This window comes from Choloepus didactylus (assembly GCF_015220235.1).
Source record: "Choloepus didactylus isolate mChoDid1 chromosome 25 unlocalized genomic scaffold, mChoDid1.pri SUPER_25_unloc1, whole genome shotgun sequence".
In the NCBI taxonomy this organism is placed as follows: Eukaryota; Metazoa; Chordata; class Mammalia; order Pilosa; family Megalonychidae; genus Choloepus; species Choloepus didactylus.
The window spans coordinates 595,408-721,640 of record NW_023637606.1 but is presented as its reverse complement, the minus strand read 5'-3'; the positions used below and the strand labels follow the sequence as shown (position 1 = coordinate 721,640).

General features: G+C 64.0%; 11 protein-coding genes across 33 annotated transcripts; 4 read left to right on the top strand and 7 right to left on the bottom strand.

The window, feature by feature from the left end:
* Positions 1 to 32,984: 32,984 nt before the first annotated feature.
* EFNA2 (ephrin A2) lies at positions 32,985 to 35,756 on the bottom strand (the record flags this gene model as incomplete). The annotated part of the gene is made up of 3 exons (XM_037823802.1): positions 32,985 to 33,442; positions 33,720 to 33,785; positions 35,357 to 35,756. Coding segments are annotated over 3 exons (588 nt in total), but the record flags the coding sequence as incomplete, so codon positions are not given.
* Positions 35,757 to 57,051: 21,295 nt separating this feature from the next.
* FAM174C (family with sequence similarity 174 member C) lies at positions 57,052 to 60,029 on the bottom strand. The gene is made up of 3 exons (XM_037824031.1): positions 59,741 to 60,029; positions 58,328 to 58,444; positions 57,052 to 57,391 (listed from the first exon to the last, which is right to left on the bottom strand). Coding segments are annotated over exons 1-3 (381 nt in total). The 5' UTR covers positions 60,004 to 60,029; the 3' UTR covers positions 57,052 to 57,390.
* LOC119525354 lies at positions 59,066 to 65,186 on the top strand. The gene is made up of 2 exons (XM_037824022.1): positions 59,066 to 60,415; positions 60,822 to 65,186. Exon 2 carries the CDS (start codon positions 61,529 to 61,531, stop codon positions 62,555 to 62,557), a length of 1,029 nt encoding a protein of 342 aa, XP_037679950.1. The 5' UTR covers positions 59,066 to 60,415; positions 60,822 to 61,528; the 3' UTR covers positions 62,558 to 65,186.
* Positions 62,107 to 67,598, bottom strand: LOC119525355 (cold inducible RNA binding protein). 8 transcript variants are annotated; one of them, XM_037824029.1, is made up of 8 exons: positions 66,470 to 66,601; positions 65,365 to 65,530; positions 65,178 to 65,284; positions 64,951 to 65,089; positions 64,793 to 64,874; positions 64,646 to 64,716; positions 62,401 to 62,535; positions 62,107 to 62,226 (listed from the first exon to the last, which is right to left on the bottom strand). In XM_037824029.1, the coding sequence occupies exons 2-7, from the start codon at positions 65,465 to 65,467 to the stop codon at positions 62,531 to 62,533; spliced, it is 507 nt and encodes a 168-aa protein (XP_037679957.1). In that variant the 5' UTR covers positions 65,468 to 65,530; positions 66,470 to 66,601; the 3' UTR covers positions 62,107 to 62,226; positions 62,401 to 62,530. The 8 variants fall into 8 exon arrangements, with proteins under 8 accessions (XP_037679957.1, XP_037679958.1, XP_037679955.1 ...); XM_037824030.1 differs by having other exon boundaries at positions 64,646 to 64,713; XM_037824027.1 differs by having other exon boundaries at positions 62,109 to 62,226; positions 62,401 to 64,272.
* Positions 67,481 to 73,123, bottom strand: LOC119525357 (proline-rich protein HaeIII subfamily 1-like). Of its 2 annotated transcripts, none has more exons than XM_037824033.1 (2): positions 68,359 to 68,529; positions 67,481 to 67,614 (listed from the first exon to the last, which is right to left on the bottom strand). In XM_037824033.1, exons 1-2 carry the CDS (start codon positions 68,496 to 68,498, stop codon positions 67,500 to 67,502), a joined length of 255 nt encoding a protein of 84 aa, XP_037679961.1. In that variant the 5' UTR covers positions 68,499 to 68,529; the 3' UTR covers positions 67,481 to 67,499. The 2 variants fall into 2 exon arrangements, with proteins under 2 accessions (XP_037679961.1, XP_037679960.1); XM_037824032.1 differs by lacking the exon at positions 68,359 to 68,529 and adding an exon at positions 72,483 to 73,123 and having other exon boundaries at positions 67,482 to 67,614.
* Positions 73,124 to 73,908: 785 nt separating this feature from the next.
* LOC119525200 (proline-rich receptor-like protein kinase PERK2) lies at positions 73,909 to 74,969 on the top strand. The gene is made up of 3 exons (XM_037823801.1): positions 73,909 to 74,325; positions 74,428 to 74,645; positions 74,738 to 74,969. Exons 1-3 carry the CDS (start codon positions 73,909 to 73,911, stop codon positions 74,967 to 74,969), a joined length of 867 nt encoding a protein of 288 aa, XP_037679729.1.
* A 1,383-nt stretch (positions 74,970 to 76,352) lies between these two features.
* MIDN (midnolin) lies at positions 76,353 to 84,115 on the bottom strand. Of its 7 annotated transcripts, none has more exons than XM_037824229.1 (8): positions 83,735 to 84,115; positions 82,613 to 82,700; positions 82,444 to 82,506; positions 80,493 to 80,621; positions 80,096 to 80,407; positions 79,540 to 79,687; positions 79,105 to 79,377; positions 76,353 to 78,442 (listed from the first exon to the last, which is right to left on the bottom strand). In XM_037824229.1, exons 1-8 carry the CDS (start codon positions 83,965 to 83,967, stop codon positions 78,168 to 78,170), a joined length of 1,521 nt encoding a protein of 506 aa, XP_037680157.1. In that variant the 5' UTR covers positions 83,968 to 84,115; the 3' UTR covers positions 76,353 to 78,167. The 7 variants fall into 7 exon arrangements, with proteins under 7 accessions (XP_037680157.1, XP_037680158.1, XP_037680154.1 ...); XM_037824230.1 differs by having other exon boundaries at positions 79,540 to 79,684; XM_037824226.1 differs by having other exon boundaries at positions 79,105 to 79,687.
* LOC119525457 (proline-rich protein 2-like) lies at positions 82,797 to 90,058 on the top strand. The gene is made up of 2 exons (XM_037824233.1): positions 82,797 to 84,986; positions 85,968 to 90,058. The coding sequence occupies exons 1-2, from the start codon at positions 84,528 to 84,530 to the stop codon at positions 86,256 to 86,258; spliced, it is 750 nt and encodes a 249-aa protein (XP_037680161.1). The 5' UTR covers positions 82,797 to 84,527; the 3' UTR covers positions 86,259 to 90,058.
* Positions 88,017 to 90,622, bottom strand: ATP5F1D (ATP synthase F1 subunit delta). The gene is made up of 5 exons (XM_037824235.1): positions 90,397 to 90,622; positions 89,776 to 89,929; positions 88,621 to 88,709; positions 88,385 to 88,510; positions 88,017 to 88,100 (listed from the first exon to the last, which is right to left on the bottom strand). Exons 1-4 carry the CDS (start codon positions 90,535 to 90,537, stop codon positions 88,388 to 88,390), a joined length of 507 nt encoding a protein of 168 aa, XP_037680163.1. The 5' UTR covers positions 90,538 to 90,622; the 3' UTR covers positions 88,017 to 88,100; positions 88,385 to 88,387.
* A 4,601-nt stretch (positions 90,623 to 95,223) lies between these two features.
* LOC119525454 (CACN subunit beta associated regulatory protein) lies at positions 95,224 to 102,809 on the top strand. Of its 3 annotated transcripts, none has more exons than XM_037824217.1 (9): positions 95,224 to 95,333; positions 95,416 to 95,552; positions 96,832 to 96,896; positions 97,137 to 97,281; positions 97,459 to 97,612; positions 97,816 to 97,956; positions 99,198 to 99,280; positions 100,456 to 100,632; positions 101,586 to 102,809. In XM_037824217.1, exons 1-9 carry the CDS (start codon positions 95,244 to 95,246, stop codon positions 102,667 to 102,669), a joined length of 2,076 nt encoding a protein of 691 aa, XP_037680145.1. In that variant the 5' UTR covers positions 95,224 to 95,243; the 3' UTR covers positions 102,670 to 102,809. The 3 variants fall into 3 exon arrangements, with proteins under 3 accessions (XP_037680145.1, XP_037680144.1, XP_037680146.1); XM_037824216.1 differs by having other exon boundaries at positions 99,082 to 99,280; positions 100,456 to 100,636; XM_037824218.1 differs by lacking the exons at positions 97,816 to 97,956; positions 99,198 to 99,280 and having other exon boundaries at positions 100,456 to 100,646.
* Positions 102,810 to 103,375: 566 nt separating this feature from the next.
* Positions 103,376 to 123,609, bottom strand: STK11 (serine/threonine kinase 11). Of its 7 annotated transcripts, none has more exons than XM_037824219.1 (11): positions 122,854 to 123,604; positions 115,178 to 115,261; positions 114,662 to 114,751; positions 114,049 to 114,181; positions 113,832 to 113,968; positions 112,929 to 113,056; positions 108,346 to 108,403; positions 107,720 to 107,916; positions 107,471 to 107,594; positions 105,164 to 105,382; positions 103,376 to 104,548 (listed from the first exon to the last, which is right to left on the bottom strand). In XM_037824219.1, exons 1-11 carry the CDS (start codon positions 123,522 to 123,524, stop codon positions 104,287 to 104,289), a joined length of 2,103 nt encoding a protein of 700 aa, XP_037680147.1. In that variant the 5' UTR covers positions 123,525 to 123,604; the 3' UTR covers positions 103,376 to 104,286. The 7 variants fall into 7 exon arrangements, 6 of the variants coding, with proteins under 6 accessions (XP_037680147.1, XP_037680148.1, XP_037680151.1 ...); XM_037824220.1 differs by having other exon boundaries at positions 107,537 to 107,594; positions 122,854 to 123,603; XM_037824223.1 differs by having other exon boundaries at positions 122,703 to 123,116.
* Between the last annotated feature and the right edge of the window lie 2,624 nt (positions 123,610 to 126,233).

Here is a 126,233-nt window from a genome sequence, read left to right as displayed (position 1 = left end):
GGCAATATTTGTTCCTTTGGGCCTGGCTTCTTTCACCGAGCATCATGTTTTCTAGACGCACCCCTGCTGTAGCGTGTTCTATGCTTCATTCCTTTGTATGGCTGAATAATATTCCATCGTGTGGCATAGGAGGGTGACAAAAAAAGAGAGATGTGCCTCCTAATCCTGAAACCCATGAACATTAGTGTGCTGGTTTGGATGTATTATGTCTCCCAAACACCATAATCTTTGATGCAATCTTGTACGGGCAGGTGTATTAGTGTTGATTAGGTTGGAACCTTTGGATTAGGCTGTTTCCATGGAGATGTGACCCACCCAACTGTGAGTGACACCTTTGGTTATGGTGTGACTTCTGATTGACTGTTTCCATGGCAGTATGGCCCCGCCCATTCAGCGTGGGCCTTGATTGGTTCACTGGAGCACTATAAAAGCTCAGACACAAGGAGCTCACTGCTAGCTACAGCTGAGATAGACATTTTGAAGATGGCCATTGGAAGCTGACACTGACATTTTGGAGAACACCATTTTGAAATGCAACCTGGAAGCAAGAAACACCAGCCACATGCCTTCCCAGCTAACAGAGGTTTTCCGGACACCATTAGCCATCCTCCAGTGAAGGTACCCGATTGCTGATGCCTTACTTTGGACGCTTTATGGCCTTAAGACTGTAACTGTATAAGCAAATAAACCCCCTTTATAAAAGCCGATCCATCTCTGGTGTTTTGCAAAATGGCAGCATTAGCAAACTAGGACAGTTGACTTGTATGGCAAAAAGGGAATTTGTGATTAAGTGAAGGTGCTTGAAATGGGGTCTCGGCAGCCTGGAAGCTGCGAGGGGCAGGGAGGAGGAGAGCCCAGTGAGACTGAGTGTGGACTTCTAGCCTGCACAACTATGAAAGGGAACATTTCTGTGATTTTTAGCCACCCAGTCTGTGGTAATTTGTTACATCAGCAACAGGAGACGGAAACACAGGGATATACCACGCTGTGTTTATCCCTCATCTCTTGAAACGGCATCACATGCTTACACCACAGTTTCCTTTTCTGTCTGAGTTTTTAGTTATGATTAATACACGTGTAGAGAAGTCCACAGAGCAGGAGGCCGGCCTTGCCCAGCTCCCCCCACCAGAGGTTCCCCCAGAGCCCCCTGTGGCCCCTCCCCGAAGGTCACCACCACCCGAGCCCTTCTGGTTAGTGTCACCTGTCGGTGCAGCCTGTCAGTGCAATCAACCATGTGAATTCGTTTGTGTCCTGCTCTCCTGCCTCCTTAGTTTTGTGAGGTTCGGCCATGTTGCTCTGTGGGGTTGCGATCGTCCGTTCTGACGGCTGCGGAGTATTCAAGTGCGTGGAACACACTGTTTCTTCACTTGTCATCTGTAGAGACCCTTGACCTCCCTCCACAAAGATGAGGACTTGGCTCTCCCCACCTTCCATGGCCCCCAAGTGCTTATGTCATGTTTTTGATGAAACCACTGATCACCATTTGCCTTATTATCAGGCCTACTCAAAAATCATTGATAAACAAAGAAGGCATGCGCTAAAATCACAACTTGATTTCTTACCATCTTTGCTTTTTCTCGGTGTAAACTAGTTGCCTCTCTTATATTGCATTAATCTTCATGAACCTGCCTTTAATTCTTCACGAGTGCACTGATATCCCCTTGCCCCTCGCCCTCAATCATATAATGCATGTGTGAGAATGAGATTAAGTTTAGCTTTCACACAGGACAGGTGTGCCTAGCAGAGTGGGGCAGTTAAGGAATTGGTAGAAGGTTAAAAAGACAAACTGTAATCCACAGTCAGTCCCCCTGCTTATCTGCCCACTATCCACAGTCAGTCCCCCTGCTTATCCGCCCACTATCTACTATCCTTGCAGGGTGGAGCCTCGGAATAGAGGTTCTCAAAATAGCCTCATAACTTATTACCAAACTAGCCCAGACTGGCTCTAAAGAGGCCTGGGCATACCCATTATAGTCAGGGGTGAGGATTTGTTCCAACAGTTCCTAATGTTGCAAATTTGCCCAGGAAACTTTCAAATGTTTCCAATTTGCCTGGGCTAGTTAGGCTTGTGGAATAGAATGTAACCTCTGGAGTATCCAGCCAATGCAGAAACGGGAGGGACTTGGGGTTAGGTTTAGGGGATAAATGCTGCTGGGTCTATTGTTCTGCGTGCCTAACCCCACATTTGGTTGGGTGCCCGTTCTTGCAAGACCGTGAATAAATTCTTTTCTTCTCCACAATCCAGTGAGCGTTTGTTCCTTTTTAGGAACAGTGCTTGTTTCTCACACATGCGCTCAAAGGCACGGACGCCCCCTCTTTGTTTCTGGAAACCTCTCAGCGCTTTCCTTCTACTGCGCGGTTGGCACCAGCTGTTCTCTGGGCCGTGGCCCTTTAAGCCCCAAATCCCAGATCTGCGCTGCTCCGTGTTTTGTTTTACCCCCTCGTTTGGGTGAAGAATGCTCTTCGGTAGTTTTCTAAGAAAGGTTGCCTGGGAGTGAGATCATCCAGTTTGAGAACTCGCAAGTCTGAAAATCACACTTCTCCCATCCAAGCCTGGCTGCGAAGAGTCTGAGGCATTCCGATTCCATTCCTTGAAAGATGAAAAAAGTACAGACTCCAGGAAGTTGTGACAGGGGTACCAAGAGGTCCCTGCCTTTCCCCCAGTTTCCCCCATGGTGATGTTTTATGGAAGTTTGGTTCGTTTCTTGTTTCTTGTTCTCTGAAGAGCATCCCAGCCTTTCCCCTGAACCACATTTTCTGCTTCCAGCGGTGTCCCTCCTTAAGTCCCTTTGCTTGTTCTGGCCCCTTCCATTTGGGGGTTCTCCTCCACAGGGGTGGCCCGGGGCTCCGTCCCCATGGGTGACAGGAGACCCCTCAAGAGCCTTGGGAGCAGGGGTGGAGCAGAGGCCGCCACCCCGCAGCTCAGCACGCCGACCGTGGTCAGGGGAGCAGTGTCCCCAAATGCACGCCCCCCAGAACCCAGAATGTGACCCGATTTGGAGAAAGGGCCTTTGCAGGTGGAATCAGGTTGAGATGGCTTCACACGGGGGTGAGGGGGACCCCAAACCCAATGACCGTGACACAGAAAAGAAGGCGCATGGAGATGGAGACTGGGATGGTGCAGCTACAGGCCACAGGGCGCCCGGGGTGGCGGGAGACACTAAGACACGGAAGAGGCCGGAAGGAACCCCCTGATGCCTTCGGGGGTGTCCTGTGCACACCTCAAATTCAGACCTCTGGCCCCCAGGACTGTGGGAGAATGAACTTCTGCATTTCAAGCCTCCCGTGTGTGTGTCAGTTTGTCCCAGCAGCACAGGAAGCTCACGCAGGGGTGGCGAGGAGGGCGGGAGCCACGCGGTTATTCCATCATGTGAACCTGGAAGTCCCTCCACATGGAGCTGGAGCCAGGGGACGTGGGACGAGCTTTGTCAGAGGCCGGGCAGGTGGTCCCCAAATGCAGGAGGACACAGAATACCCCGGGGCGGGTTCCCACCTGTGGGCAGCAGCAGGTGGCAGCTCCCAGCCAAGGGGAGACGGACGATCAGATGAGCAGCCGAGGGGAACAGGACGACCCTGGGGTTCCATGACGGGGCCGGGCACCAGGTGGGTCACACAGAAATAGATGTAGCCTTACTTGTTTCGTTCCTGGTATGTCCACACCAAGGAACATTATTCAGCCGTAAGAAGGAATGACGTTCTGAGACGTGTTGTGCTGTGGGTGCACCTTGAAGACGAGGTGCTCAGCAAACGAAGCCAGACGCTAGAGGCCACCTGTTACGTATTTCCACTTTCATGAAACTCCAGAAGAAGCAAATCTATAAAGACGGGAAGCAGATTAGTGGTTGCGGGGTGAAGTGGGGTGACGCTTACTGGCTGAAGTTTCTGGTCTGGGTGATGAAAATTTTTGGAACTAGACAGTGGTGACGGCAGCACGACACTATCATTGTACTAAATGCTGCCAAAGTACGCTCGTAATGGTCAAACAGTGGCTCCCACGTTATATATATAAAAAGAAAAAAAAAACATGGAAAAAACAAGAACCACATTGCTACAGGCCAAGAATTTGGGTCAAGAATTGTCCGTAGAAGGCGGCATGTTTTCTACTGTCCCCGCCGCGTGCCCCATTGGGACGCCAGCCAAGGGCACCCCAGGTCTCTCCTTCAGGGGGTGTCACTGTCCGGGGCTCCGCTGTGCCCTCCCCAGTACGCAGCGCCCATCCTCGTCCTCGGCCGCTCATCCGCGATGCGTGGGAGCCTGTCCTCCAGAGAGCGGGGCGCAGGCCCCAAGAGCTGCCATCCCGGGTGGCTTTGATTTCCCTTTTTTTCCCTTAAAGCCTTTCATTTTCTCCATGAAGCATCTCCGGGCAGGCTGCACACTGTCATCTGCATTTCAAAACGCAGCACCCCGAGGATTTGTTTTCTTTCTCTCTTCTGCTTCCTTGTTCTCCTCCCAGACGTCACTAATCTACCAGCGTCTTTCGTTTGTTTTCTTCAAGGTCCTGGATCATATTATCTTACGTTGTTCCCAGACAAGAACTTTCTTCTTTGTCTAAAACTGCTGCCCACTGACGCAGCCTCACGCTCCCAGGCGGTAGCCCCGGTTCCCCGTCTCCCCCACGGGCCCCCACGATCGCCCCTCCTGGCCCGGTGAACCCCAGATTCTCGGGGACACTCCCTGCTCTGTCTTGGTGCAGCACAAGACACGCTGAGCTCAGACGAGGGTTTGTTAGAGGAGCAGTTCCATGCAAATCCCCCAGGACCACCGCATCCGTGCGCATCTGGCTTTCCTTGCCCCCTCCAGGGCTCCACCAGGCTGCGGACAGGACCTGGGGCGCTTTTCTTTCCTTCTACTTGGGCACCCGTCTGTGAGGTCCCCGCCTTTGCCGTCACCTCCAGCTCCCGGAACAGGAGCACTCTGGGTCCACGAACGCAACGCGACGATGCCAGCGCTTTGCCAACGCACCAGCCATGCAAACTGGGCTTCAAGGCCCCTTGTTTACTTCTGTGTTTTTTAATCCACATGTCACTTCACATACCTGTCTAGGGACAGCGCAGTTCTGCTGCAGATCTGGTTAAGAAATTTAAACCAAGGCTCCTTCTGACCCCGCAACAGCATGGATGACACTTATCCACATCGGGCCAATCGACATAAGAGAGACACAAAGAGAACAGGCACAGAAGAGACGAAAAGGGGGTGCAGGTTTCCAGCATGGCTGGGGGACGGATGGGGGGTTGTCGCTTGCTGGGTGTAGTTTCTCTTTGGAGTGACGCAAGAAGTTTTGGTACCAGAGGGTGGTGATGCTTACAGAACATTGTGAATATAATTCCTGCCACTGAATTGTACATTTAAAAAGGGTTTAAATGAGGTATTTTGTGTTTTATATATATATATATGTTATCACAATAAAAATTTAAAAAAATTAGAGCCAAAACCATTTGACTTAGCTGACACAGTTAAGTTGGTTCACGATATGGGCCATGGTGTGTGTGGGCTTTTAATTATTTTCCTAAGGCTTGGATGAATCGACGTTATCATCCTGATAAAAGTAAGGGGTGTGGGACATCAGGAAATGTCCCCTTGCCGTCCAGAATTTCATTCTCTGGCTGTTAAACTGATCATGGAAGGTTCAATGTCAACGTAAAGAAAGTGGAAGAAAAAGAGAATTTGCCAGAACAACCACGAGCGTGTCGGGAAGGGAGACAAAGCGCACGGTGTGGGGAAGGCCCGGCGCGGGCAGGTAGCTGCCGTCGGATCTGCTGCTGACCGTCCCCTATGAGGTCGTGCCCGTCCCTGTGAGCCGAGTTTGGCACGTCCGGTGGCAGAGGCTCTGCCCTAACTGCCTGGCCGTGCACGTCATTTCTTCCGGTGCAATACGGCTGTAAATGCATCGGTAAACACTTGCTTTTTCCCTTGGTTGCATGAAAACTCCCGAGTCTGACACTCACCATCAAAAGCACCACTTATCAGAAGAGTCGGGCCAGGAGAAACCAGAAAAAATAAACTTTTTTTGGCATCATGTACGTTTGTTGTATCCCAAATTTGTGGATTCGCCGACTGCACCTGCTCAGTCAGCAATGCGCCTCCTCCCCAAGAACCTTCCCAGCGGCAGGTGGTCTCCGAGGCTCTCCGGAAGTGGAAGGAAGTGAGGATGCGGTGGCCTTCGTGGCGAGGGGCCGGCTCTGTAGCTGGGTTGCGGGAGTGGTGCCACGAATCCACACATGTGGTAAAACGGCGTAAAGCCACACGCACACGCACACGCACACGCACACGCAGGACTGGTGAAGCCTGAATGCGCTCTGTGCATTGAGTCAGCGTCCGTTTCCTGGCTTTTTTACTCCAGCTGTGCAAGATGTTAAGACGGGGGTGCAGCTGGGAGAGGACGCGCGGCCCTCCCTCTACATTTCTTTGCCTCTTCCTCTGAATCTACATTTCAAATCAAAAAATAAAAATATGCATAAATAAAACAAAGCGTGCTGGAAACTTCCAGTGGGGATGGCTTCGGTTTAAAATCAGGGAGAGGTCGCGAAGGCGGGCAGGCAGCCCCGGGCCCCTGGCCGAGAGGGAACCCAGGACACCCCCGGCCCCCTGCAGGTGGGGCGGCCAGTGGGAAGGGAACCTCAAGCCCGGCTCCCGCCTCGTCTGCAGGCACCTGAGGCCGGTGGACCCCACACAAGGATGCAGCCCCAGTGCCCCCGACCTGTTAAGGCAGCAGCGCAGGGGCGGAGGGTCAACACGTGGGTAGCAGGTGGGCTTTTGGGAGCCCCAAAAGGACCCATTCGGGGGAGACAAGTGGGCCTTAGGCCTAACCGGGCCTGTGCCTGGGGTGCCCCAGCGTCCAGCCCATCGGTTCCTGACCTGACGTCCGGCTCATGTGCCAAGTTGGGGTGCAGGACACAGGGCTCCTCCACCGGGGCTCCTTCTCTGGGGTGGGGTGTCCCGGGCACTGGGGGTGCCGAGCAGCCTCCCTGGGCTCCCCCTAATCGATGCCAGCAGTCCCCTCCCCAAGTTGTGACACTCACAAATGTCTCCAGATGCCACCCCGAGTCCCCGGGGGCAGGGTCACCCCGGCTGGGACCCCTGCTGTAAATAAATGCATCAAGTAGCAGCTGATCCTTCTCAAACAGTCTCCATGGAAGGCTTCACCCCTGCTGCACAGCCTTTTTCAGTTAAAGAATTCATGCAATTTTTAAAAAACAGCCTTAGAGAGAAGCCACCAAGTACCAGGAGACAGAGTCCCGTTTAAAATCCAACAAAGGTGCACGTTTATTTTTTAACTTGAATGACCAAACCAGGTGGATATTTTTAAGGATAGAAAAATGGTACTTTTTGTTTCTAGATTCTGGAATCTGGGGTTTTTCCATTAATTTTTTTCCCGTTAATTTTTAAAGGGCATAAACCATGAGTAAGTCACACACAACTTCAAGACTAAATAGTCGTAGAAAGCCGCAGAGCTCACGTTTCCCAGCCCCGTGCCTCGGCCCGGCGGAAACATCCTGAGCTCCTCCTCCGGGACGCACGTCGCACGGGGCCGGCCAGGGGTGACCAGAGCGGCTCGTAGGAGACCCCCAGCGGGTCCTGTGGTTCCCCCCAAAGGCCGCACCCCGTCGGATCATGAGAAAAACGTCAGGCAGATGCCATGGAGAGACCTCCTACGAAGACGCAACCCAGTGCTGGGAGCCACCAGGTCTCGGGGGACTTGGGACACGACCACTGATGCCTCGTGGGGTCCTTGTGGGGTCCTGGGGCAGAAACGGGGCCCGAGGGGGACGCTGAGGAAACCCGGATAAGGGGGGACTTGTGACCAGTGATGCGTCAAAGTTGGTTCGTTAGTCGTGACAAATGCACAACGTTGCTATTCGGGAAACTGCAAGGCAAGTGGAAACTGTACTAACTTCACAACTCTTCTGCAAACCTAAAACCGCTCTAAAATTAAGAGTTGATTTAAAAACAAGAACCCATGAGGTTGCTGTGAGAGACCGTCTTAGGATGTAAGGGCACGGGGCAAAGGGCAGAAGGGCTGAGGGCACGAAGGGGATGACCCGGGGCGGGCTCAGGGCAGCCGCGGGCCGGGCCACCGAAGACCCTCGGCAGAACCCGGACCCCAGACCCGTGGTGGGGCTGGGGGTACAGGCAGCTGGGCCGGGCGTCCCCGTGTCCCCACAAGCCGGGCAGGAGCTTCTTGAGGCCCCACGGGGCAGCTCTGGCCTCGGCTGAGGGGCCGGGCAGGGCCAGGCCAGGAGCCTCTGTTTGAGGGAAATGCATCAAACACACATGTGACCGTCACACGTGGTGATGGCTTTGCCGGGTCCTGCGGTGTCACCCCCAGTGCCTGCTTTCCCGGAACACTCATCCTCTCTCCAGTGCCTGTGAGCTGTGAGCACGGGGCGGTCAGCCACCGCGGCCCCTGCGACGTGGGGGCAGCCAGGAGGCCTGGACCACATCCAGCCCCAGCCAGGGCTCACATCCACGTGTGCGTGACACGTCACGGGTGGAATCGTGTCCCCCGAAGAGACATGCTGAGCCCCTAGCCTGCATCTGCAAAGTTGGCGTTACTATAAACAGAGTCTACGAAGATGTGAATAGATACAATGAGGCCGAGCTGGGGTAGGTGGGAGCTTGATCCGGTGAGCCTCACATCCTACTAAGGAGAGAGAAGCTCAGGCACAGACAGACAGACAGAGGGAAGAGGGCCGCGGGAAGATGAAGGATGCAACCACGAGCCAGCAAGCGCTGAGGCCTTCCCTGGAGCACCCCTGGACGTGGGACATCCGGCATCCAGAACTGGAGAGAATCCGCCCCTGCTGTTTCCAGCCCCCTGTGTCGGGGCTCTTTGTTACAGCAGCCGTGGGGAACACATACATTATTTAAGCCAGAAAGTCATCGGAGTGCTACCTGCTAACAGCAGCTCCTTCTGGGGCTTTCTCCCAGACTTGGGGAAAGCCCAGATTCCTTACAACAAGTCTGTTTTACTTCTACAGCAATCATGGAAATAAATACCCAGCCCTGAGGACACAAGTACGTGTCCTGTCTGTGCTGGTCGCCCTGGAATCCATCCTTCTCTCCGACTCCTCCTGCTGCTGGGACACGGGTGCAGCAGCCGTGTCCTCCCTGCCGGGCTCCCGGGTGAGTGGACAGCTGCACTGCCCACTGAGGGGTCACGCGTGGCACCATCCACCGCGCAGGGTGGGGACGCCCTTAGGAGGATGGCCTGGCTTTCCACTCGGCGCCCCTGGCCCGCCAACCTTGTAACAACACCGGTTATAGAAGCCCCTGTCGACCCCACTGGGCCACGACCCCTCCAGGTGGCCTGACCCCCCACCCAGTGACCCCCTCTGGGACCCTGACCCCATTCCCAGCCAGAAGGGAGGCTGTGGAAAGATGTATAAAACAGAGCCCCAGGGCCAGGACAGCAGGAGACCCAGCCATGCCAGCCGGGACACCCCTGGAGACCCCCGCCCGAGGCCCCACGCTCGCTGGAGGCTTTCTCTGACGTGGGCTGCCCGGCACCCAGGCCGCACCTCCGTGTGCTTCTGCTCGAGCACAGGCAGACTTTTTGCAGCGCAAGGGGCTGCAGAGCCAGGGGGCTGCATTCCCAGGCCTGGGGATGGCCCTGCTGTCCCAGCTACTCCTGCTGCAGCCCGCTGAGCCGCGCCTGGGATGGGCGGGCACCCAGACACCCAGATCCCCTTTGGCACCAGGCTGTGCACTCCAGAGAGGGTGAGGGTGGGGGTCTCGTGCTCCCCCTAGCAGGGCAGTCCCCCCTCAGCCCTTCGTCCACTCAGCTCCTGCCCCCCTGGGTTAAGAGGAGCATCTCCAGCCATAAAAAGGACCGAGGAACCTCAAAAACATCGTGTCTTGTGGATAAGCCGGTCCCTGAGGCCCCCTGCTGCGAGCCCCTGATACAAAATGTCCACAAGAGGCAGAGCCACAGTGACAAAGGCCAGTCAGGGTTTCCCAGGGTCCTGGGGAGGGAGCCTGGGGCTACTCTCAGGCGTGATAACAGGGTTTTAGAAACGCACAGCAGTGGTGGTGGCACAATGCTGGGCATGCAATTAATGCCACTGAATTGTACCCTAAAAAGTTAAAAAAAGCAAATTTTAGATTACATATATGTCACCACAATCAAAAAACAACACCGGAGGAGTGGCCTGGTGCGTGGGTACATCACAGGATGGCTTCGTCGGCCGGGGCCTGATTCTGTCCCTTCGTGGCTGTGCCCCTACACCCCGGACAGGGCCTGCCACCGGGAGCTGAGCGTTCACTAAAACGTAATTGTCTCCATCAGTCTGCGGAAAGCTGTACCCGTCCGTGCACACGCGGAGGGAAGCCGGGAGCACTGCACGGGCCGAGCAGCCATGTTGGAAGGAAGCCCCCTGCGAGCGCGGTGCCTTGGGGGGTCTCAAGGGGCGGACTCGGCTCGTGCCGGCTGGATTTCCACGATACCCCCACCCCCCAGACCCATGGAGATGGACACACAGACACAGCCGGGGGCAAGGAGCCTCCTTTCCCAGCACCAGCTCCAGAGGCCGCCAACAACGCACATCCCTCGAGTGGACGCTAAGTGTGTGTTTGGCGTGTTTTGCTCTGCTTTGGTTTGTTTTCACCATAAAGCCACTCGTTAGCTTTCCCGGCATCCTTGGAAACAAACCACTGAGATGAAACCCTGACCTCCTTCCCGGGGCGGTGGAGAAAGTCGCAATGGCACCGACGAGAGCAAAACTGCCGACTCAGGACGTCCCCAGAGTGGGAACAGATTTGCAATTTTTTTTGCCAAGGAAAGCGTAACAGCCCTCTCACCAATAACTCAGGGTGATCACGAAGAAAAAGGGATACGTGTTTCCAAAAAGATCAGGCGAGGCAGGCAATTGAGGAGTCACAGGGGCTTAGAAGCTTGGGAGAAGATCTCTTCACCCTCGTGGCAAATTCCGACCAGGACTCACCCCAAATCGCCAGGGATTCACCCCAGATACCAAGGGTGGGTGGAAACGCACTGAGAGGATCTCGTTCTCTTTTCGTAAGTTTTTTTGTTCTCTCAAAAATTTCAACAACTTGAAATATCTGTCACTTTTAAAAATGCTTTACGCAGATCTCCAGGGTTGAACAGTGGATTGGAGATTATGAGGAGGTGAAGGGGACACTGGGGAGTTACCGCTTCTTGGGAGCAGAGTCGCTGTTGGATGCAGAAGTTTGGGTCGGGGATGGTGGTGACAGTGTCACAACGCAGCGAGTGTAATTAATGCCCCCGGATTGTGCACTTCAAAATAGTTAAACTGGGAAATTTTACCTTGTGTTACCGCGATTTTAAAAGCTGCCTCGTGTGCCCTCTCTACGCCGTGACGACAGTGGCTCTTTATCGCTTTCCTCCTCCTCCCCAAAAACCCATCGCCCCGTCTAACCCCAAGGAAAGCACCAGACAAACCCCACGGAGAAGCATCTGCAGGACTCACGGCCAGCTCTGCTCGGAGCCGACCCGATGAGGGAGACTCGCAGCCCACAGCAGCCCTCGATCCTGCTGGGGTTCTGGGGCAGAAACAGGACATTGGGGGAAACCGAGGAAATCTGCATCAAGACCGGACAATGCAGGCATCGGCGTTGGTTTAACCGTAGCAAGCACAGCCCAGGAGAGTAAGGTTTCAGCAGCCAGGGGGTCCTCTGCACCATCCTTGCGACTTCTCCGTAAACCTAAAAGCCTTCTAAACAACTATAATAAAAGATCCAAAAAAATGCTTTGGGAGCACACACTGTTCCCTGGCCCGTGGGGACAGGGCAGAGCCTCTCTAGCCCCTGCCTGGTGCCTTACACCCCCCAGCCTGCTGCTGCCCGCGGCTGCCCTGGCCTCGGGGTGGGGGCTCAGGCCCGGGGTGTGTGCCTTGAGGGACCCGAGGGGGAGCCCCAAGAGTCCCGACCCCGAGGAGCGCACAGGCCATCGGCTCGAATCGGGTTTCAGATACACAACAAACAACACCCAGCATAAGTATGTCCCACATAGCATTTGGGATATACTTATGCTAAGAAATGATTCACAACCACATATTGTCTGATCCCCTTTGTGTGAGACATCCAGAATAGCAAATCCATGGAGACAGAAAGTGGATGAGTGACTGGCTGGGACTGCAGGGGTTGCAGGATTGGGGATGAGAGGTACGAGATTTCTTTGGGGAGTGATGAAAATATTCTAAAATTGATGGTGGTGATGGATGCACAACTCAGTGAATATACGAGAAACCACTGAACTGTATACTTAAAACGGGCAAAGTGTATGTTATGAGAATTACATCTCAATAAAACTGTTTTAAAAAAAGAATGAAGCTATTTGCTAATCATCTGAAATTCAAATTTAATGGGGTGTCCCGTATTTCATCTGGCAACCCTTTCTCCAGATGCTGGAGCAACTGCATGTCGTATCCCAAGGATTGGCAAACTCTTACTTCTGGCTTCGCAGGCAAAACGGCGTCCGTCAAAACTGACCAGCTTTGTCCTGAAGTTGGAAAGTCGCTGTTGACGCTACATGAAACGGTGGTCGCCACCGCGTTCCAACAAAACCTTCATTTATAGACACTGAGATTCAAATTCCCCGTAACGTTTACGTGTCACAAAATCTTCTGTTTTTGTGCTTTTCTTTCACCACCTAATTATTTAAAACGTGAACCCACTCGTAGCTCACGGGCTGTTGTGTGGCGGCCCCTGGCGTGTGGCGTGGACGGGTGATAGCCGGGGCGTCTGCCGGGTTCTGACGTACCCCACGCCGGCCATGGACACGCACTGGCTCGTTTCGTCTTCACGACAGCCCCGTTGGGTGGGTGTCATAATCTGAGCTCACAGACGAGGAAACCGAGGCCCGGAGAGGGGAAGGGGTGAGCCCAGGCCGTGTGCGGTGGAGCCGGGGTTTGACCCCAGAGCCCTGCGCCCTTCCCCGCTGAATGGCGGGTAGAACTGAGGCAGCGGGTAGAACTGGGGCGGCGGGTGGGGACGAGAGGTGCCTCCTATGAGCCTCGGCGAGGGGCAGGTGTGGCTGGGGGGCAGGAAGGGATCCCCCGCCCACCATCGGCACGGGCTGTGGCACCAGGGGGCACCCAGAACGCATCCCCAGCAAGCAGAGGTTGGTGGGCGGACGTCCAGGCTCACAAACCGGCTCACAGTGGGCCCAAGCGTCCCTTCGAGAGGAGTGAGAGCAGGGAGCAGACTACTCGAGGGTCCCAGGAGCCCGAGCGTCCCCCCAGAGCAGGGTCCTCCGTGCAGCAGGAGACCAGGGGCCCCAGCCCCCTCCAGAGGCCCTGCCCTGTCCCCTGGGTTGGACGAAGCTCACTGGGTTGCCGGGGCTGGGACCAGGGGGTACAAACCGAGGGTCCGTGACGCTCCCAAGACTGTATAGCCAGGTGGCGAGGACTGTGGTCAGTGGGGACCCCCACGCACGGAAACCAGCCCTGTCTGCACGCCGGGCTCAGGCCTCCAGCAGTGCCCATGCACCCCTAGCTGGACGAGATGACCACTCGCCCCCCAGAAGGGGCAGCAGCCTCTCCCCTGGTCCCCGTTGGAACATCAGAGCCGGGACCGGCTGGGGGGGCAGTTGGCAGATGGGGCCACGACTCACCGATGGTCACCGGGGTCCGTGCAGCCCCCACCCCTGGCCGCGGCCTGGCCCCGATGACCCGTCCACCGCGGGAGGGGCAGCGCCAGCCCGAGGCCTCGTCTTTCCTTCCTGGGCTCCGGCTCTGTGAACCCACCGCAGGTTTCCAGCACGGACGGCGGGCCCACCACGAGCCATTTGAAAAGTACCTGTTTTCTGCAGCTGCCAAAAGCTTCCAGAACTTTCTAGACGCTGGAGTGTGCGAGCAAAAGGACATGGCTCCATGTAACCGTGTGCAGCTCGCCAGTGCCCAGAACTCGGGCTCTGGGTGCAGACGAGCAAGCCCTAGGTCCTTTCCGGAAGCTGGGGGTGGGGATGGGGGGGCAGCGGTTTTCTTATTTTTTAAAACATTTTTCTCTGTAGCTCGTGCCACCTGCCAGGCTCCGGCTTTGCTGAAGAAGAGTCACGAATGTCATGTCGGGTCCTGTTATCCTTCCCACCGTGTTTCTGAATCCATTTTCCAGCCGCTGAACACTGTGTTTTCCATAATGTGGCGACACACAGCCAGTCGCCGTGGGGCTCCAAGCTGGGCACCGGCCCCATCTGTGTGTCCCAGGACCTCCCTGCTGCCGGGGCCCCTGTCGGGTCCGGCCTGAGACCCTCTCCCGTGGCGAGAACGCCCCGTCCCCGGCGTCGTGCCTGCCAGCTGCCCGTGACACTTGGCATCAAGGCCAGTGACAAAGGGGCCCCGGAAGGGCTTCCGAGCCCCCACAGTTGGGGATGACAGAAGACGCAGTCACTGCTGTCCTGAGCTCGAAAAGCCATGGACACTGCGAGTGCCCTGTGCACCCCCTCTGGACATCCCACCCCTCATTCCCTTGCCCGGACCCCCGTGGCCTGGCTCTCCCCAGGCTGGGACCCGAGGGCCCTGTCCTCCCCTCCGTGCAGCCCCTGCCCAGCTGCCCTCTCCGGGGTGGGACCTTCCCCCTCTCGTCTCAGGTGCCCCCTCTGCAACCTCAGCCCACCAGGACCCCCCTACCACGGTCTCCCCAGGAGAGGCCCCAGCCCACTCCCCCTTTGGCTCCTAGAACCAGAGAAACCGCCACCTGCTTCACCTGCATTCCCGTTTGCAGATTCCTTTATCACGTCTTTCTCTCGGGAAACCTTAATAGAGTTTTCAGGAGGAATTTTCCGGAAGGTCAAAGGAGGCAGTGCGTTTTCTCTGAATAAGACACAGTACCCCTCCGGACTCATAGGAGCTGAGAGGAAGCAACTCACTCCAGAAGCTGGAAGCTACGAGCCTGGGAGCCGAGGCCCAGCTGACGTCTCCATGGGCCTCCTCGTGTGACAGGGGAGCCCCGGATCCCAGCAGCCCGTCCTCAGAGCCCAAGTATCGTCCTGTCGGTGCCTTAACCGGGACATTTTCATGGCTGTAAACTGTGTATTTTAGGTTAACACATCCCCCTTGTCAAAGCCAACCCTTTTCTGGGATACGGCATTCCGGCAGTTTCAGCAAACCCAAACGCCGCCCATCCTCCCTGGTGATGAAAGTGCCCGTTGTCATAGCTCCCTGGGGCCGCCACAGCAAAGCCCCAGACTGACGCCTCAGAGCCGGGCCGAGTGTCATCTCCAGTGTCCAGCAGCCAGAAGTCCGAGGGGTTCTGACGTGGCCGGTGGTGCTTTGGCTTCCCCATTGCTCAAGCAAACCCCGTGCCATGGGTTGTCCTACCCAGAGAGGACTAAGAGAAACCCGAACTGAGCTGGCAGCTGGGTGATGCTTTCCTCCCGGAGACCGTGGCATTCCGGGTGGCCGCCGGCCAGCCTCGTCCTCGGCTTCCCCGCCACACGGCCACGCACGTGGTGGCGTCTTCTGGCTCCTCTCTTCTCTTCAGGATTCCATTGATGTCCACTGCTGGCTGCCCCTTCTGGCTTTCTGTCTGTCTGTCTGTCTGAATTTCCATGGTCAGAGCCTGGAGCCCCCTCCTGATCAGGCTGGGCCCCCTCTTTGCTGAAGTGGGCTCCCCAGAAGCTCCCACTTACAATGGCTCCCACCCACGGGGACGGATCACGTTTAAGAGCGTGTTTTCTGGGGTGCAGATGGCTCCGAGCTCCACAGCCGGCTCCCCTCGGCCTGTGTGTGACGTGCCAGGGTCGGCTTGAACAACGGGGATTTATCAGCTCATGGTTCCGAGCCTTCTCCTGGGGTCTGGATGCTCTGCAGATGCCGGTCTCCGTCCCCTGCGGCGTCCTGCGGCAGCTTCCTCGGACTTCCAGCTTCTCCATTCTGGGGTCCTCTGGTTTCAGGACCCCCCACTCTCTGCAGCTTTCCCCTTCCACGGCCTCCTCTGACCCACGGCCTAAGGCCTGCCCGGCCCCATCATGCACACTTGGCCAACACGGACACCCTCAGAGGCCACGCTTGTAGCCGGGGTTCCCGCCCCAGGAGTGCGAATAAAGTCTTGGATGTGTTTTGTGGGGGGCACGATTCGATCCCCAACCACCTGTGGCCGTAACTGCCTCTGCTGTCACACAGGCGCCTCTGTCCGTCTGTCTCTTTTAAGGACACCGGTCACATCGGATTAGGGCCCGTCTACATGTCAACCCCACCAAAGCCCTTTTTCCAAATGGGGTCACACTCACGGGATGGGGGCAGGACTTGATCGTGGGCTCTGGGGGGGCCGCAAGTCATCCCCTAACACACCGAGAAGCTTGACCAGTAGAACTTGGGTCACGGGTCCAGGGCCTGGGCTGGCCGCTGGGCGAGGGGCTGCTGGCATCTCCGGTGCTCCTTTCCCTGGGGGTCCCCTGCCCTCTGAGACAGTACCACAGCCTTCGGGGGCTTCTGGGCATCCACCATCAGGGGCGACAACAGCCACTCGCCAGACCCACCTCATGGGCCCCAAAAGACAGAATCGCCAAACCGCAGAGAACGCCCAGGCCAGGGGCTCCCTGCTGGGTGCCGGGGATCTCGGCTCCCTGGGGCCGCGGCGAATGACACCAACCCCCGGCCTCAGGCAGCACAAATCCCTCCCTGGTTCCGAGGCCGGGGGTCCGAGAGCGAGGTGTGGGCAGGGCCGCGCCCCCTTGGAGGTTTCCAGGGGTGGCCGCATCCCCGTCCTCTGCCCCCAGCATCCCCTGGCCGCCTCCACATCTCTCTGTCTTCTCTTTGACCCCGGATAGGCCCCTGTCCTTCTAGAGTTGACCTAACTGCCCCCGCAGAGCCCCTTTTCCCACTGGGGTCAGGACGAGGGCTCCCCATTGGGGGTGACAAAGTGGTGCAGAGCCGCTGGCTTAAACGAGGGAGGTTCATCTCACTCGAGCCAGGGCATGCCCGGGGGGCTGCAGCCCGGGGTGTCTGCTGGCTTGGGGCAGGTGACCCCGGATTTCGGCCCCTCCAGCTCACACTCTCCGTCTCTCTGTATCCGAATGTTCCCCTCTTTTAAGGACGCTGCCTGGCTGGGTTAGGGCCACTGGACCCCAGCTCGACCTCATCTAACCAGTCACGTCGTCAAAGACCCTCTCTCTACAAATGGTGTCCGTTCATGGGACGGGGTATGGATCTGAGTGTGTCTTTTGGGGGGCACATCCACACATACCTCCCGCTCCTCCTGCATCAGTGCTGTCCCCATGGACACCCCCACACCCGGGGCAGCCCCCAAGGACCCCCCGGCCCCTGTTCTCCCCGATGCAGTGGGTGGTGATCTGAATAGCGTCCCAGGGTGGGGCGGCTCAGACACCCCCGAGTTCTGACTCAGACCCTGAGTGGCCTTGGGGTCCCTGCCTGGGCTCGGGAGGGGAAACTCATGGGACACTGGGTCACCACCCACCGCAGGAGGGCTCAGGACGCAGAGGCTCCAAGCCCACCCCCCTTGGGCTCCCCTCCTGGGCTGGGACACCCACATTCCCTCCCTGGCCCCCCAAAGTATCCCGGGGCCCACGGTCCCCATCTTGCTCTGCTCCACCATGAGCCCCTCAAGTCCCCAAAAGCCCCCGAGCCCTCCAAACCCCTTGAGACCCCTAAATCCCCCAAGGCCCCCAGCCCCTTAAAGTCCCTGGGCCCCACAAGTGCAGCAAACCCCCTAAGCCCCTGAGACCCCCAAAGCCTCCCAAGCCCCTCGAAGCCCCCGAGCCCCTGAATCCCCCAAGCTCCTGAGCCCCCTGAACCCCTCAGAGCCTGCAGAGCCCCCCACAGCCCCTTGAGCCCCCCAAGCCCCCCGAGCCCCCCCAGAGCCTGCAGCCGGGCCCCTCAAACTGGGCGCCCCGGGAGGGGAGTTTCTCCTCGGCCTCCATCTTCAAGCCGCCGTTGCCTTTGTGCCGAAAGACAGGGTGACCTGCCCGCGCCCCCCGCCGCGGGGCCTCTGCCGGCGTCCGTCTAAACAATGCACCATGGATTTCTCCGCCGGGAGCGCAAGGGCCGGGAATTTCAATCCGGGGGGCTCGGCGGCTCCCAAACGCGAGGATGCGGCAGAACCCGGGGTGGGGGGCTGGGAACCAGCGGGCGCCCCCGATCCCGGCCCCCCAACTCAGCCGGCCGAGGACCGGCCCCCCCGCCTGCCCCTCCTGGCGGGAACGTGGCCCTCTCTGCTCTACAGTCCACTATGGCTCCCCAGTGCCCTTGGGAGAAAGAACAAACTGTTCAGCATCCCCCCAAATTCGGGAAAGTGGGACCGAAAAGGACCTGAGGGGCTGCTGCAAGGACACAGCGGGTGGAGGTGACGAGGTGACCAGAGGGCCCGGGGGAAGCTTCCCCCCGCCTTGGTGGCCCCTGAGACAGTCACCACCGGAGTCCGCACCTGCCGTGGCAGAGGACACCTGCCAAGGTCACCACTGCGCTGTCTGTCCGGGCTCAGATGAGGGGCCGCGTGTGGGAAGAGGCCCACAGCCCGACACAGGAAACCATCTTCAAGGCCTTGCCTCCGATTTCCCAACCGGTGGTGGGCCCAAAAGAAGGCAAAGAAAAACAGAGAAAGAAAAATTCCTCCAAAGCGCCTCGCTTTGGCAGAAACTCTGCCCCAGCTCCGTCACCGCCTCCAGGCAGCCTACAGGCACACCACCAGGATCACGCCCTGCCCCTGCTCTGGACTCGGCTGTGGCTCCCCAGTGCCTGCAGGTGAAAGGCCAGGCCCCTCCCTGTGGCCCCGAGCACCCTCGCCAGCCTCCCATCCCCTCCCCTGCCCCGGCCACCCCAGACACAACTGCTGTCCCCACGGCCGAGAGCTCCCCTCTGCCAGGCCGGCTCCTTCTCTCCCTGCAGGCTTTAGCTCAGCGACACCTCCTCCAGGAAGCCTTCCTGCTGCTCTCCCTCTAGGCCCTGCTGAGACAGACAGTGGGTGAGTCAGAGAACAAGAGAGGCAGAGGGTTAGGGTACTTGTACCTTCACTCTGAGCCAGTCACTGTTCCAAGTGCTTTAGGACTATCAGCTCCTCGATCCCCTGTGAAATCACCCAGGTATCTCAGAGGCCAGTAGGGGAAACTGAGGCCCGGCGCCCACAGCCGAGCTCAGCAACGCGCATCGGATGGTGGCCGGCTTGTCCCACCCACCCTGTGCCCCCCGTACGGAAACCCCGCACGAAGCTCACCGGCCCCTCTCTGGCCTCTGCAGGTCCAGATGCTGCAGCTCCCCAAGGACAGCAGCAGGGGCTCCCCTGTCTGGGCCCCAGGAGTCTGCAAATACCGGGGGCCTGACATTAACAACGGGGTGCCCTTCTCTGGGTACTGGCCAGCCAGCCCTCCGCCAGGGTCCCGGGACTCGGCCGGGCAGAGCCTGAGGGGACCCCAAGTCCCCCCCAGCCCCCACCCAGCCCCTGCCCGCGGCCTTGTCCGCCCCCCACAGGCCCCCGCGTTGGAACCAGAGAGGGAGGTTGCCCCCCAGGGCCCGGGGCCCACAGTCACGGATGCCCCCTCCCCGTGCCCAGCCTGCTGCCCGACGCCAGCAGCTCTGAGAACCCCGCCTGTCCCCCTGGAGCGAGCGAACCCCTTTCAGGCTGCAAAGTGCCAGGACCTGCTTGCATGTTTTTAAAAACTGGGGTTAGAATGTGTATAACATGAAACTTGCTGATTTAACCATTTTAATGTGTGTGCGTCACTGGTTTTTAGTACACTCACAGAGCGCAGACATCACCACTCTCACCTTCCAGAACATTCTCGTCACCGCAGAAAGAAACCTTGTCCCCATTAGCTGTCTCTCCCCATCTCTCCCCCAGTACCAGCCCCTGGCACCCACGAATCCCTTTCCCATCTCAGGGGATTTGCTCCTTCTGTCCCAATGGACTCACAACTCGTGTCCGTCCGTGTCTGGTGTCCTGTCTTCCAGGCTCAGCCGCGCTGTCGTGGGCACCAGCTCGTCACTCCTCCTTACAGCTGCTAATGTCCCACTATGCACAGGCCACGTTTGGTTTCTCCGTTAGTCTCCCAATGGACCCCGGGGCTGCTCCCGGCTTTGGGCTGTTGTGAACACAAGGGCTGCTGTGGACGTGGGGGCACAAGCCACTGTCCGAGTGCCCGCTATCCTTTCTCTAGGTGTACCCCTGGGGGTGAGATTGCAGGGTCGTGGATAACTCCACGTGTAACTTTCTGAGGCACCGCCGTGTTTTACCCATTTATACCGGTCACCCCAGCAGGTGCTGGCACTGGCCCTGTTTGGCCAAAGCAAAGCTGAAGGTCAGAGTGGCCCCATGTCTCTAACTTCACGGCACCACTTCTTGGTTATGCCCTCAATACCCAGCGCTGGGCCAGCACACTTGCCCTTTGCTTTGGGGTTCACTGGGCCTCAAACTCGTATGAGGGGTGATTGTCCAAGACTGGGGCCATTTAAAGGGTTTTCAGGGATGGTCTGCCCTCCTGCCCTGTGCCCGCTTTCCTCCGTGACTTTGGAAGCCCACCCTAGAGTCAGGCACAACTTCACCTTAACCAGGGGGCTTTGCAAGGTGGTGAGCTTCCCGTTTCCAGAGGCGTGCAAGCAGAGAACACTGAGCCAGAGTAGGCTCCCCATCCTGGGTGATCGATGGGCTCACACTCTCAGGCCTGGCGTGGAAAATCCTGCAAGTCATGGCTACTAAAATCACCCACGGCCTCCCACCCCCTGCCCGGCGCCCGGCAGCCTTGGAAGTGGGCATTCCGTGCCGAGAAGGCAGCTTGGGGATGGCGGAGCCTGTGCACACATGTGTGTCCACACACACACAGGTCGCTGCTTGGAAATCTCCCCCTTCTTTTCTTTGGGGAAAGGGGCCTGTCAGCGTCGCGGGGTGCTGGTGACACCGCAGATTTCACGGCACTTTCATCACAGCCGGCCGGCAGGGGGGCGCCCGGCTGCTCACAAAGGACCCCTTAAGCCCTCCGCGGCCGCTTTCTCTCCGCGGGAGCCTCCCTCGTTTCCTATTAACTTCAAAAGTCTCAATCCTATTAAGGCGGCGGGTAGAGAAACCCCCGAAGAGGACGGGGCTGCCTCAACTCCCCAGTGGGGCCAGGGAAGATGCTGTACGCACCCCAAGGCCAGCAGGCGCCCCTGGGGACCCTCTCCAGTTCTCTGGGCCCCCGGATGTGGCCGTGGGGCCTCTGAGCCACCCGCATGGCCCTTCATCCCAGGCGCGGATGCCAGGCCAGCCACTGGTCAGCGGAGAAAGCAGCTCAGCAGAGCAGCTCGGGGCCCAGCTCAGTTTTATCGCCCCCGAGCCTCCGTTTCCTTACCTGGAAAATGGGGAGAACACCCTTCCCATGTTCTCGGCTGTGGCTGGTCATTTCCCCTGGTGGAAGGAGGCCCCCGCTCCCCATCCTCCTGGAGCGGAACCCCCCGGCCTCCTTGCCTGTCCTCCTGAGAGTCTTCCGGGCCCCCCGTGTGGCCAACAGAGATGTCCTGAGCGTCCACCACGGCCCAGAGGACAGAGACAAGGGCGGAGCACGGTCTGATTTTCAGTATGAGACGCCCCCGTGGCTGCCCCCAGAGGCGGCACGGAGCTGGGCCCCGAGGTGCCCTCGTTAGGGGGACTCTGGAGGCCCCGGGCCAGGCAGGGGCCGGGGGTGAAGGGAAGAGGGTGACAAGGGACAGATGGTGTCTGTAGAGCGGGACGTCAATCAGGGACCTGCTGGCCCAGGGGTCAGCCCCGACAGGAAGGGACAAATTTGGCTGCTTCCAACGGTTGGACACGCACCCCAGCAGGTCCCCTGGGCCGGTCCCAACAGGTGTAGAGAAGGGATCAGGCAAAGACACACAGGAATTTCCACGCCATAAAAAAGAGGGACATCGTGGGAAAAGCCAATCAAGAAGGCCACGTCGTCCGATTCCATTTATATGAAATGCCCAAAAGAGGCAAGTCGGTAGGAAAGAAAGCAGAGGGGAGGCTCCCAGGGGCCAGGGTGGCACGTGACTGCTAACTGGCTCCGGGTTCCTCCGGGGGCAGTGAGAAGGTTCTGGAACTAGGCGGTGGTGACAGTTGCCCAACCCTGTACTGCCCCAAGCCCACCAAATCGTACCTTTAAACCGGTGAAGCTTGTGGCGTGTGCCTTGTAGCTCACTAACGAAACCAGAATCACGCTGTCTTCCGGTGCCCGCTTGTGGGCTTGTCCCATCACCACAGGCTGCAGGTGGTTTTCAAGGCGTGTTTGTCCTCTGCACCCAGTTGTGCCTTTCCCGAGGGATAGGGATCTGTCTCAGACCCCCTGGCCACACAGTGCCTGACCCCTTGTTACAACAGTAAATAATTTTTAAAAAGGGGGTGCCAGCAGAGGCCACGGGTGGGCAGCTGGTGGGAGCACTGGGCCAACCTGGGGCAGGGACAAACTGAGTGTCACGATGTGTTGAAGCCTGAACCCTCATACCTCTCAATGTGACCTTATTTGGAAATAGGGTCTTTGCAGATTATTCAGATGAAGATGTGGTCAGACTGGATCAGGGTGGCTGGGAAGAGAAGACGATGGAGACACCGAGGGAGATGACCAGGTGACTGTGGGGAAGGCAGCTACAAGCCAAGGGCTCCGGGGACCCCCAGACGCTGCAGAATGCAGAAAGGAGCCTTCCCTGGAGCCCTGGGAGGGAGCCCAGCCATCCGGCCTCCACCACCGTGAGACAGACAATTTCTGTCATTTGTGGTCATTTGCTACGGCAGAGGGCATGGACCGTGCAAATGTCCTGAGGCGCGAGCCAGGCTGACCCCCTCCAAAGCCAGAACAGGGCGCCCAGGGCCCAGGGAGCGTGGGCAACAGGGCTGGGGCTGGTTTTTGGTGCCTTGAACTCGTGTTGGAAAGAGACACCCCCTCCACTACACATCTGTGTACGCCTGTGTGCACACAAACACATGCACAGATGGGGCAGGGTGGAAAAAATACAAGGACAAGAGCAGAACCTCTTCTTTGGAGGGGTTGCATGCCAGGCACACGTGCCGAGGTGCCCCCACGTTTGTTAGCAGAGCAGCTCCCAGAAGGGTTTGCGGCTGCTTCTCACATGCCTTGCCAAGCACCCAACCCAGGGGCCTCCAGGGACCTGGCCGTAGGGGCTGGAAAGGCAGAGCCGTGGCGTTCCGAGACCCACAGCCTGCTCACTATGCAGGGCCACCCCGCTCCACCCCTGCTGCCAGGGGACACTTGGGAACAGCGTGGCTGGACATCTGGGTTTGGAGGTGAAACGTCTCATTTTTAAACACTGGCAGTGTTTTCAAGCACTGCGGGCTCCAGGGAGACCCCCTTTGCAGAGGGGGAAACTGAGGCACAGAGGGTTTGGTCACTTACAGCACATCGGAGGGTTCCTCCTCTATGTAATTATCACACTGGAGTCCTCTTTCTGTGTAATTAGCACATCTGTGATCCGCCTCTACGTAATTAGAATATCTGGGTCCTCCTGTGTGTAATTAGCACATTTGGATCTCCCCACCCCCCCGTGTAATTAGCCCTTCTGGGTCATTCCTTGGTATAATTAGCACATCTGGGGACCTCTCTGTGTAATTAGCACATCTGGACACACACACACCCGAGTGTAATTAGCATGTCTGGGTCATCCCTGGGTATAATTACCACATCGGGCTCCCCCCATGCTTAATTAGCACATTGGGTCCCCTTCTATGTAATTAGAACATCTGGGTTTCCCATGTGAATTAGCACATCTGGACAGCCCCCCATGTATAATTAGCACACCCAGGCCCCCTTCTTTTATGTTATTAGCACATTAGGGTCCCCTTGTGTGTAATTAGCACATCTGGATTCCCCTTGTGTAATTAGCACACCTGGTTCATCCCTGAGTATAATTAGCATGTCTGGGTCCCGCTTTGTTTAATTAGCACATCTGAACCCCTTTCCTCCCCACTGTGTGTACTTAGCTTATCTGGGTCCCCTTTCTGTGTACTTAGCACATCTGGACCCCCCCCCCCGTGTGTAATTAGCACATCTGGGTCACCTTTCTGTGACTCAGGCCACAGCTGGTGGGTGGGAGGCCAGGTTGAAGCCCCCCCACTCTGGTCCCTGTGGCCCAAGGTCCTGCGGGTAACAGGCCCCCCAGGGGGACATCTGGGCCCCAATGCCCAGGCCTGAGGGGAGGGCTTGGCCAGGGGCCAGCAGAAAACAGGGCTTTGGGGGGCATGTGCGTGGGCTGGTGTGTGCCCTTCCTCGGGGCTATGACTTCCTTTCCTCAGTTTTAATACCCCAGGGGCCCTCGAGACCCTTCCCGCTCCACTTATGGGGGGTACCCCCCCAAGGCCCCCAGCCCAGTCTGCCCCCCACCAGGTACAGGCCACCGCTCTCGGCTCGTGGAGAGTCTCTCCGTCTGCATTTACATACTCGTGTGCCCTGAGAACATCTCTCCATCTGCATTTACACATGCGCGTGCCCTGAAAACGGCAAGCTGTGGGGGTATCTGCACAAATGGAGTCACAGCTGTGCGGCTGCCGTTCCTGCTGCGTGGCCTGGGGAGGGGCTTCCGGGGAACAGGATGGCCCCAGCTGACAGACGCCTGGGTCCCTTCCAGGCCCTGCCTGACGCCCACCGTTGGCTCCGGGGCCCGCGCTGGGCTCCGAGGCTGAGCGTCCACGGTGCTCCCCAGGGTGCTCCGAGGAAAGCCCAAGTCCCTCCCTGTTTGGACGGAATCATGTCCCACACAAACTCAGGTTCACATCTGGCCTGGTCCCAGGGGTGAGCGCATGTGTGAACGGGACCTTCACCCCTCCCAGAATTCTCACCCTTCGGGTGTTGGCTGAAATGACACCTCCTCAGACCTCCCCTCCTGACCACTGTCCCTGGTTCCGTCTGTGACGTCTCCACAGGGAGGGAACTGGTCTGTAGGTCTGTAGGTCTGTATACACTCGGTGCCTAATTAATGCTTGTTGAATGAACAAATGAGTGAATGGCAACATGCCCAGAATGGAGCCTAGAAAGACTCTTAGCTCCTGCCCTTCTGGTCCCAAACTCCCTGCCCCGCACCCGGGCTGGGGGACAGCGTGGGGCAGGGGCTCTGCAAGATCCTGGGGAGGGAGCGATCCTGGAAACGGGGAGGGGGGGGCCGCGGACCCACAGCGTCTGCAGTGGGTTCAATTGCCCCAGCCTCAGTTTCCCCCAGCTGCCTACACTTGCTCAGCTGCATTCCCCGCAGCGACGGGGGCCCCTGATTCAGAGCTCTCTTTTGGGCTCCGGCTTGGCCTCCTCGGCGCCGCGGGGGCGTCAGGGGTCGGAGGTGAAGGTGCGCGCCCCGGACTCCGCGGCCCGTGCTCCCCGCGCGCACCCCTCGCAGGCCGTCCTAGAGCCGCTGTCTGCGGGGCAGGAGGCCCGAGCGCCCAGGGGTCGCGGCGTCCACCCAGCAGGGCCCGCGCGACCTGCCCGCCGCCGCCCTCCGCAGCTCCGGAGCGCACAGCCTCCCGCGCCGCGTCTCCACCGGCCTCCTCGCTCCACCTGGCGGCGGCCGGAGCCGGAGCCGCGCGGGGCCCAGAGAGGGCGCGGGGCCGCCCGGGGCGCACAGCGGGGTCGTGGCCCAGGGAGGGCGCACAGGAGGGTTGGAACCTCAGGGCCCCCGGCGCACAGCCGTGGCAGGTGGACTTCATCCCTCCCTCAGCTCGTCGTAGACTGAGAGACTATCCCAGCCTCTTGTTACAGGGCTGGGAAACTGAGGCACAGAGAGTCCCCAAGATCCCACAGGAAGGGGGTGGGGCTCCAAGTGACCTCCTCCCCCGTCACCCTGGCGCCTCTGCTCCCACCAAGGCAGAGGGGACCCACCGCTCTGGTTCCTCCCTTGTCCAGGGCAGAGTAACCGGAAATTCAGATCTGGGCACCTGGGACCCCTTTTACATCCTTCCTCCTCACCCCAGAAGTGCAGGGTCCTGGAGACCCCCAGGAGGAAGGGGGTGGGGCGCTTCCGCTGCTGAGAAAACCCATCCACACCGCGTCCACGAGAGGTCTGGGTTGGGACCGAGCCCGGCTCTGCCACCCTCCAGCTCCATGACCTTAGTCAGTGACCTCCCCTCTGCGGCCTCAGTTTCCTCAGTTGTAAAATGAGCACAATTATAGGGTAGTTGTGAGGTTCCAAGGGGAGGAGGCAGGTAAAGCCACGGGTTGAAGTTCAGAACCAATAAACCTCGGCTGTGGGTGAATATCCTGTACCCTGGTCCCCGAGGCCCTTCCCCCTGACCCCCGCTCTAGCCGCACAGGCCTTCGGTTCCCGTCGGTGCCTTCGCACCTGCTGTTTCATGTCAGACGTGTCCTTCCCTCCACTGCCCCTGATTAACACAGAGTCACGTGTGTCTACTGCTGCCACCCGGTTCAGACACACAGTGGGCGCTCGATAAGTGCATGAGGGGAGGATGAAAACGGGGCTGCCCCAGACTGTCTCGCAACACCCCCTCATTCCATCCCTGGGGAAACTGAGGCCCAGAAAGGGGCAGCAACAGCAGAACCCCCTAAGTCACCAGCTGCCAGCCCCAGGGACCCAGGGACCCTGAGGAGGCTCCTCCACTCCCCAAGCCCGGGCCCTCAGGAGGGTCGGGCTGTGGAGGCCGAGGGCAGGACGAGCTGAAATCGATCGTGGGGAACAGCTCGGCAGGGTGGAACAGAAACGGTGCCGCCGGGGAGCGCAGGGGTGCCCGAGTGTGCCAACACATCCAGTCCAGCGATGGAGAACCACTTAATCTGCAGCGGAATCTTCTAGCTGCAGTCTCCAAGGAGCAGGATGGCGAGGGGCTGAGTGGTTGCCCCCGGCAGAGGTGAGGACACCTCTCTCCCCTCCATTCATTCATTCATTCATTCATTCACTCTTTCATTCCCTTCTTCCTTGTGCATTTTTTGGGTACCCAGTCTGTGCCAACCCTGATCTGAATGTTCTGGTTTCATTTTCTGGGTGGCCCCTGCCAGGTTAGGGGCAGGGCCCAGGCTGCATCTATTGAGCACCTGCTGGGTGCCTGGCCCTGGACTTGGTGTGTTTAATTGGTCCTTCGTTTCATCTTCCCAAAAGCCCCAGCTTAACCCATCGTCCACTGGGGGAGGCCCCTTGAGAGGAGGGGGAGATGTGATTCGAACCCAGACCACAGAGCACAGGAGCCAGGAAACTCTCTCAAAGATGGTGGGAGCTATGGAGGGTTCTGGAGCAGGGGAGCCGGGCTGAGGTTCCCACGAACCTGCCATTTGGAGGCTCGGGGAGGGGCGGCCGCTGGTCCTGGATGCTTGACCTGCAGGTAGCAGGGCCTCGGCCCGACCCCGGGGCTGTGGGGCTCCCGAGGGCTCTGCCTCAGTTTCCAGGGTCGCTCTGCAGGGCGGTGGCCGGGCGCGTGGCCGACGGGGCAGCCACGTCCCCCCGGAGCCCCTGCAACCTTGACCCGGAAGCCCCCCTCGGTGCCTGGGGCGGGGGTCGCGTCCCGTCCCGTCTCTCAGGGCCCCTCTCCGGCAAGGGAGCCGACCTCGGGATTAGGGGGCTGGGGTCAGGGGTCAACGGCATTTACCTCAGCTCCATTCAGGCCGCGAGCGGATCCGTTCTCCCTGCCACATCGCATTTCCTGGACAAAGGCTCGGCCGTGGCGCCGGGTGGAGGGACGGGCCCACTGCCCTGGGAAAGCCCCGGCCGCCATGGAGTCCTGTCCATCCTCAGACGGCCCCAGGCCGCGATGGGGGCAGACGGGGAAACTGAGGCCGGCAGAGGGGCAGAGCAGGGACGGCCAGGCGCGGCCCGGGAAGCCGCTTCTCCTGGGGGCCGGTGGCGGTTTGTGGCCACTTTGGCTGGGACGGGGGGCCGGCTGAGGCGCTGACCCCCGAGAGAGGGGCCCGGGCCCTGGAGGCTGCGTCCGTGACGGGGAGCGGGCGGGGGTCCCGGCGGCGGACAAAGGCGGGCAGCCGGGCCTGCGGGGGCGCGTTCCGCTCGTCAGCTCTGGTTCCACATGAGTCCACCCTGGACAGGCCGGAATAATCCCTCTCGCGGCCGCTGCTGGGCCGTGACGACTTGAAGGGGGCCCGGCAGGCCTGAGTGACGGCCGGGCAGAGGGGGGCTTCCCGGGGGCCTCCCGAGTCCCTCCCAGCCCCTCCCAACCCCGCCCAGGGCTGGGAACAGCAGCCGGGCATCACCGATGATGACGATGGGGAAACTGAGTCACTTGGAGGCCACACAGTGGGGGCTGGGAGCGAGGCCGCGGCCGAGTCTGCTTTCCAGCCATGGGTTGGGGAGTTCTCTGGGGGTGCCCTGGGGTTCAGGCTCCAGCAGGTGACTCTGGGAGGCCCAGGGGTTCAGGTCTGCCTGTGCCTCAGTTTCCCCAGCTGTAAAAACAGGAGCTGGACTCTGAAGAAAAGGCCTCTCTTTCTGCCACAGCCTCTGGGGACCCTCTCCCAGCCCTCTGGGGCCCCCTGCTCCCCGCTAATCTTCCAGCCGGCCTGCGCCTCAGCCCCCCTCCTCTAATACCCGAATTGTCAGAGGCCGGTTTTACATACATTTAGAGGCTTTTCATAATGGATTTTCTGGGCTCCGGACGGCCGTCCACTGGGCGATTAGCCGGTTCCTAATTGAAAACTCTGTCCCCTCCCTGCTGGGCTCTGGGTGGAGGGACGAGGCGGGGGGACCCCTCAGTCGGGAGGGCCTTTTGGGGGCTCAGAAGGGGGTCTCCCTGACATCTGATATGATGCGCGGGGAAGCTGCAACTGTGACCCCACCGGGACTCGAACCCCGTCCGTCCCAGGCCTGGCCAACGCTGTGTCCCTAAGGCCCTGGGAGAGGGGGGCTGTATTCTGCCAGCTCGGCTCAGGGAGGGGACGCGGCTCCCCGGGGACCCCACTGGAGGAGGCAGCCCCGAACCCCGAGATCCTAGAGCCCGATCTGGGGCTCAGAAGTCACGTTTCAGACCCCACGCCGCACTCCAGGGCCCCCCAAACACCTTCCGGGTCCCCAGCAGGCAGGAGATGGGCGGGAAGTTTCCCTGGTCAAATGGGGGACAGTCGGGGGCCAAGAGCAGTGCCGTGTCCCTCCCCACCAACCCCCGGCCTCCCATCGCTGCCGGGTTCCCCATGGGGTGACTTAATTCCGCCTGTCACCGGGAAGTGGGCCAGGGTTATTTATCTGGTGCATCTATGCATTTTAATTTAAACATCGACCAGCACGCCAGCTAGCTCCTGTCGTTTCCCTGCTGCTCCCCTCATCCGAGGATGCTGTCCCCCGCCGTCCCGCCCACCCGAGGCCTCCCCCAGGAGTGGACATTGGGCAACGATGCCAGCACCTCCAGCTCGCCCTGTTGGCGAGAAAGAGCACTTGACTCGGAGTCCACTCATTCAGTCATTCAGCAAACGTTCAGGGCCACGGACCAGTCCAGTCGTTTGAAACCACCCCCCGCCTGGCTCTGCGCCCCTATTTTCCAGATGGGCAAACCGAGTCTGCAGGAACAGCGGACAGCCCCCTGGGGTGGACGGCCGAGAGGGTGTGGGACCGCGTTTGTCCAGCCCCTCGGTGCCTCAGTTTCCCTCTCCGTGAGTGACAGATGCTGCTAATAATGGCTCGTGCGCAGGGGCTCGTGGGAACAGGGAGGAATGTGGCATGGTGGTGGGCAGGGCCGCACAGGAGTGAGGAGGGCACTGGGGGTCCCTGGATGGGGTTTGAGCCGGGGAATGGGGTGGGATGTGGGGCCCTTGAGAGTGGGGAGTGGGTGGGGATGCAGAGGTCCCCCAAGGTCTCCCCCTATCTCAGGGACGGGGAGCCCTGACCTGAGCCTCGGGCCTGCCCTTTCCCCGCTGGCCTGGCCCCCCACCCGCCCCTGCCTCAGTTTCCCCGTCTATCCCACGGGACAGCCCTTTGCAAGTGCCAGTAATTGAGAAAGAAAATTGCCACAGAAGACCCCGGGGAGGGGTGGGGGACTCGCAAGCAGAGCTGAGAGAGGCCCGGCAGCTCCCATCCCGGAAAGACCCAGAAGCCACCCTGCTGCCCTCCTCCTTTGCAGCAATGGCTCGATTTTCCAGAATCTTCCATCAGTCTCTGCACCTGTGCTTCGGCCGGCCCCACCTGCAGTGCCCTCTTCCGTGCATGCCAAGGAAGGGAGGGAAACCCAGGAGGAAAGGGGGTGCCCTTGGTGTGGGGGGCGGTGTGGGGGGCGGGAGGGGCCCTGGGCCTTTGCTCCAGGTGAGAGGGGGGCCCAGGGCTTTGGACCCCAGCAGGGCCTCCACAGTGTGGCCATGGCCCGAGATTCAGACCAACCCCAAATTCAGGCCAAGGGCGGCAGTGCTGGGGGTCGGGGTGCCCCCCGCCTCGGGGGCTTCCTGGGGTGCAGAGAGGAAGAGGCTGCGGCTGCCCACCGTGCGACTGGGGTGCATCTCCCCAGCACGAGGCTGAGGGGCCCGGAGGTGAGGGTGAACAGGCCCGAGGGGGAGGCACCACCACGATGAGGGGTCTGAGGGTGGGACGACACCTCCCTCCCGGGGCGGCCGTTGGGGTCCCGGGGAACCTCAGGAGCCCCCAGCAGCCCCCGCCCCCAGCCCCTGCCCGCGGAGCCCCAGGCGGCAGTACGGAGGCCGCAGGAGGGGAGTCACCTCCCTTCGGAAGCTCCGGGCCGGGAAAGGCGTCGCACGAGCCCCACACACCGATGGCCGCTGCGCTGGCGTCGCGGGGAGCAGGGTCTCGGTCCACCTGGCTCGGGGTCCCGGCAGCCCCCGGGACTGGACAGCCTCGTGACGCGGTGATGGGGCCCCCCACGGCCCAGCCGCAGGTGCTGGGGAGTGGGAGACCCCGAGAGACCCAGGCCCCAGGTGCCCACCCCGCGGTGCCTGGGCACCCCGCGGTGCAGGCCCAGGGCGGCACCAGGCCCGGGCGAGCAGCCTTCTGTGCACACGTGTGTGTGCACGTGTGTACACGCGTGTCCATGCGTGTGGCTGGTGACACGTCCCACTGGGTCCCAGCCTCCAGCGAGCCAGCCCGTCCCTGCCCTCTGGGAGCTCCTGGCTCAAAAACAAAATCACCCAGAGCCGAGAGGGGCCCGCCAGCCGACGACGGGAGAGAGGAAAGGAATATTACTCGGCCGTGAACGGGAAGAAGGGCCTGGAAGCCACGTCCGATCCCGTTCATGGAAACATCCAGAAGAGGGAAATTCACGGACACGGAAAGCAGGTCAGGGGCTGCCAGGGGCTGGGGGGCTGCTAACGGGTACCGGGTTTCTTTCTGGGGTGAAGAGAATGTTCCGGAACTAGATAGTGAGGCGGCGGTGGTGTGACTTTATGAATGTACCAAAACCACCGAATTGTCCCTCAAATGGGTGGACAGGGTGGTGTGTGAACGACATTGCAATAAACTTTTTTTTTTTTTTAATTACAAAATTGAACTTAACGGCTCAGATTCCCCGATGCCCGTGTTTAATTTTCTCAAGTTCCCTGGGCTCGGCTGGGGTCCGGCTCGTGCGGCCGAGGGCAGGCCACTTCCCTCTTGGAGCCTTGGGGTCCTTATCTGTGGAGCTGTGGTGCCTCGGCACCGGTGTCCGGGTGTCTGTCCATCCTCCAGCCGCCCACCCACCACCAGGCAGGGGTGCGGAGGGGACACACAGACGTCTTTGTTCGAGTCCCTGGCCTCATTAGAACACAGCCCCCGTCGCAGGGCCCAGCCTGGCGGAATAAATGAGCAGAGCGCGTTCCGACTCAGCCAACTGTGCCCGAGATGCTGGAGTCACCACGGTGGGACAAGTCGGGTGGGGCCAGCCCCTCCCTGCCTCGGTTTCCCCAGTCTGGGCCTAGGCAAGGGGTAGTGGCCCCTGGGATCCCAGAACCCACAGATGCACCAGAAAGGGCTGAGAGACAACCAACCGAACCCACTCTGGCCCGGGGGCAGGAAGGGTAAACTGAGTCACATCGCAGAAGACGGTGGCCATGGAGGTGTCCCAGAATTCATCGCAGAAACTGAAACCCCAAGAACAGAGCAGGGAAGGAGGGCCCCAGACAGACACGAGCCTTTGAGGTTTCGGCTAATTTTATTATAAAAAAATACAGAATCCAAACTTGACGAGGATGGAGCAGGGGAGGGGGTGTCCCCAGCTCCGGGCGTGGAGACGTTGCCCGCCACCCCTGCCACTGCCACCTGTCGTGACTCGTGCCACCTCCCCATGGCCAGCCGTTCACAATATATATTCATATATAATATATATATAAAACACAGGAAAGGTGGCTAGAAATATGAAATCTGTATAAACGCACTGTTTACTTTGTTAAAGTGTCTTCAGGGAGGGGTTCCTTTTTTGTGGTGGTTCCTGCACAACCCCACCTCCCCCCCCAACTTTTGTTGTGTCTTTTTTTATCCCCCTTAGAAACGTCATTCGGTGGGAGAGCAGGGGAGGGGGCTCCGACAGACGAAATGAGCTTATTGCTGAATGCAGCGTCTACTCTAAGCCCACCCCATCCCCCCACCAAAATAAAAGACCCCGATGCAGGGAGTAGGGAAACGAAAAAGAAACTTTCCAGTCTGTCCTCAGGAATGCGTTAAAAATAAGTCACCGTATGTACTTGCTGGCTCTATTTACAGAAATATAACGTCTTCTTGGCCTGAGAGACGACCGTGTGAGGCTGGGGGTCTGGGGGGCTCGCTTGCATTGAACAAAGTGGTTTTTGAGATGGAGGGGGGACGACGCTGTGGTTCCGAGGGGGTGGCCGGGGCCCAATGGTGCTGCCTTTGGTGAAACATCGTGAGGAGCAAGGGGGCAGGAGTGGGGCTGGGGGCTGAGGTACCCCGCCCCCTTCCAGCTCAGACTCACACGTCCCGGGGCACCTGGGGGGTACACAGGGGGCCCCAGCCAGCACCTGACAAATGGGGTGCCAAGCATTGAGAAATGACCAGACCGGGTGTCCCTCAGATCCACCCCCACATGGGGAACCAGGCACCCTCCTCTGCCACCTCCGTTTCCCCACCAAAGTCACCAGTGGCAACAGGGAATAAATTAAATTAAAAATTCAAGTCTTTCCAATCCAACCTTGGAAATACACTAAAAAAAAAAAAAAAAAAAAAAAAAGGGTGCAGGAGGGTCCCAGCCCCCGGCACCCCAACAACGAGACGGCTTGACCAGGGGCTCCACTGACACCACGGCCCTCAGACACTGGGGTCTTTGCCTGCCCCCACCCAGTGAGGTGGAGATATGGGGTCTCTATTTGGTCTTGGAGGCCAGGCCCTCAGGGCCCAGGTGTGCCACCGAGGTGTATCAACCAGGTGTGCCCTCCAGGTGCGCCCGTCCAGCTGGGGCCATCCAGGTGTATCATCCAGGTGTGCCGTCCAGGTGTGCCATCCAGGTGTGCCGTCCAGGTGTGCCATCCAGGTGTGCCATCCAGGTGGAGGGGGCATCCTGCAGGGTCAGGACTACAAGCCCAGGAGGGTCCAGAGCACGGGCACTGTGCTGAGGAAGAGGTGGCAGCCACTCAGGCTGCTGCATGAGTTGTTGCTGGTGAAGATGGGCTCGGGAGCCTCGTACAGGGTCTCGTCTGGGGAACAGAGAGGCAGGACGTCAGCAGTGGCCCAGGCCACCCCACCCTGCGCCCCCAGGCACCTCTTGGCCTCAGAGGCACATCTGTGCCCTGGGCAGGCTTTGGGGGGTGATCCCCACTGTCCCTTGGTCAGCGGGGCCCACCCCAGCCATGGCTGAGCTGGGACTCCCAAGGCCGTGCCCCGACCCCAGCTCTTCTGACCGCTCGCTGGGCTCCATGGGCTGAGGACACCCGAGTGGGGGTCCAGACCCAGCCCCTCGCCCCCAGCACTTACTGGTTGGCCGCACATACACCTTCAGCCGCAGGCAGGGTTGGTCCACAACATTGGGTGGTGTGGCAGCTGGCAAACAGGATGGGGGTTAGTGAATCAGGGACCTATTGAGGTTACACACACACAAACACACACACACACACACACACACACACCATTTGTGATCTAACCCTGACTGCAGTTGGAGCACCACCCATAAAACTCCTACTCATACGTCAAAACCCCACTCAGAATGCCCCCTCTTTCCCAACAGTTTTCCCACACACTCCCCCTACCCCTCTCTCTGCCCAACCCTGGTCACAGCTCCGTCCCACCCCAGGGCAGCACAGGGCAAGATTAAGGGGTTGATGGAGAAAAACATCCTGTTAGTTTCCAACCAATCAGCCAAAATATCCATGTAGCCAAATGATTGTCTCTGGATTCGGACAGAGCTGGATCCAAAGCCCTGCTCTCCTGGTGCCTGTGGGTGTCATCCCCTCTCTGGGCTATAAACGGCACATAGTGGGTGCTTTGGAAACAATGGTTTCCATCGGGAAGATCGTCACCCCTTGGAGGGACCTGCCTCACCCTGTCCCCAGACTGCTGAAGGTTGCAAACAGAGGCCCAAGCCACTTTGCTCCCGTCCCTGGAACTCCACCATTACTGCTCCTGCTTCTTGGCCCAGATGGCGAGATGGCCCCAGATGGAGGGGACGGGGACATGGGGGCCAGGACAGGGAGGGGAAGAGCCCCAAAGCTCAGCTGGGGCCGCTGGGGTGAGGTCACACACGACCACGCGTGAACAGGCCTGGGTCACCTGCCGGGCGTGTGCACCGTCACGCCTACCGACCCGGTGGCCTGTCCCTGCCCGGCCCAGGGCCCCCCGACGACCTGGCTGGCAGAGGCCATCACCCCGGCCCACCCCCAGAAGGCCCTCCCACTGGGAGATGAAGATAAAAGCACGTAATAAAAATAACACTCGTCACAGAGATAGAACGAATAATTACAATAATTATCTTTTGCGAAACTCCCTTCTCTGAAAGAAAAATGTAATTTTTCTTATATTATGGGGACTTAATTTAAACACCTTCTTCCCCTCCCCCATCGGCTTCTTCCCTGAATTAAAAGGAAAAATCCCAAATAGAGCAGAGAAAGGAGAAAATGGGGCCTCGTGGAGTTTAATTTGACACAGCAGGAGCCGGGGTGGTGACGTGCCCGGGGCCCCTCCCTGCAGGCCCCCACCCCCCACTAGGTCCCCAAGATGCTAAAAAGTGGGGTCAGAGAGGGCCCTGGGAGGATGGGGGGCCCCTCACTCCATGCCCTGACCGTGACCCCCTCCTCCAGGGACCCCGTGTGCCTCAGTCTCCCCTGCTGAGCTGTGGGGGTGGGGTGGGGTGGAGGAGGCTGGTGGCTGGTCCACAGCTGCCTGAACCCCAGGGCAGTGAATAGTGTCTCCGACTCTGAGCCTCAGTTTCCCCATCTGCAAAAAGGGGGTGATGACAGCCCTGGCGTCCCAGATTACCTGGGGGTGCCCGGGGGCGGTTGCCCAAGAACATGGCACCTGGGGGGTGGTCACCGCTGGACACTGCTGGACACGGGCCACATGGTCCCCCTGGGAGGCCTGGGGACCCCAGCCGGCCCGCCCCGTCCCGTCCCACTCACAGATGTAGTAGTACTCGTGGCCGGGCCGGAACTCGAAGCCGAGCGAGAAGGGCGTGAAGAGCTGGAACTTCTCGGAGAAGCGCAGCGGGCCCCCGGGCGCGGCGGGCTGGTTGCACTCCCAGCGCTTGAAGCCGCGCTGCCGGTGGTCGCAGGCCGCGTGGCCGGCGCCGCTGACCATGTAGAGCACGTAGCGCTCCATGCGCTCGGGGGGCGGCAGCGGCGGCGCGTAGTGCGGGCAGAACACGTCCAGGTAGTCGTTGATGCTCACCTCCAGCGCGTAGCCGCCCGCGCCCGCCTGGAACCTGGGGCGGGGGGCGGGAGAAGGGGCGCGAGGCGGGCAAGGAGGGGTCAGGATCAGGGGGAGGGCCGGGGGCGGGTCAGGGGGAGGGGGAAGGGGAAGGGAGGGGGAACAAGGTGGGGTCACAGGGAGGGGCGGGGCAAGGAAGGGTCAGGGGAGAGGGGAGGGGCCGGGAGTGGGTGGGGGGCGGGAGGGGTCAGGGTCACAGGGAGGGGCGGGGGGCAAGGGCTAGGGTCGGGGGAGGGTCGGGGGCAGGGGCACGGGGGGGGCAAGGAGGGAGCGGTCAGGCGCGGGAGTAGGGGGCGGGGGGAGGTGGCCGGGGTGCGGGTCAGAAGTGGGGGGAGGGGTGGGGGCGGAGAGCGCGGGGGGAGGCGGAGCGGGGTCAGGGGTGGGGAAGGGGTCAGGGCGGGGCGTGCGGGGGGCCGGGGGCTCTGGAGCGCACTCGCTGTCCCCCGACGGGTTCCCGGATGGGTCCCCGCGCACGGGCGCCTGGGGACGGCGCCTCCCCGACCCCCCGCGCGCTCCGGCCGTCAGGACCCGGGTCCCCGCGACGCCAGGGGCCTGGGGCTGGGGCTGGGGCCGGGGCCGGAGGAGGCCCCTGTGCTGCCCAGGCCGGGGCGCCCCGACTCCGGCCTTCCACGCGGCCCGCCCCCCGACTTCACAGCCCCCCACACCACGAGCGCACAGGCTGTGCAGGGGGCGGGGCCTGGCGAGCAGGGAGGAGCCTCCCGACGCGACCCCAACCCCGCCCCGCGCGCCCCTCCCCGGGAAGCCCCTCCGACCCCGCTTCCCCGGGAGGTCGGCCAGGCCGGGCGCGCAGCCCCCCTCGCCGCCGCCGCCTCGGGCTACAGCCCCGGCGCTCTCCGATCTCCCGGCCGGGTCCCGGGGGTCCCTCACGAAGCCGCGGCCGGGACCGGGGTGGCGCCCAGAGGGTCTTCTTAGCACATAAAAAGCCCGAGCTGGGGTCGGGGAGGGGCTCCCCTGTTGTGGGCGATTAGGGCAGCATGCATGGAGTCCACTTTTCAGCAATGCCGGAAACACGGTGAAGTCCACTTTTCAGCAATGCCGGAAACACGGTGAAGTCCACTTTTCAGCAATGCCGGAAACACGGTGAAGTCCACTTTTCAGCAATGCCGGAAACACGGTGAAGTCCACTTTTCAGCAATGCCGGAAACATGGCCGCCAGGGCTGATGCAACAACAGCTCGGGCTGCCCTCCGCCTTCTTTACGGAAGCGGTTCGCGCCAAAAGTAGTGGTTCGCGCCAAAAGTGCTAAGCTTACATCTGCCTTCCACCCTAGCAACAGCAACCACCAATCCTAGACATCTGCCTTCCACCCCAGCAACCGCAGCAGCCAATCCCAGGCCGCCACTGTCCTTACTCGCCGCCCCCGCCCCTCCCTAGAGTATATATGCTCAGCCTCCTCAATAAAATTTTGCAGCTTGATCAGAATACTTGTGTTGCTGTCGTTCCTCGCGTCTCTTGTCCCGTACCATTCCTCCTTCACGGGACTTGGAGCTCCCGTCGATCGTCCCGCGGGCCGGGACAACTGGCGCCCAGCGTGGGGCCCGAGCCTTGTGAGGGAGGGAACGCCGCGCTAAGGAGAGAGAGGCCTCTCACACTCACACTCACCGCGCCCGGGATCGCCGCGAAGGGACTCGCTCGCCAGACAGATCCGCTCAGCAGTCAGCCAGCGCCGGCGAAGAGGAGAAGAAACAGGTAGGCCCCCGTCCCCACCATGGGACAAGCAACTTCCCAACACGAATTATATGTTAGTCAGGTCAAACAGTCGCTCAAGACACGGGGAACTAGAGTTAAGAAAAAGGATCTCACGCGCTTCTTTGATTTTCTGCTAAAAACCTGCCCGTGGTTCCCTCAAGAAGGCACCATAGACCACCAGTGTTGGCTAAGGGTCGGGGACTGTCTAAAAGACTACTTCAGAACCTTTGGTCCTGAAAGGGTCCCGGTTACTGCCTTTTCTTATTGGAGCCTAATTGATGAAATCCTAAGAGTCCATTCTTCTGCCCCAGACATCCAAACACTCTGCAAAAGAGGAGAGGAAGCTTTAAGGGAACGCTCTCGTCCCGCTTCAGCATGCGGCTCAGTAATTATTAATATGCCTGAGAACCCCCTAAGCAAAGACCCCAACAAAAGTAGGCCAAATACCCCAACCAGTCAGGCCAATCCACCGCCTGATCAGCCCGAAGCCGAACCAGAGGCTAAAATCTCTCCCCTTTTGGAAAAACCGGAGGCTAAAATCCACCCCCTTTTGAAAAACCCGGAGGCTAAACCGGAGGCTACAATCTCTTCCTCTTTTGAGACCAATTCCCTTCCCCCGTTTCAGCCACCCCCTTATAATCCGGATTTTCCCAATCCATGCCCTCGTTTTTATCCAGTCACGTCCCTGCCTCAGTTCCACGCTTTAGAAGAGGCCACAGAGAATCTCCGGCTACACGCCGATAACTTTAAAGAAACCTTTAATCAGGAGCGGCTGCGAGCTGCCAATTTGCTCGCCGACTTCCGGTCGGCAACTCAAAGCATTGTTGCCCTTGCACTCCCGGAAAATGCCCACTCACCATGTCCCCGTTGCACTCACCACACCTACCCCTTTCCAGTTACACGTAGTCAGACCCACAACCCTTCCGCTGACACCCAACATGGCGCTTCTAGTAGCGAAAGCGAGGAAGAGGAACAATCAAACCCCCCCAGTTCTGATGAAGAGGAGCAAGAGGAAGCTAGTACTACCCCAACAGCTAAATATAAAAAACTCAGTTTAAAATATTTAGAAAAATTAAAAAAGGCAGTGAATGATTATGGCGCTACCGCCCCCTTCACGCTCACCCTATTAGAAAGCCTCAGTGAAAAGGAACTCACTCCTAACGATTGGTCCCAATTAGCCAGAGCTGCCCTGACCGGCGGCGATTTCCTGTTGTGGAAATCCGATTATGAAGAGCACTGTAAAAGGTATGCCACCCGTAATGCCTGTAAAGCCACCTCTAAAAAATGGACATTAAACAAATTTTTAGGTCAAAGCCCCTACCATCAAAATGACAAGCAAGCTCAATTCCACCCAGGCCTCCTAGCACAAATACAAATGGCCGCGCTTAGAGCATGGAAAAAACTTCCACAAAAGGGTGCTCCCACTGCCTCTCTTGCTAAATTAAGACAGGGACCCGATGAACCATATACCGATTTCCTCAGCCGCCTGCAAAACATGGCTGAGCGTCTATTTGGGGCCAGCGAAAGCGAGAGTGATTTCATTAAACACCTGGCCTATGAAAATGCCAACGCTGCCTGCCAAGCAGCAATCCGCCCCTTCCGCAATACCAATCTTAATAATTACATAAAACTCTGTTCTGGCATCGGGCCCACTCAAACTCTTGGAATAGCCATTGGCGCCGCCCTTCAAAATTTTGCAGCACAAACTAAGCCTCCAACATGCTATAACTGTAAGCAACCTGGCCATTTTTCAAAAAATTGCCCCGTGCCAAGAACCAGTTCCTCTTCACCCATCTCTAAAAAACCCCCATTGCCACCCTCTATTTGTCCCCGCTGTAGAAAAGGGTTCCATTGGGCATCTGAGTGCCGCTCTCGCGCAGACATTAATGGCCAACCCCTTAAGCCTAAGCCCCAGGGAAACTCACAATGGGGCCGGCCCCAGGCCCCAATCAGAACAAACCCAGGGGCAATACGGTTTGTTCAACCATCCCCGGTCGTAGTGCTCCCAACCACAAACCACGCTGCCATATCTCAGACTTATGGAGAGCTACAGCAGGGAGCGCAGGAATGGACCTCTGTACCGCCTCCGAATCAATATTAACCCCAGAAACCAGTCCTCTCCTCATACCAACAGGAGTCTATGGACTTTTACCCCCAAATACCTTTGGTCTCATTCTAGGGAGAACTAGTGTCACCCTGCGCGGAGTTCAAGTCATCCCAGGTGTACTAGATAATGACTTTAAAGGTGAAATACAAATAATCGCAGCTACCTCAAACAATCTTATCCCTATTCCCTCTGGCACTCGAATAGCACAACTTATAATACTCCCCATTCAGCATGTCAACTCCAACTTCAAAAAACTCCAGCGCCCCACAGAGGGCCCTGGGTCCTCCGACATTTTTTGGGCACAGCCAATATCCCATAATTGGCCCACCTTAAAACTAAAACTTAATGGCAAGCTATTTGAAGGAATCTTAGACACAGGGGCCGATTCCACAGTTATATCCTCAAACCACTGGCCAAAATCCTGGCCCCTCACGGCCGCTGCCACCCACTTACAAGGAATAGGCGAAGCCACAAATCCTCTACAAAGTTCACAAGCCCTAAAATGGGAGGATGAGGAAGGGAACGCTGGTACAGTTATACCATATATTATCCCCCATCTCCCCGTTAATCTCTGGGGTAGAGATATCCTAACTCAAATGAAAGTTTTTATGTGCAGCCCTAGTGATACAGTTACTGCTCAAATGCTCAAAATGAACTTTGTCCCTGGCAAAGGCCTAGGCAAAGCTAATCAAGGAATAAGACAGCCCATCTCTATAACACCTAATACAGCTACAACAGGACTCGGGCTCTCCCAAAATTTAGCCTGATGGCCGCTGACATCCCTGTACCCCATGCTGAAAAAATCTCTTGGAAATCTGTAGAACCAGTATGGGTTGATCAGTGGCCCCTGACTCAGGAAAAAACCCTAGCGGCGATAGAGTTAGTACAGGAACAACTTAACGCCGGACATATTGAGCCTACTCAGTCCCCTTGGAACACTCCCATTTTTGTAATAAAAAAAAGGTCAGGCAAATGGAGACTGTTACAGGATTTACGAGCTGTGAACAAAGCAATGGTGCCCATGGGGGCGCTACAACCTGGTCTCCCTTCGCCAGTTGCTATCCCTATCGGTTTCCACAAAATAGTTATAGATTTAAAGGACTGTTTTTTTTCCATACCGCTTCACCCGGAAGACAGGCACCATTTCGCCTTTAGTGTTCCTCAAATCAACTTTCAAGGCCCTATGCCCCGATTCCAATGGAAGGTCTTGCCACAAGGTATGGCCAATAGTCCAACCTTATGCCAAAAGTTTGTTGCCGATGCTGTTAACCCCATCAGACACCTATGGCCACAAATCTACATCCTTCATTACATGGATGATATCCTGTTAGCAGGTCCAAACATGTCCAACTTACACTCTTGTTTTCAAGACCTTCTAAAAAATTTAACAGCAAGAGGTCTTCAAATAGCTCCTGACAAGGTGCAAACTTCGGACCCCTTTTCCTATCTGGGGTTCGAGCTTTGGCACCAGCAAGTTTTAACACCCCGCATTCAACTGCGAACCTCCCATCTATTAACGCTAAATGACTTCCAAAAACTTTTAGGGGACATTCAATGGCTTCGCCCCTACCTAAAACTGCCCACTGAAACTCTCCTGCCGCTCAATAATATCTTAAAGGGAGACGCAAACCCCTCCTCTCCCCGAAGCGTAACTCCAGAGGCAATGCAAGCGCTTACCATCATAAATCAAGCTATCCAAAGTCAAACTTGCTATCAAATAAATTACCACCAACCTTAAATCTTTATAATTCTTGCTACAATTCATACACCTACAGGGGTTTTCTGGCAATCCAATTTAAAACAGCCAAATGGGCGAGGCCACCCATTGCTCTGGGTTCACCTCCCTGCTACTCCATCAAAAGTGCTCTCGCCATACATTTCTCTTATAGCTGCCCTCATAACTAAAGGCCAACAAACTAGTCGCCAATTGTTTGGAAAAGACCTCGATTCCCTTATCGTCCCGTACACTCAAGATCAAATCCATTGGCTCTCCCAAACCAACGATGAGTGGGCTATTGCATGCTCTTTGTTTCCAGGCAATATTGATAACCATTACCCCGGCGATCCATTAATTCAGTTCGCTAAAATTCATCAGTTCACCTTCCCAAAGGTCACTAAAGCAAAACCCATAGACTCTGCTATCTTAGTCTTTACTGACGGTTCAGCAAATGGGACCACAGCATACGTCATCCAGAGCCAAGCACTTTCCATGCACTCTCCCTATACTTCAGCTCAACTTGTCGAGCTCTATGCAGTCCTGCAGGTTTTTTCCCACCTTCAAAACCAACCTTTTAATTTATACACTGATAGCGCATACATAGCCCAGTCTATACCGCTATTAGAAACAACTCCATTTATCAAACCTTCCTCCAATGCAGTCCCCTTATTCTCACAACTACAAAAACTAATTCTCAAATGACAGCACCCCTTCTTCATGGGGCACCTCCGTGCCCACCAAAATCTACCGGGTCCTCTTGCAAAAGGCAATGCCCCAATCTCTGCGATTCTCTAACCTTAGCTTCCCAAGCCCATGCTCAACACCACCTAAATGCAAACACTCTCCGCCTAAAATTCAATATTACAAGAGAACAAGCAAGGGAAATTGTTAAAACCTGCAAAAATTGTGTAACCCAATTGCCAGTCCCTCACTTGGGAGTCAATCCAAAAGGACTCATCCCAAATGAAATCTGGCAAATGGATGTCACCCACTTTGCCAGTTTTGGGCAACTCAAATATATTCATGTTTGTGTTGACACATATAGTGGATTCATTCAAGCTAGCCTACAATCAGGAGAAGCTTCAAAACATGTTATCTCTCATTTACTACATTGTTTCACCATCTTAGGCCAGCCTAAGCTCATTAAAACAGACAATGGACCTGGATACACTGGCAAAAATTTTCAAACCTTCTGTCAACAATTACAAATCAAGCATACTACAGGAATACCATATAACCCCCAGGGGCAAGGAGTAGTAGAACGAGCACATCGCACCCTAAAAAATGCCCTGTGCCGTCTAGCTGATAGCACTCTCAATCTCACAAAACAACGCCCTCGAGATCTTTTACATCATGCTCTTTTTGTTCTTAACTTCCTAACTCTGGATGATGAAGGACACTGCAGCTGATAGACACTGGCATCCCAAAACACGAACGCAGCAAGCCACCGTTATGTGGTGCGACCCCTCAACATCAAAATGGAACGGGCCCGACCCCGTTATCATCTGGGGACGAGGCTCTGCTTGCATATATGACCAACAAAAAGAGGGTCCTCGCTGGCTTCCAGAAAGACTAATTAGACATGTTAATCCTCCACTGTCAGAACAAGCCCCAAAATCCCCCCTTCCCTTTGACAGTAACCTTTCCAGGGAACAAACCTCTCCCTGAGAAAAAATTTTTTCTTTTTTTTTCTTCCAGCATGTCGCCAACCTTGCTGTAGCCTGCCCAGAACACGCCCAACCTACGTGCACAGCCGGCAACCAAGAGAAGCCCGACTTACAGGTTTGCCCCATCACTGAGGCCACATGAACTATTGGCTCTTACCAATTGGTCTTCTGGCCTTGCTGTTTGCAGCCGGATTGGCAGCTGTTGCCCCAGAACATTGAAACCCGTTAGAAAAAATCCTGGTCGCTATAACGTACTTGTGCATTGTAGGGTGCATCACTCTGCTAGCTTGCTTTCCTTAACAGAAGAAACCTATAGCCCCTATTAGTATGGCCTTGTTAAGCCTACTGCCATTTAAGGTTGCCACCTTACATTTTCTCCTGCAGAGTGTGCTTAGTGACCCAGGTACCGCTATCCACAGTCCCAATTCCCACCAGCCTTGGAAATGGACCTTGGCACGATGGGAAGATTCCAAGATTGTGCAAACCCACGTTACCGCAGGACGCCCTTCCTTCGTCATTTACCCCTGCGATCTAATCCTGTTCCCGGAGGGCACACCTTGCCTTAACCAGGCCCAGTATTACATGTGCCCATCCTCAAACCCCGGGAAACAGTACTGCAATGCTCCCAACCAATACTACTGTGCATACTGGGGGTGTGAAACATTAGCCACTACTTGGGAGCCTTACGCCCCTGATCATTACCTAACTTTAAAATGGGCCCCTCTTGGCTGCAAGCCCCGTGACCATTCCATCAATCCTTATTACGATAAATATAATTGTCAGAAACTAAATCTCACCGTACAGCTCCCTACTGATCCCTCTTGGCTAATCGGTCGAACCTGGGGCTTCAGAGTCTATTTGGAAGGAGTCGACCCAGGGAGTCTTATCACAATAAAAAAGGAAGCGGTACAGCAAAAACCATTCGCCATTGGGCCAAATGTAGTGCTCGCTCCCCTGCCCCCAACTACCCCTCCTCGCAAACCCGCCAATTATTCCTCTACTACCATCTCAGCTGATTCTTTCTCTACTACCAACTCAACATTGTCACCCTCAAGCTCTTCCATAGCGCTTAAGCCAATCTATAACTCACTTTGAACAGTGCTCCAGGCCACCTTTCTCTCCCTAAACTCCTCCCAGCCTAACCTTACTCGCAGTTGTTGGCTATGTTTCTCTGTCAACCCCCCTTTTTATGACGCTGTAGCCCTTAATACCTCATTTAATATTTCTAACGAAGACAATCCTCCCCAATGTCCTTGGAATACAACAAAAATCAGCCTCACCATGCAATCCGTTATCCACTCTGGGCATTGTATTGGTAACGTTTCCCCCTCCTTAAAAAAGGTCTGTGCACAGTCGTCCTTTCCATCGCAAGGTAAATTCTATGTTCCCCCCAACAGGGGCAAGATGGCTGTGCTCTTCCACGGGGCTTACTCCTTGCGTATCAGCAAGAGCCCTCACTGAAACAAAGGAAATGTGCCTCTTGGTGGCTGTGCTACCCCGTGTCCTCTTCCATAAAGAAAAAGACCTTTATCAACACTGGGACACGCAGCCTCCAACCACGCTAAGAAGCAAAAGAGAACTTGTCACGGCTGTCACTATTGCCTCTCTTTTAGGCATTGCTGGCTTGGGCACCGGAACCGCCTCTATCATTCTCCAACGCCAAGGCCTCTCCCACCTAAGAGCTGCTATAGACGAAGATTTAGCCCACATTGAAACCTCCATCACCCATCTTGAGAAATCCCTTACATCTTTATCGGAGGTTGTTCTCCAAAACAGGAGAGGCTTAGATCTACTTTTCCTTAAGCAAGGAGGACTTTGTGCTGCACTAGGTGAGGAATGTTGCTTTTACGCTGACCATTCTGGCGTAGTTAGAGATTCCATGACCAAACTTAGGGAAGGAATTACAAACCGCAAACATGAACGGGAAACCCAAGGAGGTGCCTCCTGGGGGTTCAACGAAATCCTTCCTTACATCCTCCCTATACTAGGCCCCTTAATAACCATACTCCTTATAATATCCTTTGCACCTTGGGCCATCAAAAGAATAATACAGCTAGTAAAGGACCAAATTGATTCTGCCCTAGGCAAGCCTATTCAAGTGCACTATCACCGGCTTCACCTCGCTGACCAAGGTATAAATCCAGATTAACTAACTGCTACCCACCCTTACGGGTGAAAGGCCCCCTCCTACGGGAGCAGCATATAACTCGAAAGTATGCTTCAAGCGTGTGACTTGATTGGTACCGCTGGGTGTGAGGCAAAGCACTGCAAAGGAGGGCCAAAACAATTAAAGGCCATTTTCGAGCTCCTTGAGAAGTATGCCTCATTTGCATAGGGGTTTGCTCTGCAAAAATCCCCCTCCCCAGAAAAACAGAGCCACAAACAACTTGGGGAATGAGGCCTCTACTTCCCCCAGCAGGTTAATGCCAAAAGAATGCTCAATCAGCATTCTCCCTCCATCCTTTTGAAAAACAAAGGGAGGAGATGTTGTGGGCGATTAGGGTAGCATGCATGAAGTCCACCTGTCAGCAATGCCGGAAACATGGCCGCCAGGGCTGATGCAACAACAGCTTGGGCTGCCCTCAGCCTTCTTTACGGAAGCGGTTCGCGCCAAAAGCACTAACCCTACATCTGCCTTCCACCCCAGCAACAGCAGCCGCCCATCCTAGGCCGCCACTGTCCTTACTAGCCATCCCCGCCCCTCCCTAGAGTATATATGCTCAGCCTCCTCAATAAAGTTTTGCAGCTTGATCAGAATACCTGTCTTGCTGTCGTTCTTCGTGTCTCTTGTCCCATACCATTCCTCCTTCACGGGACTTGGAGCTTCCGTTGATCTTCCCGCGGGCCGGGACACTCCCCCAAGCCGCCTCCACCTCACTCCTCCTGGCACAGGTTGGGAGGGAAACTGAGGCACAGCAAGGGCCGGCAGCAGGGAGGGTGCAGGCTGCTCCGCCCCCCTCCCACGCCCCCGGCCCGCCGTGGCGCCCCCCTGCCGGCTGCACTAATTGGCACGGCAGGCGGACGGGGGCAGCCGGCTGTCAGATGGCATCGGCCCGGCCCCCCGCGGCCCCCAGACGCCACACCCGGCGGGGACCACGGCTCCCGGGTATCTGCTATCCCGTGCCTCGGTCTCCCCTCCAGCCCCGGGGGGCCACTTCCCAGGGAACAGGCTCAAAGAGGACGGGGCGGTGAGCTGGAGGGCACGGACTGGCCCCCACCCCTTCCCCGCTGCATTGGACATGTCCACGGATGGATGGGGAGCTCACCACCCCCCCGTGAACAGCCCGTGTGAGCCCGGCACAGGGCGAGAAGGACGCGTCCGTGGAGTAAGTCTGTCCAGCAGGACTGGAGGACGTGGGGGCTGCAGGCTCCGGGTTCGAGCCCCACGCCAGGGGGTGCGCTCCATCACCCCTCCTGGGGGCCTGTTTCCTCCTCTGTGCAGGGGGGACCCCCGGGTGTGTCCACAGTGCGTTCTAGATGGACGCAGGGTGGCCCGGGACAGGCTGGGATGGGACAGCTGGGGCTCACCCGCCCCTCAAGCCACCCCACAACCAGCCAGCCCTTTTGACAAGTTCCCAGGCCCGTGAGATCCCCATTGATCGGCTGTGATGGTGCCGCACCCAGGCCCAAGCTGGAGGCCCTGCATCCCAAAACCCCTGGCTGGGTGGCTCTGTGGGCCTCAGTTTCCCCTCCTGTTCCTGGGAGGACACCCGGGATCTGCCGGCCGGAAGGAAGAAGGCGGCAGCTCTCTGCAGGGCCCATCTCGGAGGGGAAAGGAGATTCAGGACCCCGAGGCCAGGGAGGCTCCACCTGCTGGCCCCGCTCCCACCTGCCCCGGCTCCAGCCACTGCCTCTCTCCTCCATCAGAGGGACGGGGGGCTGCGCGCTGGCTTCCCAGACCGGGGCTCGCTTTTCTAAACGAAAATCACACCCATGACCCCGGCTCCACGGCCTCCAGAAGCTCCTCGGAACAAATCCACGCTGCTCCCAGGCCCCCGAGGCTCCCCACTTCCGACTGCACCAGCCCCCTGGTGCCCCCCACACCCCAGGGCCCTTGCACAGGCTGTCTACGACTCCACCTCACATTTGCGCCCCAATGTTATCATATTTATCCCCTGCTTTGGTCCCGGTCAGCCTCCTTCCCACCCCTCGGTACACTATGTGCTCTAAGTCCTGCACACGGTGGCGTTCAACGCATGTTTGTTGATCAAACAAATGAGTTTAAGAGGCTGCGGGCTCAAGGCCTTTGAAAGGCCGAGTCGTGGGGTTAAAATCAGCCCCCGGTGGAGGGGGTGCGGACCCCAAACAGGTGAATCCCGGGAAAGCCCCCACCCACCCGGGCACGGCTCCCACCGCCGAAGTGGACCATTTCCCCCTTCCTGGCTCTAAAATAGCGACGGCCATGCTGCGCTGACATCCACGGCTCCAAGTTGGCCGGTGAGCCAGGGGTGGCGGTGCCTGCACGGGACAGGGGGCCCCAGCCCCGAAACCCAGCCCCCCAAGCCTTGGCTTCCTCCCTTAGTGCTGAAGCGGGTGTATGCAATGCTTGGTGGGAGAGGGAACCGGCAATGGAAATTCTCGCTAAGGGGTTGATGACTGACTTGGGAACCGCCCCACAGGAGGGTGTCCCGGGCTCTGTGCTCCCCCCTCCTGCCTCTGTGAGCCCCCCACTCCCCTCCCCCACTGCCGCCCCCCCCCACAGCCCCCCCCAGGCTCACCCTCCTGACCGGTGCCAATGTCCACTCCTGGACCCCAGGCCGAGTGCCACCCCTGTCAGGGTCCCCTGGCTCCCTCCCCAGGCCACCCCATCCCCACCCCCTCCCCCACCCCCCGTCCTGCAGCTAATTAGCTCCAATCCGGGGACTGTCAACTCATTAGTCGCAAATAGCAAAGCAACTAATTAGGAGTCTCACCCAAAATGGGCGTGAGGAGGGCTGCGCCACCTTCTCAGATGGGAAACTGAGGGAGCACAGCAGGGCCCCTGGGCGTGGGTGGCTGGGGGGCACGTCCTCCTTCACCCAGGTGGTCTTGGGGTCCGGGCCTCTCCCAGCTCCACACCCACCCGCCCAGCCTCCTGGGCATGCCCGGCCGCTCGGCCACCCCAGCCAGGCCCCTGGGACCGAGTGTCCAGTGTCCCCTCCTCCGGCTTCAGAGGGGCCGAGAAGTCTCCCCATCTGAGGCAGCAAGCAGGAAGTCAGGAAAAAGCAAAAACAGACCTCAGGGTGTGCAGAGACCTCAGAAAGAAAAACTGTGGCCTCATGGGTACAGGAGGGTAAACTGAGGCAGGGGTGCAATAAAGATGGGGCTGCCCAGGGCCATGGCTGCTGCACCCCATGCTCTCCCTGTCCCTACAGTGCACCCAGGGTGTCTCCGGAATCTCTTGACCAGCCCTTGGCATGGCTGCTTCTTGGGGAGTTGGGGGCCCTGGGTGAGGATTTCTCTCTCAGGGTCTGGGAAACGGGGGCATAACAGGGTGGGGTGCGGAGCCAGGCGGGACGGAGTGTGGTTGGGGAAGCCCCTTGAAGCCCAGGCCCCCAGGTCAGATGGGGAGACTGAGCCCCTTCCCCAGTGTGGCCCCCCGAGTGGGGACACAGCCCCTCGCGCTGGACGCATCACCAAGAGCAGAGCCCTAAGCCGGGACTCTGCAGAAAAGCTGGGCCACACGGGGCACCCGGCTCAGGGGAACTCAGCCCCCCACGAGTTCAGTGCCATCTGCCTCCCCAACCCTTCCTCTGCCCGCTGACCCCAAGGGCTGACCCCTTGCAGGCCCCCACAAGCCTCAGTTTCTCCATCTGCCAACAGGGCACCCCCACAACGGGCAGGCTCAGCCACACCCCAACTTCAAGCCCAGGATAGGGGCACAGGTGCTGGACACTCTGGGGCTGTCACTGGGGACTTGGGGGTCACCGGCTGCCGGAGCCCCTCCTCTCGCCCACAGGAGCTGCCTCGGTTTTCCCACTCCGGGCCCCTTGGATCGTGCCGCGTCCCCTTACCCCAGCCTCACTTGCCGAGCCCCCCATGCCACTGCCGAACTTCTTTCTAATGAAACAAAAAACCCTCATGCAGCAAAATGCAGCATTGCTGGCTCCCCCGGGGAGCCCCGAGCACCCAGACGCCATCGAGAAATGCCCTCCCAGGGGCTGAGCCCTGCCCCATTGCCATTTTCCTACCAGGCTGATCCGGATGGAGACGCGGCCCCCAGAGCCCGGGGAAGGGGCGAGCAAACCCCAGGACCCCAACCTGAAGGCTCTTGGGGTGCCCCCTCTGTGTGTTTGATGTCCCTGTCCCCCACCCCCTGGCAGGGACCCCCACCCAGTGCAAAGAGGAGGGCCAGGCAGGGAGAGCAGGTGAGTGGACTGGGGTGCCGGGATGGGCCTTTTCAGGCCACCATTGCCCCGACACGGGAAGCCACGGACAGAAAGCTGGGCTGCACACACAGACACGCGTGCACAAAAGATGCGTGCACAATGGAAACACACATGCACAAAAAACATGAGTGTACAACAGAGATACGTGTGCACAGTGCAGACATGCTCGTGCACGATGGACACGTGTGCACAACGGAGACACGCAGGCACAGCAGACGCACGCACACACACGGCCAGCTCACGTGCTGGCACACACACGCAGACACACACACGTTCTCCGCACGCCAACACAATCGTGCAAACACCTGAGTGCACCCAACCCAAGGCGGCCTCACGCTCCCGTGTGTGCACTCCACATGCAAGCACACACACGTGCACCCGCACACAGCCCCACACCTCACGGAGCCCCCAGAACATCTGTGAAGCCACGAACACGCAGTGACACGCAGCCACGCGTGCAGACACGCACTGCAGCCCAACGCGGCTCCCAGGCAGGCCCCCGGCACGGCCCTGCGGCCAGGCCAGAGAGGGGGCAGCTGGGCCGGGTCTGTGCCAGGGATCCCCCAACTCAGCCCAGAGATGCCCAGCGCCAGCCCAGGGGTGCCGGCTCAGGGTGGTGGGTGCTGGGCTCCTCGGGCCGACGTGTCGCCGTGCGTGTGCGGGGACGGTCATTTGGAAATCACGCCTCGAGCTCACTGCCCGGTGGGCGGGAGGGTGGAGGACACCCCCACAGTGTGGCCTCTGTGCCCGTAGCCCCTGGCCCCCCAAAGGCCCTGCCTGCCCCCCATGTGAGTGGCCCACCCTCCCTCTCTCGCTGAGGCTGGGGGTCTGCCTGTCCCTTCCCCCTCGTCCTCTGCACCCGTCGTTGCGGCCATCACCAGCCTCTGCCCAAAGCCCCCGTCCTTGTCTCGCCCCCCAACCACCCCATCTCGTCTCTGCTGTGGGTCACCGACCCTGCGCCTCTCCCTGGGTCCCCTCGGCCACCGCCACCCACCACCCCATCACCCGGGCCCGGTTCTGGTCCAGCCACCCCTCGGGGACCCCAGGCAGCCCTTCAGCACAGTCCCCCCAACCTGACAGACGAAGGGGCCCCGATTCTGGATCCAGCTCTGCTCCTTGGGCAGGATGCTGGGGACACAAAGCACCCGCCAGGGACGCTCCCCAGGAGACGGGGGGCAGGAGGCTCCCCAGGGCCATTGGGCCTGTCCTCAGGACCGGCAAGGCCACCCCGAGGGCAGCAGGTGGGAGTCGGGGGCCGGGGACAGAGCGGGCAACTGGAGGGGGCTGCGGCCGAGGGGCTGGCTGGGGAGCTGCCTCCTGCCCCCGGACCCCTGCCTCCCCGTCGCGTGTCTGGCGTTCGCTAGAACAAAGGGCAGCCACGCCGGGGACCCGCACATCCTGACGCCGGGCCGGAAACTTGGGCAGGGAGCACTGCCCGTCGGCGACAGGGGCAGCCGTCCTCACGCCCGAGGGGGCCGTGGCCGGTGGGCGGGCGGCGCGGGGACGGTTGGCGGTGGCCCAGCTGTCCCCCTGTGTGGCCCGAACCCGCGGCCTGGCCCTGGGGTGGGGGCTCCGGGCCCTCTCCCTGCCCCCAGGGCACGACACTGGCCGCTTGCCCCAGAGGCAGCCTCCAAGACGGCCATTTACGCAGCTTTCTGTCCACGGGTCGGGGACAGCAGGAGACAGCAGGGGACGCCGGGGGACGGCAGCTCGGCCGGCGGGAAGCAGCTGGAGAACGGAAAAGAAACTGGCCGGAGCCGACCGGCAGGAAGCAGGCGGCACAGACACCTCGGCCCCCCGAAACACAGTGGCTGCACAGTGTCTGTCCTCGAGGACACCGGTGGACCCCAGAGCTCCCAGACTCCCCCAGGCCCCATCCCCATGGGACCCCCGGCCCAGAGGGACACTGACGTCCAGGACACGGTCAGTCACCAGCAAACTTTTCTCACCCCAACAAACGGGAGCCCCTGCTGACCCCCAAATTGCACCTAGCGCCAGGAAGAGACCCAGAGGGGGTGCCAGCAGGCGGGCGGGGCAGGCCGGGCACAAGGCCACCTGGGTCCCCTCCCCAGCTCTGCTCCCCCCTCGCCGTGACCTTGAGCCACCCCTTGTCCCCCCTGTGCCTTGGTTTCCCCACCAGCACCAGGACAAGAGCGGACACCACCACACTGTACCCGCGGGAGTGACCCCAACCCCTCCCGGAGCTTCAGCCTCCCTGTGCGTACAAAGTGGAGACCGGGGACCCCGTGGCATGAACCCCAGGGGGGTCATCCCAACTTCCCTGAGTTACTCCGGGAGTCTGCTGGCTAGAGGCACCCCAGACTCCTTGTCCCTGGGGGCCAGCGCCCCCCCGCCTTAACGCTGAGGTCCCCGGGGGTCCCGGAGATGGGGTTGCTGACTCAGGACAGCAGGAGCTCCCGGGGAGCCCATGGGTGGGGGTGCCCCAAGTCCAGGGAGGAAACTCGGGGGCTCCGCAGCTTCTGTGGGTGCCACAGTGGTCCCCAAACTCTGACGGACAACGGGGGCTGTGAGAACCGCGGGGCACAGCAGCTGGTGACAGGTGCCTGCGGGGGGACGCGGCTGGAGCGCAAGTCCCCCAAACTCCGGGGCGCGCCAACTCCCTGGGGGCGCCTCCCGGGGCGGCCCCCCCGCAGGAGGCAGCGCGCCGGACGCACCGGGGGTCGCCCCGGGCTCGGGGGCGGGGAGTGCCGGCGCGGGGGCGGCCGGGGCTGGGGGTGTCCCCGGGTGGCCCCGCCGCCCGCGCCCTCACCTGGGGTTGCTGCGGTTCCAGTAGACGGCGTGGCGGTCGCTGGCGCGGGCGGCGTCCTCGGCGCGCGCGCAGGGCGGCGGCGGCGGCAGCGGCAGCAGCAGCAGCAGCAGCAGCGGCAGCAGCGGGCTCGGCGGCGCGGGCGCCATGGCCCCGGTGCGGCCGCCGCCTGCCGCCAGTCTCCGCCTCCCCCGCCGCCGCCGCCGCGCTCGAGGGCCGGGGGAGGCGCGAGGAGGGCGCGGCGGCGCTTGGAGATCTCCGGGCGCCTCCGCCTCCGCGCAAGCGACCTCGGGCGCCGAGAAGGCAGGCGGCGGCGGGGCGGAGCGCGGGGAGGGGGTGGCCCGGGCGCGCGGACCCTCGGAGCGCGGGCGGCCGCCGGGCGGGGCGGGGGCTGCAGCCTTTGTCCCGCCCGCGCGCAAGCAGGGCCGCGGGCGCCCCCTCTCGCCGCGCCCCAGCCGCGCGGGGGTCCCTCGCCGGAGCCGGAGCCGCACCCCCACTGCCCGCCCCAGCCAGGCCCTCCGCGCCGGTGACCCCCCGACTCGGCCAGGCCCTGTGCCCCACCATCCGCCTGGCCCAGCCAGAGGGTCCCTGCAGCCAACCCGGCACCCTGTTGAGAGGAAGGGGCACAAAGCCGCAGCCCCGCAGCCAGGCTTGCAGAACTAGGCCACCGCCTGGAACAGAAAGCGCAGCGGTGATCACCCCCTTTTACCACCCACCCCATGCGACCCCCATCTGTGGGCACAACACACACAACGTTCCCACTCCAGTTTTGCACCCCTGCTGCCTCCCGGGGTGACCTGTCTGGGTCTCTGTCCCCTCACCTGTGAAACTCTGCCTGGATGGAGCCCAGCACACAGCAGGTGCTCAATGCATGCTGAGGTCATGCAGCCCAGGGTGGGAGCTCAGAGTGTGCTCCGGGCTCACGGGGAGAAAGGCAACACACGGGAGTCCACCGGGCCGGCGAGGGTGGGGAGGGCAGTGGCCTGAGCCTGTGGAGAGTACGCTGTCACCAAGTGTCAGCTGGAACGGGCCAGGCTGCCCGGCCACACTCCACCTCCATGAGTGGCTTCGCTCGCCCAGGCCGGGTGCAGGGAGAGACCCCAGCGGGGAGCCAGGACTGGAGAGTCCGGGCAGGAGAGTTGACCGTGGGTGCACAGATTGGCAAACTGGTGCCACCAGCAAGGCGGACTGGGGGTGTGGGAATTGGCTACATCGTGGGTGTCCCCTGGGATTCCTCCTCCGCCCTCTACCTGCCGGTGACACCTGGGAGTCCTCCTCCTCCTGTCAAAGCTCTGCTCATCCTTTGAGGCCAGTCCCCACCCACAAACCCCTTGGGGTGAGGTTCTGGGTTTGCAGTCTCATCCCCTGACCCAGGGGTCTCCGCGGAGGACAGCGGGAACTGGCCTCAGGCGGTGGTGGCACAAGCCCCAGGAGGCCCCAAGAGCCCAGACGGGGACAGGTGACGGGCTTCAGACAGCCCCTCGGGGTGCCCTGTGGGAGGGGCCGGGGTTCCTAAAAGACGGGGAGCAGGGGCGCTCCCGAAGGGACCCCTTGGGCAGGGGCTGGGGAGTGGGTTCTGGGAGGGCCCGGCTGAGAAGCTGCCCCCGCTCACCCCACTGTCTGGGCCCAAAGGGTCCCCCAGGCGGGCCCGGCCGGGTCAGCTCATTTGCATGCAGGGGCCACCGAGCCACCGCCGGAGCAGAAGCTCCACTTTCCTTCTGTTCTCCTCTCTCTCAAGGTCAGAGCCCGAGCGGGGACGGGAACAAAGGCTGCGCGGCCGCTCAGCCTCCCCGCCGGCTGCCCACGGGGACAGGGCCCGGGAGGGCGCGGGGCAGGGCGGTGGGGAGCTCCAGGGGGGTGTCACCGGCCCGGGCAGCTTGAGGGGGGGTCCCTGGGTCGGCAGGGGCTGCTGGGCGGTCCAGTGGCCTGTCCCACTGGGGCTTGAGGCTTAGCTGGGGGAGGGGGTCAGGGGTCATCCAGGTCAGGCTTCTGAGTCAAGGGTCAGGGGTCAGGCTCAGTCTGGATTCAGGGCTCAGTGAGGGTCAGGGGTCAGAGATCATCACAGGCCCAGGCCCGGGGTCCTTGATGGGGGCCATTCTCTATCCACCCCAGACTTGGGGGTCTGTGCGGGGAGGGGGTCTCGTCCAGCCCAGACCCCAGCCTATGGCCACCGCCCACCCCCATCCCCCACGTCCAGCACCCAGAGTCCCGACCCAGCACCCATGCCCACTGTCCCCTGCCTGCCACCAACAACCCCTCCAGCCCCCCACCCAGTCCCCACCCAGCCCCCCACCTGGTCCCAGCCTACGGGGCTCGGAATCAGCGCCCGGCAGCCCCTCCGTCTTCAAAGGCCACGACGCCACGCAGGAAGCTAAAAATATGCGAAGACAAATTTCTCATTACAGAATAAATTGGACCAAATCTGCTGCCCGCCCAGGCCCGGGAGGTTTTCACAGGCCCCAGGGGGGCTGGGAAGGGGTCACCACAGGGGCCAGGCTGGGGGTCCCCACTGGTCAGAGCTGGGCTGGGGGGCATCCCAAGGGCCTGCCACCCATCTGGGGTCTGGGGGCAGCAGGGGAGCCCCACCCGGCCCTGACCCACCCCGCAGGGAGAGCCAGGAGCAGGTCCCCAGGGCTCTGGGTGGGCGTCTCCGGAAATAAAAATGCACCCTCTTCTCTCCCCAATAAACAGAAATTCCCGCCCCTGCATCCAGCCAGGCCCTTGGAAACACAGTCCAGCCCCCAAATCCCTGCAACCCCCAAACTGTCACCGCATATCTGCTGTGGCCAAGCCCCCCCATGCCCGGCCCCATGTGTCCTTCCCATGCCCCCCACCGTGTGTCCAGCCCCAAGGCCACTTCCCCAGTCTCCACCTGTCCCCACCCAGAAAAGCTGAAACCTGGGGGTTTGGGGTCCTGTCTGCAGCCGCCTAGGGAGTTGACCAGGGCTGGGCCTCCAACCCAGGCGGGGGCAGCTGCAGTGCGGGGATCCCTGGACCTCCAGCTGCGGGGGCTGGGGTGGCTGCACGGCCGTGGGCCAGGCAGGCTCGGCGGTGGGGAGAGGCTGTGGGGGGTGGGGGCCGCGAGCCCGAGCAGCCCCTGGTCTCCAGGCAGAACAACAGCCGCCGTGCGGGGGGTCGCGTGCCCTGCGTGTGTCCTGCGTGTGTAACCTTCCCACGTGCGAGGCCGTGTATACATGTCCGTGTTGTGTGTCGTGTTTGGTGACCCTGGAGGTGTATGTGCATGCCGGAGATGCTGCTGGAGGCCCCGTGTACACCCATGCACACCTGTGCATGCACACCCACACCCCCACGGGCGTGCCCGCCAGCCCCTCCCGGTGCATTAACCTTGGCAGAGCCGCCGCCCACGGGCGCTGACAGGCCGGGGCGCGGGGGGTGGGGGGGGGAGCCGCGGTCTCTCCTGACCTCATTAAAGTAATTAATGTGCCTTTTGAAGCTGGAGACGTAGTTCGGGGGGCCGCAAAAATGGGGTGCAGGGCTCACGGTGGGGGGTCAGCACCAGAGAGTCCGACCAGGAAGGAGGGGCCGTGCGAGAGGGGACCCCTGTGGCCAGGCCCAGGCACCCTCCCTGCCCACGGCCTCGTGTCTCCCCCAGGGGTGCTGGGTTGCGGGTGGGGTCCACGCCGCCCCACTGATGAGCACCAGGCTCACACCTGGGTGGGCTGCAGTTCAGCCCAAGGCTGTGAGCCCGGGAAGACCCCCAGCGGCCTCCCTTGGCCCCTCCCAGCCTCCCAGGCTCCCCGTCACCTTGGAGGTCAGTGGGTGACCGGGTGGTGGCCCAGCTCTTTCCAGAAGGCCTCCCAGGTGAGGGGCGTCAGGACCCTCTGCGGTGGGCCAGCCTCCCCATTCCCTGCAGGCCTCATGTGCAGGGTCCTTCTAAAGAACGGGCTGGCGGTGAGCAGGGGGCAGTCAGGGAGAACTTCCTGGAGGCAGCAGCTGGGGCAGGAAAAGAAAAGTGGACACGGGAGAAGGAAATGGCAGCAGGATGGGGCAGGGTCTGGCCAGGAGGGGACAGGGATGGGGACACAGGACCCTGGCTGGAGAGAGCCCTCCTGATCGTGACCCAGATGCTCCCTCCTGCACCCGGTGGCTGGCAGGCGGGAAGGCCCCAGGGCCGCAGCTCGGCCAGCCATGGCGAACGTGGAGGTGGCCTGGGCGGACGGGCGCTCGGGCTGGCCAGCTTCCCCCCACCGTGTCATGGCCTCGCTGACGAGGACAAGGAAACCGGAGCTGAGGGGTCAGGACACCCCGCCCTGGAGAAGCCGAACTCCGGTCACCGGGCCTTGGGCGGCACGAGGCTGACACCTGGTGGCGGCTCCTCCTCATGACACGCGGCCGCGGCTCTGGCCGGGAGGTGGTGGTGGGGAGACCCCCGTCAGCTGAGAAAGGCCTCGGCCAGACCAGGGGAGACCTTAGGCTGCCAAGCCACTGGCCGGCCCCGCCCCCCATCTCTGTGGGCCTGATGTGGGGAGGGGGTGATGCAGGGATGGACTCTGCCCAGACCCTGCGGAGCACAGGAGGCCCGAGGCTACAGGCAGCACCAACCAGGCCCCTGGGCCGGGCCGGGGTTCAGGCCTGCAGGTGACAGCACGGGAGGTGGATGGGGCAGGGGCGGTGGCGGGAACGTGGGTTCTGCAGCCCCCACCCTCACCACAGCCGGGGAGCTGCGGAAACAGCTGGTGGAGTGCGTTTGGGATCCCAGGAGCAGAGCCCTTGAGGATCCCCCAGGCTGAAGGTAGCACAGTGGAGAGAGCCCTGGAGCAGGGGCTTTGATGGGTGAATAGGAGTTCTTGTGGGACTCCGCAGTGAGGCGTTCTGCTGGAGAGGCCCCACCTGGGCTCACCTGTCTCTCCCGCCCTCACCTGACTCTTAAATGGCTGGCGGAGAGTGAGACAAGAAGAGCCAAATTTAGTCACAGAAGGGGAAACTGAGGCACAGGCCTGGCCGGTGCCTGTGGTCTAGAGGGGACCCTGTTCTGCTGTCCCCCCACTGTGCCCAGAGCCAGGGAATCCAAGTGTGGAGCTGGGTGCCAGCCGCAGAGTCAATGCCTGGGTGTTTATTTACTGCCCCTGGCCCAGCAGGGAGACCGGGTCCGAGTTCCAGCAGGAAGGGGCCTGGCCCGCGTCACAGTCCGGCCGGTGGGGGCCTCAAAGTCCTGGGGGGGCTGTCGCGGCTGTTCTGGCTTCTGCCCTGTGTCCTTCGCCACGCTGGGGCAGTGTCCCAGGAAGCGGGTGCAGGCAGCCTGGGGTGGGCAGGGCAGGTTTCAACAGGGGCTCCGGGGCTGGCGGGAGAGCGGGCGGGCACCCCCAGGCCCAGAACACCATCCAGCCTCCAAGGTCACTGGAGTGGCAGCCTCCCCTGGCTCCTGATGGCATCTGGAAGGCGAGGGGGAAACGATGAGAGATCAGGGAGAAGCAGCTCTGTTTGGATGGAATCACATCCCCCTAAGTCAAGTCCCAACCCGTCCCGCAGGTGTGAGCTCATTCATAAACCGGATCTTGGCAAATCCTACAGTTAAGATGAGGCGAAACTGCAGCAGGGCAGCCTTAACCCGACTGAGCTCCTATAAGCAAAGAAAATGCAGCCACGGGAGTGGGGGGCAGTCAGGGACAGATGGACACAAGACGAAAGCAGACACCGAGTGAAGGGTTGCTGGCAAGCCACCCCCAGACCCCACACACCGCAGAGAAAGTGCGACCCTGCCCGCCCTTCGGTGATGGGGTTCCAGCCTCCAGAACCGCTAGAGGATAAACTCTCGTTCACCCCACAGCTCTCCCTCAATTTGTCTGGATCAGGGGGTCCCCTGACCAGGGTGGGTGGACAAGATGCCCCCTGGGGCTGGGTTGTCAGATCAGCCCCGAGGCCTTGGCCCCGCTGCCCGGGCTCCCAGCCTCCATGCCTGCCCTTGTCCAGCATATGAGTCTCACCCAACAAGACCCCATCACCCGGCCCTGTGCCCCAGTGCCCATGCCCTCACCCCCCACTTCTACCCGACCTCAGGGCCCTTGTCCCTGCTGTTCCCTCTGCCTGGAACAACCCCCCATGACCCAGCCCTCTGCGCGGCTCCCATTTGTGAATCTTCACCCTGACACTGACCTTGGCCGTCAGGCTAAGGCTCAGAGCAATTTTCAAGGCCTGAGGAAGGCCTGGAAACTTTTCTAACTCAAGTGCTATGGCTCCTCCCTTGCTTCCAAGAGATGGGCGAGGGCTGTCAGGAGGTGACTGCCCGTGGCCTCCTGCCCCTGTCCGCAGCCCAGCGCCGACACCAACCACCTGGAAGCCCCCCGAGTTGGGGAGGGAGGGCTGCCTACCATCTCAGGTTCCGCGTCTCAAAGACCATCTCCCCGTCGCTGTCCAGCGAGGCCATCTCGGTGAGGTCCTCGCTGTTGGCCAGGAGCCCATACCTCCTCCGCTGCGGCTTCTTCAACCTGGAGACGCGTCCAGACTGGCTCAGGGTCCGACCAACCCCGCTGCCTGGGGTCCACTTCCTGCCCCCTCCTCCCCACGTTCTCCTCCCTGCTGTCCCTGCCCCGACCCCTAAAGCAGAGCTTCCTACACAGCTTGACTGATCCTGGGGTGAGGACCAGCAAGAGAGACCCCAGGGCCCAGGCTCTTCCCTCAGCCCACCACCCCCAGCCACTGCGCCCATTTCTCTGATGTAAAGGCCAAGTCTCCGAGCAAGGAATGGCCAGAGATGCCCAAAATCCACATTGAGGACAGCCTCAGGCCCAAGCCTGCTCTTAAAGCCAACCCTTAGGCACTACGGGAGCCGGAGAAAGCAAGGAGGGTTCTTGAATAGGGCAGGAGCAGACACTCGAGAGAGGGACACTTGGCCTGAGCGGCCCCAGTGGTGTCAGTGGAGGAGGAGGGGAGAGAGGGGGATGGCAGTGAACCACTACAAGCATCAGGACTTGTCCCCAATGGGAACCGGGAGGGATGTGGTCAGATTTGCATGACAACCGTCCTCCGTGGACATCAGCGCCGGAGAGGAGGAAGTGAAAAGGCGGTTCTGGTTCCTCAGTGTGCCAGGGCAGGGCGGGGATCAGCAGCACCCACATCAGAGCACTGGCAGCTCTGGGGACTCGAGCGGGAGCCCGGGTGGGGGCGGGCTCGTTTGTCCCCGCAGAAAGGGCTGCTCACGGCCTGGCTGCCCCGACAGCGATCCCTGAAGCCCTCCTCTCACCCCTGCATTGCAAGCGCTGACAGGAACGCGGCCTCCGAGGGCCGTGGGGCGGGACCCCGCACCCCGGCTCCGGGCCCAGCTCATTTGCTGAGTCCCTTTTTGTTGTCACCAGGTTAGGGGAGGTGGGAGAGAAGCAGAAACATACAAGATTCGGGAGCCCCGGGGAAACCCCGCGGGAAGCGGCCGCCGAGATCGGGGCTTCGGAAAGCGGTGAGGCGTGCCCGGGGCTTCCCTGCACCCGGGGCCCAAGGACTGGGGGGCGACCCCTCGGGGCAAGCCGGCGCGGGGCGGGCGTGGGGCACCCGGGAGGGGCCGGGGGACCTGACTCGGCCCCGCCCCCGCTCCGGCGCGCTTCTGGGCGCCGAGCTCCGGCTCCGCGGGGACGCGAGGGGACCGGCTCCAGCGGCTACGAGTCACATGACCGCCCGCCCCGTCACGTGACGCAGCGCGGAGCGAGCCGGGGGCGGGGCCCGCGAGGCAGCACGTGATGCGAGCCGCGCGCGCTGATTGGCCGCGGCAGAGCGGCGTGCGCCTGACGCACCTGAAGGCCCGGATGAGGAAGTAGAGCGCGGCCAGGCCGCTGAGGCCCAAGAGCACGTACACGGAGCGCAGCAGCGGCGAGCCCGGCGAGCTCAGCGGCCGCGGGTGCGTGCCGTTGGCCGGCGGGCCCGGCTGGCTGCCGTTCGTCACAGCGGGCGGCGGCGGGGACTGGGACGCGGCCTCCCGGGCTCCGTTGAGCAGCGCCCACAGCAGCAGCGCCGGCAGCAGCAGCGGGAGCGGCGCCGACGGCACGCGCGGCCCCATGGCCCGGCGGAAGCGGTGGCGGCGCCCCGCCCCTGCAAGCTGTCACTCAGGCGCGCGGGGCGGGGCCAGCCAATGGGCGGCGGGGGGCGGGGCCCGTCTCCACGCCCCCTGGCCGCCTCGCAGCCTTGCTTCCGAGGGGCCTGCGCCCCGACCCTCCCGTGGCGACCCTGTCACACCCCCACACCAGCACTTCGCGGCCCGGGGGCTACCCCTCCGTTGCTGGCTCAGGGCCCTGGGCATGAGCCTTCCTCTCTGAGCCTCAGTTTCCCCTTAGCCCATCCCAGGGTTGGGGGGTGTCTTGATAGCGCACATGTGAAGCCCCAACGCAGGAAACGCCGTTTTCCTGCTGTCATCTCACCCACTGTCCTTTAAAGCACCAGGGCCCTCCTGAACTGGGGTCCCTCCTGGCCAGGTCAGTGTCCAGAGCCTGGAGCTGAGGGTCACAGGGTCACAGGCTCCCGGACCCACTCTCCTTGGGAAGAGGCCCCTGGCTGAGCCGACAGCCCCCAGCTCAGGGCTGGGGGAACCCAGGGACGGGAGGGCCCTTCCTAGCGGTCAGGACGGCTGGACCCAAAGGAGTTCTCAGGCAAGGGAATCGGCCTCCCCGACATGGCCCTGGGGACCAGGAGGGGTGGAGAACGGCAGGCAGGGAGCCTGGGAGGAGACCCGTCAAGGAGGCCACACAGAATCTCCCCGAGTCCCTGCGCCCTCCAAAGCAGCAATAGCTTCTGTACCCGTTTAATTTAAGGGAGTGGGCACGTTTTTTGGTGACACCTGCGATTCCCCAGCCCCAGAAGCTGCCTTACTCCCTCGTGCAGCTGAGGAATCTGAGCTGCCGTTGGCACGATGTGGCGGAGCAGACAGCGCAGCGTGGGAGGCCGAGGGGGCTGCCACCCCATCCTAGCTCACAGGCACCCACCCCTGCTCAGGCTTGCAGGGAGTGGAATTCGGTGGGCACTACGGGCTGGATGGAGCGGCCAGGGCCACGTGATCCCCGGGCCAAGTCCGCCAGGCAGCACCACCCAAACCAGGTGGGCAGAGCTGGGGTGGCCGCGGATCTGGGGTGGGGCTCCTGCAGAGCTGCGCCGATTCCCAGCTGTGTGGGCGCAGGCGAGTGCCTTGGCTGCCCTGGGGACTCGGGTTGTGGCATCTGTGCACCGGAGGGCAGTGCATACTGAGATGAGTGCCCACTGGCCTGCCCCGTGCCGGGAATTGACACCGGCTCTGCTCCTCGGGGTCAGGAGTGACAGGCAGGTCCCCTCTTCTCGGGGTCTTGGGGCCCATCTGAGCTCCAGCTGTCGGTAGCCAGGCAGCGGGCAGCCCTCGCCCCCACCTTATCTCTGCTCCCTGCCCCAGACCCAGGCTGGTTCACTGGTCCTCTCCACCTCCCCGTGGGGTTCCAGGCCTAACGTTCCAACACCTCAGGCCGGCAAGTTCCTTGCCCTGCCCCGGGGTCCAAGCTGGCAGGACTGCAAGGCTTGGGCCAGCAGCTCCCTCTCTGTACTGCCGGCCTTGGCTCCTGGAAATGGGGAGTGGGGGCGGTGAGTCCTGGAGGCACAGCCCTTCCCACCGTCTACCCCACAGCCGACACCTGGTGTCGGGAAGGGAGGCTGCTGCTGCCTCCTGCCCTCTCCTGGACCCCGACTCTCACCAGCCCCCAGGGCCAGGAGGGCAGGCCAGGGCCCATGTCCAAGTGGCAGGCTCAGCGCCAACGCGCTCTGCTACTCCCGGACTGCACAGTGGGAGGACAGGTCCCGTGTGCCAGCTCAGACCCAGCTCACAGCCCAGATCAAAGTGCCCTGGGGCTCCCACCTGTCACAGGAGGAACCCGGGGGGGGGGGTCAACAGTCAGGGGTCAGCCAGTGCCTCTGCAGCCCCCTCAGGACTCCTGGAACCAGAGACTTGCCCGAGCAGGGACAGAGGCCCAAGCTCGGAAGTGACCGCCTGCACTCGTACCCTCTCAGCACAGGGCCAGGCGAGGCCTTGCTGGGTTTCCATCTTTCGGCAGGGACGTGCCCCTGCTCTCTCACCCTGGACCCTCGCACCGGGCAGGTCCCAGGTTCAGGAGCCTCAAGGGCACAACCAGAAGCAGACGCGGACAGCTCTGGGTGACACACAGCCCTTTATTCAGACTTTCCATGCCCGTCCAGAGGGACGACTGTCCACCTTACAAGACGCCGGCCTCCCGCGGCTGTCTTGGAACTATCCTTGCCAACAAAGCACCTATGAGAAAAATGAGGGGAGGGGAATGAGGACACCTGTGGTGGTGGGGGGCACCGGGAACCACCCTGCCCCCCCCCCCCAGAGGACACCTCTCGGCAACACCAGCCACCCCAAATGGCCCCCGACAGGCCAGAATCCAAGGGCTGGAGCACACGCGCCCGAAAAAGCACTTACAAGTGACCAGTGGCGGGTGGGTGCAGTCTCCAGATCTTACTCTCCCGTCGAACGGCTGCAGGTGAAGTCCCCCCCGGGACGGTCATCGGTGCGGCCAAGCTGCCTCTCCCTGGGCTGCAGTTCATCCCCTTCACCCTGCCAAAGCAAAGGTGCGTGACACCCGAGGTCCCCGCCAGCAGGCTCGCGGCCGCCCCTCCCCACCTCCCCAGAACCATCCACAGATCCTGGGAGGGCCTCGGCTGGCCAGCGGACACACAGGCCCGGGCCCCGTTCCACCCGTAAGCAGAGCCCACTTCCCGCGGGGTTGGAGCTGCCCGGCACCGGTGTGGGCTCTGGGGAAAACCGATGGCAGCAGCGAGACATCGGACAACGCTATGGTTAGGAGTGGCTTAAGGAGGTCTGGAAAAGGCTGTCGATGGATGAACAAAAAGTCCGAAAGGCAGGGCGTGCGGTGGCCCCTTCCTGCCTCCTAGCAAGGCGTGACGGGGCCCCAGGCCGCAGCAGGGGAGGGTGGGCGGCTGGGGCCTGGCTTTTAGTTCTAGCTCGAGTTAAGACAAAAAAAAAAGAAAAAACAAAAAACCAGTCAAAGGAACATTCCCCGGGTGTGTGACTTTACTTTCCAACGAGGTCTCGATAAGAGGAGGGAGGCGGGCAGGAGCAGAAGGCGTTACCTCGGAGCACAGGGCTATTTCCACATAGGAGCTAACCCAGGGAGCAGCTCTCGTCTCTGAGGTCTGATGGGTGCAGAACACAGCTGCTCTCCAAGGGGCCGCGGCTTCCAAAGGCTAGCAGAGAACGCTCAGAACTCGTGACGCAACGGCACGCTAGCTACTCGGTCCCGTCCCGTCCGTCCGCGGTCGCCCCGGGCAGGGAGCTGCCCTCTCCGGCCTGCCCCTGAGACTGCTCGTCGGGGTGAGCCTCACGTTCTGCACGTCCGTCACCCTCCGGGCCTGCCTGGCGTCGGCACTGCCCGCCCCGTCGCCCACCTCACTCGCCCCGCTGATGACGGGCGCAGCCCGCCGCTCCTCACACTGCCCTGTCTGCTCAGGTCTGGCCGCCACGAGCCCGCGGCAGGCAGTGTGTTGTGCAATGAAAGGGAAATTGTCAAGAGCATGGTTCGTTTCAGACGGTCTTTTAATCGGCTTCGTGAAGCCAAAGAAAAACTGCGTACAAGAATTCCTTATCCACTTCAAATACAACAGCAATGGAATATGCATACGTCTTCCAGTAAAAAAGGACAATATAAATAAACATTTTCAAGAACCTCTCGGGAACGCCTGCGAGTTACCAGGGTTGGGTACAGCAAAGAGTGGAGGTACCTCGTGCAGACGGACGGACAGGCAGGGGCTGCCCTCCTACCAGCTACACTCAGAAGTTTACAGAGCGGGGAAGAGGCCACAGCTCGCCCAGCTTCTGAGAAAGGTGGGTTCAGGGTCCTGTCCGTCTCAGAGTCTCCGAGCAGGGGATCGGGGCCAACCCCACCAGAAAGAGAAACAAAAAACCAACCTCCCCCCAAAAAAAGGGGAAAAAATCCACGCAAACCCCAACGATTTAAAAAAACACGTGGCTCGTGATAAAAAGAAATAAAATCTGAAGTGCTTTTCAAGACGTTTTTAAAACCTTTAAAAACGGACAGCGCTTCCTCAAAAAAAATAAAATGAAACCAAAAAAAGTCTCCTAACGGGGCCCTCAGGGTCAGAAGCTGTCAGGCTGGGCTGGACAAGATCAGAACTGACGTAACTACAAAAGTGAAAATACAAGGAGGTGTGTTCACTACACATTAACGATTCAGCGAAGCTCCCAAAATCTTTAAATATACAGCCATTGGAAGGACGATCTTGAGCAGGAAGGATTTTTACTCGTTGTGTGTAGCTGAGGACAAGAAGCAAGTACAGTGTAAAGGCACCGAGGTCAGCGACAAGAGGCAGTATTTCCGTCCCCGGGGCCGGGCCTGCAGGGGGGCCTGGGCCTCCGAGCACCAACCCCCCGGCGGAGGGGCCGCTCCGGCCCCCACATGCACGCAGGCGGCTCCCTCTCTCCCTGTCCTTCTGGACTCGTGCTCGGCTCTGGTTTTGATTTTGTTTTGAGATAGCAATGGCTCCTGGCACCGAGAGGACGGCCTGGTTCCTCAGGGGCAGGCACGGTGCTGCGGTCTGACTGAGCCTAGGTCACTCGCGGGGGCGCCGAGGGGCACCGGGCTCCCACCGCGGGCCACGCAGCGTGGCGCCCTCGGAGCCGGCCTTACCGTAACTGTCGTAGCTGTCTCTGTAGGACCCGCCGGAGCTCCGGTCTCCGTAGCCGCCACCCTGACTCCTGCTGTGGGAAGGACTCATGTGAGGGTGCTGGAGAGGAAACGGACGGGGATCCTGGGAACGGGCAGCCGTGCCCTCACCTGCTGTAGTAGTCTCTGGAGCCTCCGTAGCCCCCACTCCTGGACTCGAACCGGCTGCCCCCGTAGCCCCGGTCCCCGCCTCCTGCACAGATATGGATGTGAGCGCAGCTCCTGCCGGGACCCCTGCCACAAGCCTCTGCCCCGCGCCCGGCACTCACCTCTGGAGAACCCACGGCCCCGTCCTCGGCCCCCGCGGAAGAAGCCCCGGCCCCCAGCAGAGCCGCCCCGGTACCCGCGGGACCGGCTGTCCGACGACTTCCCGGCTTGGTCAACTCGGATCTGCCGGCCATCGACCGACTGCAGAAGAGACGGGCTGGTCAGTTTCCGCTGGACCACCCTCAGGGGACCGGCTGGCGCTCTGCCACCCCCGCCGCCCACCCCTCACCTTCCCGTTCATGGCCATCATGGCGTCCTTGGCGTCGTCGATGTTCTCGAAGGTGACAAACCCAAACCCTCGCGACCGCTGTGTCTCCCTGTCCTTCACGACCACCACTGCATGGGGGAGAGGCCTGTGGTCAGCGCCCAGCAGCCCCAGGAGTGGGAGCGCGCGTGCCACCCCGCGCCAGCCTCACCTTCGGAGATCTGTCCATACTTGGAGAAGACCTGCTCCAGCGACTGCTCGTTGGTGTCGAAGCTCAGCCCGCCGACGAACAGCTTGCCTTCGTCCGATGCCATGGCGCCCGCCGCGGACACAGCCTCGGTCTCCCCTTGCGCTGCTTTATACTAGCTTTATACGCACTGGGGAGATGTGAGAAGCTCACTGTCCTGCATGTGTGCACCCCAAACCCACACCTAAAGCCTGCAAATTCAAATCAACCTGTCGACCCCTGCCCCCCAGGCTGAGGGCTCCCTGCTCCTGCTGCAGCTGGGGGGGACGCCCCCTAAGGACCCCCTTAGGGAGCTGGACGTGGGAGCAGGTGCCCGGTCCGTCGGCCTCGGCGGGTTACCGGGTGCGCCCAGGGCCAGGGGCGTACCCCACCCTCCCTTCTGCACCGAGGGGCTCAGCTCCTTCCCTAACTGCCCCAGGTGCCCTCGCTGCTGTTTGCTGGGAGGGGGAGGAATGCTTTGTGAACTGTAGGAGGCCTCGGGGGAGACCGCAGCTTTATAAACAGCAATTCTGCAGGGCCGGGGAACCTGCCACCAGGGAGCATGGGCTCCCGAGGCGAGCGGGGTGCGCTGGGGCGACCCCCGGAAGAGGCCGGGAGGGGGCCTGGGGCCCACGTCTGCACCGGGCATGCACCCCCTCGTGCGACTCCAGCCGGAGAAACGGGGAAACTGAGGCTCGGGAGGCGGGAGCGCCGACCCCGGCCCGCCCTGCAGCCCGGCCCGGAGCCCCGCCCCCGCGCCGCGCGCATGCGCCCCGCACGCGCCCTGCGCCACTCCATCCGGGAACTCGGGCGCTCCCGCCATTTCGCTGGGCGCAGCCTCCAGCCCGCCGCCGCCATTTTGCGGCAGCGCCCCGCTCGCCGGCGGCCCTCGCCCGCGGGGGCACGCCCTCCGGCCGCCGCTCGGCCCCGCTCCCCGCTGCCCTCGCCGCCGGCGGGACGGACGCCAGCCCGGGCCCGCCCCGGCCGCCGCCCCCTCCCAAGGGCGTGCCGCTGCAGCCCCGCCTCGCCTGCCTAGGCCGCCCGCCGTCCGGGCTGCTCGGCACCACCGCCACCGCCGCCAGGGCCTCACCACTGAGTCGGGCAGGTCCCTGACGCAGGAGGGAAGACACCGACGCAGCACAACAGCCCGAGCCTCCTAACGCGCGAGTGAGGGGGGGCGCCGGAGCCCGGCCTTATATCCGCCGCCGCCGGGACCCGCCCCCAAGCCCTCCCCCCGCACCAAGCCGGCCAATCCGAGGCGCCGAAGGCCGAGGCCGCGCCTCATATTCATAATTAGGGGCCGGCCCCGCTCCGGCCCCGCCCCTGCCCTCGCGCTGGCGTCGGGCGCGGTGATTGGCGGGGGCGTCCGGGCCTGCAGGCCGCAGTCCCGCGTCCGCGTGCGCGGGGGGCGGGGCCGGCGCGCGAGGGGCGGGGCTGACCCACTTCCGCGTGCCCCGGCCCCCGCTCCGGCCTGTGGCGGGGAACAAAGGTGCCTCCCGCCGCTGCCTCCAGGGGCCGGAGCCTCGTGGGGTTCCCGGTGTCGGCCGCGCCCGGATCTCCGCTGTACTCCAGCAATTGCCGGCACCCCGACCTCACCGGAATCCCCATACCCAACCGGGCTCCAGCTCCCAGAAACCCCAACTCCTTCTGAACCCCGACATCGTTCCGGATACCTTGCCTACAAAACCTGCACCCCAATGCTCCCAGGATCCCAAAGCCCATGGATGCAGTACTTCACGCGATCGACCCAAGGCCCAGCCTCACCCCAGCACTCAGACGCATCCCAATTTAGGTGACCGCAACATTCGTCAGCATCCACGTCTTCTCACTTCCCAGGACTTTGCGCACCCCACCTTCAGCCAAGCCAGTTTGCTTACAAACCCCAACCCGCAGCCACACCTGTCTTCATACTGAGCTCAGCCTTCACCCACACCCCATGCGTCACCTACGCCCCAACATTTGCCTGGCGGGATATTGTGCATCTCGGTGCTGACCCCACGGAGCGCTTCCCAAGCTCAGCTCAGCTCAGCTCAGCCTTCCGTCCCCCAGTCAGCAACAAGGCAGCCACGCGCGATTCTGCACCCCCACAACCCACCTGCTTCCTGCTGGGGGTGGGATGGTCAGGGGGGTGCCTGTCCGCTGTTCAGCTGGAGGTCCTGGAGGGTCCCCCAGACCTCTGCTATCAGGGGAACTAGCTTCGCAGGGACCGTCACTCTCTTGTGGCTCTGGGCCCTCCTGGAATGGGAGAAAGTAGTACAGAGACCCTGCCCACCCGGGGCAGTGACCCAAGCTACAGTCCTGCCCCAGAAAGCCTTCGGGGGGCGTCGGGGTGGGGGGAGGCAGAGACCCTGCTTTGCAGTGGACCCCAGACAAGTTCCAGCCTCTCCCTGACCTCAGTCTCCCACCCGCAGGTGCGTCTGGCTGACCCTCATAGCAGGGAATGCATGGGCAGGGTCAAGGTCACCAGGGGTCAGGACACCCCTCCCCCAGACAGTGGCTCCATGACCCATCACCGCCCCCCTCGGAACCTTACATCCCCACGCCACAGCCCCCCGCATGCGAGTCCCCAAAGACAGCCGTGGCGGCGGCTGCAGCGTCAGCCACACACGCAGAGGGCGACGTCAGCTCTCAGCCCCGCCCGCTACCCGTGGCGGGGGCCCCCACAGACCCACCCACCCACCCGGGCCGCTGGGGAGCGCCTGGGATCCGGGGGCGGCAGGCCGAGCCTCTCGGGCAGGACGGGCTGCTGCTTGCCCCAGACCGGGCAGGAGGCCCTTGGGCGGCCGCAGCCCCGGAGCGTCCTCCACGCCCCCTCCCATTGTTCCCGGGTTCTCGGTTTTGTGCAGCGTCCGCCCCCCTACGCCCCCGCGTTCATTCATTCTTTCTGGCTTCACATGCTTGCCGAGCGTTTACTACCAGCCCCCTACAAGCACGGGCTCCGTGTGGTCCATGACGCTGTGGGCCGGTAACGGTGGGTACCTGTAGTCAGGCACACCTGCGCTGTGCCGGGGGTCTGCCTTGCGTACCTGGGCCTCAGGTGTGTACCTGTGTGTGTACCTGCCAGGGCTGCTGCAGCACGCGGGTCCCGGCCCCGGGCGCGCTCCGCCTGGCGGCCACATGAGGGCGCTGCCGCCTCACCCTCGCGGGCGCCCCCGCGATCCCGCCCCCCGAGCCCGCCGCGCGCCCCTGCCTGGGAGGGGACGCCCCCTACCCCCACGGCCAGTGCGCGCAGCCCGGGGACGGGGACACGGCGACCCCACAGCCTCGGCTCACGCCGTGGGGCGCAGGACTCAGAATCTTCGGGCCAGGGGGTGCTGAGGGTGCCGTTCCCGCTCCCCCACGTGCAGGGCTCGCCGCCTGCCCCGGAGCCAGGGGCATTAAGCCGGGGGTCTCCGCGTTGGCTCATTCCCCATCCCGACCCCTCCCTAGCCGTACCCCGCCCCCCAGCGCGACCAGGAACCACCTCCGAGGGTGGGGTGGGCGTCGCCCGGAGGACCCGGCGGGCCGCCTCGCTCCCGCGCCGTCCCCTCCACCCTCCCCGCGGGGCCGGGGCTGCGGGACGCCGGGTCCTCCCGCGAACCCGGCTAATAACCGGGCGCCAGGCGGTAATGAGCGTCTGGGCCCGGGACGGGCATGGCCAAGATGAAAGGCGCGTGGGGGGGTGGGCGCCCCGGGGCCGCGTAGTCACCGCCCCCTCCCGGCCAGGCGGGGGCCCGACCGTGCACCTGGCGGCCGCCGGCGGAGACGCCGAAGTGGGGCGGTCGTGGCCGCTTCTCCTGTCGGCCAGGCCGGCCCAGATCCGCAGGGCCCATTGCCGGGGTGGGGGACAGCAGGCGCGGACATGTGCTTGCACGCGCGTGCCCGTGGGCAGGCGGATGGCGACAGGGACCCGTGGGTAAACAACTGGACAAGCAAGGATGATGACTCCAGACGTGCTTGGGTGGACAGCAGAGTGGGTCAGAGCGTGCACACACGGGCATGGAAGGTGTGTGTAACCCAGGGCACACTCGTATGTGAGTGTGGATACACATGCGCTTGGAAGTGTGTACGTGAAGCCACTGGTGTGTGGGTGTGCATGCACACAGGCTTGGAAGGCTGAACTTTAAACCAGGACATCCGTATATGAGTGTGTGTGCATGCAAACAGGCATGGAAGTGTGTGAAGCCACTGGCGTGTAGGTGAGTGTGCATCCAGGCATGGAGGTGTATGTGTGAAACCACTCGTGTGTGGATGTATGCACACGCACACGGGCATGGGAGTGTGTTTATGAAACTGAGGACACAGGTGTGCATGCATGCACATGGCGTGGAAGTAGTGTATGAAGCCACTGGTGTGTGGCTGTGGGTGTGTAGGCACATGAATGTGCAATTGTGTTCATGAATCCCAGGACACAGGTTTGTGTGGCACACTGGCGTGGAAGTGGGTTCCTGAGTCCCAAGTCACAGGTGTGTGTATGTGCACACAGGCGTGGAAGTGTGTGCGTGAAACCACTCGTGGGTGGCTGTGTGACAGTGGGAACACGTTTGCCTGGGGTGTGTTCCCCTGTTTCTGTGGTGCCATCCGTATGTGCAAGAACCCAGGGGGCTGTGCATGGTCCCAAAAGCATGTGCACGGTGATCGGGCAGAAGACCAGGTGCAGCGGGGCCCTGGGCTGCATGTGCATGACTCGGGCGAACAGGGACCCTGGGGCACGTGTGCCAGGCAGGGCCTGGTGGCGTGACTCACGGCCCTGGGATGGCACAGGTGCAGCGCGTCAGGAGCAGCTGCCACCAAGGCCAGAAGCCCAGCCAGGGAACGGTTAACGCTGCCCCCTCTCCCGGTGCCACCTGCAGGAGCAGGTGGGGACTCTGAAGTCCCCAGGAGGCCCCAGGTGCCTGGGAGCTGGGAACACACGAGATTCAGCTTCCTGTCACAAGGGAGGGCCTCGGTTTCCCTCCAGCTTCTTGGAAGGGGTCCCTGCGGAAGCAGAGGATACGCAGGGTGCGGGGGTGGGTGGGGGCACCCGGCTGAAGCTCCCCGGCCTGACTCACCCCTCCCCACAGGCCTGAGTCACAGCCCAGGAACGTGGGGGCTGCTGGGGCCAGCCCTGCCTCCACCCCGGCCCAGCACACTCAGTGCACACTCAGCCCGTGCACGCGAGCCACCCGGGATGTGCCACAGAGGCGCCGGTCACATGGAGAAACCCGACTGCACACGGTGACACACACCCTGGGCAGGTGCCGTGGACCCATCTCAAGCTCAACTGTGCCCCAGTGACCCAGATAGGGACCCCTGTGTGGAGGTAAACCAAGGCACGGACGGGTCTGCAGACACGCATTCACACTTAACAGCACATACGGAAGCAACTGCAGAGTGCACAGAGACACACAAGCCCGCGAGGACCCTGAGGGCTGGTGGCCCCTAGAAGCCCGAGGGGCAGTAGGAGGTGCCCCCCATGGGGGCCTGGCTTGCTCACCCCCACACTGGCTCCCCGCGAGCTCCAGGCGGCACACAAGGGGCCCCCGTGGTGCTTCTGGATGTCTCCCAGGCCCCCCACTCCCAGGGCAGCTGCATGGTCAAAAGCAGCGATGCACGCAGCAGGGACACCCAGACTCATGGACACCCTCTGCGAGGGCACACACACACACACACCCGGGCAGCCGGCCCCTCTCAGGCCGCGGGTGCTCCCCCGAGAAGGGGCCGGGGCAGCTGCAGCACCCGGGGTCACTGTGGAAGCCAGCTCCGTGGAGGGCCACCTTGTTCTCCGGTCTTTTCTTTTTGATGTTGTGGGACCCGCAGAACTGTCCCCTTAGGCTCCAAGTTCCAGGTGTCACTTCCAGTCCCTTCACCTCGCCAGCAGCAATGGAAAGGATTTCTGGAGAATAGGGTTGGGTGCGTGCGTGCACACACACACACCCCTCTCCCTCAGCCATCGGGGGAGCACGCACACACACCTGTGCCCCAGCCATAGGGGTTACACACACACCTGCCCCCCAGCCATGGGGGTAGTTCACACACACACACACACACACACCACCCAGATCAGCCGGACGGAGACAGGGCGGGGCCTGCGCCGAGGCAGGGGTGGGCAGTGTTTGTGGCTAAAGCGTCTTCAGGCTGTTCCCAAGCAGCCCCCCTCCACCGCGGACGCATGTTTTTTGGGGGAGTGCTTTCTTCAGAGGGGCTTGTGGGTGTCTGAATGGGGTCACCGGGTGTGACCTTTTTTTGGGGGATTTTGTTAAGGCAGGTCCCGGCCCCGGGTGAGTGGGGGTGTCGCTTGCTGGGGGTTGGGCGGGGGGCTGGAACCTACGGGAGGGCTGGGGGCCGGTTTGAAGGGTTGTGTAGGGGGTGTGTGTTGCCTCTGGAACCCGCGCTTCAGAGCCAGGAGCCCTGCACATAGTCGGTGCTTAAAAAATACTGACTGTGTGGGGCGAGTCTGGGGGTGCGGGTGGCGGGCTGGCCTGTGCCTGCTGCGTTGCGCGCCCCGGGTGCGGGGTGTACACGGCGCTCGCGGCCAGCTGCCTCCGGCTCCGCCTGCAGGGTGCCCGCCCCGCCCACATTCCAGAGCGGTTAGGGGAGCTCTCCCCGCCCCCGCCCTGACCTCTGACCCCGGCCTGAGCCCCCTCCCTCCATCCCCGGGCACCCAACGCAGCAGCTGGCTCCCGGGAGGGGCCGCGAGCGGGGGCGGCGGCTGGAATGTGCCGGGGGAGGGGGACTCGGGGAGGGGGCGGAAGTGGGGGAGGGGCCGGGAGAAGCGGGTGGGACAGCGACGGAGACAGCGACGGGACGGACGAAAATAGACGGAGCCCGCCGGAGAAGATGGGGACAGCGACAGAAATAGAAAGGGGCCGGGAGACCGAGGAAGGCAAAGAAAAAGGGAGAGGAAGACACATAGGGAAGGAGGGTGGGAGGGCAGGGAGGAGGGAAAGGGGGGGGGAAAGAGACTGGGGGCACAGAGGGATAGGCGAATGGGTGGGAAAGTGGGGGGGGATCGAGGGGTAGGGGAATGGGGGGGGCAGGTGGCAGAGAAGCAAAGAGGCCGGGAGGGCGCAGCGCACGGGGCAGAGATGGCAGGCTCCCAGGTGGCTGCGCCCCCCCGCCGCCCGGGAGGCTGAGCCGCTCACCTGTCCCAGGTGACACCAGAGGCTGCCTGTTCTCTGCCCTTCCAGGGCAGGGCGGCCCGTGGGTGGGGCTGGAGCCGAACTCCGGGGTTGGGCCCCAACGCCCTTGTGGGGGGGGGGCGGGCAGGGAGGGTGCAGCGTCTCCAGCCTCAGCCTGGAGGTTGTCAACTCCCCATTCCTCGGCGCCTCGAGAGGAGGGTGGAGTCGCGCCCAGGCCGGGTGGGGGCGTCTGCGGCCGGGGCGCCCCGCCTGCTGCGGCTCCTCCCTGCTGCCCACCCCAAACCACCTCTGGCCCTGGCCCCTGGCACTGGAACCAGCTCACAGCGCCCATGGGAACTCCAGCCTCAAGCAGGAAGTGGGGACCCCCGGTGCCCTCCTGCCACCAGTCACCACCAAGAGCGGCCCACCCGTGAAGTGAGGGGCCCGGGCTCCCTCCCACCTGGCAGCCACACTACCCAAATCTTCCTTGACTCTCTTCCCAGGCTAGCCTCAGGGTCTAGCCTTGGACTCACATCTCCCCACCTGACAAAGGCAACCCTGTCGGCTCTGGGCCCACAGCCAGGCGGCTGGCCAGGTGGAATTCTTGCTCCCCCCACCCCCGGGGCTTCTCCACCTCACCCCACCTCCTGGCCAGCCCCTGGGCCAGGATATCCCGCAGCCATTTCACACCCTCCCCGCCTCCCACCTAGCTGTGAAACCCAAGCCCCTGCAGAGAGCGCCCTCCGCCTCCAGCCACCGAAACCCCAGCTTCGCCCGCCCACCTCCACCACTTCTGCTGCAGGGCCCCCTGCGAGCCCTGCTCGGGCCTCCGCCCTGAGCCTTGTGGACATCCTGGGCCCCCAACGCGCCCTGGTCTCCGCTCATCCGCTCTCAGACTGACGACCACCCTCCCGGGGCCTTGCCCCCACTCCACCGGCTCCCCAGCTTCTCCCCCGGGACTTTGCACCCGCCGGGCCCTCTTCCCCTTCTGCTGCTCCCTGGACACGCCGCAGCCCCCAGGTCCCCGCGCCCCTCGCCTCCCCCAGCCCCGGGCTGCACGCGGCGGCTGCGGGCGGGGGGCGGCAGGAAACGCCTGGGCGGGAAGGGAGGGGTGCACGTGAGCTTGCCCGTGCAGGGGGTCCACGTGCGGCGCCCCCAGCTACGCCCCCTCTTCCCGTCCTGGCCCAGCGCAGCCGTCAGGCCCTGCGCTGCGTCTCCCGCCCCCAAGTTGGCAGGCGAGGGGGGAGGGGGCGCGGCGCCTCCGCGCTCGCACTTGCGCACTCAGCCCGGTCACGGCTAAGTCCCGCCTCCAGGCGGTAAACCCGCATTGCTATTGGTTTATGAAGATAAGCGAACGGCGCGGCCACCAATGAGACTGCCCCTTCCCCGGGTGGGCGGGGCCCGGGCCCCCGACGCGCGAACGTGGGCGAACGGTTCCGCCCTTCCCACGATGACGTCAGGGCCGTTCGCGGCTCGTTGCCGGGGAAACCGCGTTTCCATCCGCGCGGGTTTCCGGTGGCCCGGCCGCCCCCTCCCATTCAACTTTTTCCTCATTGGGGGGGAGGGGGTTGGTGCAGCGCCGACCCCGCCCCCCGTGATCCCGGAAGCCCCCGGCCCTGTCTGCGCCCCGGTTTATCGTTCCGCGCCCCGCAACCCACGCACGGCCTTCTCCCCCCGCCCCTGCGGCCTCTGCACCTTCCCCGGGCTGAGGTCGGCTGGCCGGGACCCGGCGCCTCCCGGGGCGGGGGCGTGCGCCGCGGCCGCGCGGAGTCTCCGCGAAGACTCAGGGCCGCAGCCCAGGCCGTGCCTCAGCCCAGCAGACCCATCCCACACAGGGCCGCGACCCTCAGACCCCGAGGACAGGGCCGTGACCCCTCAGAACCCCTCAGACCCCCGAGGACAGGGACGTGACTCCTCACAACCCCTCAGACCCCCGAGGACAGGGACGTGACCCCTCAGAACCCCTCAGACCCCCGAGGACAGGGCCGTGACCCCTCAGACCCCCGAGGACCCCCGAGGACAGGGCTGTGACCCCTCAGAACCCCTCAGACCCCCGAGGACAGGGACGAGACTCCTCACAACCCCTCAGACCCCCGAGGACAGGGACGTGACCCCTCAGAACCCCTCAGACCCCCGAGGACAGGGACGTGACCCCTCAGACCCCCGAGGACCCCCGAGGACAGGGCCGTGACCCCTCAGAACCCCTCAGACCCCCGAGGACAGGGACGTGACTCCTCACAACCCCTCAGACCCCCGAGGACAGGGACGTGACCCCTCAGAACCCCTCAGACCCCCGAGGACAGGGACGTGACCCCTCAGACCCCCGAGGACCCCCGAGGACAGGGCTGTGACCCCTCAGAACCCCTCAGACCCCCGAGGACAGGGACGAGACTCCTCACAACCCCTCAGACCCCCGAGGACAGGGCCGTGACCCCTCAGAACCCCTCAGGCCCCCGAGGACAGGGACGTGACCCCTCAGACCCCCGAGGACCCCCGAGGACAGGGCCGTGACCCCTCAGAACCCCTCAGACCCCCGAGGACAGGGACGTGACCCCTCAGAACTCCTCAGATCCCCGGGCAGGGCTGTGACCCCTCAGATCCCCAGGGCCAGGGCTGCGACTCCCTCAGACCCTCAAGCGTCCCCCTGGGACAGCAGAGGCCGGGCCCCGCCTCCCAGAACTGGGGACAAGGTGCGCTCCTCACCTCCCAGCGCCCTGGGGCTGCCCGGACAGGCACACCCACCCCATGACCAGCCATGGCCTGGCCCCCTGGGGTTGGGGGTGGACCTGAGCTGCCCCCGCTGCCCACCGGACCCCGCTGGACCCCACGGCCCATTCACTGGGTCTGCTTTGGGGAGGACTCCCCTCCTCCCTGCTCTGGGCCCCAGATGATTGGGGGTGAGGGACCGTGGGAGGCCCCCCTTGGGGTTCCCAGCACCTGGGCAGGCGTAGGCTGGTGAAGGCGGGGCGCAAGGCTTGGACTGCCAATCAGATGGGGTGTAGGGGTTGGTCACACGCTGTAACAAGCACCCCCTAATCCCCCAGGGCGAGTGTCTTCTGTCCAGGCCTCAGTTTCCTCCTCTGTAAAATGGGAGCATAATTACTTCTAACTCCCAGGTGGCAGCGCTTGGAAAAAGAGGAAGTACAGGTCAAGTGACACTGTTATTATGTCCAGTCTCTGCCCTGCCCCAAGGTGGGTGCAGCTGCAGCCCCAGAGAGGCCAGCCTTGGGGGGCCCCAGGCGGGGGTGGGGTGCGGACAGATGGCAGCAAGGGGCAGGGGGTCTGGCCAAGCAGGACAGCGTTGGGAGTGGCCCAGGGCAGGGCCCGGGGATTTGCTTCCCGGAGCTGGAATGCAAGACCGGGGCGTGGCCATGGATGGCCGAGGTCACCCCAGGCCATGTGGCCACGAGGTGCCGATACCCAGGTGGCGTCACCACGGGCAGGAGCACGGGTCGGGGGCCCACCCAGGTGGCCCTGTGGGCTTTCTGCAGCAAGCCAGCCTGCAGTGAGACTCCAGGGAGCACAGCGGGCGGGCGGCTCAGGCTGGCAGGGGGGCAAGGGACAGGGGCCCGGGTCCCCAAGGACCAGGGCGAGTCCCCACGGCCTGCGCCGAGGAAGGAACCGAGCGCGAGGGCCCCCCACGCCCTGCGGACTTCCGGCGCTGGTACCGGGAAGTGGCCGGCCCCGCCCCGACGGCTTCCTGCCCCCTGGGCACGCAGGCCGGGCTGGGGGGCGTGGGAACCACTCCTGGGACCGCACCCGGCCCCTGGGGAGGGGGGAGCCCTGGGCCCCGATTCCTGCCACTCCCCGCCCCAGAGATTGCGCCCCCGCCCCACGCGATGCCCCCCAAAAACGCTCCCTTGCGCCACCCGACGCCCCCAAAAGCGCCCACACTCTTGCTTGTGTTTCATTTTCTGTTTATTACTTGAAATCACGGTGTTGGTGTAGTTTTTTTTTTTTTTCCTTTCTCCATTTCAGGTTTTCAAAGAGTAAACTTCCGCAAGGTGCCAGGACCCGCGCAGCCCACCCCCCGAGGGCGGGTGGTGCTTTCTGGGGGGGACTGGTCCCCGCCTGGGCCTCCACCCGCAGACCCGCGGAGGCACAGCCGTTATTTTAAAAATCGTTAAAAAACAAAAACAGAACACACATTTAAATAGGTATCCAAGACGGTTGTTCAAAAAACAAACCCACCCCTCTTTTCTCCTCTTTTTGTCTTTTTTTTTTCTTTTTTCTTTTTTGAAAACAAAACAAAACAAAACAAATCTGGACCCCTCCCTGCCCACCCCCCACCCCCACAAAAAAATTTTACAGAGCTACAGTAACACATGTTCACATCTGAAACCATTACATTTAAACACGGGGTGGGGTGTGCGGGCCTGGGGTGCACCTACGGGGCGGGCGGAGGGAGGGCAGGCCGGGGATGCAGAGGACAGCGATGGGCCGGGCCCGAATGTCTACCATATTAGTAAAAAACCAAACAAAGTAAATTAAAAAAACAAAAAAAAAAAACAACAAAAAAAGCCCACAACCCCACCCCCATTGAAATGGCTGCAGTAGGGGGGCTTTGTCTGTCTGCTGGGGGGGGGGGCTACAGACCCCAGGGTGGGCAGTGAGCGGGGAGGGTCCAAATTAAACCAGCAGCGACCCTCCCCGAGGGGTTAATGCTACACGGCGTTGCCCCCTGCCTCGGGGATTCACAGCTCAGCACCCCCCCCATCCTGGCCGCCAGATCCCCCCCCCCACACACAGTACACAGTCCCGCAGCCCTCGGGTGGGGCCAGGAGAAAGGGGTGGGGGTGGGGGCTTCTCCCGGGCCCCCCAGCCTCTTCTCCCACATTTCAGGAGATTCCAACCAACATTGGCTCAGTCAGAAAATTAAGTCTATAAATACCCCCCACTCAGGCAGGTCAGAAAACAAGGGGGCAGGGACAGGAGGGGGGGGGGAGCAAACAGCAGGGAGCGGAGCTGGGGGACAGCCCGGGTCCCCTTCCTCCGTTTTCCTTTCCTTGGCAGGAGAGGGTCTGACTCCCCGGAAACAAATGCCGAGGCAGGCCCCCGGCCCCCTCTCCCTCTTCCTGAAATTAAAAAAAGGAAAAACAGAAAAAAAGGAAAATGGAAAGAGACCAAGAAGTGAAAAAAAAAAAAGAACAGACATGGAAGAAAGAGAGAACGGTCCCCGCGACGGCTTGAGTGGGTTTCTCGATTTGTTGGGGGGCTGCATTTTGAAGCCCGGGGGTCCTGCCGGCCTGGGGTGGGGTCCTGGCCCCTCGTCTGTAAAGTGCATTATGAGGCATTTATGTTTTTGACTTAAAACCTGAACGGGGGGGAGGCAGAGCGGAAGGGGATGGGGGCGGCTTCCTGTCTCCCCACCATCTGGAGGGACTGCTACATATGTGGAGCTGGGGAAGGTGGGTGGGTGGGGACGGCAGCCGAGGCCGCCGGGAGACGGGGAGCAAGAGGTGGGGACGTGGGAGCGGGACAGAGGAGGCCGGAAGCCAAGTCCACGGGGAGTCTGGAAAACCGTGGTGACGAATTTAAAAAAGAAAAAAAAGCGCCAGGGCGCCGTGACTGTGCGAGGGAAGGAAGGAAAGAAGGAACAGAGGAAGGAAGGAAGGATGGATGGGTGGGTGGGTGGAGACGGGGGCTCCCGCCTGCCCTCGGGGCCGGGCAAGGCTGCCCGCGTCCCTGGCTGCCCCAGGTCGGAGGCCCCTAGGCCACCACGAACTCAGACTTGATGTCAGGGTTCACTTCGGGCTTCCAGACGGACTCCTCGAAGTCCAGGCCCAGGCCGGGGGCCTCGCTGGGGCTGCCGCCGCCCCCACCGCTGCTGTCGCTGCGTCCGGCCTTGCGGCTGGGCGGCCAGTGGTAGGGGCCCCGGGCATCGCGGCGTGCCTTCCGACGGAGCCGCTTCTGCTGCAGCAGGAGCTGCAGCCGCTCCACCTTGCAGCGCGTGGCGCGGTTCTCCGTCTGCCGCAGCCGGTCCCCTGCAAGGAGGGGGCAGAGCCTGTGATCCTGGGGGCCCCCTCCCCGGACGGACAGCCCCCACAAATGCCACGGGAGCGTCAGGGGTCCGTGAGCTGCTTGTGTATTAATTTGCTCCCCAAGAGGCAGGGCTGGCTCCTCCCACCCTTTGCCTAGCCCCCTGGATCTGGAATAAATCAACCTGCTTTTGAAGCCTCTGGCCATTAGGGAACCCGAGGCGAGGGGCCCAGGCTTGTGCCTCAGTGTCCCTCCTCAATGAAGCAGGAGTGGTAATTCTTCTCTGCTGGGCCATGGAGACTGGACGGCCGCAGGGGCGCCCTCCACTCTGGGGACATGGTGGTTGTCATTCCCTGGGAGGGGGAGCCTCCTGCTTTCCCAGGTCCCCACAATGCTGGGGGGCTCCAGCCCCCTCCCCACCCTGGCAGGCCTGACTCAGCCATTCAGACTCCAAGAGCCATCTGGAAAGGGCCCGAGGTGGGGGGGACAGAGAGGAAGTTGGGAGGGACAGAGAGGAAGTTGGGAGGGACGCCCCCCCAGGGGTGGACAAGGACACTTTGTGTCCCGACACACACGCTCCCTTCTCTCCGGGCCAAGCTGAGCCGGGGGGAGCAGCAGCTGGTGGGTCCCCCGTGGCGCTACCGGGGCATACAGAGGGGCCACTCACCCTGTGGCTTGCACACGCGGATCTGGCTCTGGCCCTGCAGCAGGGAGGCAGGGGGCACGGCCGGAAGCTTCTCGCAGGAGGTAGTCTTGGGGGCGAGGTCGGGGGCCGGCGCGGTGGGCGCGCACTGGGCGTGGCAGCGCAGCTGGGTGAGCGAGGGGGGCATGCCTTGGTACTGCCGGGTGGCGCTGAGGAGGTCGTTAAGGATCTGCAGGACGGTGCCAATGTCGCGGCGCGGCCGCCCACTGCTGTCCTGGCAGTTGGGGTGCAGTGTGCCTGCGGGAGAGGAGGGGGCACAGGGTGAGCCAGCAGGAACCGCGTGGAAGTTTCCAGAGGGGCCCGGCACGGAGGCGTGTACCCTTGGGCAGACGCGGACCCCCGGGACGGAGCATTCACACGCAGATGCACGTGAGAGCACGCAGGGGCTGTGACACCTACCGGAAAAGGTCCCTGAGAAGACCCCGGGGGCGTGGTTCACGAAACTCTCGATGACAGCGCCGGGTTTGCGGGTACGGGGAGCGGGGCTGCCCCCCGGGGTGGACGTGGTGCTGGCACCACTGCTGGCAGGGGGGGGACAGTCCACCTGCTGAAGGGGAGGGAGAGCACGTGAGCTCGAGGTAAGGGACCATAGAGGAACCCAGGGTCTGGGGACAGCCCACCGGTCCAGAGTCTGGGGACAGCCCATCAGTCCAGGGCCTAGGAATAGCCCACCAGCACAGGGTCTGGGGGCAGCCCACCCACCCAGGGTCCGAGGATAGCCCACCCACCCAGAGTCTGGGGATAGCCCACCAGCACCGAGTCTGGGGACAGCCCACCGGCCCAAGGTCTGGGGATAGACCGTCAGCCCAGGGTCTGGGGATAGCCCAGTGACACAAGATCTGGCGATGGCCCTTAGAGTATAAGACACATTTAGGATTCGGAGCCCACGCCCTTGCCCGAGTCTGGGGACAGCTCACCCCTTCAGGTTCCAGAGATAACCCTTCTCCTGCCTTACCTCAGGGCAGGTAGCGGAGGCCGCGTGGGATCGGAAGGAGCCGGCTGTGACAGAAGGGGATGCAGGAGCGGAGCTGGTGGGTACTGGGGGGACACGGGTGGTGCTGGACACCGGCCGGCAAGGAGAGGACACGGGGGTGGCAGTGCTGGGGTCCCCGCGGGCCGCAGCGGCTGCAGCCGCTGCGGCAGCAAGCACATGGCGGTGCTGCAGAGGGCCATGCTGGGCAGCGAGCTGCAGCTGGACGAACATCATGTGGTCACCGACACGCAGCGCCAGGGTCAGCGGTGAGCGGCCTGACAGGAAGTCACTGACCTGCGGGGAGAGTGGCCCATCAGCGCTGGGCCTGGGCCCGTGGCGCCCCCAGCCCAGCCCAGCCCAGTCCCCCGCGCTGTGTGACCTGGGGCCTCTCGCCGCCCCTCTCTGGGCTCTGGGGTCCCTGTCGGTGCCACGAACGCTTAAATAAAATGAATCGATATTTCCGGAAGCTGCCTCCGCCAGCCCGGCCCGGCCCGGGCGCCGCTGGGGGCTGTGGGGGGGGACAGAGGCGGGTCAGAGGGGGGCCCAGCCCTCCCTGGCCAGCTTGGTTTTCTTTAAAGGGGAAACCGAGGCCAGAGGCAGCGGGGCCCAGCCAGGGGTCACCGCCCTTAAGTAACTCTCACCTCACTCTTCTTCCCCTCCCTCTCTGGCCCCCAAATCCTCTCTGCCTATGAAGGAAAAAAGGAGGGGGGACCCCACTCAGCCCCCTCCCCCTTCAGCCATCTGGCCAACGAGTGGGTGGAATTCCTGGACAAATTCTTTCGCCCTAACCTTTGCTTTCTTAAGATAAATATTTATCTGTCCTGGGTGGGGCGGAGGCTGGGGGTGGCTGGGGAAGGAGGCCGTGACCACTCCCTGGGGCCCGAGTTTCCCGGGGGGGCCTTGGCAGCGGCTGGGTGAAAATGAACCCTGGGGATCGGCCTCCCTGTGGCCGCGCAGCGGGCCTGGGGTGGCTGTGGGGGCCTCTCCCCGCGCTGGCGGTTTCGGGGGCCCCCTCCCTCTGGGGCTTGGCCATCGCCTGGTTCTCCCAGGGGCCGGGATGGGGGGGGCGGAGGTTTCTGAGAAGTGACGTTGGCTGAGAGTGACTCAGAAGCCAGCGCCTCCCAGCCCTGGGCGGGCAGCGGCCGGCCATAACCTCCTCTACAGGGGGGCCGCGCGGGAGGGAGGGGGTGCGGGCAGGGCGTGGCCCCCCTCCCCGCTGCCCGGAGACACCCCTTGCAGGAAGGGCCCCGGGTGGCTTCCTGGGGGTGCCCAGCCCCCCCCCAACCCTGCCACTTCCTCCCTGGGGCGGGCGAGCGGGCGGGCAGCAGTCAGTGCCAGGCGGGAAGCGGCCCCGGGGAGCCCAGTCACCCCGCCCCCCGCCCCTGACGCAGGCACCCCGGGGCAGATGTGAACCAAACACAGTCCGGGGGGGCCCCCCTGCCAACCGCAGCCTCTGCCCGCGCCAGCAGCAGCCGGCTCGGCTCACACTCCCCCTGGGGAGTCACGTGCAGCCGCCACCCCAGGCCCCCCGGGACTCCCTGCTCCCCTCAAGCCCGGACCACCCAGCTGCCGGCACCCGCCTCCTGCGGGGCGGGCGGCAGGGCAGGGACCCACAGAAGCGGCCCAGCAGGTTCCGCGGAGGCCCCGGCAGCCTCTCGCCCCCTCGCCTGGGTGGGGAGCGGCCTGTCTCCCCACCCTGGTAGCGGGAGGCCGGCGGGGGCCCGGGTCGGCCCGCGGCCACCAGAAAAAGGAGGAACCGAGGGCGAGGAAAACAGCCGCGGCCAATGCGGGGGCCCCGGGCCGGCCGGCCGCCCTCCTGGCCGGTTACTAAATGTTTTCCCAACGTCCTGTCCGGGCCGCCCTGGCCCTGGGGCCCGGGGGCAGAGAACAAAGGGCAGAGGGAGGCGGGGGAGTGGCGGGGGTGGCTCCCTGCACCCCACAATGGGGTCACAGAAGGCGGAAGAGTGTCACCCAGCCCTGCCCCTCCTTTCTGCCCCTCCCCACCCCCCAGCAAACATCTAAAAAGGAAGGAACTCGGCCAGGCTGTGGGGAAGCCGCGGGTGGGCGCAGGGGGCGGGCCCAGGCCCAGCGGGCGAGCCCGGGGCCAAGGTCACCCCACCAGCAGGCCGCTCCGGCGAGCGCCGCCCCTCCCCCACGGCGGCCACCGTGGGAGAGAAAGCCGTCAAGGTCGGGAGGGCAGGGGGGAAGCCGGGCGACCCGGCCAGCCTGGCAGGAGGCGGGGTGCAGGCCCGCCCCCCCCCACAGGCCACCTGGGGGCACCCGCGGCCCCACCCGCCCCTGCGCTGAGCGGGGGCCGGCTCCAGTCTTACCTGGGTTTCCGTCAAGCTCTCCAAGGCCTGCATCACCGACTGCTCGGGCCTGAAGGCCTGGGACTGCAGAGAGAGGGGGACAGAGGCGCCCTGAGCTTGGGGTGGGGGCGCGGAGGGCCCTGGGCGGGGCAGGGGTCCCAGGAGCGGCGCGACGGGGACAGGAATTTACCATGAGCCCGGCTTCCACGGTGGGTACCAGCGTGAGTTTGCTGCCATCCCCCACGCCAAACTCCTGCAGCTTCCCCGAACTGAGCCGGCTGGGGGCAAGGAAGGAAGAGGGTGAGACGGGGGGAGCCGGCGCTGGGACGCGGAAGCCCGCGGGGGAGGGCTGTGTGGGGTGGGGGGGGGGGACAGACTGAGAAGTTGTTCCCACCCTTCCTGGCTGGGAGAGCGAGAGCTCTGCGGGTGCGTGTTTGGGGATTGCGGCCCACCCCGGGAACCCCATCCTGGCAGTTCAGTCCCCCTCCCCAGCACCCCACAAATCCCAAATCAGGGCCTGCAAACGCCTTTTGCACCCCAGCAAAATATTCTATAGTCATCTAGCTCCCTGCGTGCTACTTACAACCCCTCCCCCCAGCCCAGCCCCTGCCCCCAATTCTGCAAACTGCTGCCCAGGGCCTGTCCTTGTGGGCGCCACCGGCCTGGGCCCCGAGAGAGGCCTTTGGGGGCTGCGCCAGGCCGGGCTCCCCCGCCTCCCTCCCTGGCGCAGCCCGCGGCCGCCGCTCAGACAAAGGAGACCCTCCCCCTCCTCCCCTCCCCCACCGGGGCCCCTCCGCTGGGGATGGACACTGCGTGTCCCCGGAGGCCCGCGGGGGGAGGGCTCCCCGGGCTGGAGATGATTTAAATACCGAGAGGGAGGGGGAGGCTGCAGGAGCGCTCGGTGGCGAGAACAAAGCGGGGCAGAGACACGCAAGGGGGGGGGAAGACAGCCGCGGAGGGGGCCGCCGAGCAGATGCGGAAGCCGCGGGGACACCGGCGGAGGAGGGGCGGCCGCGGCACCCACCCCCGCAGCCGGGACCCCCGCGCCGCCCCGCGACTCCTGCCTCTCCCCGAGGGCGGCCGCGGCAGCCCGGCCCGGGGTGCCCCCAACGCCGCCTTTGTGCAGCAACCCCAAGCGGGGGAGGGGGCCGAGGCAGGCAAGGCCGAGCAGAGGGCGCCCGAGAGCGCGCGGCGCGCCCCCGCCCCCCGTCTGGCCGCCCCCTTGCTTGCCCGCGCGGCGCGCTCTTTGTTCCCGACCCGAGCCCGAGGGGGCGGCCGGGGCCGGGGCCCGGGGGCGGCGCGCGGTACCTACGTGTCTTTGTGGAGCAGGGCCAGGCGCTCCTTGGGGACTTTGAGGCGTTGGGACAGCCGCTTGCGCAGCCCCTCCACCGTCTCGTCCGGCGGCACGGACAGCTCGTAGCGGGTGCCCGTCGTGCTGTGGATGGCCAGGTTCATGGGCGCCGCCTCGGCAGCCGGGCCCAGCTCGCAGGCGCCGCCTGGGGCCCCGCGCCGGCAGCTCCGGGCGCCGCCGGGCTGCGGCTCCATGCCCGGCCCGCGCTGGGGGACTGCGCCGCCGCCGGATAGCAGGCTCGGGAGTCCGCGGGCCGCCGCCAATCCACGCTGCGCCTGCGGGGGCGGGGGTCTCCCCGAGCCAAGGTCCTCTGGGCGCTTGAGGGCAGGGGAGGCACAGCGCGCCCCCTTCGAAAACGTCCCAGCGGAGGAAGGCAGAGCGAGAATCCGAGAGGGGCTCCGGGGTCGCGCCGGCTCCTTTGGCACCTTCCGGGGGTGGGGGCCGAACTCGCGGCTCGGGCGGAGAGGGGCGGGCGGCGTCCGCGGGCCTGGCGCGGGGGTGGTCCTGGAGGAGGGGGCGCCGCGGCGGTCGGCCGCGCTCGGAGCCGTCTGCGCTCGGGCCGCGCTTCCCCTCCCTTAGCAACAGCCGCCGCCGCCGCCGCCGCTCGCAGGATCTGGGGGTGAAAGTAACAAGAAAAAAAAGTTATAATGTATCAACGTTCCAAGGGGCGGGGCCGCCGCCCCCTCCCATTCACTACTTACTCCGCCGGCCCCGCGCCGACCAATCGGCGCCCAGCGCCCGCGCGCCGCAGCCAATGGGAGCCGCCGCGGGGCCCCCCACGTGGGCCGGCCCCGCCCCGCCCCCACACCGCCCCCCCGCCCGCGCCACAGCCATTCATAAGGGCCGGCGCCGCAACAAAGGGCCGGGCGCCCGGGGCTCGGGCCCGCGCCCTCCCGGGGGGCGGCCTCGCGCGGGGCGGGGGCGGCGGCCATTGTCCCGGGCCCGGGGGCAGGAAGCCGCGGGGCCGTCCCGCCGCTCCCGTCCGGGAAGCAGCCGCAAGCGGAAGCGGAGCGGGCCCCGCGCCTCGTGGCCGGCGCTGGCGGGGGCGGGGCCGGGTGACGTGGCCGGGCCGCGGGCCCCCACCAGCCGGTGCCACCTCGCGCTCCCCCGCCCCTGTCCCCCGGGCCAGGCCCGGGTCCCGAGACGCGCCCGCCCGGGCCGTGACGTGACGCGGCGTCCCCGGCTGCGCCCGCGCGCGCCGCTCCCGGCCGCGGTGAGTCAGCAGCGCCCGCGCGCCCTCTGCCGGCGCCGCCTGGGAGCGCGGCCCGGGGCCCCGGGGGAGGGGGCGCCAGGCTGCCCCGGGAGGGGAGCTGCCGCCCGGGAGCGCGGGCGCGGGGGGCGTGCCGAGGCCTCCGACCCCGACACTGGGGCCCTAGAGCTGGGGAACGCGAGGCCGGAACGGCAGCTAAGTCAAGGTCACTCGCGGGGTGGGGGGAGTGCCCGGGGGGCGGGGTGGAGGCTGAGGGCGTCCTGGGCGGGGCCGCCTGCCGAGCCCCTCCCACCACCCACCACCCACCACCCACCACCCCCGGGGTCTTCCCCCGGCTGGAGGACCCCAACCCTGCCCGTCCCGAGAACAAAGAACAGTGGGGATCCCCTCCCGGCCCGCGGGGTCCCGCCCCCCACTCACCAGGCACGACAGGTCCTACGTCCCGACAGACCTGAGTGCCGCGTCCGGGAACGGGTGCGCGCTGGCGGGGCTGGTCTGGGGCCCAGCGGGCGGCCCCGGAGCCTTTATCCGCACCGCCTCCCGCCTCCCCTTGGGGTGGAGTTTGGGCGGGCAGGGGGCGGGGGCCGGAGCGGGCCGTGACGCAGGCCGGCCCCCGCCCCTGCCCGCCGGTCGGAGTCCTGGGGCGCCGTCGGGCCCGGACCACCCGTTCCTAAGGTGGTCCTGCAGAGGGGCGGAGAGGAGCGCGCCCTGAGCGCCACTGTACCGGGGATCGCCTTGCCGGCTCCTAGGACAGGGGGTACCCGGCTGGCTCCCCGGCCCCGCCCACCCCTCTCCTGCCCTCCCTGCGCGGGGCTTCCGCCTGGGGGCGCTCCCGGGAGGGCGGGGCGGGAAGGAGACCCTGAGTCACCTCTGTGAAGTGGGGGTGCCCCGCATCCCTTAAGGTGACCTCAGAGGGCCATCACGCAGCACCGGGCCAGCTCAGCGTCCCTCTGATCACCGCCCTGTTGTGCCTGGTGACCTTAGGAAAAATCCTGCTCTCTGGCCTCAGTTTCTCCAGTTGGACTGCATTTAGGAGGAATTCAGCAGGGCCACTCCAGCCCCTCACTCCCAGCCTCCTGGTGGGCGCAGCCTCCCTACCTATGGGTGAGAAAAACTGAGGCCGCCACTGGCTGCTGGCCGCCACGGGGCACAGCAGAGACCTGCAGGTCGCTGTGGGGGGGGCATTCTGATGACCAGGTTGGGGCGGGGGGCCGAAAGGGAGACCCCGGGCTGCGCTCCCCTCCCACCCCTGCCCCCGCTTATCTGGATGGGTGAGTTTCTCCCTTTATCTACCCTGACCACCCCCGCCCCCACCCAAGCCCTGGGTGCCCCTCCCAGGGTTGTGCTGGTTTCCAGGTCTCCTTCCTGCTCCCACCCAGCCCGCCCCGCGGCCTCTGGCCACCCACCCTGAGGGAGGCACACCCAGACACTCCCAGCCCACAAGGCGAGGGGAGGAGCTGTAGAGCCCTCGGAGGGGGTCTCCTGGGTTGGGGTTTGAGGAGCGAGTAGGAGTTCACGGATGAGGAGGTGGGGATGCCGTCAGCAAAGCCTTGGAGGCCCAGAGAGCTAGCAAGGCCGGGCAGGGGGCCCAGGGGGCTCTGGAAACCAGGGCATCATGCGAGGGCCCACCCTCGGTCCCTGTCCCCCGTCTCGCCCCTGCTCTCTGGGAAGACATTTGCCTGGCCATGCGGATGCTGTGTGACCTCAGGCCCATCCCTGACCCTGCTGGTCCTCTTCCTGTTGCCGGAGAATGGAGCTTGGGTCCTGGAACTGAGGTGCTGGGGTTGGGGGGTGAAAGCAGGCCCCGTGGAGAGAATGGGGGGCATCTTGCAAGAGATTGGAATGCAGCTGTGGTCCCTCAGGGAAAAACCACTGCAGTTTCCTTGTCACAGCTCTCAAGTGACACACACACTGAGGCCTGCGCCCCAGCTCCTGGGATTTGGCACCGGGTGGCCCCGTGCACACCTCCAGCCCTCCTGCCCTGGCTGAGGGGTCTGACCACTCAGCTGCTCCCATGGCCTGAGGCCCTGCTCCAAGGTTCACACCTCCCAAAAGCCTGGCATGTGTGGGGGGCCCTGGCATGGGGTGCACTGCCCAGCTGGCACAGCTCCCCTCCTGCTCCCCCTTCCTGTGTGAGACTGTGGTTGTATTTATAGCCCTTGGCGGCCAGGCCAGGAACGTGGGGACCTGGGCTCCCAGCCGGGGCCGCTGCACCTGTGACCCCGCGACCATCCCAGCTCTCTGGGCTGAGTTCCCAGGGAAGTGGGGGTTGGCTGCTTGCCCCCCACACAGGCCCGCAGGGAGGGGACCTGGGCCAGACTGACAGACAGCCCGAGCTGTGGACATGCCTGTGCCCCCACGTCACCCATGACGTCGACACTGGGCACATGACCTTGGGGACGGTGACATGGGGTGAGAGGCCAGTCCCCCCGGCCATGCCTCAGGGTGACCACCCCACCACGGTCCCGCCTGCCGGTGACACACAGGGTGGCCTGGCATTCCCACACACTCACCCCCCTGGAATCCCCTGGAGCCAGCGCCCTGCACCACGTGGCCTCAGCGGGGAGGACGTGGGGGTGGCACTGAGGCTGGGCAGTGCCCATGGAGGTGCCCACACCCCTGGGTCCCCAGCCAGGCTGCACCACCCACAGGCCGGGCGTGCCCAGGGCGGGGCCTCCGTGGGAGCTGGCAGGCCCTGCCCCTTCCCAGTGGCTGGCGGGGGCCGTGCCACTGCCCACCCAGTCACAGTGCCAGGCCTGCCCACCGGAACCTGGCCTCGGCTCCAGTGTCCACTCGGCAGCCGCTGCCAACCCCGGCCCTTGCAGGCGACCCTCTGCTGTAACCCCCCTCCTGGGTGATGACGAGCACCCCCCCTTCACCCTGAGCCTCGGGGGTCACTGAGGCCCCCCGGGAGCCCCAAGGACCCCGTGGGTGCTGCCATCAGCCACTCACTTCATAGAGAGCAATGGGGGGGCAGCAGGGTCCCCAGATCCACCCACCCCAGGTAGGAGAGACAAAGCTGCAGGACATAGATTCAGCCTTCGTGCTCTTTAATCATGGGCACGGCCCAGAAAGTTCCACGGAAGCGGCTCAGGACAGAGATCTCAGCATCCAGCCCTGTGGGGACAGAGAGTGGGGGGTGGCCCGACTGGTTGGGGGGATCCCAGGAGGCAGAGGAAAGCCCCCCGGACTCTGAGTCCCCCACACCCAGCCTTGTGAGTGTCCCCCGTTTCCTCCCTGGTTTTAAAGCGAACGGGCAGGGCCGAGGGGGTCTCTGGGCCTGCCTGGGAGCTCAGTCTCTCCTGGCCCCCCACAATCAGCTGGGACCCCAGGGAACAGGTTCTCACGGGTGGGAACCCCAGCCCGGGGCACTGGCCTCCCTGTGGTGGGAGGACACGCACCAGCTACTCGAGGGCTTTCACCAGGGCCTCGTTGGCCTCGATGCGAACTAGGATCTCGGCCCGCGCGGCCTCGTCCGCCACCCCTGGCAGCTCCGACTGCGCCTTCTCCAAGTTTGCCTTGGCTGCCTGCGGGGGCGGGGGGCAGGCAGGGATGAGGGCTGGGCCGGGACCACCCGCCCCCAGCAGCCAGGGAGCTCCTGCCCACTCTGTGCCTCGGTTTCCCCTCTAACACTCACCCCCAGGTCCAGCATGTCCAGCGTCACAGCCTCTTCGGCCAGTAGCTGCACTGAGGAGTCGGCGTTCACCGTGATGGAGCCACTGCTGACTGTGGAGGGAAGGCGGGGCGTGGGGGTCCGGCATGAGTCCCACCAACGGCAGAGTCCCCTGGTGAACTGACAGCCCCACAAACGCCCGGGTCCATGTCCCTGAATATTCCAACAACCGCCGGCCCCGGCCGACCCCAGGGAGCTGAGTGCCAGAAGTGGAAAAATAGAAGATGCCCAGAGAGGCTGGAAAGCAGGAGGGAGACCCAAAGACACTGGGGACCAGGGGGCCACCAAGGGCATTTGTTGGATGCTGGACATGGGGAGGGGCCCCCCTTGCTTCACCCACCAGCCCACGAGCTGAGCAGGAATCAGAAGCCAGGCGGAGCCGGGTTCGAATCCCAGTTCCACCACTCTAGAGACAGGTGACCTGGGGAAGGGCTTTCTGAAAATCAGATCTCTGTGCACCAGATGCCCAAGTCTTTCCTCTGATGTGTTTCACTCCCCTGACCCATCACGTGTCAGTTTACCGCCTGCCATCGGTCGGGGTGAACTACGTCCCTCAGCTCCCCAAAGACACACTCAAGTCCTAATCTCCTACCTGGGAATGTAATCTTATTTGCAAACAGAGTCTTTGCAGAGATAAAGAAGTTAACATCAGGTCATGCCAGAAAGCAGAATGCACCCAAAACCCTGTGACTGATGTTCTTATAAAAACACCGCATGAAAACAGAGAGAAGGCAAAGGCTGAGAAAGGCAAGATGTGGTCGCAACCCAAGGACTGCTGAAGCCCCTGAAAGCTAGAAGAGACCAGGATGGAGCTTCCTCTAGAACCTTCCAATGGAGCTGGACCCTGCCCACACCTCAAGCCTGGACTTCTAGCCCCCAGCACTCTCAGAAAATAAACTTATTTAATTTATTAAAAACACTGCCCCGTTCGTGGCACTTTGTTCCAGCATCTCCTGGAGACGAGGGTGCCGGGCGAGTGCAGGGTCCCTTCCCGTCTGTTCTCGGCTGCATCCTCTCGGCACCTGGGTCTGACTGTGCAGGCAACCCCTGCAGACTTCAGTTTCCTCGCCACCTCGCCGGGGACGGGAACCCACCTGCCCCCGCTGCCGCCAGACTCACCGAAGAACTTGGAGGTGGTGCCGTCCTCGGCGTGGACCACCACCAGCCCGGGCCGCAGCACCTGCAGCGTGGGCACGTGGGCGGCCAGGATGCCGAAGGCCCCCGTCTGCGTGGGCACGTCCACCTGCCGGACGTTGGCGCCGTTGAAGAACACCTGGGAGAACGGGAGGGGACGGTCACCGCGGGCCGGACCCGCGGCCACTTGGAACACAGTGTCTCCTGCTGCGGACGGGTTGGAGGCAGGACCCGGCGCCGACGGAGGGCACAGGGGCAGCCCGGACTGGCCGGGGCAGAGGCGGGTCCCGTCTTTGGAGCTCCGGCAGGGCCCCCAAGCTCCCTGTGCCATTTCATCTGCAAAACCAACAGCAGCCCCTGGGGGATGGTGTCAGGGCAACGGGGAGCGTGGGGGCGCCCGGGAGGGGCGCACGGAAGGCACCCCGGGACAAGAGGCAAATCCGGCTGCTGGACCTCGTTTTCCCGCGTCAGGGAGCAGAGCCACCAGGGACGTGGTGGAGCCTCCGATTCCAGACCTCAAAGGGCCCAGAGACCCGGGGCTTGGGGGGAGGCCGGATTCCCGACCCCACGGGAGTGGGGTGCGGAGGGCGCGCGGGGGCTCCCGACCTGCGTGGGCGAGGCGAAGGTGAAGGACATCTGTCCCGGGCCCGCGGCGGGGGCCGGGGCGGCGGCGGCCTCGGCGTAGGCGCGCGCCTGGCGCAGGAGGCGGCCCAGGCCGGGGCGACGGAGCAGCGCGGCGGGCAGCATGGTGGCGGCGGCGGCGGCGGGCGGACTCCGGCCGAGCGCCGGCGGCCTGGAGGGCGAGCAGGACGACGCGCGGGGACTCCCGGGAGAGCGAGTTCGGCGCATGCGCGAACTACAATGCCCGGTGGGCCGCGCGTGACGTCTTCGTCGCTTTCGCCGAGTGCCTGGGCGCGGGGCATGCAGGGAGTTGTAGTTCCTTCTGCTCGCGGCGAGGACACACCTCCGACCCAGTCCCGGAAGGCCAGAAGAGGGAGGCCCGACGGCTGGGGTGGGGATGAGAAATAGGACGCCTACGGGGAGGTGGGAGCACCTGAACTTCACTTCTACAGTGCTCGTTGGATGCCAGGCGCTGGAAGAATATGAGGGAAAAAATGTTCCTGCCCAGGGGTGGGATTGGGGAAACCCTCAAATAATCAGTGAGCAAACCACACAGCATGTCAGGGGGTGATCTTGCTTAGAAAAGACAAGGAAAAGGCAGCAAGGGGCCGGGATGGGGCGGATGCGACTGCAGGTGCAGGTGTCCGCGGGAACGCGGGCGCACGGACAGCTTGTGGGGAGGGCGACGCGGACGGCCCCGGGGAGAGGTTCGTGGACGGCCGGGGGAGGTCGCCGGTGACCCGAGGGCGAAGGCTCGCGGGCAACTCGAGGGCATTCGTGGACGGGCCGGGGGGTGATGCGGGCGTCCTGGCGGGTTTCGCCGTCAGCCCTGGGGGGTAGAGTCGCGGGCGTCCCGGCAGGGGACGCGGACCAGCCCGGGGGCTCCGCGGATGGCGCGGGGTTCGTGGACGTCCGGGGAGGGGGTTCGCGAAAGGCCTCAGGGTCCGGTCGCGGGCGGCCCACCTGGGGACCAGGACGTCCTGGAGCGGACGCGGCCCCGCGCCCCGGCGCCGGCAGAGGGCGCCCCGCGCCCGGAGATGCGCTCGCCGCGGCCCCACCCGGCCGCCACCCCCGCGCGCCGTGACGCAGGGGCGCGTGCGCGGGCGGCCCGGGGCTCCGCTGACGTCAGCCGCGGCCCGCGCAGCCTCGCTCGCGGCCCTGACGTCACTGCCGCGCCCCCGCGCTCACGCAGGTCGGCCTCCCTGCAGGGCCCCGGCCCCCTCCCGCGGGCTGCGGGGAAACGTGGGGTCTCGGGCTGCAAGCGGGTGACGGAAGGAAGCGCAGGGGTGCGTCTCAGGGGCGGCGGGGCCGGAGCAGGACTTGGTCACTCCGGGGCTGGGGTCTGCAGCGGCGATTTGGGGGCGCTGCAGCGAGGAAGACCCAGTGTCCGACACCTGCCGTGGCTCCCCACGCCCCAGGGGCAGCGTCCTAGCTCCCTGCCCGACACCCCAGACCCGAGCATTTGAAGAAGGGGTGCAGCAGGATGCCCAGCTCAGGTTTCTCGGGGTGTGGCCTCTTTGCCCATCCAGCCGCTGCCCTGTCCAGCAATCTGGGAGGCCTAAGCGGTTCCTCAAATTCAGGCAGCCCTGAGCTTCTCCCCGGACCCCACCCTAAGGGCAACACTGATACTCGGCCCCCAACGCGGGGGTTATCCCGGAGTTCTCCTGTTGATCCATCCGCGAGGCCATTCAGCACAGCCGCTGTCTGTGGCCTGGGTGCCCAGCATCTTCCCCGGCCTCTCAGGTGTCTGGTCTACACACAGCCAGAGTGCTTCCTTTTTCAAAAAACTGAAACCTGAGCGTGTCATTCCCTGCTGGAACCACTGAGTGGTTTTCCTTACACCTTGGAGGCCCCTGCAGCCTTGCCATCTCTGCCCTCAGCCTCCCTGACATTGATCTTCCACATTCCTGCCCCAGGACCTTTGCACGGGCACCACCCCCCCCCCCCGCCTTGCCTGGAGCCGGGGCACTCATTCACTTTTGCTGCCCTTTGTCATCCTTTCCAGCCGCTTGAAGCATCGCCTCTTCAACCATTCAACAAGCCCGGCTCCAGCCCCCTCCCTGCCCTGCCCCGGCCTGTGTGTGCCTGGCCCTGGCCTGAGCCTGGGGGCCTGGCCGTGACTAGGTTTCAACTCGCAGTGTAACAGGGCTGGGGGGTGAACAGGGGGACAAAACACAGGAGCAAGTAAAATACACATGTGTGGGGCCACGGCGAGAAACCAAGCTGACAAGGGGGCAGGGAGCATGGGGTGGGAGTTTGCAACGGTGGCCAAGAGGCGGCGCTTGGAGACTTTGACGTTCTGGAAGGAGCAGCGGGAGGTGAGGGAGAGCAGGCAGGTTGCAGCTAATGGGGGAGGGGGGTAGAATTCCAGGCTGAGGCTCCTGCAGGTGCAAAGTTCCTGAGGTCGGCCTGGGCCTGGGGTGTAGGTGAGGCGGCCGGTGTGGATGGGGCAGGCAGAGCCATGTTGGGGGCTCGGTGAGGCTGCTGGCTCTCCCAGGAATCCAAGGGGTGTCACTGTGGTGTTGGGAAGGGTCCAGGTGGGCTGTGGGGTGTGGGGTGGGGGGACCTGGGCCAGGCTGGTGGTAGGTTGGTGGCCTGAGCAACGAGAAGGATGAGCCACAATTGGCTGAGTGGGGGACACAGTGGGGTGGGGCAGCTTTGGGGGTGAAGTTTGCACCCAGCCTGGCTTGGGCAGGCATCTGCAGCTGTTGGCTCATCCAGCACCAGGCGGTAGCCCTGACAGCGACAGTCGAAGCTTGGGGAACCTGCTTGGAGTGGGCAAGGGAAAAATGGGGGGAGGAGGAAACATGTGCCCTGGAACCCCCCCTCCCCGGGGGTGGGGGGCTGTGCACACCGGTCCGCAGGTGACTCTGAGTCCTATCCCGGGGAATAATCGTGTGCCCCCGAACCCCCACGCCGCACCCCGGGACGTCGGGGCGGGGAGCGGGGATCGGCGGCGGCGGGCGGCGGCGGCCCGCGTGGGGAGGGGGCGCGGGCTCGCAGGCTCCGCCCCCCGCCCCCGCCGGAAGGGAAGGGGAGGGCAGGGGAGGCGGCGGCCGGCGCGCAGCGAGCAGACGCGGCGGAGCGCGGGCGGCGGCGGGCACCGAGCGGCCGGGAGCGGGCGCCTCGCCAACGCGGTCACGTGCCGCCCCCCGCCCGGCCGCCCCCGCCGCCGGGTGGGCCGCGCCGCGCTCCCCATTCATAAATCCTCCGCCTTCCCCGCGACGATCGGGGACAGAGCCGCGAGCGCCGCGCACCGCCCGCCGCCCCGGGGCCCGCGCGCCCCGGCGCTCAGGTAGGCGCGGCCGGGCCGGGAGGCGCGGGGCGGCGGGAGGACGCGAGCGAGGGCGCCGGGGATCCCCCAGCCCGCTCCCCTTGGGCCACCCGGAGGGGACCCGCCCACGCCCGCGGCCCGGCCTCAGTTTCTCCCCGTAGGACGGGGCGAGCGAGGCCTCGCCGCCTCCCGGGGTAGCCCAGGTCGACGCGGTCCTGGGAGGGCTCTCGGCCGTCCCGGGTCTCCCCCCCATTGTTGCCCCCCATCCCCGCTCGCGGCCGCCCTGCCCCCGGGCCGGCTCAGTGGGGGGTGGGGGGTGGGCAGGGCCGCCGGGCACCCCGGGCTGCCCCGTGGGAACCTACCCCCCCCAGGAATCCCGGCTTCTCCGCCCCTCCGCCTCCTGCCGTCCTTCCCGTTCTCCTGTCACCGTGCCTGCGCCTCTGCACCCTCCCCAGGTCCCCCCCCAGGCCTGAACTCATTTCCCGACCTACATCTGCGCGGCTTCCCCCCCCTCCAGCCCCCCGCCACCCCCAGGATCTAGGGGAGCCCACCTCGGGCCTGGAGCGCCGAGGCACCCTCCCCCTTCTCTGCCTCAGTTTCCCTTGCTGTCATGTGGGGGGCGAGCCTGAAAGGGGCTGGGGCCCTGGGCCCCGAGGCTGTGGGAAAGGGCCCCGTGGGGCGCCCCGACCGAGGTTGGGTGCCATCGGTGGCGCCGAGATGCAGCCCCCGCCCCGGTCCTCGGTTTCCCGGTGGAGGACGCGCGGCGGCCGGGCCAGCCGGGACGGGAGCGGCTGCAGGAGCGCAGGGGCCGCCGGGCGCCGCAGCAGCCATCTTGCCGCCCAGGGCCTGCTCGGCCGCCCCTGCAGGAGGCCTCCCGCCCCCCTCCTGCGCCTCCCCTCCCCGTGCTCCCCGGCAACCCTCCCGCCCCCACCCCAGCCTCGGCCTGTCGCTCGGTCACCATGGGAACCAGATTCTTCAGGGCTGGGAACAGATGCGCCCTCTTTGTCCTTTTCACTCCCACTAACCCCCGGCAGAGGGGGTCCTTTACCTCCCCGCGGCCGTGACCCCAGGACTGGGGCGCCCAGACCCCACTCCCACCCCACCCCCCGGGCCGTCCTGGTTGGACAATGCGGGGGACTTCTGGATTCCTCCGTCTATAAATGGGGTTCCTGCTCCGGGGTCCCCTGCACGATGGGGACCCCGAAAGTGTGGGGCCCGCCTGAGTCAGCTGCCTGGCCTCGGTTTCCCCATTCCTCCGAGGAGTGCTCCCCCTCCCGGGCAGGGTGCCCTGGCAGGGCCGACCACACCAGCCAGGGAGGCGGCTGTCACCTCCGCGCTGCTGCGCCTGCCCGGTTTAAAAGCCGGGTGGGGGCTGCTCCAGGGCGCCCCCTCCCCGCCTCGCCTCTCCGCACCCCCCTCTCCCCGTGACTCACTGCTCCGTGTGGGTTCAGCAACCGGGAGGGGAGAGGGAGGCTGATTTGCAGCGTGGGGAGGGCCCGGGGGAGGTGCCCCGAGCTGAGCAGGCCCTGCCCCCCCAGGCCCCTCCTCCCACCCCAAAATGCAGCCCACGGCCACCATGGCCACGGCTCCCGCCTCGGCCGCCGTCGCCCTGACCACGTCGTGGGACAACGCCACCAGCCGCCCCACGGTGAGCGAGGGGTGGGGGGCACCGGTCGGGGGGGGGGACGCCGGCATCCGGGCGCGGCCCCTGACCCTCTCCTGGCCCGCAGGCAGAGCCTGACCCCGGCCCGGACAGCCACGTGGTGCTGGTGGTGGTTGTGTCGCTGTTCGCGGGGGGCGCACTGGTGGTGCTGTCGGGGGCCCTGCTGCTGTGCAAGCGCTGCTGGGAGGCCCGCCGCTCCGACAGGTGGGCCCGGGGCAGGCGTGTGCCCGGGGCAGGGCCTGCAGGTGGGCCTGGGGTGGGGGGCACAGTGCCCCCATTCGTGGCTGCGTAGTGCGGGCCATGTGCGTGGCCCCACTGGGCAGGAGCGGGGTGCGGGGGGCTCTGAGGGGAACACGTGTGAGAGGGTGCCGGGCCGGGGAGTGGAGCCGGCTCCTCTGGCTGCGGGACAATGTGGGCTGCGTGCGGGCACGGCGGGTCCTCCGGGGGTGTGTGTGAGTGTGCGTGTGCTTTAGACCCTCTGAGCCCGTGGCCATCTTGCTCTCTCCCTCCCTCCCATGAGTTCTCTTGGCCATCTTGCTCGCCCCCCCCATGTCCCCATGTCCATCTTGCTCTCTCGCCCCCCATGTCCTCGTGGCCATCTTGTCCCTGCCATGTGTCCCTGTGTCCATCTTGCTCTCTTCCCCACCATGTGCTCATGTCCATCCTGCTCTCCCCCTCAATATGTTCCATGCCATCATGCTCTTTTCTTTCCCCATGTGTTCCTGGGGGCACCTTTCTCCCCCCATGCGTCCCCTGCTGTCTTGCTCTCTCCCCGTGTCCCCTGCCACCTTTCTCCCCCCATGTGTCCCCTGCTGTCTTGCTCTCCCGTGTGTCCCATGTCCCCTACCCATGTTGCTCTCCTCTCCCCCCATGTGTCCCCGTGGCCATCTTTCTCCCCCCCATGTGTCCCCTGCTGTCTTGCTCTCCCCCCGTGTCCCCTGCCACCTTTCTCCCATGTGTCCCCTGCTGTCTTGCTCTCCCGTGTGTCCCATGTCCCCTACCCATGTTGCTCTCCTCTCCCCCCATGTGTCCCCGTGGCCATCTTTCTCCCCCCCATGTGTCCCCTGCTGTCTTGCTCTCCCCCTGTGTCCCCTGCCACCTTTCTCCCATGTGTCCCCTGCTGTCTTGCTCTCCCGTGTGTCCCATGTCCCCTACCCATGTTGCTCTCCTCTCTCCCCATGTGTCCCCGTGGCCATCTTTCTTCCCCCCATGTGTCCCCTGCTGTCTTGCTCTCTCCCCCCGTGTCCCCTGCCACCTTTCTCCCATGTGTCCCCTGCTGTCTTGCTCTCCCCCCCCATGCGTCCCATGTCCCCTACCCATGTTGCTCTCCTCTCCCCCCACGTATCCTTGGCCATGTTGCTCTCCTCTCCCCCCATGTGTCCCCGTGGCCATCTTTCTCCCTCTACGTGTATCCCCTGGCCACCTTGCTCCTTATCCGCTCCCCACGTGCCCCACGGCCATCATGTTCTTCTCTCCCCCCCAGAGCCACGGAGGAGGCAGAGAAGGCCATCACCACCTACCTGGACAACAGCACTCAGCCGGCCCCAGGTGAGCGCCTGCACGGCCCTGCCCGCCCGCAGCCCCGTGGCCGCCTGCCCCCTCGGGCCGCCTGACCGTCTGTGTCTGTCTGTCTCCCCCACCAGACTGGGCGCAGCTCGATTCCGACTCATCTCTGTTCCCCTAACCGCACCGCGTAGGTGCCCGCGGCGCGTGCGTGCGAGTGCGTGTGTGAGCGGATGGGCGAGCGCGGCCCGCCCGGGCCCACCCTCTGCTGGCTCTCCTCCGCAGACCCCGACCGCGCCGGGGCCGACCCCGAGGGCCGGGATGCCGAGACGGAGCGCTTCCTGTCCACCGGCTCCACCGGCCGCCGGGTCTCCTTCAACGAGGCCGCCCTGTTCGAGCAGGGCCACAAGGCACAGGACAAGGGCCGCCGGTGAGGAGCTGGGCGCGGGGTCCCCACCCACCCCCGAGGGCGCCCCACCACCTCGACTGCCGTGCGCGCCGTGCGGGAGACCCGGGCCCCGGGCCGGGGTGGTCTTTCCGGCGGGTGGACACAGCCAGCGCGGGCCGCAGGAGGGCTGGGGCCCCCGGTGACAGCTGGCCGGCACAGGTACACCCTGACGGAGGGGGACTTCCACCACCTGAAGAACGCGCGTCTCACCCACCTGCACCTGCCGCCGCTGAAGATCGTCACCATCCACGAGTGTGACCCAGGCGAGGGCAGCGCAGCCGCCACGTCCAAGGCCAGCCTGGCCATCTTCCAGGTGAGAGTGGCCCGGGCTGGGGCCTGGGGACCCAGCGTCCTGCTGGAGGGAGCTCGTCCTGTGCCCCAAGAAGGAGCCAGGGCTCGGGGTCAGTTGAGGTGGATGGGACCCCCCGGCCTGCACCGCCCCAGCCCCCCGCCACCGCTGCGTCCTGTGCCCTTTGACCTGTCCCTGCTTCTCCCCCACCCCGCTCTGTCCCGCAGCCCCCAGGGAAGGCCCTCACCGGCCGGTCCTTGGGCCCCAGCTCCGCCCTGCCAGGTGACCCCTATAACTCGACCGCCAGCGCCGCTGACTTTGCCGAGTGCAGCGCCTCAGCATCGAGCAGCTCTGTGGAGGGCGCCTCGGTAAGGGGGCTGCGGGCCCCCTGGGCTGGGAGCAGTGGGCCCCTCGGGGCAGGGGTCAGCTGAGACGCTGGGGACAGGAGCCACTCCCACGGCCCTCCAAGTGTGAGCACACGGGAGGCAGGGGACATGGGGCACACACATGTGCTCATGCAATGTCACGTGCTCAGTGTTCACACAAAAGCACATGCATGTGATCATGAGGTCATGTGTGCTCGGTGTCACGCGTTCACATGCAGTGTCATAAGTGTGCTCACGCAATGTCACGTGCACGTGCTCACAATGTCACACTCGTCACATCACATGTTCAAAGAACAGCACGTGTGTGCATGTGCTTGTCATGTCACACGTGCACAATCACACACCACATACGTTCAATGTTTGTGATCACATTGTCATACTTGGGTGTTTGCACTGTTGCATGCGTGACCACACGTGTTCACATGCAATATCGTGTGCTCGTGTTGCATGCATGTGCTTGCAATGTCGCAATCACATTCCACGTGTTCACACAATAGCACGTGTGCTCACATGGTTACACGTGTGCTCACATTCACACATGGTCACCCACAATGTCATGAGTGTGCTCACACACAATGTCACGTGCATGTACTCAGTGTCACAGGCTCACACATGCATGATCACATCACACGTGTCCACACAACAGCATGATTGCATGCTCACAGAATGTCACTGCTCATGTGCTGTCATGTGTCATGCACAATGTGTCATGTGATGTCACACACCGACACCATGTCATGTATGTGTGTTCGCACACACGAGTGGACCCTGGGCCGGTCCCAGTCCATCTCAGAACAGGGGCAGCCTGGGAGGGCCATCCCTGCACCCCCCACCCCCACCCCCTCCTCTCTGGACCCCTCTCCCCAAAACCTCCTCGGTCCAGGAGCCTTCCCCGGGGTGGGCAGCTGGGGACACTAGCTCTCACTGGCCGGGCTGAGCCTGGGGGCGCCCCCTGCTCCTGCCTGCACGGTGGGAAGGGGCGTCGGGCGGCGCCAGCCCGCCCGCGTGTTTGCCGAGCCGTGTCCGGGGCCGCCCCGGGCTGGAGGGAGGTGCTGGGTGCTCAGCGCCGGACCCCGTGGGGGCTCACAGCCCGCCCCTCCGCCCCAGGGGGACGCGGGAGCCAGGAGCGCCAGGGCCGGCGGGCCGGGGGCGGCGCCGGGGCCCGGGGAGGCCGGGGCCGGCTCGGTGCTGCAGTTGCTCACCCGCCTGCGGCGCCACGCCAGCCTGGACGGCGCCAGCCCCTACTTCAAGGTCAAGAAGTGGAAGCTGGAGCCCAACCAGCGCGCGTCCAGCCTGGACACGAGAGGTGGGGCGGGGCTGGGGGCGGGGCCCGGTGGATGGGCGGGGCTGGGGCGGGGCCCGGCGGATGGGGCGGGGATGGGGCGGGGCCTGGGCTGAGGCTGGGCGCAGCGGCGCCTGCCAGGGGCTTCTTGTCCCGCGCCCCGCAGCGGCTGACAGGTGCAGCGGGGACGGGGCCGACGAGGAGGAGGGCGCCTGCGGTCAGTGGGGACCCGGGTGGCAACCCCTCCCTCACCTCCCCCGTGCCCTTGGCCACGGCCAATTGCTTGTCTGGGCCTCGGCTGCTCCAGGCGCGGCCGGCGCTTTCTATAAGGCAGCCGTAGCATGAAGCTGCATGGCAATAACGCTTTATTTATAAAGAGGTCCTGGGCCGGGCACCAGCCCTGCAACCAATAACATTGGTCCTCCTGCCATGCACCCTGCGTGCACCTGTGGGTGGGCGGCACCCCACTAGCAGACTCTGCCTGCACCTCCCTGAGATCTCGGGGTGCCACGGTGGCATGGCGGGTCTGGACCTGGCTGAGGGGCACCTGCTGCTGCAGAGGAGGCAGTGGTGGGCTGCAGCCCTGGGGGGCTCAGCAGCAGAAGTGTGGGGACAGTCTGGGGGCAGGGGCGAGGGAATGGGGGATGATCCGGGTCCAGGCAGGCACAGACCTCTGCTTATGGCCTGGGGGGCTGAGGGGAGCTGACCCCAGCTGGTGCTGGGTGTGGGGTGACTGAAAAGGCTTCCAAGGAGGGCCGGCCCCATAGGCTGCCTGCTGGGAGCTGAGGTGGATTTGGGGCTGAGTGTGATCCTTGTTGGTGATTACAGTCAAATGAGCTTGTGGAAGCACCCAGAACCTGTTTGCCGGGTGCCGGCCCTGCCTCCCACACCTGCCGCACGCCAATCCCCAGCCACCCCCCCACCCCAGGCCCCACCGGCTCCGTCCCTGCGTCCTGCCCTCCCCGCTCCCGGGCTGAGCCATGCCTGTCCCCACCCCCACCCCAGCTCTTTGGGCCTAGCTCTTCTGCCCTCTGTGCCTCAGTTTCCTCACCTGTATAGCAGGGACCCAGTCACACCCCAGGGAGGTGCCATGCACACACCTGACCCAAGGAGCAGTCAGTGGATGGCTACGGCTCACCCCAGGGCTGCAGCCTGCCGGCGAGGGCAGCTGGGCTGAGGGTCCATGCTCGCCCCCCCAGGCTCCCCAAAGCGGCACCACTTCCAGCGGCAGCGGGCGGCCAGCGAGAGCACGGAGCAGGAAGGCGATGCTGCCCCGGGGGACTTTATCCAGTACATCGGCCGCGCCGGCGAGGCCAGGGCCTTCCCACCGCCCAGCCCCTTCCTGGCCAGCCCCAGCAGCCCGCCCCCCGCTCTCGGCAGGTATTTTTCAGTAGGTAGAGGTGCTGGGGACGGACCCGTGGGCCCCTGCCCTGCCCATCTCCCCTAGGCAGCCCAGGGAGCGCCCTCCCGGTCTGCAGGCACCCACTGGCACCCCTGGGGCTGCACAGGCCCTGCAGCGGCTGACGCAGGGCCACCGCTCCAGCACGGATTGGGTAAGGCAGCAGGCGTGGTCCAGAGGCAGCCCCAGGGTCCCCAGGATAAGGTGCCCACCCAGCAGGGCTGCCAGGGTGGTGTGCCTCTCGGCACTACTGCTTCCGGGTTGAGCCCATGGCCCAAAGAGGGGATCCAGGAAGCAGAGCAGATTTCCTCCTCTTGGGCCAAACCCTCCCTCCACCACGGACATCCTCTTGGTGTCCAGATGGAGCCACAGCTGCGGGCTTGCAGACTGACCCACGGGGTGGCCTCTCGCCCCTTCCGCTCTCTGGAGTAGGCAGGGAGCCGGGAGGGGGAGGGCCCTGACTGGAGGGCGCCCCACCTGCTCCCTGGGTGTCCTCAGGCCCTCAAGTCATGGGATGATAGAGCGGAGGGAGCTCCAGAAGGTTCTGGAGCTGCACAATTACACCTTCCTTTTGTGTGTCACCCTCCTGGTCCCTTAGGCATCTGGGATGGGGAGGGTGCTGTGACCCCCCCCCCCAGCATCACCGTATTTACCCAATGCTAGAGAGAAGGGGAACCCCTCTTTGCAGGAGACACTGTTAAGCCCCAGGCGGTCCTATGAGCAGCCCTGGGAGAACAGCAAGGCAGGCACTGGGTTGACCCTCAGGGCGTCCGCCCCGGAGGCGGCGGAGGCGGCGGCAGTGCCTCCTAATAGTCGGACTTCTGGGGGCCGGCCCAGCCCTGAGGCCCCCACCCTCCGTGACCCAGAGGTGGGGTGGCCGTGGCTGGTGCGGGGAGGGCGGCTCCTCTGACGGCTGCGCCCGGCTTGCAGGCTAGAGGCCGCCGGGGAGCCAGGCGCGGTGGGCGGCGCCAGCCCCGAGCGCTCCCCCGAGCGCGCGGGGCCCGAGCAGCAGCAGCAGCAGCAGCAGCAGCAGGAGGTGGACGCCGAGCGGGAGGCGGCGGCCGATCCGGCCCAGACCACGTACCGCGACATCTGGAGCCTGCGCGCCTCGCTGGAGCTGCACGCGGCCACCGCCTCGGACCACAGCAGCAGCGGCAACGACCGCGACTCGGTGCGCAGCGGCGACAGCTCGGGCTCCGGGGGCGCGCCGCCCGCCTTCCCGCCGCCCTCGCCGCCGCCCGCGCCGCGGCAGCGGTCCAAGGACGGCGGCGACGCGGGCGAGGCCGGCGGCCCGCGCAAGCTGCTGCAGATGGACAGCGGCTACGCCAGCATCGAGGGCCGCGGCGCGGGGGACGAGGGGCCACCCAGCGCCGCCGAGAAGCGCCTCTCCTTCGGCAGCGCGGCCACCGCGGAGGGCAGCTTCGAGGCGCCCGCGGCCCAGACGGAGGCGCCCGCGGCCCCCGCCCGCCCGCGCAGCCCGCGCGCCTGGCCCCGCCGCGCCCCGCGCCGCGACTACAGCATCGACGAGAAGACGGACGCGCTCTTCCACGAGTTCCTCCGCCACGACCCGCAGTTCGACGAGACCCCGCCGGCCGCCGCGCGCCACCGCGCCCGCGCGCACCCCCACGCGCACGCGCGGAAGCAGTGGCAGCAGCGCGGCCGGCAGCACAGCGACCCCGGCGCGCGCGCCGCCCAGGCCCCGCCCCCGCTCGGCGCCGAGCCCCGCCCCGCGCGTGCGCCCTTGCGGCGCGGCGACAGCGTCGACGGCCCGCCCGACGGCCGCGTCCCCGCCGTGGGGGCCGCCGACGCCGACGCCATCCCCGTCATCGAGGAGGAGCCCGGCGGCGGCGGGGGCTGCCCGGCCTCGGGCCTGTGCGTCGAGCCCTCGGGGGCGCTGCTGGGCAAGCTGGCGGCAGGCCTCGACGACAGACTCTTCCTGCCGCGCCTGGACGAGCCCGCCGTCCCCGCGCTGGCGGCCGCCGCGCCCACGTCCCCCGACCGCAGCCCGGCATAAGCGCCTCGTCGCGGGCCCAGCCTCGTCAGCCAGTCCAGCGCCTCGCGGGGTCGGGGCGCGGGAGCACCTGGGCGCGCATGCGCAGGACATGCCCCGGGCTGTCCCCAGGCGCATGCGCACGGGCCTCGGGGTTGCTGTCGGGGCGTCGCGGCGGAGGGAGGCACGAGGTCCGCGGCTCGACGGCGCGCGACGGGAGAGCGCTGCTCTTCGGGCTCCGGAACACGCGCAACTGCCCTCGCCCCGGCCTGGCCCCCAGGGACGCGCGCGCTTTCCGGCGGCCTCTGGGGGAGGCGGCGACGGGCGCGGTCCCGGTGTGTGCGCGCACGCGCAGACCCGCCCTCGGGAGAGCCAGTGGGGCCTCGAGGCGCTCCTATGCGCACGCGCCGTGCAGCCCGCCGCGCTGGGCCTCGGCGTCAGGGCGCAGGCGCGAGCGCGCTGGACCCGGGGCTGGGAGGTTGGCTCGAGGCTGCCGACCCCCGAAGCCGTTTACCTCACCGCGGCGTGTGCTCGCGGCATCCCGCGCCCCTCCGAGCAATAACCGCACTTGCTGCTGCTGCCGCTGCCGCCGAGCGCGGCGCCCGCCCCGCGCCCCGCCCCTCCCTTCGCATGTGAACCGGCCGCCCCGCAGCCGCATCCTGCAAAGGAACCTGAAGGACGCTGATCAGTGTTTGCAAAAGACGCTGAGAAACAACACCGCGGCCAGGGGTTCAAGTTTTCCCAAGCTTTATTTATTGCCGAAAGATGGGGGCAGCCCCCTCCCAGTGCCGCGTCCCGGACCCTGCCCCTCGGAGCTCTGTGCCCAGTCTGTGCACCACGGGTTGTTGTGTTTTTGTTTTCTCGTTGGTTATAAATATTTACTGTCTACCCTTGTGTGCTCCAGGTTCTCTCTGGGGACCCCGGAGCACGTTGGCCGGGTAGGGGGTAGGTGTGGGGGTGGCCGTCAGGCGGCTGCCACCAGCCTCCACTGGCTGGCAACTTGTGCAACGGGTGGGAGGTGAGGTGACCACGGGGGTGCTGGGGCCAGGGAGGTGCAACGAGCAGGTGCACAGACCTGCAGCCGCTAACTGCACCTATCCCGGGGACAGGCTGCTGGAGGCACAAACGGGGAGCCCCAGGCTGAGGGTCTGGGCCCCGGAGCTGGGTCTGCTGTGTGGCCCTGGTGCAGGTCCCACAAGCCACCACTGCAGGACCGGACCATGTCCCTCCACCGACCACCCAGCCCACCACCTGGCAAATCCTAAACACCCCTCACAACCACAGCTCAAATCCACCTCTGTTTTATTTTTTCATTTAAAAAAAAAAGAAAAAAAAGGAACGAAAAAAAAAAAGAGGAAAAGGAACCAACCAAATAGGCAGCGCGTGGCCCCCCGGCCGCTGGGCATGCATCGCGGATCCACAGCAGTTCTTCACGCCGGCGCCGTCTGCGGCTGTGAGCTGTCTGAACACGTCACTAGGCATGGGAGGCTCGAACACGTAGCAGAGGAAAAACAAAACGCGCAGGGGGCGGGGCAGACACCAGTGTCTAAACGTAAAGTGCATCCAATGGCTTCGCACCGGCCAGCAGCTCTGCTGGCCGCTCGGAGGGCCTCTCCGGCTCTGCTTGCCTGAGGACACGGCTCAGCACGGGACTGCGAGAGTCAACAGCAAGTTGTGTCCATTGGCAAGAAGTGCGGTACGCACAGGTGGCCGCGGGCAGGGCAGGGACCTAGTCCCTGCTGTCCCCCTGCCCTGTCCCTCCAGGACACTCCTGACTTCCCACGGAGCGCTCAGCGTGGAGGGTGTGGTGGTGACCGTCCCGGACGGGCAGTGGGCCAGGAGTCGGTGGGAAGACTGAGCAGGGCCTCGACTGTGGCCCCAGGCTGGGGACCCTGGAGACGGGCTGTGGAGGGGACACAGGTGGGTCACTTCTGGGCCGGCAGCTGTGTCCCTCACCACCAGCCCTCCCTGCCTCCCTGGGAGAGGCGCTGCAGGCCTTGTGGGAGGATGTGGTGACCACGGCCCGGCCACCCAGGAGCCCTCAGACCCCGGGCCCCACGTGCCAGCCGCCCAGTGTGTGTGAAGCACGACCCTCCCGCAGTGGGGCCAGGCGGGCTGTGGGGCACAGGCCTGCCCTCCGAGGCAACCCCACCTGGGCAGGCTGGTTCTGACACTGGCCGAGCAGCCCTGTGGGGACCTGGCTCGGGTGGCAGCCCCCGGTCCTGGGGAATAGGAGCTCCCGAGCACGGGACAGGATGACCCTGGCCCCTCCCTGCAGCACCCACTGCAGACCCTTTCCCAGGGGCAGCCTGGGCTGCGGGCGGGAAGTGTGCCCAGCTAGGGTCACAGCCACGCAGGTGGCAGGTGCATGGCAAGGGGGACAATGCACTGGGGCTGCAGGGAGAGTGCAAGGGCAGGGGTGCCATCTGCCCAGGACCCTGCTGTGACCCCCGAGGGCAGGGCCACAGCAGAGCCCACGAGGGGGCATGAGGGGCTGGGGCCCCCCGCCCACACCCACCTGCAGGCGGGCGCCCTCACTGCTGCTTGCAGGCCGACAGCCGGCGGATCTTGCCGCCTGCAGAGCAGGCCTTGCGGGCAGGGTTGGCAGCGCTGCTGGCCCGGCGCTCCGCCCGGGACTTGGTGCTCAGCTGTGCCGACTCCGTGCCATTCATGCACACGGCCTTGGGCAGGCCCCGGCTCTGTCCGTTGTGACCGGCCTCGCCCGCCGGGATCTGTCCTGGGAGGGAGATGCCAGGTGGGGGCTGAGCGTGCAGCCAGAGGTCCCCACCCCTGCCCCAGCACCCCGGGGCCCCTGCCTGGCTGTGGCCCTGCACCTGCCCAGTCAGCCCGGGAGCTCTGGGCCCAGGCCCCTGCTTGAGTCCATCTGTCCAGCCGCAGCCTCTCCACCCCCGTCCACAACACCTGCCTTGGCCCCCGGTGGGCTGCAGCGGGTCCTGCCTGCAGCAAACTCCGAGTCCAGGCCAGGGGGAGCTGGCCTCAGCCGGCTGGGCCTCAACCACACACACCCCCGCCAAGGGGGCCGGGCTGGCCGTTATCCCAGCCTGTGGGAGACCAGGGCTTCCCAGGAAGCAGTTTGAGGTGAGGGCTGTGGGCTCCAGGGACCTGTGTCTGTGGTGGGACGGCCACCCCTGCACCCCAGGGCCCAGCACAGGGCTGGCTCAGGACAGCAGGGAGCCACTTGGAGGAGTGACAACCGTGCCTCTGGGCACCCCGTGACCCTGGCTCTGGCATGGGGGCAGGTAGAGAAGCTTCCCGAGTCTGTGGGCAGCAGGGCGGGTGAGGAGAAAGTGCACGGGAGCACAGGGATGGCCCCTGGACTGTGTGTGAGAACCGCGGCAGGCCTGGAGCACAGCCCCTCCCAGGGGCGTGAGCTCGCGAGCTGGCGTCTGTCCGCAGCCCCTCCCCGACACCCACCCACAGCCCACCATCTCCCCCAGGCATCAGTGCCCAACTCGGCTTCGGGGCCGCCCCTCCCGGACAGCAGGCTGCGTTAGCAGCTCAGGGTGCAGGGGCTTCTCCCACCGCAGGGCTGGGGGCTGTGGGGGGTCCAGGACCTGCACCCATCACCTCGGAGGCCCCACTTGGGGGCTCCACGCCCAACACAGCTGTCCCCTTGCCCCTCAGCATGGAGGACGCTGGGAGGTGCCTGGCCCACTCCCTCAAAGCACACATCGTGCCCAGGACCCCTGCCCCGGCCCGGCCCGGCCGGCTGCCATGGGAGGAGCAGGGGCAGCCGCAGGGCCTGAGTGTAGGTCTCTCAGCACAAACACTGGCCGCCAGCCCGATGGCGGGGGCAGGAGGGGCCACCCACGGCTGCAGTGTAGGCTCCCAGGGCACCAGCCCCCGGGCCTGTCCAAGGCATCTGGGCTACAGTTGTGGGTGTGGGGGGGGTCCCTCAGAGAGTGACGTCTGGCTGGGAGGCCCCCAAAACACACTCATCGGACCTCTGAGCTGTGCCAGGCTCTCCTTCCTTCAAGCAAGGCCATCGCAGACAGGCCAGCTCTGCCCTCGCTGTCCCCGTGGGGACCCCAGGTCACACCCAGCTGGCTGTGGACACGGAGCCCAAGACCCTGTTCCTGCCTGAGAGGGACGGGTGGGGCCTCAAGAGGCCCCAGAGCTTCAGGCCCTGGACCCGGGGCTGTGGCCACGTCTGACGGCAGGAAACACGCTCGGCCACGGAAGTGTCTCGGGGGGCTGTGGGACCCAGGCAGGCGGTGACTTTGCCCCCAAGGGGCTGCTCTCGCCCCCAGCACGGCCGGGACCCCCGAGCTGGGAGCCTGGACCGGCTGCAGGCAGCTCTCCTGTGCCCAGGGCTCGCGGGACGCTGTGGTGTAGCCGGGAGGCCACCGGCCGGGCCCACTCCTCCCCTCCGTGAGGACAGGATCGAACGTTCACCCCTGAAAAACCCGCGTGAGGAAAGGACAAGTGCTGAGGGGCCGCCAGGCTCCGGAGCCCACCCTGACCTCAGCCCAGCGCAGGGCCTCTGGCAGGGAGGCCTGTGGGGGGCTGGGGCTAGGGAAGCCTCAGCGCAAGGGTCTGGGGGCCTAGGAGGGGCTGGGGGGACAAGCATCTGTCTCAGACACACAGCGGGGCCAACCTTTTATGACGCTGACCCTGAGAACCGGCCCCATCACAAAACCAACCAGGAGCACCCTGGGGAGCGGAGGGCCCGGGGTCTCCTCGCCCTGAGGGGGGTGCGTCCCTGTGGGGCCGTCTGGCCGCCCTGCGCCCAGGGCCGGGTAGCGAAGTCCCTCGGCCTGGGGCTGCCTGCCTGCTCTGCCCGGCCCAGGCCCAGCCACCCTACGCTACGGCCTCAAGCTCCTCGGGCCCTGCGGCCGCCTCGGCTTCTGCTGCAGACGGGTCTGAGCACCCGCTCTCCAGGGCGCCTCGGTCCTCGCTAAGCCCTGCCTCAGCTGCCTCCTCGTCACCTGGGGAAGAAGGCGCCGGGCTCAGGGCAGGCAGGGTGGGCAGGGCCGCCGGACCCTGCGGTGGGGCTGCCGCACCCCCAGCCCCCTGTGTGGGCAGCCCCTGCGTGGAGCGGCCCCGCACGCACCGGGCACCGTGAAGTCCTGAGTGTAGATGATGTCATCCTCGAGGTCGAAGAGGCCGTCGTCATCACCGCCCTGGGCGCGGCCGTGCAGGTCCTCCAGGTAGGGCACCACCGTCATGCTGCGCCAGGGGTCCCGCGCGTCCGCGCTCGGCGGGATGGGCACCAGCGCCCCGGCCGGCACGTGCTTCTTCCGGAACCAGCTGCAGGCGGGCGTGGGGTGCTGTCAGGTGGGGTGCTGCCCGGGCCCCCCGAGCCTGTGGGTCTGTTGGGACGCCCCCACCCTCCCCCTGGCCCCCTAGGAGGACTGGCCCAGGCAGGGCCCCGGGGGCCCCTGTGACCGGGGAGGGGGCCAGGGCCCAGGGGGAGGGCCCGAGGGTGAGGGGCCGCTGCCTTCCCCGCTACCGTGGCCACGGGGCCTGTGGGGGCCCATGCGGCCCCTCCCCCTGAAAGCCCCCATCAAATCCTCTGGCCCCGGACCAGCACCGCGAGGGTCAGCTGTGGACGAGAGCCTGGGAGAACGCGGGCAGCCCTGTCCCGCCTCCAGGCTAGGCAAGGCCTGTGGGAACCGGCATGGGGGACAGCACCCCACCAGCCCCAGGTTCCCGCCCGCCGGGGGGGCTGCGACTCACCTGTGCTGCCGGATCTGCTGGATGGAGAACCTCCTGGAGGGTTCGTACTCGAGCATCCCTGGGGGGAGAGCAGCCGGTGAGTCGGCCCCTCCACCACGTGGAAGGGGGGAGGGCCCCGCAGACCCCACACTAGAGACGTTCCAAGGGACACATGTCTGCGAGGGAATGGGCCTTGCGGGACGCTCGAGGTCCAAGAAGGAACAGCGCAAAGGAAAACGAACGCGAAGCACAAAGGGAACCCTCAGGGATAAAACCTCGGCAACCCCAAAAGTAACACGGTCACGGGAGCCGGGAGGGTGGGGAGGCGCTACGGTGTTCTAACTCCTGAACGAACAGCACCCAGCGCCGCCTGGAAACGGCAAGTGCAGACGGACAGGAGCGGACGCGCGGACGGGCCACGGGCCTGCACCCCACTCTCCAGCTCCCAGAGAACGCACGGCTCCGCGCAGCTCACAACCCGCAACGCCTCGGGGGGACTTTCCCTCAAGGACACGCGTGGTATTTACAACAATCGGTCAGACTCTAGGCCACAAGGCAAGTTAGCACATTTCATGAGACTACAATTGTTCAAACCATACAACCTGATGAAATAAAACTTTAAATAAAATAAAGTTTTAAAATCTCTCTGAGTTTGAGTTTAAGTGAGATACTTCTAACAACCGGTGCTAGAAAGTGAAAATGGAAGCTAGAAAATAGTTTGAACTGAATCATCGTGAAAAGTCTAAGCATATCGTTATCTGTGGGATAAAACTAAAGCAAGAGAATGGTTCACATCTATAAATGCACCTATTAGAAGAGAAGCCTGGAAATCAGTGAACTTAAACCCAATTTACCAAGTTAGGAAAAGGCCCTTCATGGTGGCGGCTTGGAGCTTTGTACCCAGTGAAACCTGTCCTGAGATGCCATCCCTTCCCGTGGGTGTGGACCACTGTAAACAAGACGTCTCCAACAGGACACTTCAGTCAGGGGTGGCCCAAGCGCGTTGGGGTGGGCTTCAACCCAGGCGGCTGGAGCCCTTTATCGGCAGCAGAGGGTCGGACGGAGAGAGGAGCCCCCAGAAAGAGCCGGAAGGCAACGGAACCCAGAGGTGCCAGGAGCCGCCGCCAGGTGCACGGCCATGTGTCTGACGGTCTTCAGGGAGAAAGCCTTGCCTTGATGAAGCCTCGATTCTGCACTTCTGGCCTCAAAACTGTACCCCAATAAATCCCCACTGTTTAAGCTGCCCCATGGCATGGTATTTGTTTTAGCAACTGGGAAATGAAAAGAGCCATAGAGATCTGTAGAAGGTACAAGGAGAAAAAGAAACACAAAAACTGATGAAGGAGAAAACAAACCCGGAGTAGCTAGCCAAAGGTGGGTTCTGTGAACCAAATAAAACCGCCAGGTCCCAGAGCAAGCGAGACGGGACCCAAGGGAGGGGCCGCCGAGCCAGGCCCCGGGACAGATGCTACGGCCCCTGAGAGGCAAGCGCACGAGGGGCGGCTCCACGACAAACCTTTAGAAACAGACACCGGGGCACATTCCCGGAAAAACGCTACTCGCCACACGGACTGTGCAGCACACTCCCCAGGGCAGCGCCAGGCTCTCCGGGGCACGGCAGGAGGGTGTCTCCCCACGCACTGCCCAGGCAGGAGCAGGGGTGGGGGACCAACCCCAGGACAGGGCACACAGCCCACTGCAGGTGAGAGCGCGCACGCCAGCAAACCCAGCAACGTAGGACAAGCATGGCGCGGCGTTCGCTCCATGAACACACAGTTGGTCTGACCGAGAAAACTGATGTATCTGCCAGATTAATAAGAAAAAAATGAAACAATCACCTCCACAGATGAAGACGGACCTTTGATAAAATCCTAAAAACACTCATGAAAACCAAAAAGCTCTCCACAAACTATAAATAGAATGAAAATTAATGCAGCAACAGGGATTTATTTTGGATAAATGCTGCAAGCTGGAGTCCTGTACAGTGAGCTAACGAGGCTGGACCCCGAGGGGGCCGCACCAGGACCCCAGGGGCACAGCTGGAGAAGGCAACGTGCACATTGGGGAAGGAAACGCAGCCCACCATGTCCCCAAGGACACCACCACGAGCTGAAGCCCATGAGGGTGCAGGAACGGGGCAGCAGGGAGCTGCCGGGCCGCCCACGCGCCTCCTGGAGGGGCATCTTCGGCCCCCGACGCCCTGCCCACCCTGCGAGTGTCGACACGCTGACCCCCAGGCAGCCTGCCACGTCCCGCACACCGGTCCTGTCTCCCAGCTCTGTCTCCCTTTGTCAGAACATTCCCTCCCGGGCTGCACCTTCTTAGTCTTTTACTTTTTTTGATGAGAAAAACTTCCATTTTGATCACATCCAGCTCCCTCTTTCTGTGTCCTCCGGGGCACCTCTGCCAACGCCAGAGCCAAGAAGAGATTCTTTCACAGAGAACGGAACAGCCACTCTGGGAAGCAGTCCGGCACTTCCTAACACAGCCCGAGTGCGTGTAACCACGAGTGTGCCACACCGCCAGCACACCTCACGTACGGGCACCTGAGCGCTAGCCTGTGACGCGATGCGACCTGGCGACTCGGGCCCTGGGCAGCGTCCCCACAGAGTGAGCAGCCCCGACCCAGGGCCCAAAGAGGGAGGCGACCCCAAGCCCCCCTGGGGTGGCCCCCGACGAGGGAAACGAGTGAGGCACCAATGGGTTCAGCCCTCAGGCCCAGCCGAGCGGAAGGAGTCAGATGCAGCACGTTTCACACTTCTATGTGGAGCCCCTAAAACAAGCAAATTCGGAGACAGCACGGACACGGGTCTCTAGCAACCGGGGTAGGGGACGTGTTGTTGCTTAATGGCTTTGGAGCTTCCATCTGGGGCGATAAGAATGTTCTGGAATTCGACGGAGGTGGTGGCTGCACAGCTCTCACGGCATTAGATGTCACTCATTCGTTCTCTACGAGATGATTAACTCTACGATACGCAAGTTTCACCCCTGTAGAATTTTCTTTTAAGAAGCCACAGCAGCCTCTGTGTTCAGAGGACAATCTGGGAACCACCTCGCTGACCGCGAGGAACCACAAGCACGCACGAACTCAAATATCACTCCTTGAGGATGGCACGAGAAGGAGAGAGGGGAGCTCAGCACCGGGACGGCGCCCGGGAACCCCGAGAGTGTCTGCACGCCAGAGGGGAAAGCAGAGGCGGGCAGAGCAGGCAGCCCCGGCGCCCCCACCAAGCTCGCTCTCCCTCCGGGCCCCCCAGGGGAGCAGCGTGGGCAGGACTCGTGCCTCCCGAGCAGCGACGGAGCAGGGGGACGGGGCGGGGACGGGGGCTGAGCCCTGCAGGGGCACCCACACGGGGAGGCAGCACTGAGAGCCGGAGGGCTGAGGGTGCCGGAGCGGACGATGCTGCGGGGTTCTGCCCCCAGAGTGCGTGGGACGGCCGCCCCAAAGCAGGGAGCCGCCGGCGGTGGTGGGTGCTGAGGGGAGACCCCACCCACGGAGGACCCGGCCCAGCCAGAGAAGCCACAGCCGCTAACAAGGCCAGTGTAGGGAGCCCGGGGAGCCCCCGCGGACGGGAAGGTGAGGTCGTGTGGGAGGCTGCAGGGCGGCCGGAGCAGCAGCCAGGGCACAGGCCTGTGACTGCACGGGCAGAGACGGCGCCGCAGAGGGAGCTCCAGCACCGCCGGAGGCAGAAGGATGGCTGCCAGCGGGGGCCGCAGGCTCAGCCAGGCCTTCGACGGCACCCAGGAGCTCGGCTGCAGGAAGCCACCAGGGATCCCCACGGGGGCCTTCCTGCTCCCCGACTGCGGCCCCCGAGACGCAGTCCTGGAGGGCAGGCCTGGGCGGCCCCCACGAGGGACAGCTGTGCTGCAGGCCCCACGGACACGGCCTGGAGGCGAGGACAGGGCACCACACACGAGCCGGACGCCTCTCTTCAGTTTGCTCTAACCAGTTAAACGTGGAATCCGGCCCTGGATTCGGTTACCGGGAAACTTCCCAGACGTTCCCACAGCTCAGGCTTCTGCACCGCCTTTCCGAAACACGCCCAGCAGAGGCCCAGCCACTCACCTGGGACCCAGGGGAGGCACACGCCGGGTTTGAGAGTTAGGGACAAAGATGGGCGAGAGAGCCTCGCTGGCCGGTTCCTAAGTCTCACTCCTGCCAGCCAGGCTGAGACCCCCACGCGGCCCTGCCGTGCTCACCGCCACACCCCGAGACCCCCCTCAGAGCCGACCGGGACCCCCAGCCTGGGCCTGGCTGGGCACATGGGACGCCACCTGCTGCATGGCCCGAGAACTGCAGCCGACAGGCCGCGGTGAGGACCCTGTGGGGGGAAGGCGGTGCCCCCCCCAGGCCACTCCACCCCAGGCTCTGCCTTGTTGGGGTACAGGACAAGAGAGGGGTTCAGAAGTTCAGAACAGGGGTGAACAAGGGGATCCCGAACAGAGGAGCCAAACCCCAGGACCCACGAGCATCCGGAAGGTCCAGCCAGGCCCCGGGCTCAGGAGGCAGAGTCAGCGCTGCGCAGCCCCCGGCTCCCCACAGCCCCTGCAGCCCACGGACCCCGCAGCCCCTGGCCCCCTGTGGCCCCCACACACAGCCCCACCTCTCAGCAGGTCGGAGAGCGGGGGACCGCACTCGCCCGGGATCGTGTACTCCCCCTTCCCGATGTTCTCGAACAGCTTGTAGATGTTGTCCCCCTCGAAGGGGTACAGGCCCGTGATGATGTTGTAGCTGTGGGGTGGGAGGGAAGGAGACGTGGGGTCAGGCCCGGGAGGCAGAGGTGGGGGGCTGGGGCGCCCGTCACAAGCACCCAGGGCAGCAGTTGGTTGGGTGGGGCACGGACGCGTCTGTCTCCTTCTCCGCGTGCGTGAAACACGAGGCAAACACGCCACAGCACCAGAGCAGAAGGCAGCACCTCACGTCAGCGCCAGCAAGGACGCCTGTGGGGGCGCACCCCCAGACCCGGAGCAAGGTGCCGGGAGGTTGGGGTGCCGCGCTTTCCCCTTGGCCCGAGTCTGGGTCTGCGTACCCCAGGTCTCCGGAAGGCCCCCCCGGCCCCCCTCCGGGTTCCCAAGGCCCCGCGGGCTCCCAGCCCCCAGCTGAGCCCCCAGCACATCACTGCTGACCTGTGCCCACTACAGAAGTCCTTGGCCGACCCCCGGGGCATGATGCAGGAGGCGGACCCCAACGTGAGTGCCCCGTGGCCACAGCCGGCACAAGCTGGGGTCCCCTGCCCAGGGAGGCACCAAATGGGGGGCCGGCTGGTGGCCCAGCACAGCTGGTGGGGTATCCATGGTTCAGGGACTGGCTGTCCAGCCCCCTCGACCCCCCACCCCACAAGCTCTCAATGAGGAGACACTGCACCCACCCGAGCTCCAGGCCTCACCTGCCTGGGGTGTTCTCTGCCGTGGCTGGCTGCTGGGCCAGGGCCCCCGACACCCACCGCGCGACCCCGCCCGGGCCCCGACACCCACCGCACGACCCTGCCCAGGCTTCTGACACTCACAGCGTGACCCCCGCTGACCAGATGTCCACCTTGAAGCCGGAGAAGGTGTCCAGGCCGTTGGCGATCTCAGGTGGCTGGAAGGCCGGCGAGCCCTGGCTCGTGCGACACGTGTCATCCTTGGCGAACGGGGACAGGGCCTGCGGGGCTGGGGGTCAGCGGGGCCACAGCCCACCCGGGACACCCCCCCAGGGTCAGCAGGGTCCCCACCATGCCCCACCTCGGCCACGCCCAGGTCCGAGATCTTGAGGGCCCCGCTCGTGGTGAGCAGCAGGTTCCCGGGCTTGATGTCCTTGTGCACGATGCCCTGGCTGTGCAGGTACTCAAGCCCGTCGATGAGCTGGCAGAAGTACCTGCGGGCAGGAGGGCACCCGGCCACCACGGCCAGAGACCCCCCGGGGGTCCCTTTCAGCACAGCCGCTGCCAGCACTGCATTTCCCACCAGACTCGGGAGCACCATAAAGACGGGAACGCGGCTGGGGAGAAGCAGCGGAGCCCGAACGTGGCCCCCAGGGGGACAGAGGAGCCGACTCGGAGCCGCCTCAGCCAAGCAGGGCATGCGCCAGCTGCATGTCGGCTCCAAGCTCCCCAGGAGGCCCGGACCCCAACCCCGACCCCAAGGCCCCCCAGCTGTCGGGACCCCAAGGGCAGGTTCCCAGGGCCTGTGTGGGCCCCGCAGGCCCGTGCCAAGTGTGCTCAGCCGCAGCCTGCCCCCTGGGAGGCCCTCCTGGCGCCACCAACCCCTGAACCCGGGGCATTCACGCTCGTTTCCGTCTCAGCGACTGTGAGCCCGAGTGACCCCAGCCTGGCGCGGCCCCCGAGCAGCGACTCACCCGTGGGCCTGGCACACGGGGAACCTCTTCTCAGGCACGCTGTCCAGCATTTCCTGCATGCCACAGACGCAGTACTCCATCACCATATACGTGCCCGCGTCAAGGAGAGGACGGGAGCTGGGGCGGGGACCCCGAGATCAAGCAAGGGCTCAGTGAGAGGGAAGAGATGGGGCTCTGGACCCCGAGAGCCAGCAGGTGCGGCCAGGGGCCATGGCAGCCAGAGGACACAGAGGCAGGAGCAGAGCACGTGAGCACTTGGGGCGGCTAGGGGGTGACGAGGCAGGGCCACCCCCCGGGGAAGGGCTGTGCAGTGCCCTGTGGCCCCTGAAATGGAGGCCGGCTCATCAACCACAGGCAGAGCCAGAGAGGGGTCATCCGGCAGACGGGAGAGGAGCCCCCCACCCCACACCACTGGATGGGGGGCCCCGGGCTGCGAGGGCAGGGCTGCAGGGCCCCCGTGCAGCAGCACCCCAACCCAGCTCGCCAAGCACCACGGGCCCGTGCCCAGAAGGATATATCTTCTGCTTCTCCTCGTTGTACAGCACGTCCACCAGCTGGATGACGTTCTTGTGCCGTAGCCTCCTCAGTAGTTGAATTTCTCTGAAACAAAGAACAGGGGTCAGCGAGCGCCCGTGGGGGAGCAGCCAACAGCCCCGCAGCAGCCTGCCCCTGGGGGCGCGTGGGGACAGCACTGACCGCAGCGGCAGCAGGAGGCCCTGCCAAGTGCCCCTTCCCAGGCTGGGACCCCACGGGGTGTCCTGTGGTGTGGAGCCCGTGGATGCCTCGGTCGGGCAAGGAGGGGCCCACGGTGCGGTGGGCCGGCAGGAGGGAAGCCCTTCCCGGGGCCCTGGGGAGGCCGGAAGCGGCTTGACCACCTGGGCTGGACAAGGGCCACAGGGAGCCTGGTCGGCGACAGGCCACTGGGCAAGGCAGCCACAGCCATGGACGTGGGGAGCCTGAGGCAGGAGAAGCTGGGGGCCCTGCCCACACCTCACCCAGGGACCGGGGTCACCCCAAGCCTGAGGGGTGTGGCCCTCGACAGCTGCTCACACGGGGGTGACACGTTCCCGGGTGGGGTGTCCCGGGCACTGTCAGGGGTCCAGTGGCCTCCCTGGGCTGCCCACCCCCGGCTCGTGACAGCCACAGGTGTACCCAGCCACTGCCCAGCGTCCCCCCGAGAGGGTCAGGCCTCTGAGGAATGGGAGGCGAGTCCCTGGGACGAGGGTCCTCGCCCCAGCCACGTCCTCACTCACAAAACTGACCCTCGAGGCGGCCCCGGCCAGGGGCCCGGAGGCTGCTCACAGCTGGGCCACTTTGGGGGTCTGTACCACGGGGCCACACACACCTCCCACATCCCCTGCCCCTCCACCCAGGCCCTGCACATCCAGGCAGGGGCACTCCTGGCCCCGTTTCCTGCTGACAGACGAGCGTATGAGGGGGATGGGCCCAGTGCGCCAGGACGGAAGCGTTCGGGGCCTGGGGTGTGTCTCACCCGCCCCTCAGGAGTGTCGACCTGCCATGGGGGTCCCAGGGCAGCCGCCAGGGCCAGGCTTCACACTCACACGGGAGAGGTTGCCGCCTCCTGCAGCCCACCACAGCCCCTGAGCCCCCAGTGGCACCAGGACACTTCCCACAGGCCAGGGCTCCCAAGCGTCCCTGTGACAGGCCCGGCCCCGGGAGAGCTGCCTCACACGAGCAGGATGGACCCTCCACACGGACGCCAGCCCTGAGCGCCTGAGCCCGAGGGCACCACCACACCCCAAGAGGCTGTGCGGGACCACAGGGTGTCCCCACGTCGGCCCCACTGCCCTGGCCTGTACCCTGCTGCACGGGGCTGGACGGACAAGCTGAGAACCCACAACTGGAGACGGGCTGGGGCCGGGACCACCCCAGAGACCACCCCCCAGGGCCACCTGGACCCCCTCGACCACCAGTCGTCCGCTCTCCACGTCCCCACCACGAGCAGGCAGCGGCTCCCCCACTCTGCAGCGACGCAGCACGGGCCCCCCCAGGACACTTCAGAAGTAACGGAGGCATCTGCCGTGGGACGAGGCCGAGCCGCTCCGGGGCGAGGGGGCTCTGTGCAAACCCCAGGAGAGGGGGTGCAGGGACCCCCGAGGCCGCAGGGCACAGGCACCCGTGGGACGGGCTTGAGCAGGATGGAAACCCCGGGGACGCCGCCCCAAAGCCTGGGAGCACTGGCCTCCGCGTCCCTGTCTCCAAGGTTCCCACAAGCATCACGCCCCGGCCGAAGAAAACGACACCGAGAGTCGCCTCTGAAGGGGGGACAACGTGCCCAGGCAGCGCCGGAAGCGCTTCTGCAATGACAGGAAGCAGCACCTCCTGCCCCCGGCGCCACGCCCGGCCTGGAACCTTCCGGTGCCTGAAGGAAGGTGGAGCGCTGGGCCGGCCTGGGGAGCCAGAAGAGCAACGCGGATGCAGCCCACAAAACCGGTCCTGGCGGCCGCCAGCACGGCAAGCGGGGACACGGCCAGGACCCCAGGCAGGGCCAACCCGGCTGCCGGGGAAACAGGGTGGCCGGTGGGCAACAGCGAGCAAGACCCCCATAAAAGGAGGCTGCGGGGAGCCTCTTGTCCACACGCGTCCACGGCGGGGCCTCAGATGGCACCGTGGCCCCTGCAGGAGCAGCACCCACAGGGAGAAGACTGGACACACACAGGGCCCCGTCCCCAAGCAGAGTCCAGGAGAGGCCGGCCGCAGGGATGGGCAGGGCCGAGAGGCTGTGGGCAGGGGAGGGGCAACAGCCGAGGGGCAACAGCCGAGGGATCAGGTGCTGTTCTGGGGTGACAGAAAGGCCCTGGAACTGGAGAGGAGGTGGGGGCACAGCTCTGCGAGTTCACAAGATACTGCAGCGGGTGAACTCGGGGGTCAGTGTGGGGTGGACAGGGCCCCGTGCCAGCCCACAGCCTCCTGCGCCCAGCCTGGCATCCCTGCCGGGCCGACACCTCCCTCGGCCTGTCCTCTTCCCCCGTGCCTGACCACGGCCAAGGCTGGATGGCCACAGCGCCAGGGCCTTGGCCTTGGGGGTCAGGGAGGGCTGCCTGGGTGTCGCCAGCCACCCCCTTCCTCTGCCGAGGGACGTGGCCAGGGACATTCGGAGCCCAGGACCTGGCCAGACAGCTGGGCCTGGGGCGAGTCCCTCCCAACAGCCACCTACAGGGAGAGATGCTGCGTCGGGAGACACCAGAACCTTCTAACAGCCAACAGTGATGCCGTTTGCTGGGGGAAGGAGGGTCCTGTGGGTTCATCACCCATGACGGGTCCGGCAGGCCGGAGGCCACCCAGCTCCCACACTCACAGCACCTGGGAGGACGCTGTGGGGCCCCTAGTCAAGCTCGAGAGGAAGGGGCGACACCAGGACCCGCAGCAGCTGACACCCAGGTGGACAGGTGGGACCCTCACACCTCGAGAGAGAGGAAGCAGCTGCTGGCGACCACAATGGCGGCCTGCCACACTGCGGGGAGCCGCGCCCCAGCATCTGTGGACAACTAGCAAAGCTGGCAGCGCCTTCTTCCCCAAGACTCAGAAGAACAGTTACAGCTGGCAGGAACTGGCAGGAAAGCGTGGGGTGCCCTGGCCCACCTCCCCAGCCGGCCTGCACACCCAGGGGAGCACGGTCACCCTGACGTGCAGGCCGGGTGCCCAGGTGGAAGCCAAAGAGAAGGATCCAGGAAACTCCTTTTGAGGGAAGAAGCAATTGGGCCCAGCAGCCTGCGGCATGGGGTCACCTGCCCACCTGGGAGGGAGGGGCTGCAGAGGGGACCCCGGGCCCATCTTCCTCAAAGGGGGGCTCCACTAAAGGGGCACGCCACCCACACAAAGCCCCTCGCAAGGGCTGGGGAAGGGGCTTCGGGCACTGGACTTGCTTTCGAACCTCCCGGTGTGCAGGGAAGTCCCTGTCGCGTCACTAGGGGAGCAGATCCCAGAGTCGGCTGAAGCGCCCGGTGCACGGCGTGCAGCCGAGCAGGAAGGGGGTCTGTCCAGGGGAAGACGATGCAAACCAGAAGCCGTCAGCAAAGGGACTGGCTGGGACACGGGGACAGAGGCTAAAATGTGGTTCCCGACGTCCTCCAGGAGAAGGGGGAAAACGTAGAGGAGGACGAAAGGACATGAGGAAAGCAGGAAGATGGCAATATGGGGAGCTCAGCAAAGCAAAATTTTAAAAGGGAACCACACTGTGAGGACCACATTAGCTGACAGGAAAAAGCCCAGGAGGGTTTCCAGAGATGCGAGAGGCCGAAGGCAGAACCCACGGACTCAACGACAAGGCAACCGGAGAGACCTGGGCCGAGGGACGAGGGGAAGAGTTTAAGAAGTGAACAGAGCCCAAGCGGCTGCGGGAGACCATCGGGCAACCAACGCGCCCGCTCAGGGCGTCCCCGAGGGGAGAAGAGAGACGGAGGCGGAAGGCAAGCAAACACTGGCAGAAAGAATCCCCACATCCAATGACACCCAAGAGCCCCAGAGAACCCCGCACGCTATCAGCTCGGCGAGAACCACGCCCGGGCACGTGGGAGGCTAACTGCCGGGTGCTGCGCACAGGAGAGGCCGCGCATCGCCAGCCAGGGGCCCAGGAGGGAAGTGCCGGCTGCTAGCGGGAACCCACGGAGGCGAGACCGCAGGGCGAGGTGCTGGAAGCGCTCAAGGAACACGAACGCCAGCCAAGAATTTTACTTCCGGCAAGACTTTCTTTCACAAACAAGGAGAGGAAGACATCCCAGATAAACAAGCTGGGGGAGCACATCACCCCAAGACCTGCCCTCTGAGCAGTGTGGACGGGGTTCTCCAACCTGGAAGGAAAGGACCTGAGACAGCAGCCAGAACGGAATGAAGAAGTGACGACTGCGGTGGCAGCGGCCATGGGGTCAACAGGATCCCAGCGCCGAGTGCTGCCCGACGGGCAGGGCTTGTGCTCGGGGACCGGACCGACGCCACGATCCAGTGGGTAAACTGGAAGATCCCACACTGTACGCATGTTGCCACGATAAAAATTCAAAACCAAACACGCCACTGGCCACCAGACGCCCACCCACCTTCGGGAGGGGCCGCGAGGGCCAGGCACAGCCCCTGTTGGGCGGCCAGGGGTCACCCTACCGCCAGCTGCGGTCTCTGAGCAGGAGAACCCCTTGGAGGGAACGTGCCTTATCACACACAGCACGCGCTCCCTCTACCCAGAACCCCACACCCAGCACCGTGGCCTCACGTACCCTCACTTGTCCTGGACAACTCAACATGGCGGCAGGCACCGTGGAGTCCCGTGCACCCCGGGGGTGCAGGCCACTCAGCGGGACCCCCTGCAGCCTCCAGGGCCCGGCCAAGCAACAGGCTGGAGCTGGCACGTGCAGTGAAGCGGGGTTAGCAGGCCACAGCCAACCCCAGCCCACCTCCCACTTTTGCACCCACCGCCCATGAGCTAAGAAGGATTTTCACCCTTCTAATCACTGGGGGCAGGTACTTCACAACACATGAAAACCACGTGAGCATTGACCCTCAATGTCCACGGATGACGCTCTACAGGGATGTGGCCGCATCCATCAGTCCCCCACTGTCTTGGCTGCCTTCGAGGGCAGCTGGCCGAGCACCACGGTCCCCACCCGACTGCCCCGTCACACTGTGCCCCAAGAGCGCGCCAGCCCCAGGGAAAACCACGTTCTCATTTGTCCAGAAAGGGGAAATGCACATTTCTCACCAGCACCCACACAGAAACCCACTAGACGGATGACCCCGGCTCCCATCAGAGGAGGGGTGCAAAGGGCACTTCTCCTCGGTCACCCCACCCAGCCTGTGAGCGTGCGCTCCGTGCCACTCTGCCAACTGGCGAAACGCCAGAGAGACACGACCTGCTTCCAAAGTCCTTAAGGAGAGCCGACGTCTCATCGACAGTGACTTGGATATATTAAGAAAAAGCAATGACAAAAAAGCTAAAGGAAACCCTGTGAAATACGATGGTGTTAGGATTACAGTAACCCGATTTTCCACGCAGCAGCTTCTGCAAGTCTCCTGTGTCACGCTAAGAACATGCACCTGGGGCGTTTTCACGGCGGCTCTCGGGGGCCTCTGTGATTTTTGTGGCTTTTCTGTAAACCGACAACTCACCTCCACAGGCGAGAGTGGGACAGATAAGGGACATGCAGCAGCTCCCTGGGGGAGCCCTGCACCCCCAAAAGCAGCGGCAGCAGCAGGGAATGAAGGAGCCTTCCACACCCCAGAGGAGAAACAGCCCCTCCTCTCCCGCCCCCAGCCCCCTCCCCAGCTCAGCGGGGCCTCGTAGACACACGGTGCCACCAGGAGAATCAGCACCAACAACAGGCCCGGGGCCGCTACGGTGGGGTCTGCACTCCTCCCTGGGCGTCCGGCCAGTGTGGGAACTGGAGCTCACAGTCCGGGGTCAGGCCTGGCCTCTGAGGACCCAGCTGCTGTCTGGAAACGAGCAGCCATGATCACCCACTACCCCGGCGGCCTCCTGCGGAGCTCGGGAACCTTCTGGGGTCACAGAAACGTCCTCCGCCTTGACCTTGGGTAGGTCCTAGCCAACACCAAACCGTGTAAGTTAACTGTGAGTCTCCATGATAAACGAACTGCACCTCAGCAAAGGTGGAAGGGATACTTTCCTCTGAAATTCCCTCCACGCAATTCTACCACAAGACCCCCAACCCTGCCATGTGACTCCGATCCTGCTCACGACCTCTGACCCTGCCACACAACCCCTGACCCGATCCTGCTAAGTGACTCTGACCCTGTCCACAACCTCTGACCCTGCCACGCACCCCGACTCCAACCCCGCTGTGCCACCCGCCTCACTGGGGTGCTCTGGCCGCCCACAGCTCCCCAGCCCAGGATGTGAGGTGGGGGGGGGGCTGAGGCTGCAGCAGGGGCCAAGCATGGTGCTTCCTGCAGGGGCAGTGACCCCGGCTACGCGTGGGGCATGAGGTTGGAGGTGTGTTGGTGACAGACCCCCACCCAGGGGTCAGCTGCAGGAGGCTCTGTGCAGCCCCCACACCCTGCCCTCCAACTCGCCTCCAAACACCAGCCCAGCCGGGCATGGACCCCAACGAGGGCAGCAGTTCCTGGGGACGGGCAGGGAGGGGCCTAGCTGGGGCCAAAGGGCAGGCGCTGGGCTGGGGGGGCCACAGCCGCACCCCCAGGGAGTCCGAGGGAGGGGTGTGTCCTCCCGGGGAGCCATGGCCCCTTGGCCCCCCAGGACAGTGCTGCAGCCCTCCAACAGCCCTGGTGGAGGAGGAGGCAGGCGAAGACCCCAGCCCCTGCGGTGGTCCTCGGGAGTCCCATCCACACCCGGCCAGGCCGCGACCGAACCCCTGCGCCCCAGCTGGGGATCGGGCCCCACCGGCTCCGTCGGGGCCGGCCGCGGGGGCGTGCGCGGGGAGAGCCGAGCGCACTTGGAGATTGAGGGCGCAGCTCGGCGCTGCCAAGCCCTGCCAAGGTCAGGCGCCCCGGGGCCGCCGCCGGCACCCGGGAAACTCCCTTCTTGGAAACCGCCCTGCTCCGAGCAGAGAAGGGGGAGCGACAGGGCCGGCCTGCGCGTTGCGATAAGGAAGGGGCCGCCACAGTCTCCCGCCGCGATAAGCGGCGCAAACGAGGCCAACTGGCAGCGCCAGGCCCCCCCACAATGGGATCAACAGACTCCCCCTCGGCCTGGCGACAGCCACCGGGCGGCCAGCGACCTGCTGGGGGCTGGGCCACTCCCCCCGACACCCGCCCGGGGCCGGAGCGGGGCAGACGACATGCCAACTGGCTCGCGGGGCGATCAAGGTCCCCAAACGGCAAAGCGGGGAGAGGGACGTGCCCCCGCCAAGGGAGCCGGGTCGCCCGGCTCTGGAATCGGGGTCCCGGGGCGCACTCGGGCAGCCCCCGCAGCAGCGAACCCCGACTTGAACCAAAGCTCAGCTCCCGGATTTAAGGGAAGAGACGGAGGGAGGACGGAGGGAGCGCAGCAGGGGCTGCTGGCGGCCCTGGGGGGTGGGCACCCCGAGGCGCGGACCCCCGCCCCGGCCCCACTCACTTCCGCACGTTGGCCTCCCCGTTGGGGATCCTGCGCAGCTTCTTCTTCTTGAGGATCTTGACGGCGCGCCGGCACAGCGTCTCCGAGTCCAGCACCTCCTTCACCTTGCCGTACGAGCCCTCCCCCAGCAGGTCCCCCATCAGGTACTTGCCGATGAGCTTGGCGCGCTGGCGGCGCGGCTGGTAGATGACCTCGGCCGAGTCGATGCGGTGGATGAAAGTGTCCATGGCCACCGACACCAGCTCGCCCTCGGCGAACGCGTCCATCGCGGCGGGGCGGCCTGGCGCTCCCTGCCCCCCGCGTCCACACAGTCAGCGCCGGGCCGGAGACCGACGGCCCCTTCCCGGCCGAGAGGCGAATGTCCCGCACGCAGCTCCGAGGGCGCCCGGCCGAGCGCACGTCCGGTGCCGCGGGCCGCGCCGTCCGGGCCGCCACGTCCGCGTCCGCGGGCCCTGCGGAGGCCGCCGGGGCTGCCGGCCGCGTCGGCTCGTCCTCCAGGGCGTTAGCGCCTCGGCCCCGCGCGCCAGCCTCCTCCGGGCCGCCCGGCACGCCCGCGGCGGCGCGCGCAGAGCCCCGGGGCCGCCGAGCGCCCCGGCCCCTCGGGGACAGCGGCCGCCCGCCGGCCCCCGCGCCGCCCGCCTCAGCGCCCCCCGGCCCGGCCCCGGCCCCCCGCGCAGCCCGGGCGGCGGGGCGCGGGGGGGCGGCGCAGGCCGCAGGCCCCGGCCGGGGGGCTCCCGAGGCCGCCGGGGCCCAGGGCGCGCGTCCCCCCGCCGCGGCCGCCGCGCGTGTGCAGGAGGCGGAGCGGCAAAGGGCCCAGCCCATGCAAGGCCCCGCGAGAGCCGGCCGCGCCCGCCGCCCGCCCGCCGCCGTCGGCCCCGCGCCTCACTCGCGGGCGCCCCGGGCCGCCTCCCCCTTCCGCGCCCGACACGCCGCCGCCATCTTGTTTACCTCCCTCCCCCGCCCGGCGCCGCCGCCGCCGCGCACGCCCCGCCGCCGGACCCGCCCCCTCGCGGCGCCGACGTGCCCGCCCGTTGGCTGGAGCGCCGTGCCCCGCCCTGCGGCCCGCCCCTCCGCCCCGCCGGATTGGGCCGTTTGGACCCGGGCGGGCGCCCGAGCGGGGATTGGCTCCCGCTGGGCCACGCCCGAGGGAGACGGGGCCCGTTCATTGGTCCCCGGACGCGTCCGTCACGGGGCCGCGGCGGTGACCTCCTAGGGGGCCGGGGCCGGGCTCGGGGGTCGCGGGCGCCCACGGCCTCCTCGGAGCGCCCCTAGGTGGGCGCAGCCTCCGTGGACCGTGACCGCGGCTCGGGGGCCTTGGGGGCGCCTGCCGGGGCCCCCGCACCCCATGACACCCTTGGGGGCGAGGTCAAAGGTCAAAAGTAGTCGCAGGTGGCCGCTGGAGGCAGGATCCCTTCTGCGGGCGCGCGTGGGGTCCGTGGGGCGAGGGGCGCCCGGGAACCCGGGGCGGAGCCGGGAGGGGCCAGCAAAGCGCAGTAGGCGGAAGACATCAGCCGGACCGGCTTGGGGGGGCAGTTTCTTCTCCTGGAAAGCGGACGCAGCGCTTCCTGCTTTTTAGTGTTTTGGGGAACAGTGACCCCAAGTCCCCCGCCACGGCCTCCACGAGACCCCAGATTCTTCAGCGGGACAGAATGTCCGTGCGCGGAAAGCACGTGCCAATTGCAAACACCCCAAAGGTCACCGCCGCCATCCCCGACTGTCCTCCAAGCGCTTGGCCGGTGGGGAAACTGAGTCTCCGAGGAGGAGGAGGGGCTCAAGGCCAGGGGAGCCTGGGCCCTTCCCGCTTCGTCCTCCTAGGTTTTCTCCCTCCACTCCCACAAGGCTCCCTCTCTACGTTCAACCCAGGGCTGCTACTCTTGGTGTTGAGGTTTATTGGGGCGACACGTCCACAACCCAGGATCCAGGGTGTGTAGGGCCCAGCTTGGAGCTTGTTCTTTAAGGACTGCTCTGTCCTCCCTTCTGCTTCAGCTCCAGACGCGGGTCCTTCTGGCCACGTTGGTAGCCGGCCTCCAAGATGGCCCCGTGTCACCCCTCGGTGGATTCTAATCCTCCCCCGAAAGAGAAGTGCTGTGTGTCCCCAAAAGGATGTGATCCAAGTGACAGCGTGTGGCTTCCAGGCTTGGCCCTAAAAGGCGCTGGGTGCCCCGCCTCGGCCTCCTGGGTCACAGGCCCTGGGGGAGGACGGCCAGCTCGGGGCGAGGCCCATGCTGCCAGGGGCCTTGGGAGCAGTTCCCCAGCCTCCCCCAAGCCTTGGTGTGATGCACTCCACAGACAGCGAGACTAAGCCTCCTAACCAAGCCACAGCCACGTCGTGCCTCACAAAAATCATGAGACAGCAGGCAATCGCTGTTATGTGCAGTCACTATGTTTTGGGGGCGATTTGTTACACAGCACCAAAACACTGATGTACTGTGTTTCGTCAAGGATGCTTGCCCACCCACAAAACACCCAAAGCTGAAGTGCTGGGGGACACCGGGAGCAGCCGGAGGGAGAGCCAATGGGCCCATCTCGGCTGACGTTTTGGGGGGTGGGGGTTGGCCACAGCCCTACAGGAGCCAATAGCCATGGACGATGATGAGAACCTTCCCAGAAAGGCAGGAGGAGAAGCACATCCAGGTGGGCCTGGGTGGGTTCTGGATGGATTTGGAAACGTCTTCACAGAAGCCGAGACTTGGAACGGGAGCAGTGAGGGCTATCGGATGAGTTGGGGTGTCATCTGCAGGAGCCCAATGTCACCCCGGAAGCAGTGGGGAGCTGCGGAAGGGTCGTTTCGTTTTCCTTGACTTCACACACAGGTACGGAACTCCGCTCACCTTTCTGGAAAGCCGGCAGTGCCAGACCCAGCACTGTCTCTGTGCCTTACCCCACGGAATCATCCTCACCACCCTCGGACGTGGGCACCTCAAAAATCCTCTTTTTACAGGGTTGGTGAGGGGACCAAGATGTTAGTTCTCCAAGGCTGCTGTAAAAAGTACCAGGAACTGGGTGGGTGAAAACAGAAAAGGGAAATCGAGGCGAGGGCAGGGCCATGCTCCTTCTGGGCCCTGGGGAGGGTCCCCCCGGCTTCCTGTACCTTGATTTTGGCGCCTAGCCTCGGTGCCCTTAGCTCAAAGACACATCACTCCAAGCTCCGGCTCCATCCTCACCTGGCTGTCCTCCCTCCACAGGTGTCTCGGCTCTGAATGTCCCTCCCTGTCGTTAGATTTAGGGCCACGTCTTAACTTGATCCCGTCTGCGGAGATCCTGTTTCCGAGTAAGGTGGCATTCACAGATACCAGTGATCCGACCCACAGCCGTCACCTCCTCGAGTCACAGGGCAACACCCCAGCCAGACTCGAGCAGCCATTCAGTTGCATCCACTGCTCTTTCCGTCACATCCACTGTCCCCTTGCAGGTAAATCCGCAACACTGACATCTCACGGTTCTCAAGACACGTCTCAGCTAGGAGCAATAGAAGGGAACTTGCACCAGATGACCAAAGGCATCCACCAAAAACCACACTTCAGAGCAGAA

Bases quoted from the DNA above. Each gene is read 5' to 3' on its own strand.
- FAM174C (XM_037824031.1), bottom strand. From the start codon at position 60,003: ATGGGGCCGCGCGTGCCGTCGGCGCCGCTCCCGCTGCTGCTGCCGGCG. The intron at 58,445-59,740 runs GTGCGTCAGGCG...ACGCGTCTCCAG, and splicing joins TTCCTCATCCGGGCCTTCAG to GTTGAAGAAGCCGCAGCGGA.
- LOC119525354 (XM_037824022.1), top strand. From the start codon at position 61,529: ATGGGGAGTGGGGGCGGTGAGTCCTGGAGGCACAGCCCTTCCCACCGT.
- LOC119525355 (XM_037824025.1), bottom strand. From the start codon at position 65,467: ATGGCATCGGACGAAGGCAAGCTGTTCGTCGGCGGGCTGAGCTTCGAC. The intron at 65,285-65,364 runs GTGAGGCTGGCG...TCCCCCATGCAG, and splicing joins GTATGGACAGATCTCCGAAG to TGGTGGTCGTGAAGGACAGG. The intron at 65,090-65,177 runs GTGAGGGGTGGG...TCTCTTCTGCAG, and splicing joins TGATGGCCATGAACGGGAAG to TCGGTCGATGGCCGGCAGAT.
- LOC119525357 (XM_037824032.1), bottom strand. From the start codon at position 72,810: ATGGGCGCTGTGAGCTGGTTCCAGTGCCAGGGGCCAGGGCCAGAGGTG. The intron at 67,615-72,482 runs GTGAGCGGCTCA...CTCCCATTCCAG, and splicing joins TCTGGTGTCACCTGGGACAG to GAGGGCCCAGAGCCACAAGA.
- LOC119525200 (XM_037823801.1), top strand. From the start codon at position 73,909: ATGACGTCAGGGCCGTTCGCGGCTCGTTGCCGGGGAAACCGCGTTTCC. The intron at 74,326-74,427 runs GTGACCCCTCAG...AGAACCCCTCAG, and splicing joins CAGACCCCGAGGACAGGGCC to ACCCCCGAGGACAGGGCCGT. The intron at 74,646-74,737 runs GTGACCCCTCAG...GTGACCCCTCAG, and splicing joins GGACCCCCGAGGACAGGGCC to AACCCCTCAGACCCCCGAGG.
- MIDN (XM_037824226.1), bottom strand. From the start codon at position 83,967: ATGGAGCCGCAGCCCGGCGGCGCCCGGAGCTGCCGGCGCGGGGCCCCA. The intron at 80,622-82,443 runs GTAAGACTGGAG...CCCCCCCCACAG, and splicing joins AGAGCTTGACGGAAACCCAG to CCCCCAGCGGCGCCCGGGCC. The intron at 78,443-79,104 runs GTGAGTGGCCCC...CCCTCCTTGCAG, and splicing joins CCGCGTGTGCAAGCCACAGG to GGGACCGGCTGCGGCAGACG.
- LOC119525457 (XM_037824233.1), top strand. From the start codon at position 84,528: ATGGGAGCCGCCGCGGGGCCCCCCACGTGGGCCGGCCCCGCCCCGCCC. The intron at 84,987-85,967 runs GTGAGTCAGCAG...TGGTGACCTTAG, and splicing joins GCGCGCCGCTCCCGGCCGCG to GAAAAATCCTGCTCTCTGGC.
- ATP5F1D (XM_037824235.1), bottom strand. From the start codon at position 90,537: ATGCTGCCCGCCGCGCTGCTCCGTCGCCCCGGCCTGGGCCGCCTCCTG. The intron at 89,930-90,396 runs GTCGGGAGCCCC...CCGTTCTCCCAG, and splicing joins CCTTCGCCTCGCCCACGCAG to GTGTTCTTCAACGGCGCCAA. The intron at 88,710-89,775 runs GTGAGTCTGGCG...TTCCCTCCACAG, and splicing joins CACCACCTCCAAGTTCTTCG to TCAGCAGTGGCTCCATCACG.
- LOC119525454 (XM_037824216.1), top strand. From the start codon at position 95,244: ATGCAGCCCACGGCCACCATGGCCACGGCTCCCGCCTCGGCCGCCGTC. The intron at 95,553-96,831 runs GTGGGCCCGGGG...TCTCCCCCCCAG, and splicing joins GAGGCCCGCCGCTCCGACAG to AGCCACGGAGGAGGCAGAGA. The intron at 100,637-101,585 runs GTATTTTTCAGT...CCCGGCTTGCAG, and splicing joins CCGCCCCCCGCTCTCGGCAG to GCTAGAGGCCGCCGGGGAGC.
- STK11 (XM_037824219.1), bottom strand. From the start codon at position 123,524: ATGGGCTGGGCCCTTTGCCGCTCCGCCTCCTGCACACGCGCGGCGGCC. The intron at 113,057-113,831 runs GTGAGTGTCAGA...CCCACCCCACAG, and splicing joins TGGTCAGCGGGGGTCACGCT to CTACAACATCATCACGGGCC. The intron at 108,404-112,928 runs GTGGGGCTGTGT...CTCTCCCCCCAG, and splicing joins GCTCTCCGACCTGCTGAGAG to GGATGCTCGAGTACGAACCC.